The 144,179-nt window shown below is 46.7% G+C and overlaps 2 protein-coding genes across 3 annotated transcripts; both read left to right on the top strand.

Moving 5' to 3' along the window:
- The first annotated feature begins 25,390 nt into the window (after positions 1-25,390).
- Positions 25,391-87,232, top strand: RFX8 (RFX family member 8, lacking RFX DNA binding domain). Its single transcript, XM_032652275.1, is given in 14 exon segments — positions 25,391-25,475; positions 32,220-32,347; positions 41,105-41,169; positions 42,626-42,709; positions 65,626-65,689; positions 69,688-69,807; positions 70,407-70,460; positions 73,347-73,457; positions 74,505-74,655; positions 76,790-76,848; positions 78,464-78,608; positions 81,939-82,033; positions 85,680-85,794; positions 87,180-87,232. Coding segments are annotated over 14 exon segments (1,329 nt in total).
- A 7,676-nt stretch (positions 87,233-94,908) lies between these two features.
- Positions 94,909-143,098, top strand: CREG2 (cellular repressor of E1A stimulated genes 2). Of its 2 annotated transcripts, none has more exons than XM_032653480.1 (4): positions 94,909-95,407; positions 98,038-98,207; positions 134,194-134,307; positions 137,188-143,098. In XM_032653480.1, exons 1-4 carry the CDS (start codon positions 95,000-95,002, stop codon positions 137,333-137,335), a joined length of 840 nt encoding a protein of 279 aa, XP_032509371.1. In that variant the 5' UTR covers positions 94,909-94,999; the 3' UTR covers positions 137,336-143,098. The 2 variants fall into 2 exon arrangements, with proteins under 2 accessions (XP_032509371.1, XP_032509372.1); XM_032653481.1 differs by lacking the exon at positions 137,188-143,098 and adding an exon at positions 136,819-137,002 and having other exon boundaries at positions 94,913-95,407.
- Positions 143,099-144,179: the final 1,081 nt, after the last annotated feature.

Below are 144,179 nucleotides of genomic sequence, written 5' to 3'. Positions count from 1 at the left end.
TTTTTTTTTTTTTTTTTGGCTTCCAAGACAAACCACAAACATCTGATGTTGACCAGGAAACAAAGACATGGGCAAGCATTCTGAAGCATTGTGTGTTTCAGGAAAAGTAGGGACAACTTTTCCAAAAAGCAATTTGATGGTGTCTATTAAAAATTTAAACACGCTTCTTAACCCAACAATTTCATGTCTAAGAAAAGAATCATCCACTTGTAGAGAGAACTCTGTAGAATTTTATTCATTGCTCTATTGTTTAAAATGAGGGGAGGGGATAAGATTTCCTATTTGTTTAATGACAAAAAATATTGCCTATTAAATAACAAAAGTGAAGCCAGTATTACTGAGGGAGAAATAAAGTAAGTGAAGTTTTTCCAAAAATGAGAATTCTTTATTATATATACTGTGGAGAGCAGCAATAATTCCTCATTCACTTGACACAACTTAGGGAACCTGGAGGTGGCTGAGTGCTGGGGAGTGTCTATCAAACATTAAAATAAGGCAAAGCTCAATTTAAACCAGCATAATGTTAATAGCTAAGAAAGCTCAGTTGGATCCATCATCATTTATGACAGAATCATTTGTAATACATACATTAATTATTCATGTGAAAATAGCTCTTATAAAGTAAATTTAAGCATCTATGGAAAAAATTAATTTTAGTTTCTTAAATCCATTTTTCCCACAATACAATGGTTTGATTTAAACCAGTGACTAAATTAATTAATGAATACTTACAAATTTATTATGAGTTTTGTTGTGACTTTTCAATCTATATATAAGTTGAAAGAAGCAATAAGAGTTTCAGTGTTAGGGGCTTCCCTGGTGGCGCAGTGGTTGAGAGTCCGCCTGCCGATGCAGGGGACGCGGGTTCGTGCCCCGGTCTGGGAGGATCCCACATGCCGCGGAGCGGCTGGGCCCGTGAGCCATGGCCGCTGAGCCTGCGCGTCCGGAGCCTGTCCTCCGCAACGGGAGAGGCCACAACAGTGAGAGGCCCGCGTAACGCATAAAAAAAAAAAAAAAAAAAGAGTTTCAGTGTTATTATTAAGTGGATTTTGCCAATTACCTAATCTTGGAGAAATTCCATTGAGTTTCTCTGACAGACTGACAATTTTCCCAATACATACTGTATATTACTTATTTTCCTAACCTCTTGCATTGTCTCTTGTCTGTTTTTACATTTTTGTTGTATTTGTTATACGTGTGTGGAAAAAAAAACTATGCCAAATTGGGATTACGATAAAAGGGTGACTGCATTTCCTTTCAGTATTATTTTGAGACATTGTTGAACAGGCCTGCTCAAAGTTTGTTTGATTCTCTAGGGAACATACCTTTGTTTGAGTTATTAATTACTACTAACTATGGCCCAGATTCTTAATTACAGGTTTGTGTCCAGTAGATTTGCAAAGATTTCTGTCTGGTGAAGAAAGTTACACTAAAGGTTACAGTTTTCTTGCCCTATTAGGATAGTAACTAGTTTTGTCTCTGACACTGAGTCTTAGGGACTGAATTTTGTACCGCTCCCCCAAATTCATATGTTGAAGTCCTAACCCTCAGTACCTCAGAATGTACTTGGAGATAGAGTTTTAAAGAGGTAATTAAGTTAAAATGAGGTCATTGGGGTGGACCCTAATTCAGTAGGACTGGTGTCCTTAGGGGAAGAGGAGATTAGGACACAGACACACACAGAGAGCAGCCACATGAGGACACAGGGAGAAGACGGCCGTCTATCAGCCAATCAGAGAGGGCACAGAAGAAACCTACACTGCCGACACCTTGATCTCTGACCTCTAGCCTCCAGGATCATGAACAACTAAATTTCTTTTGTTTAGGCCCGCAGTCTGTGGTACTTTGTTATGGTAGCCTTAGTAAACTAATACACTTAGCAAAATCATTTCAGCATGCCTTTCCGAACTGAATAAATTCTTGAATTCTCTGAAGCAGCTTTAACGTCTTGCTGAATCTCTCACTAATGTGTTAAATAAACCTCCTATATTTGTATGAAATTCATGTTTTTAACCTTTTGAACATTATACTTTGACATAAAGCAATGAAATTACCTCCCTATTCTCCTATTGGACATTTATTCCAACTGAGTACTCATTTCCAAATGTCCTATTGTTAATTCTTTTGATATCTGATAACATATCAACCAGTATGTTGTGAGCCAGTATTTTCATCAGCTTTTATTTCTTGTTTTTGTATTTTATTTTTAGCATCCCACAGGGACTTCAGTTAGAATGCCCTGTGCCAGCCTTTTTCCAGTTCATCCAGAGAGTTCTCTTCCTTCTTTGTGTTATCTTAGGTCAATGGTTGCTGAAGGATTTTGGCCCCTGAAAGGTCCAAGCCCTGAAAGGCTTTTTACAGAGGACAAGCAGGTGAGGGAAACTGAGGCTTTTCAGGCTTAAGAAAGCTGTTAGGGAGCAGTGCATCTGGCCCGTCACGGGGGAGGGGAGGCTGCTCTGTGGGGAGCATGACATTGGAGATTCTGTATCAGCCCCATTTCAGTGATGTTAGCAGACATACAGTCTAAGAGAGCCCTTTTGCCATTCACCTGGGACCTTATCTTCAATCTCACCCATCAGAATCTGACACTTTATTCACAGCAAGACACCCTCTATTTATGTTACAAAAACAGCTATGCCACATCTCGAGGGTGGATTAAATTGGGGCCATTTACCAAAGACAGGGAACAGGCCTGATTCCTCACAATGCAATGGGAGCTAGTTGTTTCTATTTAGAAAGATACTCAGTAATTTTCAATTAGGAAAACATGTATTCCTTATTCAAGGGACTTGGAGGCCACGAGGAAGCCCTTAGCCCAGGGTGGAAAATGGTATCAGGGTATCTGGAATAATTAGTTATTAAACAACTATGTAATTACATAATTCACTTAAAATTAATGATTCACATAAAAATAAATAAGAAAAATTACATTTTAGTTATAATTATAAATTTAGCAAAATTAGCGAGCACTAACGTAGAGGTCTGCTGGGTTGGGGAGGGCACAGGGAAGTAGAAGTCAGTTTGGAGGCTGGGGGCCCTGGCCCTGAGTGAGTAGAGGTCCTGGGACAGGAGACGGAGAAATTACCACACTGATTTTCTTTCATCCCCAAGAGGAAAAAGCAGTAAATATTTTAAGTGCCTGTTTTCTGGAAAGTGCTGTGCCGTCCACTGTCGGGGCCAGGGGTGTAACTGCTGGACCTGCCGCTGAGCTCAGGGCTAGGATAACAAGAGTAAACACTGTCCACTTCAGGCACCTGGTGGTCATTGTCCTCACAACCAACCCTGAAGAGGAGCTAGTCTCCTCCCCTTTACAGGTGAGTGAATAAAGATCACGGAGTTAGGAACCTCGCTCACAATCACATAGTGGCTGAGCTGCACACTAAATTCTGAACTCTGGTCTCATCAACTCCCCAACTTCATCCCCTTTTAGGACACATGGGCACCAATAATTCCAATGTGAGTCATCAAATGAATTAGGCGTGACCTGGAACTAGTAAGCATCTTTCTTAAATGTTTTATCTCATCAGCCATAGTGTAACAAAGTTACATAGCATTTTTAAAAGAAAATAATCATAATCAACAAAACCCTGTTCATCAACATTTGAAGGGTAACCAATGCATCCCTACCTCATTACCTTACAGCTTATGCCTTCTTCCTGTCTGTTTTGCCCATGGTTTGATTTTTTTCATTTGCCCTACTTTGGTATTTTTTGCATAGTTGTTTTATTATCTGACTCTGATCATGTCCCTAAAGTCCACCTTTGCTGTATTGTACAAATTCGATTTTGACATTACACAAGAGTTCTTCTGATATCTTCCTCCAGATCAGGAGAATGAACCCACTCCAAGAATGCATTCAATCAACAAATATTTAGTAAGCTCCTAAAAACTATGTCAGGCACTAACAGTTAAGTGCCAGGTTCTGAGGATACAAAAAATGAAAACAAGGTAGCCCCTGACCTTAATACACCTTAGATCTGGAGGAAAGAGAAGCGAACACTTGCAATACAGCTGATAGCAACTAGAGCATTCAGACCAACCCACCTGCTAAAGACAACTTTAAAAGGTGAAAAAAACATTTTTTAAAGAAAACTGAAGAGCATCGAGGAGCTGATAATGTGACAGTGAAATGTTACCAGGCCAAGATCCAGGAAAGGTAAAAAAATCCAGAGGGATGAGCGATGCAGTTGGAGTTGCCTTGATGTGGGGGTAATTTTGAGCTGGAATAAGTGGCTCAGAGGTTCCGCTGCATGTTTAGAGCCTCCTGAACGTGTAGGGACAAAAGTCAGAGTCCAGAGCCTGCTAAGGGTGGGTACCCTGCTAAATTAATTCCCTACCTCAAGAAGGGACCACAAAGGTCTGATTTTGAGAAATAAGGGTAAGTCGAAAGAAAATCGGCCCTAGCATGGAATAAAACCAGATTTTGAGTCCTTTTGGTGACTCAGAAAATCTCTACTACTGAAGATAGTTTAAGGTCATACCCTATTGCTAGAGTACCCACACATCTGACAGACAGAAATGAAAACCGTTTGTAAGGGAAGACAGCATTATTCTAAACTTCAGATTATTTCTACATATCATTTCTCAAACATAATGTCAAGCACGTAATAAAAAATAATCAGGCACCACCTCACACCCACTAGGATGGTTATCAGAAAACAGAAAATAACAAGTACTGATGAGGACAGGATAAATTGGAACCCTTGTGCTCTGTTGGTGTGAATGTAAAATGGTATAGCCACTGTGGAAAATGTCGTGCTGGTTCCTCAAAAAATTAAATGTGGAATCTCCATGTGATCTAGCAATTCCACTTCTGGGTATATAGCCCAAAGTTGAAAGTAGCATCTCAAAGAGATATTTCTATACCCGTTTTCATAGCAGCATTATTCACAACAGCTTAAATGTAGAAATAACCTAAGTGTTCATCAGTAGATGAATGGATAAGCAAACTGTGGTCTATACACACAGGGGAATATTATTCAGCCTTAAAAAGGAATGAAATTCTGACATACGCTACAATGTGGATGAAACGTGAGGTCATGATGCTGAGTGAAATAAGCCAGTAGCAAAAATACAAATACTAAATGGTTCCAGTTACATGAGGTACCTAGAGGAGTCAAACTCACAGAGACATGGAAAGTAAAATGGTGGTTTCAAAGGGCTAGAGGGAAGGAGAAATGGGAGAGTTATCATTTAATGATGTAGAGTTTCCATTTTGCAAGATAAAAAGTGTTCTGGAAATGGGTGGTGATGAAGGTTGCACAAGAATATGAATGTACTTATTAGCACTGAATTGTACACTTAAAAATTGTTAACATGGTAAATTTTATGGTAGGTGTATTTCACCACAATAAAAGACATTGAGAAAATATTTGAAACAAACAAAAAAATTACCAGGCATCCAAGAGACAGATAATATTAATGAGAATTTTCAAGAACAACAAGAATTGATGATCTTATTAAATTACACCCAGAAAGCAAAGATGGTAGGCATGGAGGTTGTGAAGAGGCTGTTCATTCTGGAGCCTTTGATGACTGATCTGATTTCTTTTATTTATGACAATGTTAGAGGCAGTTTTCTTGTACCTTGAGTATTACACATGAAAGTGCAAAAAGCTGTCAAAAAAAAAAAAAGCCAGAACAGTAGAGACAAGGACTCCAGACATGGGAATTGCCAGATTATAAAACAACCATGCTCACTATGCTCAAAGAAATAAAAGCTTGAAAACTTTGGCAGGGAATCAGAAGGTGTAAACAAACAGAATCAAGTGTTTGTTAGGCATTCAGGGAAAGGGAGTGGAGGAATAAAAAGATGAAGCACTGGGATTTTTAGGACAGTGAAATTATTCTGTATGATACTGTAGTGATGGGTACATGGTGTCATGCATTTGTCAAAACCCATTGAACTGTACAACACAGTGAACCTTACAGTAAACATGGGACTTTAGTTAATAATAATGTATCAATATTGGTTCATTAATTGCAATAAATGTACCACACTGATGCAAGATGTTAATAATAGGGGGGTGGGGAGGGAGGAGGTATATGGTATAGTGTCTATACTATTGGCTTCATTTTTCTGTAAACCTGAAACTATTCTAAAAAATGAAGTCTATTATTTAAAAAAAAAAAAAGGAGAATCACCAATATTTTAAAAACCAAACAGAAATTTTGGAAATGAAAATTACAATAACAAAAATAATTCCACAGATGGGTTTAACAGCTAATTAGAAAGATATGGAGTGAAAACTGAATGAATTGGAAGATAGGTCAGAAAAAAAAACTATCGAGAATGAAGCACAGAATGTGAAAGGGATGAAAAATACAAAAGAAGAGGATTAGTGGCATAAAGAATAGAGTGAGGGACTTCTCTGGTAGTTCAGTGGTTAAGAACCTGGCTGCCAATGCAGGGGACATGGGTTCGATCCCTGGTCCAGGAAGACCCCACAAGCCACAGAGCAACTAAGCCCATGCACCACAACTACTGAGCCTGCACTCTAGAGCCCACGAGCCACAACTACTGAGCCTGCATGCCGCAGCTACTGAAGCCTGCATGCCTAGAACCCATGCTCCACGACAAAAGAAGCCACCACAATGAGAAGTCCGTGCACCACAACGAAGAGTAGCCCCAGCTCACTGCAACTAGAGAAAGGCTGCGTGCAGCAATGAAGACCTGATGCAGCCAAAACAAAAAAAAGAATAGAGTAAAAAGATGTTACGTACATGCAGTTGGCATCCTAGAAGGAAAGGAGAAAGAAAATGGGGCAAAAATCAACATCTAAAGAGATTAAGATAATAGCTAATAATTTTCTAATACTGATGAGAGATATTAATCCCCAAATTCAAAATCTCATAAATTCCAAATAAGGTAAATGAAAAGAAATCTATCCCTAGACACCTCATAGTAAAATTTAACCCTAAAGACAATGAGAAAAACTTAAAAGCAGCCAGAGAATTAGAAATAGATTACCTTCAAAAGTTAGACAGCTGACTTCTCAGAAGTGCAGAAGTATGGACCAGAGGGTATGTTTTCAACGTGAAAAAGCATATCTGCCAACTTAGCATCCTATAATCATCTTCAAGAAATAAGAACATTTCCAAATGAAAACTGAGAGTCTACCAGCAGCAGAATTACACTACAGAAAATTTGAAAATACTCATTAGACAAAAGGAGAATAATGGCAAATGGGTGGTAAAGATGCAGAGGGAAAGAAGTACAATGCAAATGATAAACACACAGGCCAAGTTAAATGAATATCAACTCAAAAAGCAATGTAGATTAAAAAACACATAGAATAATTATGTATGACATCTAGGGCGTACAAGTTGGGAGGAGGACAGATGAGGTTAAATTTTCAAGGTTAAATTGTATTGTTCAGGAGGATAAACGTACCAGTTATCATTAGACTCCGATAATCATGGCTGCATGTCATAATTTCTGGAGTAACTACTGCAAGAATGACCAAAAATTGAATATCTTTCAAACTAACACTAGGAAATATGTAATAATAAAATAATAAATCAAAAGTTAGCAACGAAACAGAAAAGAGAAAGGGAGGAAAGATAAAGCAAGTACTAAGAGAGTAGATTTCAACTAAATTATATGCGTAATTACACTAAATGTAATTACACTAAATGTAATTACACTAAATGTAATTACACTAAATTTTAACTTTTTGAAATTAAATTTTAAATTAAATGTAAAAATTTAACATTTTAACCAAATGTTACAGTTAAAAAATAAACATTGAATTTCTTTAAAATACCCCAAGCATGTACTCTTTGCAGGAAGCGCAAGTAAAATATAAAGATGCAGGCAGGTAGAAAGTGAGTTGTAATTTACCTAGCACATCTTTTTTTATCCACCCATTTTCTCTATTGATTGATTTACCAGGAAGATAAAAGACTTTAAGATCTCTACACCTAACACCATGGCATCAAAATATATAAGAAACAATTGAAAAAGTACAGGGAGAAATAAATAAGTACACAGTGGTAGTGTGAGATCTTATGAAGAAGGAGATAGGAAGAACCTGCAGAATTCATGTTCTTTACAAGCACACATGATTTACTATGCTATCAAGTAAGTCTCATCAAATTTCAAAGGATTGAGATGACTCATAGTGTATTCTCTGACACAGTGCGATTGTACTTGAAAGAAATTACAAAAACACAGTCCCCATGTGTTTGGAATAAGAAACATATTTCTCATAAATCAAAATACAGATCATAACGTACGGTAGAAAATTATTTGAGCTATATGATAAAAAATACTACAAAAATAATAAAATTTGCTGAATGCAACTAAAGCAGTAATTAGATGGAAATTTCTAGTCTTGAATTCAAATATAAGAAAAGCCTGAATTTAGGGAGCTAAGGGTCAGTGTCAGGAAGAAAAAGATAACCCTCTTAAAAAGAACAAAAAAGAAAATTATTTTGAAGTAGAAAATAAAAGATGAAAAATAGAAAAATACAATTAGAGAAGATCAACAAAGCTAAAAGTTGGTTCTTTGAAAGAGAAATAAAACTAATAAACATCTGGCAAGAGTTATTAAGTGAAAAATGAAAAGGCACAAGTAACTACTATCAGGAATGATATAGTCTCATAGTTATAGATTATTAATAGATCTTATAAATATGAAAATGATAAGAGAATATTTTGAAGCACCTTATAATTTAAAAATTACTAGGAAAATTCAATTTACCAAATTGGCCCAAGGGAAAAGAAAAACTAAATAACCTATAAGTATTTTAAAGTTGGACCTATAATTAAAACTTAAAAAAAAAAAGTCCAGGTTCAAGTGACTTCTAGAGTGAGTTCTATTAAGCTAAAGCCAGTATTGCACAAATGTTTAGGAGAATACAAAATAAGGCAGTATTCCCCAACTCAGTGTATGGCAAGCAGAACTTCATATCCCAATCCAGCAAGTATAGTACAAGAAAGGAAAAACATAGGGAATTCCCAGTGAAGAACATAGAAGAAAAAAAATCCTAAACAGAGTATCAGCAATTCAAGTTCAACAATATTACAAACTACCATATGAAAAGGATAATATATCATGACCAAGTTGAGTTTATTCTAAGAATAACAATCATAATTCGCTACATTAACCAATTTAAAGGAGAGACATCATATCATTATCTCAATAATGCAGAAAAAGTGTTTGATAAAATACAACATCAGTGCATGATAAAACAAAAAAAATTATCTTAGTAAGTTAGGTAAAGAAAGAAACTTGTGTAATCTGGTACGTATTATCTATTTTAAAACCACAGTAAGTATATTTAATAGCTAAAGCATTGAAATCTTTCCCTTTGAGATGGGAACAAGACAAGGATACTTGCTATCGTCTGTTTTACTCAATATGGTATTGAGGTAACAGTGATGTAAGGCAGGAAATAAACATATAAAGGCAGTAAAGGAAGAAACAAAAACTGTCATTATCCTTAATATAATTTTATCATAGAAAATACAAAATAATCTATAGAGGAGATCTTAGAATTATAAATCAAGTTTAGCAGTATTGCTGGATAGAAAGTCAGCACATAGCATATGATCCAGCAATTCCAACTTCCAGGTAAATACCCAAGAGAAATAAAAAAACACGTCCATACATTGGGAGACTGGGATTGACATATATATACTAATATGTATAAAATAGATAACTAATAAGAACCTGCTGTATAGCACAGGGAACTCCACTTCACTGTATAGTAGAAACTAACAGAACATTGTAAAACAACTATTTTTTATCAATAAAAGAAATGTCCATACAAAAACTTGCACAAGAATGTCCATAGCAGCATTATTCGTAATATCCCAAAGGTAGAAACAACCCAAATGTCCATCAAATAATGAATGGATAAATAAAACGTGATGTATCCATACAAAGGAATAGTATTCAGCAATAAAAAGGAAAGAATTACTGATACATGCAACAAGATGGACGCTCCTTGAAAACACTGAGCTAAGTGAAAGAAGCCAGATGCAGAGAACCATATATCGTATGATTCCATTCATATTTGAAATATCCAGACTGGGTAAATCCGTAGAGACAGACAGTAGATTAGTGGTTGCCTAGGGTTGGGGAGGATGGGGGAGGTGGGGGGTGACTACTAAGGGGTGCAGGTTTTCTTTTGGGAGTGATAAAAATGTTCTAAAGTTAATTGTGGTGATGGGTACAAAACTCTGTGTATACTATACGAAAAGCCATTGAATTTTATGCTTTACATTCTCTGCTGGATTGAATTTCCTGCCCGAGAGAGTGGGGGAAGTGTCCACTCAGGCTAGAATCTTTTATCTTTAACCACGTGGAGCAGCAGGAGCCCTCCTACGCTGCTGCTGGCAGTGAGAACTGCTACAACCCCTTTGAAAATAATTTAGTATATGCTGAATAAAAGCCACGAAATACATACCTTGTGACCTAGCAGTCCTACTGCTAGGCATTTCTGGTAGAACAGAAATGCTTGCACATGGGTACCTAAAGACGTTTCATAGGAACATTATTCAAGATAGTCCCAAACTGGAAGCAACCCAAATATCCATGAGGAGCAGAAAGGATAAATAAATTGTAGTATAGTCATACAACCATGTGGAATGCTATACAGCAAAGACAATGAATTGACTACAGCTGGATGCAGCCACATGGATGAATCCTAAAAACATAAGTTAAAAATGTCCTGATGCAAAAAATTAAGTGATTTCATATATAATATTCAAAACAGGTAAATCTATATTGTTTAAGGATGCATATTACTAAGGTGGTAAGGCTGTTTATAAAAGCAAAGATGGGGCTTCCCTGGTGGCGCAGTGGTTGAGAGTCTGCCTGCCGATGCAGGGGACACAGGTTCGTGCCCTGGTCTGGGAAGATCCCATATGCCGCGGAGCGGCTGGGCCCGTGAGCCATGGCTGTTGAGCCTGCGTGTCTGGAGCCTGTGCTGTGCAATGGGAGAGGCCACAGCAGTGAGAGGCCCGCGTACCACAAAAAAAAAAAAAAAAAAAGCAAAGATGGGATCATCATAAAAGTAAATATAGTGATTTTGTTTGTGGGAGGAATGATGATTGAGAAGGGCCAAGAAAGGCAATATTTCATTTCTTAACTTGGTTGATGGTCACAGGAATGTTTTCATATTAGTATAAATTACTATAGAGTCAGCAAACTATGACCTGTGGGCTAAATTCTGCCTGCCACATGTTCTTGTAAATAAAGTTTTGTTGGAACACAGCCTCACTCATTTGTTTACATATTATAAACATATGGCTGTTTTTGCACTATAGTGGCAGAGTTCAGTAGTTGTGACAGAGACCGCCGTATGACCACAAAGCCTAAAGTATTTACTATCTTGTCCTTTACAGAAAACATTTGCCAACTCTTGTTTCATACTAATTTGTTAAGCTGTATTTTATATTTAATGTACTTTTTGTAGGTGCAGTATATCTCACCAAAAAAAAAAAAAGATTAAAAAAGAATGCAGTGTGATAAGTACAATGATGGCAGTATACTCATGTGGACAGGCTTTAGGGTCACGGGGGCAGGGCTTGTAGTCTCATGAGAAGAGCTAGGAGTGTAAGGAAGTACTCTGGGGAGTTGATGCCTGAAAGTGTCTTGATGGGTGAATAGCATCAGTCTTAAGAAAATGGCAGAGGAACTTCTAATTTCTGGGAATACAATGGGCTAGGTTACTCGGAATAATACTCCTGCTATAAATCAATGAAAAATAGTATATGAAATATTTTTAGATATATTAAAAGTACCAAAGAGCTGACAGGGTAATAAGGAATTACCAAGACGAACATCTACATGGAAACCTAGACAGTCAAGTGAAGCTCTGTTGTTCCTTCCACCCTGGAAGCCTCTGCCAATCTGCTCAAAACTGAGCTTGGATTTTCTTGGCTCCATAGGACAATGGCAGAAAAATCAACACCTAGGGCATGATCAGGGTGGAGCTGGTCTTAGGGGAGACCCTCCCTCCATAAAGGTGGGACCAACAAAAGGCTATTACTTCAGTAAACATCCCATGAGAGAACAGATTATAAGGAAAATTTAACCGATACTGAGCAGAGTATAGGAAATAAAATTTTCCTTAGAGTCATAACCACAAGCCAGCCCTTGTGTGGATTTGCAGTCCATGACCATATCACCCAGTGGTCCAATAATACTCAAGCCTTGAGGTTAGTTTAAACATGCCCTGCACTAGTAGTGTCCAAGACTGCTGACAAAAATAAGCAAAAAATTCTCTCTAGAAGAAAGCACTTTCAGCCTAGGGCAGATAAAACTCCAAACATAATTTTTCAAGAACAGTGGCCAACACATAGCCAAAGCAAACAAGCATGCAGAGTAACCAGACACCTTGAGTGAGAACTAGTACAGTAGTAGATTAGAGAAACTGAACTGCCAAGATTTCAGATAATCAATTGTCAGATAGAATATATAGCAAATACTTGGTATCTTTTTAAAAAGAAAAGCTCATAAAAATCTAAAAAGTTATGTTTGCAAGAAATATGAAAGTATAAATGTGATATAGCAGATATTAATAATAACCAAGCAGAACTTCTAGAAATGAAAAATACAATAATTTAAGTAGAAACTCAGTAAATGAATTAAACAAAAGAAGAAAAAAATCCATAAAGAGAAATTTAAAGACTTAGAAAATAGACTGAGAGAATCTAACATCCATTTCATCAGAGTTCCAGAAGGAGAGAAGAGAATCAGATGGAAGAAATGTTTGAGGAGATAATAGCTGAAATGTTTTCACAACTGATGGAAGACACTGATCCACAGATTCCAGAAGCACCACAAATTCCCTAGAAGGGTAAAATATAAGAAATTCACATCTAAGCCCATTGCAGTGAAGCTGAAGAACACTAAAATCAAAGAGAACTTGAAGGAAGACAGAGCAAAAAGACAAACTTCCTTCAAAGAAAGAACAGGCTTACAACTGATTATTCGCTGTCAACAACGGAAGCTAGAAGATGGTGGAATATCTTCAGCATGCTTAAGGCAGTAAACACCTATCAAGAATTCTAAAACCAGTGTAAACATCTTTCAAGAAAGTGAGCAAAATGAAGATATTAAAAACAAAATTTGAGAGAATTTTCCAAGAGCAGATCTTCAATAAAGATAATTCTAAAAGACAATCTTTAGGTAGAAGGGAAATGATGCCAGATGGGAGTAGTGTGATGAAAGAAGGAACAAAACCAACAACAAAAGAAAATGGAGAATATATTGGTAAACCAAGCAAAATTGGCTGTATAAAAAATATTAACACTGGGAAGTGGTAAAAAGATAGAATTCAAATAAATGACATCTATATATAAGTAGAAAGGTAAAAGGAATTAAGCATTTTAAAGTTTCTTTTAGGCCAAACAAATCGACTGATTTCGACTTTGAGAAGTTAAATATTTATGTTGTAATTTCCAGGGTAAGCATTAAAAAAAAAATAGAAGATATTACTTCCAAACTACTAAAGAATAAAATATGGAGTGATGAAAATAGTAAATCCAAGAAAGGAGAGAAAATGATTTTTAAATTTATCATGATAGATGATGCTCAACAGATAATGAAACTAGTAACACAGACGTCATGATAGGAGGTCACTATTAAATGAAAGGAAAGCAGGCCTTCTTTCTCAGCAATTATCAGAGGGAGGCATAAGATAAGATCACAGACAGAATCTCTGTTTCACCACCTACACAAGCATGTGGGGGACTCAACCGCACCTAGCTTCCTCTAAAACATTTGATGACTTCATGGTGTGCGTTTAAACACGTGTATTGTCCAAAGATGCTATAACTCGTATTTGTTGTCCATCCCATCCTTAAAACTAAGTGAATCCATTCTCCAGTGGGGCCCTGACAGCCCCTCGTCCCTTGACCAGCCTGTGGGTTTGCAAAGTCACTTGACCATCAACCTGTATTATGAATATTCCTCTCATTCCCGGCAAAGCTGCTTTATCCAGGAAGAAGAGTTGCCTTTCTTGGGTTTGAGGAACTCTCTTCCTTGTAAAAGACAAATCGTTTTTTCAGCTACACGAGAGCTGAGTTTGGGGGCCATTGTTTAAGCTTTCCTGTGCTGCATTTTGTGATAAATGAGACTTTTGTTTTGTTTTGTTTTGTTTCCTTGCAGAGGAAATCAAATGCAGCAGAACTCTTTATGGTGGGCTGTATCTGACGCGGCAAAGGCAACCAACTCAGGAAGTTCAAATGATGTCTCCTAGGATGGGCCCAAACAAAAAAACACCACCCCCATCTAACAAGATAGAAAATATTATGCTGGAACAAAAGATGCAAGAAATGGTCCTTTTGAGAAACACAAAACTCATCTCTTCTTAGAGGACGTTTCTCATTAGTCATTCAACAAACATTGCCAGTATCTGTCCACCACTATGCTAGGTACTCCCTGCCTTAAGGAACTCACTTTGTAGAGGAGGGACTGCCCAGCACGGGCAATGCTGGATGGGTATGGGAGGGCACTGGGAACACCCACTTAAGCCGGTTGAAGAAGAAGAGGTCTGGGAAGCCTTCCAGGACAAGGGGAGATTAAGCTGAAGTAGTCTGGACACCAGTTAGCCAGGAGAAGATGAGAAGTCCTGAGATTCCAGGCAGTGAGAGCAGCTTGTGCAAAGGCCCTGAGCCATACAAATGTGCAACTCCTCACGGAACTGCAAGTTCTGTGCTTCGGGGAGGTGGGTGAGATGAGGCTAGAGCAGCAGTTGTTCAAATCTGAATAATTTCTGTAAGAATATTTGGAACTATAGGCTTCTCTCTGTGGTGAAGAAAAGAAATCCTCAGGTGTGTGGTCATGGATTTGTCACCATTTTTGGTAAACTGAGGATCCAGAGTACGACAGAAATGTGAACGACCAGGGCACAGATTCAGTTGCAATAAAAATTGGAACTATATGATCTTGACCTAAATGCTCCACTTCTCTAAGGCCTCAGTTGATATTACCTACAAAACAATACACATATCTATTCCACAGATGGATGGACATGAAACTGTTTTGTGAGCAAATGTGATATAATGGTAACAATGATTGCATTAAGGGTCACTGGGTTTACCATTAGTGCTATTACGATCGCAATCTTCATAATTATCATATGACTACCATAATCATCATCACGGCAAGTTTAATGACTCACTTCCCGGCATGATGAGGGATGGAAAGGAAGAAGCACAGAGAAGATAAAGTGAAGGGGGAAAGGAGGGGAGGTGCGGGGACTCCAGACCCCAGAGGGCCCGGGAGTGTAGGCAGAGGGAAGCCAGCATGGAGGGCCGGGAGGAAGGCTGTGGCCGTGGCGCTTGGGCCGCAGAAGGGGAAGTGGCTCATTGTGCGGCAGGCAGATAAATGAAAAAGTGAGTCTGAATCAACATTCTGTGACTCTCAGCGTACTTCTTGAGCAGTTATGACCACACGCTTTTTACCTGTTTTTAAATAAAATTTCCAGGGCAAGGAAATCCTAAACCGGTGGGTCTATTCAGGTTCCATGGGGCCTACCGGTACACAGTCAACACGTGAGTTTAAGTGCTGACTAGCGGAAAATAGGAGAAAGTCTGTTTGTATCGTAGCAGAACACAGAATGTATAAAACGTGACTCCATGTGTGTTTTCGACTCCACAGGTTACCTCTCCTTGGCTAGAGCCAACAGCTGACTTAAATCCTGCCACAGAAGCAGACTGAGCCATGTGCGATCTTGGAGGGCAGGGTGGGAGACAGGCCTTCACCCCAGTCCCCAAGGAGAGGAAATGTTTCTAGCGCTTCTGGTTCACGCTGCTCCTGTGGAAGGGGTGGGTGCGATGAGCTCAAGAGGTGCCCCCCCATCCATCTCTGGGTGTGGGGTGGGTCCTGGGGAAGGAGAGATGGGAGCAGAGGTGAACACAGGAAGCAGGAGACAACGACCATTCGTTTAAACCAATCTACGCTCCTGGGACAGCCCACAAGATCTGACTTATTCTGCACCGCAGTTCATACCAGTGTTTCCCAAACTCAGTTCTGTGGAACCCCAGTACCCTTTTTTTTTTTTTTAAACATCTTTATTGGGGTATAATTGCTTTACAACCCAGTACCCTTTAAGAGGTTCATCCACGGTATCAGTGTCACGCAAAAACAGACAGGTAAGCCAAAAAATGGGGGAGGGGTGGGATTCTATAGACAATTAAACTTGGAAACACTAAGTCAAAAGGACGGAGTGAAACAGACTTATTTCCCACAGGACCTCTCAGATCCTTTAATATGATAATACATCCGGGAATCACCAAGACAGAGATAGTATTTGGGAGTTTCAATAAAAGAACCTCGGGCTTCCCTGGTGGCGCAGTGGTTGAGAGTCCGCCTGCTGATGCAGGGTAGGCGGGTTCGTACCCCGGTTCGGGAGGATCCCACATGCCGCGGAGAGGCTGGGCCCGTGAGCCATGGCTGCTGAGCCTGCGTGTCCGGAGCCTGTGCTCCGCAACGGGAGAGGCCACAACAGTGAGAGGCCCGCGTACCGCAAAAAAAAAGAACCTTGTTTTTTTTTTTTCTGCAGAACATTAAACCAGAGTCCTCATAATGCCATATTGATAAAACACTAGTGCTCATTATACTGTTAAAATGTATCATATTTGAGTATATGACGTGTTGAAGAGAGTTTTTAGGCAGATCTGAAAGTAGTGTGTGTGTATGAATGTCTTTCATGCATGATCCCCCAGAATACTGATTACATGTAATATATATATGAAATAACTGAAATCATTTTATTAATTTATTTTTTTTACTTATTTATTTTTGGCTGCTTTGGGTCTTTGTTGCTGCACATGGGCTTTCTCTAGTTGCGGTGAGCGGGGGCTACTCTTCGTTGCGGTGCGCGGGCTTCTCATTGCAGTGGCTTCTCTTGCTGTGGAGCACAGTAGTTGTGGCTCGCGGGCTCTAGAGTGTTGGCTCAGTAGTCGTGGCACACAGGCTTAGTTGCTCTGCGGCATGTGGGATCTTCCCGGACCAGGGCTCGCACCCGGGTCCCCTGCATTGGCAGGCGGATTCATAACCACTGGACTACCAGGGAAGTCCCTGAAATCATTTTTTTCTCTTTTTTTTTTTTGCGGTACGCGGGCTTCTCACTGTTGTGGCCTCTCCCAATGTGGAGCACAGGCTCCGGACGCGCAGGCTCAGCAGCCATGGCTCACGGGCCCAGCTGCTCCGCGGCCTGCGGGATCCTCCCGGACCAGGGCACGAACCCATGTCTCCTGCATAGGCAGGCGGACCCTCAACCACCGCGCCACCAGGGAAGCCCCCTGAAATCATTTTAACAATTTCTTTTCAAGGGCAGCTGGACATAGGCAGCAGTCACAAGTTTATTGAGCACTTACTATGTGCCAGGCGCCATGCTAAAAGCTTTATCCACTTTCTTTTGGCCTCACAGCTACACTCGGTGGTAGCTACTATAGTGGCCCATTTCATAAACGCGGAAACTGCCACTTAGACCTCCCCCAAGAGTGGTTAAGCCTGTGGCCCTGTGCGTGCGGCCACTTATCCACTGTGTGGCTTTGGATATGGTTTCTATGAGCCTTCTTTTCCTCCCTGTAAAATGAGGCAAACAAGAAAATTCAACTCAAGTGGACTTACAGCCTCATGTATGAGACCCTAAGGGTGCTGTGTTCTCCTGCATGTGCAGGGTACCAGGGGAGAAATCTAAATTTTAGTGTGACCTTCTACAGTTAGCCCATGTAATGATTCATTCAGCCCTCTGAGATCACGCCTGGTCTCCTTAGGTAAACAGGATTTATCTCTCAGGTTCATTTCCTTCCCCTGCCTTTCCCCAGGATGGCCCTCAGCCACATGGGGAGGGAGGTGGCTTGTGTGTGGGAGGATCACGTTACGTACAGTTTAGGCCAGGCCACTCTTGAGAATGGCAGAGAGCTAGAAAGAGTTGCACAGGGCTGCAGGCGTAAACTGGCAGTGTTCCAGGCAAACCCACCTGACATGGATCCCCTGTCAGGCCTTGCCCTCTTCCCTGGCCGCTGGGACTCAGAGACCATGGCCTTGTCCTCTGGTGGCAGCAAGGCCAATGTCTGTGGCTGGGCATGGTTGGACCTCAGTCACCCTCCGTGGGGACTTGCTCCCTCTCCCTAGTGAGGGCCCCGGAGGTCTGCCTGTATCTCCCCAACGCTCCCTGCCAAGTCCACCCTGTGACCCTGAGCTACGTGCCCGCTCTGACAAGGTCCCTAGCTAGACCTTCAACCACTGTCTAATGTGTTCTCTTATACAGAATATTTGGGGGTAGTTCTGTTTTCATTCCTGTGGCTTTGTTAGGGGCAGTGATTGCTGTGGGTACCACCAGGACAGGTACCATCGCAATGTGTCCTTCCTGAGGTCTCCACAACCCCGAGTATGCATAGCTCATGTAGGTGCTTCATAAATATTCGTTGAGTGATGGCTCAAACCTAGCTGTCCCTCTGCTGAGCCGTGATACACCTTGAAATGCTCACCTCCAGGTTGGTGTGTGATCAACCTGCTCCTCCCAGAATCCTCCCTGAGAAGACAAAATACATGACAAGTATTAGAAACGCATCCATTTGCCATAAGAAAATCTGCTCAAAGTAGCTCAAATGTAAAGGTAGTTTGTTGGAGAACACAGGAATCCTGCGGAACTCAACTTCAGGAGGGACAGCTGAGCCACCTGGGGACTAGAAGGTTCTCACACATCTGCCCTCTCCAGCTCTCCCCACCTGCGTCCACGGCCTCTCACCTCAGCTTCCCTCGGCTCATCTGCTTCCTGGTCAAGGTTCTAAGAAATGTTGCCCAGCTGAGTGGTCTGGGTGAGAGTGGGGTTGCCGGGGGTGGGAATTATCAGAGGCAGGTGGGCGATGGATTTCCCTGGATGGCTCAACTGCACGTAGATGAGGCTGAGAGGCACTGGGCAAGCTTCTAAGCTTCTGGAACAGCGATGACACATGAAAATTATATTTGAGAATGATGATCTTGACAAACTGTTTAGGTCTGGGACTGGCTCTTTGGGGTCTTAGTGTTAGTGGTTTTTTAACCCAGGTGAAGACATGCTTCTTTTCATCAAACAGACTTTAACAATCTTTTGGCACCTATTGGGATGTTTACCTTTGTTCGGTAACAAAGCATCCAGGCAGATGTCCTTTATAAAGCAGCTCTTGCCTCTCCGTGCTGGGGAATTCCAACTGCGAATTAGCAGGAGGGGGTCACACAACCAATTGAAAGGCGTCTACTATCCTTTAGCCCCTTTCAGAAAGATAAGTCAAACATCGACTTTGTTTGGGGATGCTTTAGTGAAATTCATTTCATTTTGAGGATATCACGAGATAATTCCATGCAGAGCAGTGGGGACCAAGCAGCTGTCAGAGTATGTTTTTACCAAAGAAATAATATAAACTGTTAGGAAAGATGAAGGTTCATCACGCCAGAAAGTCAGCTCATGCTACCATTTTTAAACTGCCTTAAAAAATTAATTCCTCCATGCTCATGAAAACCTTTAAAATGGTATTTCCAGAAGCCCAAAGTAATTACTTAATGTGCCTTTGCCCATTCTCTTGGAAAGTTATTAAATGAATCAGGGTATGACTTATGATTTTGCACACAATCATGATTTGGACAAGTGCCTTTTGAGGTTATGTGACAGCCTAAAAAGAGGACTTATTAAATTCCTACTGTTCCTTTGCAAACAAGGAAACCACTTTCCATTTTTGTTTTCGCTTGGTTTTCTATGAGACTTCCGGAAAAAAAAATCCCACTTTTCATGTAACAAGAGAGTTCGACCGTGTTACTCTACATTCAGTGATGAATGAAGCCTGTTCCTTCTTATTCCACACATTCTCAGAGTTCCCAGTAGATAATACTGTCCGTCACATAGCATGTGGCCCGCCTTCACGTGACCTCTGCGAAATGGGAGGAAGGAAAACCGTGGATCGGTGGAAAACAAGCTGTGCAGAAGTGGTACATCCCTGCGATGCTCCAAATCATGGATTTCAGATCAGGAAATGGCAGAGATGTGCTTGATGGGAAGCTGGATTTACCCATCACTCACATGCCTGTAAATGTCGTGTCCCCATCAATTTCAACTAGAACGTGAGCCAGACACTCGGAAGGCGAATCTAGACCAAGGAAAATTTTAACATATGATAGTGATTTGGAATCTGTCCAACGAGATCGTTTTGCTCCGGCATAGTTTGAAAGTCTCCATGCCTTATTAGTTTAGAGCCCAGTGATCTTAAAAGGTCTCTTCGAAGCGAAAGCGGAACATACAGTTGTCTGTTCTCTATAATTCTCTGTGCATACAGATGCTAACTACATTCTACATTCTTGACTAGATGCGTTAGACTCATTAGCTGTATTTTAAAAAATACATCTATTGCCTGGAGACACCTGGTACATCCACAGAACGTGAATAATGGCAAGGATTGAATGAAATTAAGCACCCCGGATCAGAGATGGTTTTGTGTGAGGATAAGGCACAGCTGGTGCCCTTTTAAAAGGTGAAATGAGGCTAATTGGATAATCCAGAAACCAAGTAGACTGAAGTAGGCAAAAGAAATTGATGTTCAGCTAAAAGAGATACATTCTCTGGAAGAGGGAGAAAAAGCTTTGTGTGTGCACAAAATGTGACATCAGGAATTGGAAATCTTTTGATATAAACTTTAAGATTTCTTTTCCCTTGTAATGATACAGGACCTTTTGAGTGAAGACGCTGAATGTGAGTTAGAGGGAGGCTGGACTTTTCAGGTACAAAAGAGCATATACCTGTGTCTGGCTGTCTCATGAAAATTCTTGTTATGTCAGTTGCAATGAAACATTCTTTGAAAAGAAAATGGATTTTATACCTAATTCTGCTTAGTAGTCTATGTGGCTATATGCTCAACCCAAATGAAAGCCTTAATTATGCTGCTAGTAAAAGAATCGCGTGCAGAGGTAAACGTCCAGCACATCAAGAAGGCAGAAGTTGTGAATAAATCTAAGAGTGTTACTGTGCTAGTATGTACCTACTCGGAGGCTGCATCTGTAAGAGGGCTGGTTAAACTAGGGACACCAGCTGTTACCTGCTAGGGATGAAATTAACCAGTCCTTCAGGTGGAGGGTGTGAAATTGACCCAGTGGCCTCATTTTTATAGTCCTCTAACCACCAGACCTCAAGAGCTCTGGAGCAAGGTGAGGTAATGTTTGCGTTTCATAGCATCTTATATGTGATGCAGTAAACAGCAGAGAGACCAGTGGTCAGCCAGAGGGTCCTGGTGTCCCATTGTATTTCCAGGGTCTGTCCCAGTGCCTGGTGCTGACTGGGGCTCAGTAAACATGCAAATGTTACGTAATCAGCAGTGACATAACAGGACCACAAGTTGGCCTTAAATAACGGTAAGCTCTTCTCTTGTTTATTTCCAATCCCTGTGGAAATGGGTAGGCACCTTGGGGAGTTTCTTGGGTGGCAGGGAATTGCTGCAGGACCAGCAAGAGGGATGGAACGAGCCATGCTTTCGGCTTCCACAGGCTACTGAGAAGGACGCCCACTGCTGCGGGGTGAGCACTCAGGCCAAAGCAAAGCCCATGAAGGGGCCTCACAGGGCTTCTGCCCAAGGCCCTGAGGATCCTGCCACCTCTTCTAGAAACAACCAGAGAAGGGCTGGTCTCAAGAGAGCTGCCTTGGAGGACCTGCCGTATCATTTTACCTCGTGGCCTCCTTTCTCCATCACTGCGGGTCCTCCATCACTGTGGCCTTTCTGCTTTCCCCAGCAGAGTCTCCTGGCACTGCCTGAAACTGGCTGCTGCTAACCCGTTTCTTACCCGCGCAGTCGGCGTCCCATGCTTGCCGGGTATGAAGGAGTCTCTCCAGACATCGTTACCCTCAGTTCCTGGCTTGAGAGGGGCTGACGTGGGGTCAGCTCTCCCCTACTGGATGGCTTTTTAAAGCAGCCAGCCCTAAAATATAGGACATTCAGCTGAGAAGAGAAATAGGGCAGACAGCAGCTGCCATCACTTGTGAATTACAAGTCCTTCCCAAGTATCCGCCCATCCCACCACTACCCGCCCCCAGAAAAACCTCCCCAAGTTTCAGGACCAGGGTGATCCCTGGCACAGCTCCCCAAAGGAGAGCCAGGTACCGTCTAGGGTTGGCTCCAGTGACCTGTCAAAACTCAAGCCTCAGGCCCTGCAGTGAACATCCTGTGTTGTCTCCTCTGGGACTGCCCTTGGAGCCTGACCCCCGATGCCCTGATGCTGGGGTGGACCTCTGGGGTCCTCCCTGACAACTACATCCCAGTGCTGTCACATGGAAGGCAGAAGTGGTTGTCAAATGTGCATGTGGTGTTATTGGTGGTGGCTGGATTTTTGTTTTGTTCTGAGATTTTTTTAAATTTTGGTAAAATACACATAGAACATAAAATTTGAGATTTTAACCATTTTTAAGTGTACAATTCAGTGGCATTAAGTACTTTTACATCGTGATGCAACTATTGCCACTATTAATCTCCAGGACTTTTTCATCATCCCCAACTGAAACTCTGTACCCATTAAACAACTCTCCATTCTCTCCTCCCCCCGCCCCTGGTAACCACCATTCCTTCTGCCTCTATGAGTTTGACAGTCCTGGGTACCGCATATAACGGAATCATCCTTTTGTATCTGGCTTGCTGTACTTAGCATAATGTCTTTGAGGTTGCATGTTGCAGTCTGTATCAGATTATCAGAATTTCCTTCCTTCCTAAGAGTGGATAATAATCCATCGTGTGTAGCTACCACATTTTGTCTATCCAGACATTGGCTGATGGACAAGTGGGTTGCTTTCATCTTTTGGTTATTGTGACTAATGCTGCTATGAACATGTGGGTACAAATTACAAGTATCTATTCAAGTCCCGGCTTTCAATTCTTTAGGGTACATACCCAGAAGTGGAATTGGTGGATCGTATGGTAATTCTATTTAAAATTTTTTTAGAAACTGCCTGTTTTTATAGCAGCTGCACCATTTTACCTTCCCACCAGCAATGAACACTATTCCAATTTCTTCACATCCTCATCAACACTTACTTTTTTGTTTTTCTTTTTCTTCCAACTTTATTGACCCATAATTAACGTACAGCACTGTATAACTTTGTGTCCAGCGTAATGACTTGACTTACGTACATCATGAAATGATGACCACAAATTTAGTGAGTATCCATCATCTTATACAGATAACAAAATTAAAGAAATGGAAAAAAAAAAACCTTTTTCCTTGTGATGAGAACTCTTTGGATTTGCTGTCTTAACTTTCATATATAACGAAGAGCAGTGTTAATTATATTAATCATGTTGTACATTACATCCCTAGTACTTATTTGTCTTATAACTGGAAACTTGTACCTTTTGACCACCTTCATCCAGTCCCCACCCCTCCACCGCCGGCCTCTGGGAACCACAACTCTGATTTACGAGTTTGTTTGTTCGTTTCTGAAGTATAATTGACTTTGAAGTATAATATAATTGTTAAGTATAACATAACAGCACTATGTTAGTTCCTGGTACAAAACATAGTGATTCGATATTTCTATACGTTTCAAAATGATCACCATGATAAGCCCAACTACCATCTGTCAGCATACAAAGATATTACATAACTATCGACCACATTCCCCACACTACATTTCATACCCATAAAGTTCCAGTTATTTTGTAACTGGAACTTTGTACCTCTTAATCCCCCTCACTTATTTCTCTCCTCCCCCCAGTGCCCTTCCCTCTGGCAAGCACCCGTTTGTTCTCTGTATCTATGACCGTTCCTGTTTAGTTGTGTTTGTTCATTTGTTTTTAGATTCCATATACAAGCAAAATCATACAGTATTTCTTTGTCTGACTTATGTCACTTAGCATAACACCCTTAGGTCCATCCACATTGTTGCAAGATTTAATTTTCATGGCAGAGTAATAGTCCACTGTATAGATTCCACATCTTCTTTATCATTACTCTTTAAAAAAAAATGGCAACCTCGATGAACGTGGAATGGTATCACACTGTGGTTTTGATCTGCATTTCCCTAATGACTAATGACATTGAGCATCTTTTCATGTGCTTATTGGCCGTTTGTATGTCTTCTTCAGGCGAACACCTTCATTCAAGTCCCTTGCCCAAATTTTAAGTGGGCTGTTGTTGTTCAGTTGTCGAATGTGTTGTTGTTGTTTTTTAACATCTTTATTGGAGTATAACTGCTTTACAATGGTGTGTTAGTTTCTGCTTTACAACAAAGTGAATCAGTTATACATATGTCCCCATATCTCTTCCCTCTTGCATCTCCCTCCCTCCCACCCGTGTTTTTAATCTAGATGAAGAAATCCTTACCAGAGGCTCTCAACCAGTCAGCAGTCCAAGTAACAGTGGCCTGACTGATCTCGTGCTCACGCCACTTGCCCTATGTTTACTAGCTGCCTAATACGTAGAACAATCACACATACCCCGCCAGAGAAGGGAGGTTAGGAGAGAATAAGCAGCTCAGTCTCACAGCAACGTATTAACTAAATAGCTCTTGAAGGCAAGGACCACCAAGGCCGGGCTGCAGACCTGGGGACTCATCTAGGGCAGGAGCTCTCACCCCGGCTCAGCCTCTCAGAAGTCCTGACCCAGCCACGCTGAAACTTCCAAGACCAGTGGGTCTCACCACCGGGCGCACGTTAGCATCACTAACCTCCAGGGCAGCTTATAAACACGGGGTTTGGGACTTCCCTGGTGGTTCAGTGGTTAGGCCTCCGTGCTCCCAATTTAGGCGGCCCGGGTTGGATCCCTGGTAGGGGAACTAGATCCCGCATGCCGCAACTGAGACCCAGTGCAGCCAAATAAATAAATAATTTTTTTTAAAAATCAGGTTTGTATAGGCCAAACCCCTCAGACCTCAGACCCTCTAGGGGTGGCGCTGGGGCAGTGATGTTTTTGAAAGGTGCCCAAGTGATTCCAAAGGGCAGTCAGGTTGACGACCACCGCTCACCAAACACCGTGACCTGACTTAAAATGTGTGCGCCCATTGGTTTTTCTTTGTTGTTTCCCTGTTGGATTGCTTGTAAGAGCGGCACTTGTGTTTCTGTCCTATGAGCTTTTGATCCTGTAAGAGAGGACGCCGCCTCCCAAACCCGCACAGCAGGTGCAGGGCGTGGCCCGACGCCATCCCCGAGGCCCGCGTGGCCCCCAGGCTGCCCCGCACGCGCCCTAGCTCCGCCCCCAAACGAGCTCTCCCGCCCTCCTCCGACCCCGCGCCCCACGCCGCCACGTGGCCCTGCCCCGCCCCGCTCACGTTCCCGGCCGGTCCCCTAAGCCCCCATGCGCCCCCCTAGGCCCCAGCGCGCCCCGCTCTAAAGTAAACACCCAGGAGCGGCGGCGGCCGGACGGTGCGGTGACTCCGCCCGCTCGCCGCCTTGGTGCCGCGGGCGGCTCTGGCCATGGCCGAGGGCGTGCCGGCCTCCGCGTCGGGCGGCGCGGGCTGCAGGGGCGCGGCCGGGGCCTACACGGCGGCATCATCCAGTGGTGAGCGGGTGAGCGGGACCGCGGCGGGACCGGGACCGCCCCGGGACCGCCCCGGAGGATGGGAGGGGCGAGGGGGGCGAGGAAGGGGAGCGTGGCTCCCTCGGCTGCTGTCCCCAGGACCTCGGACCAAGTGCCAGGGGCGACCGCCTGCGCCCCCGGGGCCCTGGTAAAAGGCTCAAAAGGACTGCCGTTCACACGCAGGACCAGCGCTTCTTCATGCTGGCTGGGATGGGACTGGACACGCACACACACGCACACACGATGGGGCAGTGTGGGTTTCCCACCTTGGGGCCTCCCCTGTCGGTCACGCTTCCCGTGGGAAGCAATCCAGCCTGCCCTCCACCGGGGGGCTTGTTGGTGGGCCTGGGTTTACATATACATCTGAAAGCACGAGGGCTAGGCCAGGAGAGGAAATGTTTTCTCTCAGTGTGCGATCCAGGATGGGATGTTTCCTAACTTAAAGCAAAGCAGTTTTTAGCTCTAACAATGCATTCCACGTTTGAGAAATACACTTCTGGCCATTTAAATAGAGGAAGAAAAAGCTGGAAAGAAAACTATCATCAGCCCTTGGGACTGATGAACTCATGGGTTTGTAGCGCTTCATAAATAGGAAAATAATTGAAACCAGTCCTAAAACATTCGTTTTAGAAGGTGAATAACTAGTAGATAGCTGATTACTTCGTTTTTTAAGTTTTAAGGAGTATTTCTCAAGAAAGAAATACTTTCTGAAAAAGTTCAATGAGTGAAATAGAAAAATGAAGGGGAGTGTTCGTGATTAGAACCCAAAAAGGCCTAAATCGTCACCCCTTTCCTCCAAAAGAAAATTTTTGATGTATTTTCCCTTGCGTAAGAGAAATCAAAAGAATAAATATTTTTAAATAATTCTGAAAATATTTTTTTAAAAAAACCAAAAAACCACAGCACACACAGTGTTGCACAGCAGGGCTCTACTTCTTTCACACTTAGACCCCTCAGCATATCTGCACCTTCAAGTTTCAGGTCAGCATTTAGTAAATGAGAGTTTCTAGGACCTGAATAAGTCGAGAGACTCGAAAGAATGCTTAGGGTTTCAGAAAATACCTAGATGTTCTCCTCAGGTCATTTGCGAACTGACGGTGCAGGCTGCCCGCAAAGCAGATGCCCTAAATCACTTAGGATGGTACTCAAGTCCTGCCTCACAGACTCCTGTCCCTGCAGGCCTCGGACCCAGGGGGCCAGGTTATGCTCTTCAGGTGGGGTGAGGCGGGGCCGTGGAAGTGAGGAGGGGCAGAGTTTCCCTTGGAAGACTGCTCTTTAGGCATCCCATCTATGAGGTGCGATGCTTGAGAGGTCACTGTGCAACCCACCTGGGTCCCTGGACTCTTTAATCAATAGAAGTTGATAAGACTCCAGAAGAGGAATTCAGGCAAGGCTTTACTGGGACCCGCGCTACAGCAAGAGGGAGCGGAAACAAGTAACAGGTCCCCTTGCTTGCTCTCCGAGGGGGGCGGGCTGTCGGGCTGGGGGGGCGGGGCTTAGGTGGCGTGCCCACCCGCTTGGTGGTGCTGTGCGCAGGGATCAGGTGCAGGACCCTGCTTTTGCTCCCAGCTCCTCAGAAGTGGCAGTTGGGTTTTGACGGTTTTGAATCTTCTTGTTCATAATTTGCCCCAGCTGCATGTGCATGCAGTTACGTGTAGTCCCTTATGTCAATAGTTTCTTTGTATTCTGATGCTCTGGGAGACGTTTGTCTGGGGCAAGCACTCTGGTAAAGGGTCCCAGGTCCCAGCCTGTCTCAGTTGGTGCTGGTGGTTTGAACATTGGCATTAAAAACACAACTGCAACCACTCCACGCTGGTTAGGATGGCCATTATCTGGTTAGGATGGCCATTATCAAACAAACAAAAATAGAAGATAACGAGTGTTTGTGAGGATGTGAAGAAATTAGAACCCTCGTGCACTCTTGGTGGGAACGTAAATTGGTGTAGCCACTGTGGAAAATAGATTAGTGGTTCCTCAAAAAATTGAAAATGGAACCACCATGTGATCCAGCAATTCCCCCTCTGGGCATATGCCCCAAAGACTTGAAAGCAAGGATTGGAACAGATATTCGCATCCCCATGTTCAGAGCAGCGTTACACACAATAGCCAAAGATGGAAGTAACCCAAGTGTCCTTCAGCAGATGAATGGATAAACAAAATGTGGTCTATACGTACAACGCACTATTATTCAGATATAAAAAGGAAGGAAATTGTGATACGGACTGCAACATGGACGAACCTTGAAGACATTATGCGAAATGAAATGAGCCGGTCACAGAAGGACAAATAGTATGTGATTTCACTTATATGAGGCACCAAGAGGAGTCAGCTTCATAGAGACAGAAAGGACAGTGGTGGTTGCTGGGGGCTGGGGGAGAGGGAACAGGGAGTAGCGTTTCTGGCCGGTACAGAGTTTCAGTTTTGCGAGACAACCAGAATTCTTTGGATGGATGGTGACGCACCCACAGTTGCACAACAGTGAGAAGGTACCTAATGCCGCTGAACTCTGCATTTGAAAATGGTGCATCTTATGTGACGTATATTTTACCAGAATTAAAACATGAACAATTTTTAAAAAACCAAACACAGCAGAGCCCCTCGGTTTGTAACAGAGCTAGGCGTCCTGGAAGGTGTTAGAAGATGGCCAAGGAGACCAGCTTCCTGGAAGAGTGGCAGTGGGTACCGGCGCGTGAGGTGTCCAGGTGCCCAGAAACAGCTCAGGCTTCTGAGTGAAAGCCCAGGGAGGGGCTGATTGTTGTCGCGTGAAAGAAACGCTCAGGTTTTAGCATATTCATTGTTTCATCTCCCAGTCAGTCCTGGTTGGGCTTCCAATGTTCCTTAGAGACTTCAGCGCCTCTGCCACCAACTTGTGATAAGTTCTCCAAGGACAAAGAAAGGTCCCGCAAGGAGGAAGAAAGGTCCCGCCTCTGGAAACCGAAGTACTAGAAGTTTTCTGTTTCACGGACAGGAAGGATTGTAGAAATGGGGAGAGAAGTGGTCAGACCTCTGAGGAGCACAGAAGGATGAAGTGACCTGACTTCCTCCGCTGCGGGTACAGATCCGGCAGGTCGGACAGGTGGGACCCCTGGCTCAGACCTCAGGCAAAAATTCTAAATGTCACCTAAACCCTACGCACGCGGAGCCTGGCTGTAGACCAAGTAACTGTCTCCTGCATATAAATACGGCTTTCAGATTTCTGCAGACTCTTGTGGTCCGTAAGGTGGAAATTTACTTTGAAAGGTACAGAATTCGTAATAGCCTTTGATCAGGCTGAATCAAAGGGTACAGTCACTCCCAGTGTTACATTTTTCTTTATGAGGAAAAGGAGCCCTCAGAAATGTGAGCGCTGCAGGACCCGGGGTGGGTGCTCTGAAGTTGGCAATGATTGGATTGTCCATCACTCGAAACGAGGAGAGCGCCATGAGGTTCTCAAGATCTTAGCTGTCAGCTTCGTCTGATAGTGAGACCTGGGGAAGGTGATCGACTCCAGCCTTGGACAGGCTTTATAGTCATGTATAATCATGTATCGCCAAAAACCGTATTGGTGGCTCCGTGTGAAAGCAAGCCTTGGCCCATCTCACCTGCCAGGAGTCCTGGCCAGCCCTACTGCCTGCATATCCTCATCGCGCCCCCCCACCGGACCCACGTGTAGTTCAAAGTCAGGCTCACCTGCAGTGGGTGCTTCTGTGCTGCCGGTCCTGCCAACGGAGACGCCGGTCTGCCAACGTGGCCGCCGGTCTGCCAACGTGGACGCCTTTCTTGCTTCCATTCAGGATTTTGGAGGTGGACGTAAAAATGATAACAGAGCCACCGTGTGCCAGCCAGTGTACCAGCCACATCCCATGCCTGGATTTCTCATCACAAAAACTCCAAGAGACATCTCAGAGTCAGAACCTACACCTGGGTCTGTGAGCTTTGAAGCCCTGGGTCAGAGTCACGGTCGTAAGTTCCTCTGGGCGTGGAGACTAAATGCAAAAGCACGTACTCTTTAAGCCGAAGTAAAGGCACCATCTGATCATAGACGCTCTTACAGGACCTTCCACTTGTCCACTTAGTGTGTGCTGCCTCCTCCCATGGGCCATCCGTGAGATCTGGCTGTGAACTTTGGGGAGAAGATGAAAGGCCCTGGGCTGAATCTCCTGGAGCAGCAAAAGTACCAAGCATTGGCGCTGGGCTCGCAACCAGGAGGAAGCCCTTTCTCTGAGTGTGGGCGGAGAAAAGACTCTGGTCCTGGACCTTGGTGGGATATCACTGATGGTGTAATTTGGTCTTAATTGTCCACTCAGATGGCCGTCAGACTCAGCAGTGTCATTTTGAAATAGGAGGACAAGAGGCCCAGAGCACATGAATTTCAGTGACAAGGAAGAACAACTGGCAAAAGTTTATACCCAAGCTCATTTTGGAGAGTATTTTGCGCATTTCTTTTTTAAGGAGACCATTCCATGGCTACACCGGAAGTGGCTACGAATAAACAAAAGTGAGCTTGTACTTAATGTTGGTCACGTTTTGCTGCCCCTCCCCAAACTTAGCCAGTGTTTCCCTGTGACACTTCACATGCCGGTTTTTTATATGTCAGCAAATGTCTTAATAAAATAAATATCAATATCTCATGGATCTGTGAATTTGCCACTGCCCCACACACCACCAGTGACATTACCCCGTGTTCAACCATGAAGCAAATAATTGGTGTCCCAGCAGCTGTAATTAATCCATTGTGAGGTGTCCAAAGTGTCAGGTTCCCACCCTGATGCTACGGGAGAGTCTCAGAAAATGCCCTCCTTGGGCTTGGACTGGGTTGAATGGTGCCCCCCACCCCCACAAATGCATGTCTGTATGGAATATCAGAACGTGACTTTGTTTGGAAATAGGGTCTTTGCAGATGTAACCAGTTAAGAGGAGGCCCCACTGGATTAGGGTGGGCCCTAAATCCAGTGATGGGCGTCCTTATAAGAAGAGACGAGGAGGGACCTCCCTGGTGGCTCAGTGTTCAGAATCCGCCTGCCAGTACAGGGGACATGGGTTCGAGCCCTGGTCCGGGAAGATCCCACATGCCGTGGAGCAACTAAGCCTGTGCGCCACAACTACTGAGCCCGTGTTCTAGAGCCCAGAAGCCACAACTACTGAGCCCACGTGCCACAACTACTGAAGCCCACGCGCCTAGAGCCCGTGCTCCGCAACAAGAGAAGCCACCACACCACAACAGCGAGTAGCCCCCGCTCGCTGCAACTAGAGAAAGCCCGCGCGCAGCAAGGAAGACCCAACGCAGCCAAAAAAAAAAAAAAGAGAAGAGGCGAGGAGACAGCCAGGTGAAGGCGAGGGCACTAGAGTGATGCGTCTACAAGACAAGGAGTGCCAAGGGTTTCTGGCAGCCACCGGCAGCCAGGAGGAAAGCATGGAGCACACGCTTCCTCCGCGCCTCTGGAAGGAACCAACCTGGCTGACACCTTGATTTGGACTTTCAGCTTCCAGAACTGTGACAGAATATATTTCTGTTGCTTTAAGCCACCTGGCCTATGGTAATTGGTTACCTGAGGAAACCAATACAGGGCCACAGCTTCCCCTCACCCCGCCGCCGTCCACCATATGTTGACTTTTCCTCCTTCCAGGAAGCAGGTGGGGTTAACAACTGTGGTCTCTTGCTCTCGAGGAAAGTAAATGTAGGCCTCAGCCTGCCTCAGCCCAGAAAATAAGCTGTAGGTCATCAGTAAGAAAGGAGGAGATGCACTGTTGGTAAATTCCCTGCTAAAGAATTCTTCATAGTTTAAAAACTATGCTGGCGTGCTTTATGTATTTCTTTAAAAGAATGAGGAGAAACCTGCCAGTCTGTCCCCAACCAGAAAAGGGAAGGCTGTGACTGGGTGTCAGTGTGGACCACACCTTCTGAGCCCAGTCACCGGCACTACCTGCTCCCTCACTCCCATCCTGCTGCTGGAACAGGCACCTGGCGGTCCCCTCGGGGCTGGACTGTGGGCTGTGAGCCACGGGCACAGCCCCTCGTTGCCAGGGGACCCCACCTGCCCCGGGGCCCAGGAACATTTGGGCCATTGACGGTCCCACCCCGAGCAGGGCCCTGGGGGCTGCAGATCACATCTGAACGCTTCCAAGCTCTGCACCCAACAGGAAGTAAAGGGCAGGGAGGGTGGCCTGCCTCTCTGTCCCTTGGTGTCTTCCATCTTCCATCTCATTACAATTTAAAGAATCAAAATGTAGTGGCCCCGCCCTAAATCAATCGGGTTTAACAGTCGTGCAAATGACTGCTTCGGGGGTGGGGGGAGGGGGGAGGAGCTGTGCACGCCTGTCCTGGGTCCTAGGAAGCCACATGGGCTCCAGCTGGGTGATCAACTCTACAAGGGGTGGGGGTGGGGCATTGTTTTGTGTTTTAGCGAGTAAATCTCTACGTCACAGTGAGAGACCTTGGCTGCCACCTTTACAAAGTTACACGAAGCAGCGTCTCCTGAGCCCATTAATTTGGGCTTCTTTTTAATACGCCTGTACGCCAGAAAGATTGAAAAACAACAACAAAGCCTCACCATAGTCTACATCAATATTCTTAACTCTGGCCTGAGCACATTACAGATGCCAGCGGGTGAGACTTTGCATTCGATAAAGTAAGCGTATTTCATTTTGTTGGGTCCCTTGTTTGCGTCTGCCCCTCATCAAAGTGTCCCACTCTAGAAAAACTGAGGCCAACCTTCTCTTCCCGCTCTTCTTCCTCCCCGCCCCCAGGTTGGTTGACACCTTCTGCATCTGCGAAGGGTGCGGTGTGTGTGCCTCGCTGCCTCATGTATGAGATTTACATGGAGACCTGCAGGCAAAATGCTCAGAACCAAGTCAACCCAGCCACGTTTGGGAAGGTAGGTTGTGAAGATAAAAATACATGTCCACTGAGTACAAAAAGCATGCAAGTTAATGATGAGGAAATGCTGGGATTTAGTGTGGTCCGATGGCTTCCCAGTGGATATAACTGGCTTCACCCTGGGAACCAGCCTGAGGGCTAACATACGTCCTCATCTCCATCTGAAGGCCATTCCGTCCTTTGTCCATACTTCATAGTGAGGGGCCAGGAAAGTTCAAGGGTGGGGTGGCATTCACCCAAGAGAATGCAGCTATGGCAGCCTCAGATACCCCCAATTCTCAGCCAGCTTGCTGGGCCATTATTCCCCGCATAGAAATGCCACAGCTCAGGACCCCACAAGCTCAAAGAGCCACTTTGTCGTGTCAGACAGCTTATGCTTCCCACAATTCGGTTGTTCCTAGGGAACTCACGGGCACTCAAATGTTTCCTCTGGAGGTTAAGAACTCTGTTAGGGGTTTGTTTAGACCACGCAAAAAAAAGCAAACGTTAGCACAAGGATGGCCTATCTGAGACCCTCCACATCTAACGTATTTATTGAGCAGCTGCTATGTGCCAGCACTGTTTTAGGTGCTGAGTGTACAACAGTGAACAGAACAGAGAAAAATTCCTGCCTTTACTACATTTATTATATTATAGTTGAGGGAGATAAAGAAGATAAAATATATAGTCTCTTAGGTGGTATAGATGCTAAATGGAGCAGAAGGAGGAAAGGACCGTGTGTGTGTGTGTTTTAGGGGAGGACTTGTAATTTGAGGGAAGGCAAACAGGGAAGGCCTCCCTGAGAAGTAACATTTGAGTCCAGATTTCCAAAAGATGAGGCAGTGAGTATGGGGCTATATGAGCAAAGAGCAGTGCAGACAGAGCCAGCGCAAAGGCCCTGAGGCAGGAGGGGGCTCAAGTAGCAAGGAGGCTGCAGTGGCTGGAGGGCAGAGACCAGGGAGAGACAACTCAGGGAGGTGGGAGGAGCCCAGGCGTGCAGGGAGTGGACAGGGATGCAGCAGCGGATGTCGTGAGGAGGAGTCAAAATCTGGGTGTATTTGGAAGACGGAGCCAATAGGATTTGCTGATGGAAAGAATTGATAGAATCACGGGGCTTAATTGTTATTAAATTAACAATAATAACTTTCAATCGTATATTGCATCCTATTTATTTTCAATCCGGTTTTCAGGAATAGACAAGACAAGTTAAAAGGAGAATTTTTTTAAAGGGATATCTCATTTAATCCAACTGCAAGAAGTTGGAGTGGGCCTCATAGAATTTAGTCCAGTACTACCCAGTAAAAATGTAATAGGAGCCATAGATACAATTTTAAATATTCTAGATCCTCATTTTAAAAGTTTTTTTAGGGTGAAATTAATTTTTTATAACTTTCAAATTCAACCCAAAATATTCAAAATACTGTCGTTCAACCTGGAATCAGTATTTAAAAATGAACGCGTTGTTTTTTGCATTCTCTTCTTCGTGCTAGATCTCAAAACTCTGACACGTCATTTCACATGTACAGCCCGTCTCAGTTCACATGTACAGCCCGTCTCAGTTCACATGTGCAGCCCGTCTCAGTTCGGACCAGCCACACTTCAAGTGCTCAGTGGCCGCGTGTGGCTGGTGGGTCCCCTCTGAGACAGCCCATGACTAGATTACGTCACCAGGCATCTCCTCTCTCTCCCTCTGGTGTATCCGTATGTAAACCACTGGGACGCTGCTTCTCCGCACTGGGCCGCTCCAGGCCCCTTCCCAGAAGCCAGCTTCTGCCACCACTTCACAGCTTCCCAAGGTGGCTGCTTGTCCTGTGATTCCCGTGATGCTGTCCGTGACCACCTGCCCCAGGGTCCCACACTGTAATGGTCTTTAGGCGAGAGAGGCCCACAGGGAGGACAGGTGGGTGGGAGGAAACAGTTGGCATCTTTGAGGCTTTGTCTTGTGTCATAGCCATCAGCAGAGGCTGGTAGCATTAGAAGTCAAGGAGCAAACCAGGAGTGATAACGGTGGAGGGTCCCACAGCTGGTTAAAGTGCTTGGGCAGCAAACCTGGTCTCCTTCTTTACGGGTCAGTCCTCTTTCCACCTGCTGTTCCCTCAAAAATATCCTGGACTTCCAAGAGAACTTGGAGGTCACTGGTGCAACTCCACATCCAATGCAAGAGCCCTTCAAAAGCACCTCTGGCTGGGAGCTTTTATGAGAACAAAATGCCCTCTCTGGGCAGAGACAGCCATGGGGGCTCGGAGCTGGGAGTGGGCAACGTGTTTCTGCAACAAGGAAGCTGCTTTTCCTCTGGGCAGACGCGATCCCTCCCCAGGACCCATGCTTGGCAAGCAGAGCACAGGCGGATGGAAAGCCACCCGACTCCTTACAGGCCTGGGGACAGCTCACAGCCTGCAGGATCAGACCCCTGCAGGGGCCACCTGGCCGGTGCTGAAATGACCTGGGGGACAAGCCAGCTCACGGCCGCAGAGATTCCAGTTCAACCTCTCCCTCCCATCTTTCCTCCCTTCCTCTTGCTCCCTCTTTCTCGGTGGTCCTCAGTGGACAGAATGGAATTGGTTCATGACACGCTCTTACCTTCGGTCCGCTCACAGCCTGATTCCCTCTGGTTCTTTCGTTTGTTGCGGAGCACAGGCTCTACACGTGCAGGCTCGGCGGCCATGGCTCACGGGCCCAGCCGCTCCGCGGCATGTGGGATCCTCCCAGACCGAGGCATGAACCCATGTCCCCTGCAGCGGCAGGCGGACTCTCAACCACTGCGCCACCAGGGAAGCCCTCTTTTGTTCTTTTTAACAATGTTATAAGCATCTTTGAACCCACTGCCCCGTATGAACCATATGGCCAGATCCCTGTATCCATCTCCCTGCCTTCCCCGCTGGTGGGAACCATCAACCCCTTCATCGTTATCTTTCCTTTTTAAAAAGAGTTTTAGTGCATTTGTATGTCTTTCTGTTTTTGTTTTCTTTTTTTTTGACCTTTTACCCCCTTCACCCATTTTGACCACCCCCATCCCCGACCTCTGGTAACCATCAATCTGTTCTCTGTTTCAGTGAGATTGGTGGTTTTGTTTTACTGTTGTTTTCTACATTGCATATATAAGCAAGATCATACCATCTTTGGCTTTCTCTGTCTGACTTATTTTATATAATGTATTTCTTTTAAAAGCCCATTTTTTATTTTTGTGGCTTAACTTTTTAAAAAGGAGTGTCATGTTATATGTCATCTTTTGGGACTTTTTCCACTTATTATTATATCAAGATTCCTCTACATTCATTTGACTGTTGTGTAGTAGTTCAGTTTACCTACCTTCTCTCCCTTTGATGAGCATTTGGGTCGTTTCCCAATTTTGCTGTCGTGAACATTCACGTGTGTATCTCCTGCTATGCACGTGGAGATGTTCTCTTGGGCGTGTGTGTCCAGGGGTGAACTTGCAGGCTGACAGGCTGTGTGACTATGACGTCTGGAGATGGGACCAGATCGTTTTCTGAAATGATGGCTTCTGTTGCCCTCCCACCGACAATTCTGTAGATTCCAATGATGTTTCCAAAACACTGACATTTTTAGACCCATTTCTCTAGCCGCAGTCATCATCCCTGAAACGCAGTCATTGGTGGAAGCTCTGCACTTTGGATAATCATAAAATAAGTAGGATCTTCTAATACGGCAGTTGCTCAAATATCGGAAAGAATTGTTTAAACCTTCGTGTCTTCCCTTCTTCATTGAATACTCTTCGGTCCCAAATTTTTACTTCCCTGACTACTTGTTTCGTTTTGACTTCAATTTATTGGTGTTTCTCTTCAAAGGTAGGTTCCCCAAGGGTACAACCCAGTGTCTCAGGAGGGCTCAGAAGACGGGGCTTTTATTTCTCTTTTTTAACTTTTTGGGCTACTGTTCGCTTTCATGCTTCCATGCCACTCTGCTGGTTTCATTTTAAGCTTGTGATCCAAAAAAAGAAAAAAAAAAAAACCCTTTGGTATTTTTTTCACACGAATTAAAAGTAAGCTAGCCCTCCCAAAACGGCTTTATAAACTGTAAAGCACTCCATGTAGGTACAATATGTTGTCCTTGTTATCAGACTGTGGTCATTATGCCCGTGACCGTGGGAACCCAAGAGTGGCTGTTCCCTTATCCCGAGTTGCAGCTTCTTGGTGCCGACCTGCTGTGTCTTCTAGACTCACAGTCATCCAGTCGTCTCAGCCTGCTGAAGCTCGCACGTGGGAATAGCACATCTCTTATCCCCCCCTCAATAAATCAAAAGCAATGTGGACACGTGCAAGGTGTTAGGCTCTGGAGCTCGCTGGGTGTCTCTGGAAGGTTTTCCAACCAGCCAGGAATTCCCCCGGCTGTCTTATCACTCAGCCCACATTTTGTCCCTTCTTCACTAGGCACATTGGGGCACTTCCTCAAGGGCTTTGCTAGTCTGGGTATCCTGGCACTAAGCCGTTTCCCTACCTGGCAGCCTTATCAGATGGGAGTGGGGTGATGAGCTTGACACGTCTTGGTTCTAGATGATCTCTACTTCCTTTTTTTAAGAAATCAAAGGGTCCTTTTCAAAACCTCTCTCAGATTTTCTTCTAAGTGGTTTCCCCTCAAGGGCAGTCCTACTACAGGGTGTTCCGAAAAAAGAGTTAAAAAGAGCGTCCGGCGCGTGACCACGGGCATTTGTCTAGCATTTTTGATCTTCCTGCTTCCCTTCGAATCCATCCCCCAAGACACTGAGGTCCTAGCTTTCAGTTCTCGTTGGGAATTTGCCCGAAGAATGAGTCAGTTCAGTGGTGCTGGTCTTGGAAAGGGACCCTGAGCTGCTGAATCTGTGACCCGGTGGAGAAGGGAGAGGAAGGGGAAAAGGATGTGATCCCAAAGCTTGTTTACAAGAGAAACAGCAAAATACCCACTTCTCACTTCCTGCCTCCCCCCTGGGATTGGGGTTGATTCCAGACTCCACACCAAGTTCCTGTGCAGATGTTGGGGTGTTTCTTGCTCTGCTCAGCAGTCCCGGGTGTACGACAGCTCATCTCACTCCCAGCGCAAGTGATGGTTTATGTGGATGAGGAAATTTCCCAAAGGCTGACTTCCTTTTTTTAAAGTAACATTTCCTGATGTTTTTCTGATTATGAAAGAACACATATTCCCTTTATAGAAAATGTGGGAATTCGAGAGAAGGGTATAAAAGAAGAAGAAGATAAATGCTGGCTATGACCCCCCTGTCCAGAGATGCAAGCACATGTGTGGTCTATTTGCAGGCCCCCGACACACTCACATACACGTGCCGGCAGGAGCGGGGAGTGATCACAGAGGCCTCTCTGTTTCCCACGTCCCTTCGGTCCTGCCCACGCGGTGGTGCTTCCTCCCTCCTGAAGGAGCATCTGAGCAGGCAGCCTGACCTCTCTAGAACTCCTTGGGTGACACAAAGCCCCATTGTCCTTCTAGTTTACCAAACAGTATCTGTCTGACGCTTCGAATGTCCAACCCCACATAACGTCCAAACTCTGAGCCGGGTTTAACGTGGAATCGCTTCCGCAGTCCTCCAGCGAGGTTTCTCGCCAGCAGAGAACTAGTTGCGGGGGTCTTCTCTTCCTCCCTCCCATTCTTCTGCCACCTTGCTGGGTGTTGGTTGGACCCCGTGGGAGGGGAAGGTTAAGAGTGGCTGCCAAGTTTCTACTGCACAGCTTCACACTTTGGGAGGCCAGGCAGACCCTTGTCTCCTGGTGCCTTTGTTGACTTCTGCAGGGCAGCCCTTGGGAATGTCCTAGAATGCATCCCTGGCCTTGGTGAATGACTCTGAAGCCTGACTGCCCATCCTGGGGGGCCTTGCTGGGCAGAGTCCAGGCTTTCCCACCTGTCAGCTCTTTATCACGGGTGACCCGTGTCTGGCCATCGAAACTTCTCCGCCACTCTTGGCCTGAACAGGCTGTGGGTGTGCTGGGCCAGGGCAGCAGCCGTGCCCCTCTGCCTTCCCCCCAAGGCTACCGGCTGGCCAGCCGTCTCTCATCCATCCAGAGTCCTCTGCCTGAGCCAGACACTGACTGCGAGGGCCTCACGATCAGCCCTTCAGGCAAATCTGTGAAGCCCCTTCCCCTGGGCCCCGGGTGACTGGACCATCCCGTCCTGCACACCCTTCCTAGGCCAGGGAGTGGTCTTGCTGAAGGAACCCCCTTACACATCCTCCGTTTCCTCCTCTCTCTGTCTCATGGTGGGTGATTTGAGTCGAGGACTTTCTGGAGTCCTATAACCAAATTTTAGCTGAAAGCCTGAAGGTGCAAGTCCCCTGGCAGGGCGAGTCTCACAGTTCCCCTTGCTGTCTGTCTCTGTCTTCACGCCCCAGCCTCTTGTGTAGACACCACAAGGATGGATGGATTGAAAGATCAATGTGTGGATGGATGGATGGATGGACATGTGGATGGTCAAACAGGTGGTTGGACAGACAGACAGACAGGTAGCCCTAAGCCTAGAACCAGACTAACTATCCTGGGCAAGTTATTTAACTTTTTTGTGCCTCAACTTCGTCATCTGTAAAACGAGAATATTCATAATGTTAATACCAGTACCTCCTTCATGAGAGGCTTTTAAGAAATTAATGAGAAAAACACGCGTAGAGAGAATTGGACACATAGGAAGCAACCAAGGGCTGTTAACTTTCATAATTACGCACATACATATTTTCACTTAGAATGTCATAAACATTTTCATATTAAACTATTTCTAAATGCATGGTGTAGAATGGCTGTGAAATCTTTTCTTGGCTGTTCCAGAATCCATTTAACCGTTTTCCTTATTGGAAATGTATGAGGTTTATAATTTTTCTCTCTTCTGAGGAGCATGGGTCTCCGTCTGTATCTGGTGATTCCCCCCCGAGAGATTCTAGACAATTGTAAGCCCACGTGCTAGTTCTTGATATTCTTACCCAAATCCATAATATCCTTGACCTAGGGAACTTGTTGGGTAAGAACTACATTTAGCTGTTTCAACTTGCATTCATTGTATGGTTAGGGAGGGTGAGTTCTTTGGCGTGTGTTTTGGTTACGTGTATCCTTCATGTATGTACGTTATTATCTGATCACTTTCTATTGGGGTGTTAGTGTTTTTCCTGTTGATTTATGTGAGCTCTATGTACTAGGTAGATATTTTTTTTTTTTTTTTTTTTTTTACTTATTACATCTTTTGGAAATAATCATCTCAGTTGCTTTTTAAATTTTGACTGTGGTGTTCCCGATTATAAAATGAAATCACAGGATAGTCTGGGGTTGGAAATACTCAGTAAAATAAGACGTGTGGATTACTGTCCTGCCAGGCAACTAGGAATTTGTTTCTGCTTCTCCGTCCGCAACACCAGATGATACGCCAGGGCCTTGAATCTGAGCCTGCCGCGTGCTTGAGGATAATCCTTCTCGGTAGCACTTATTTTACAACTAGACCTAGAGGGAAGGTTTTAAGCGATGTTCTCAAGAGAAGATGAAGTGGTCAATCTGCGGTTGAAAGTAGGAACTTCGGGCTCCGAATGCTGCCTTTAGACGTGGCTGACGTTTTCTTTTAACTCCTGTTGTCACTTATTTTCGTCGTACGTTCTGGTTCTTCTTCCCTGAAGGAGCCTCGATTTGGCCTCGTGACTTCGATGTGCCAAGACCTGCCTCTCCATGCCTAACTTGTGCCTTCCCACCTGGGCTTGGGCGGCTTCCTGGAGGAGGAGGTGGGGCCTGGCACCAGCCAAGAGAAACGCTTCAAGACACTGTCAAATCCTGCTGCTTTTGGAAGCTAAGAATAAACAAAGGAGGCTGGCAGAAGCGGAGGCTGAGTGACTACGGAGCAAATTGTAGAAAATCACAGAAATCATTACATGACAGCTTGGCACACCCTGCCTTCCTGCTTTGTATTTTGTAATTTTACCACAATCCAGGATTTCCCTTTTCAACAGGCATCCACTTGGATACCGTGCTTGTCATGGACCTGTGAACGACCTGTAAACCTGGAAAAAAAACAGACTTCTGTTTTTTTAAAATGTAATTGGTCATAGACATCATATCAGTGCTGTCTGACAAAGCGCACATCAGAAAGATGGTGGGGTTTGGGACTTCCATGGCGGTCCAGTGGTTAAGACTCCGTGCTCCCAATGGAGGGGGCACGGGTTCGATCCCTGGTCGGGGAACTAAGATCCTGCATGCCGCATGGCACGGCCGAAGAAAAAAAAGGTAAGATAACGGAGAGATGAGACGTTGGGTCCAGAAGTAGCTCTGTTATTCAATATTTAACAGCATTTGCTAACAAAACCTTTAAAATGAAAAAATTAGGTAAACAAATGAATAATAAAAAGTGAAAATGCCAATCACGTTGGAAAAAAGAAACTAGTAAAATCATGGCACACTCACATGCTGGACTATTTTGCAGTGTTTGTATTGATACTTCCCTGTTTTCAGAGGATTTTTAATGACAAGGGGAAGTGTTTATGGTACAAGCTGGAGGGAAGAAAGTGGAAAGCAGAGCTGCAGGCATGCTAATCGTGTGATGCTGGTATTTCCTGTGTAGACCCACAGAATCCGTGTACATAGTGAGGCTTCGGAAAAAGATGGGAATGAACCACATTGAGGTCTACACGGCAATATCCCTCTGAGTGGTGTTTCCTTCTTTATACTTGTCCGACTTTTCCACATTTCAGTTACGTATATTTTCTTAATGATCGGAAAAGAGGGGATACAGTTTAAACGTGGCAAGAGATGAAGCTGGAAGTTCTACTTCGAGATTTTCAAATTGCAGCTTTAAATCTGGCTTATTCTTTTAGCTTGTGCACTTGGTTTTCCCTGATCTTGGCACCCGGAGGTGGGGCACAAGAGGAAGTGCCAGGTAGGTTGATCATTTTTGTTTTATTATGTTTTTAAATAACACTTCTGAAAAGTTCACACATGCGTAATAGGAAGCCAAAAAACAAAAGAAGCAAAACACAAAGTCATCCATAATCACAAGCAGTTTGTTTGTTTTATTTTAAATGTTAAAAACACACATTTTGAAAAACATCACAAAATGGGTGACCAGAGAAATGCAAAACTAAACAAACGATAAATATCACCTCTTACCAAAGAGTTCCTACAATTATATGAAATTCCCAGTGCCCGGTGTAATTCAGGTGATGCAAGGACCGAATATGAGTCTCTATCTTCTTGAGAGATTTTGTCTAAATACGAAGGTCACAGGGTGTTTTTCTGTTTCTGACACTCCCAACGTTTAGATATGTAAATGTCTAACTGTTGAAATAGTTAAGCAACTATATCCCTAGAACAATAAAACTGTTTTAATGACTCCTTGAACTAAAATCTCCATGCATTCATCTAATTCGCATATTTGGATTCTATTCTGGAGACAGAGGTACCCGGGTGATATTTTTAACTTGGAAGGAAATTCCAGTGTTATCGGGTGCATCCTGTTACAATTGTCACTCAGTTATCATTGTTATTTGTTGTTCGTTTTAAATCAAGAAAAATCAGGAGAAATCAGTGAGATCAGGAAATCAGTAAGAAGGGATGGAAGCCAAACTAGGGAAGGAGCCTGCCACCCTTGAAGGAGTGGAAGGCATGGAAGAGTTTGCCAAGCTAAACATTGGGCAACAGTTAATTTGAAAAAATTGTGTTGGGCTGCTAGGAGCCCGTACGAGCTGCTGCCTTTCCCCAGCTCAGCAGAGGAGGAACCAGCCTTCCTACTGGGGGTCTGAGAACCTGAGTCCATTCAGCAGAGGGAACACTGGCATTAGTCCACCTCCCTTTGAGAAAGTCAATGGTGGAGGAAACCGGAGGCTTTCCCTGTGGCATCTCTTTAAGATTCGAGTGTCATAAGTCGGGAAAGCAGAGGAGAACATCTGCAAGCCCGTTTCAAAGTTGATGCATGTGAAATAGTATGAAATTGTCCACCTAACGGAGCTTGGTCAGGCCATATGACTGGTTAGCTTTTCCTGATAAATGGAGTCAGTGATGAAACCCAGAGAAGAACTCGGGGGCTTCCCTGGTGGCGCAGTGGTAGAGAGTCCGCCTGCCGATGCAGGGGACACGGGTTCGTGCCCCGGTCCGGGAGGATCCCACATGCCGCGGAGCGGCTGGGCCCGTGAGCCATGGCCGCTGAGCCTGCGCGTCCGGAGCCTGTGCTCCGCAACGGGAGAGGCCGCAATAGTGAGAGGCCCGCGTACCGCAAAAAAAAAAAAAAAAAAAAAAAAAAAAAAACCCTCTGCCTTCCTTGGCTAGTCTGTTCTGTGTCTTCTCTAAAGCACGCCAGTGGGTTGACATCATCTTGAAGACAACCTTTATTTTTCAGGTATCATTAACGATGGGATCCGTATCAAGAAAAGTTCTTTCTTGTATGCCCAGTACTGCTGCCTTCTAGGTGAAAAAAGATACCACAGGTTAGTACCTGTCATTTAGGTCACAGCCTGATCCGTATTAGGACCGTTCGTACTTGGAACCTAACTGGCTTTTCGGCTGTTGTGCCGTTCATCCTTCTTAAGGATGGAAGCACACACATCACATGACCATGCCTCTGACACGGGCCACATCGTTGGCCAGAGAAATGCACACGGCGTTCACCTCCTCGGGTACTGTTCATTTTCATCCTCATCTCAGTGGCCAAAGCCGTTTTGCACAAAGTCTTTGTCCTTCTCCATCCCTCTGTCAAATACGACAGAATGAGCCACTTCCTGCGTGAAACTTCCTCTAGCCCTCAGGACTCTGCGTCATCCAGTTTCATCCCCAGAATGAGCCCTTCTTGGTCTCCTTACCTCTTCCCGCCGCCCCCAGGGCATGCATCTCCCTGAGATCCAACCGTTCGTAATCCATGATGCTCTTCCCCCACTTTGACCCCAAGACACCTCATCCCTTTCTGTCTTCCACCTGCCTCTCCGTCCGTGGATGACTCCTTCTAAATCACTTGTGCTTCTCATCTCTCCCACCTCCTAGGCTTTTCTGTCTGGCTGTCTACTGGACACTTCCATCCAGAAGACCCACTGGTACCTCACACTGCGGATGCAGAAATTTAACTTCATCCTCTCCCTCCAATCACTTCTGCCTCTTGACGTCCCTATTTCCATCTGCGATCCCAGTAGATACAACCTGTGCAGGGCGTCACCCGAAAGCCATCCTTGACTCCCTCGGGTCACAAGTCCTGTTAATTCTTCCCTTTCGGGTCTCCTGACCACTCTTTATGGTTACTGATGTTTCCTTGAAGCCCTGGTCATCTCATAATAATCAGGATTATTTCCATGGATCCCACGTGACCTCCCTCTCCTCAGCCTCACCTCTCTGTAAACACAGCCGTGAGTAAAGCAACTACACTCTGGTAAAAATTAATTTAAAAAATTAAATTAAAAGTATAATAATAAATAAATAAATGGAAGGAGTAAGAAAATAATGGATAATCTTGATTTGGCAAAACTTAAAACTTCTTTATCTTAAATAATTAAAGGGAAATCCCATGTGTCTATGGGCCACATTCTTAGATATCATTTAACAAATATAATACTTAATAGCAAAATATTCATGTTAATTCATATGAAGGCTGAGAACCCAGCAGGACCAAAACCAAAAAGAGATATTTAAAAAAGAGAAATATGAATTCTGAAACATATCAAGAAACCTTAATACCTTAAGGAATTCTATGAAAACTGTCTTTTGTAACACTACTTATTAATATAAATACAAACCCCTAAATTTCAAAAGAAGTAAATAAATAGATAAACACAACTGTGAGACTAACCTCCCCACAATTCTGCATCTTCCTTGTCTCTTTCTTGCTCGGAAACACTCAGGAGCTGGCTCCCACCTCCTGCGTGAAGCCTACGCACCCCCCCTTTCCCAGACTGGTGTCCGCCCCCCAGATCCTTCCTACTGCACTTTATCCGACCCTGTTGCCAGTTTCTCCCCCATATAAACTGCCGGTTTCAGCCATACTCACTTTTCTCTGAAAATGCCAAATGCGGTTCTGTCTTTGCTCCTATCATCCTGTCCTTGCATGATGTCATTCCTCCTTCTCTCTGTCTCAGTGGACCTTCCTGAATCCTGTCCCTTCCCTGGGACATACCTCAGGGACCACCTGCTCCAGGGAACCGTCCTCAGCAGCCCCAGCTCTAGGGAAGACCCCCTCCTCCAGTGCCCCACGCCGCTCACTGGCTGTCGACCCAGCCAGCGTTGCCTCTTAATTCATACATTGTTCATGGAGCCTTCATGTGGCATAAATAGAGGACCACATATCCAAGTAGCCAGGGTCAATTTTACCTTTACTTCTAGCCCAGCATAATGATTAAGAGGGCCCCTTTTACTCTCCAAAGGGTTCTAGTGTGGACAAGAAACTGTAACGAATTATATGATCACCTTTTGTATAAGGTACCCTGTGTTGTAAGGCAGCGGCCAAGGGGGAGCCACGGGGAACCACCGGTATGGGTAAGACATGGACCCGTCTCTCTGATGGCTTCATAGAGGAACTAAATGTACATTTCGCTTGATAGCAAGGATAACGTGATGGGTGTCGGAAGTGTACACAAGGTCCCGCGAGAACTCAGAGATGGAGAGCGCACGTCTTGGGCCAGGGGATCAGAGGGGCCCGGGAGAGAGGCGTGCTTTGAACGAAGCTGTGAAGGACAGAGCGTTGACGGGTGGAGAGGGAGGCGGGAGGGAGAGGATGTCCAGGCTTAGGGAGGGAGGTGAGCATACACAGAGGTGTGACGGCAGAGGCTCCCTGCCGTGCAGGATGCGGAGATAGGGTGGAGCCACAGCCTGGGGAAGGCACTTGAATTCGATTCTGGGGGCGGGGAGTCTGTAAGCCTTTGGAGTCGTCCTCTGGGAAACAGGGTGGTGTCATCATGGGAACCTCTGCAAGGCCAGGAACCATGGAGCTTGTTTTATCCCCAACATTGCCTAGAAACACAGTGTTGGCCCTGAAAAAGCTGTTGAAGAATGAAAAGCTTGGAATTAAGGTTTAAAGAGACTAGACTGGAAGGAGAGAGTGACAGCGGCCAGGAAATGGTCCTCAGTCGTCATGATGAGCGCCTGGACCAAAAAGGAGGCAGAGCTGCAGGACCCTTTGGAGGCAGGGTCTTTGGATGGTTGAGCCCGTGTCCACAGACGGTGGCAGGGATGACTCAACCTCGAGTCGAGTCCTTATTACCTGCTTCCCACCAGCTCCCCTCTTACATCTCTTACTCAGCCCTTAGTCACAAAGATGGAAAAATGAGAGCAGCAAAAATAGAGAAGTTAGGGAAGGGAGCCGGAAGGATGAGAGATGTGTTTCAGTCATAGTCGGACCTTTCCTTGCGCAAAGGGAATCTCTCACTTGCTGATGTGTGTGTGTCTTTGTTTGCCCAGAGCACCCAGCAGGTGGTGTGGAGAGCCCTGCATGTGCCCCCCCCCCCCCCCACACACACACAAGGAAAACAACCAACAGGGCAAGAACTGTGCAGCGGTGAGAGGCCATCAGTGTCCTGAGGCCTCTGCATTGATGTCACAGAGAAGGGAGCTGGAACTGGTCTTTGTGGGGAAAAAATAGGCTTTACCCTCATCGAGGAAGAGGAGGAGGGCTTCACGGGACACAGGTCAGAACAAGGATGACATGGGCTTATTCTGGAGACCAGCCCAGCAGCAGGTGCTTTTAATGTCTGCGCCCCTCACGTGTCTGATAATAGATTAACTCTAAAGTCTTGGCCAATTAAGAGATTTTTTTTTAAAGCATTAAGGTTTTTTTTTAATTTAATTTTATTTATTTTTTTATACAGCAGGTCCTTATTAGTCATCAGTTTTATACATATCAGTGTATACATGTCAATCCCAATCTCCCAATTCGTCCCACCACCACCACCCCGCCACTTTCCTTGGTGTCCATACGTTTGTTCTCTACATCTGTGTCTCAACTTCTGCCCTGCAAACCGGTTCATCTGTACCATCTTTCTAGGTTCCACATATATGCATTAATATACAACATTTGTTTTTCTCTTTCTGACTTACTTCACTCTGTGTGACAGTCTCTAGGCCCATCCACGTCTCTACAAATGACCCAATTTCGTTGTATATATGTACCACGTCTTCTTTATCCATTCGTCTGTCCATGGGCATTTAGGTTGCTTCCGTGACCTGGCCATTGTAAATAGTGCTGCAGTGAACACTGGGGTGCATGTGTCTTTTACAATTATGGTTTTCTCCAGATTTATGCCCAGTAGTGGGATTGCTGCGTCACATGGTAATTCTGTTTTCAGTTTTTTAAGGAACCTCCATGCTATTCTCCATAGTGACTATATCAATTTACACTCCCAGCAACAGTGCAAGAGGGTTCCCTTTTCTCCACACCCTCTCCAGCACTTGTTGTTTGTAGATTTCTGATGATGCCCATTCTAACTGGTGTGAGGAGATACCTCATTGTAGTTTTGATTTGCATTTCTCTAATAATTAGTGATGTTGAGCATCTTTTCATGTGTTTGTTGGCCATCTGTATATCTTCTTTGGAGAAATGTCTGTTTAGGTCTTCGGCCCATTTTTGGATTGGGCTGTTTGTTGTTTTGATATTGAGCTGCATGAGCTGCTTGTAAATTTTGGAGATGAATCCTTTGTCAGTTGCTTCATTTGCAAATATTTTCTCCCATTCTGAGGGTTGCCTTTTCATCTTGTTTATGGTTTCCTTTGCTGTGCAAAAGCTTTGAAGTTTCATTAGGTCCCATTTGTTTATTTTTGTTTTTATTTCCATTACTCTAGGAGGTGGGTCAAAAATGATCTTGCTGTGATTTATGTCAAAGGGTGTTCTTCCTATGTTTTTCTCTAAGAGTTTTATAGTGTCCGGTCTTACATTTAGGTCTCTAATCCATTTTGAGTTTATTTTTGTGTATGGTGTTCGGGAGTGTTCTAATTTCATTCTTTTACATGTAGCTGTCCAGTTTTCCCAGCACCACTTATTGAAGAGACTGTCTTTTCTCCATTGTATATCCTTGCCTCCTTTGTCATAGATGAGTTAACCATAGGTGCGTGGGTTTATCTCTGGGCTTTCTGTCCTGTTCCATTGATCTATATTTCTGTTTTTGTGCCAGTACCATATTGTCTTGATTACTGTAGCTTAAAAAGCATTAAGGTTTAAGGGTAAGTTTCTTACCGACACCATGTTTTAAGAAATACAACATGTATATTTTGAAGGCAGAATCTAATAAATCTTAATACTGTTGTTAACCTATGAACTATGCTGGTGAAACTGTTTTCTATTTTATTATATGACATCTTTTACATTAGGACCCGTGTGACCTTTTAAAAATTAGGTCTGAAAATAAAAACTTCATCTCTCTGCTTTCCAGGTAATGAAAACTATATCTCTCATCCATTCATTTATCTGTTCATTCAACAAATATGTAAGTTCCTACACTAAGTCAGGCCCTGTTCTAGCCACTGGTGATGAAGCAGTAAGCAGGATAAACAAGGCCTTCCCACTGGTCAGGTTTATTTATTTTTTTAATTATTATTTTGTTTTGCCCCAGCTTTTTCTGTGTGTGTGTGTGGCTGTGCCACGTGGCATGCAGGATCTTAGTTCCCCGACGAGGGATCGAGCCCGTGCCCCCTGCAGTGGAGGTGTGGAGTCCTAACCACTGGACTGCCGGGGAAGTCCCCCTCTGGGCAGTTTTAGTTGGGGAGAAAGACAGTCAAAAAGGAACGATAGTGAGATTGAGCTGAAGACAATAAAATGCAGTCATGGGAGGCCTCCCTGGGAAGATGCCTTTGGAGCAGAAATGTGAAAAAAAACAAGTGGCCAAGTGAAGATCTGGGGGACAAGCATTCCGGGAGGGGAAAGGGCAAGTGCAGAGGGCCTGGGGCAGGGATGAGTGCAAAAAAGAGCGAGGAAGTCTGAGGGTGGAGGTTGGCATGAACAGGAGAGTGGGCGGAGGGGGATCTGAAAACACAGGCAGGGCCCACAGGTCTTGGGAAGGAGGCGGGATGTTATTCCGAGTGTGATGTGAGCCGCTGGGGAGACTCAGGCTGGGGAGTGAAGCAGGCTGATTGGCATGTCAAGTGGAGATCCTCTGGCAGCTGTGCTAATTCTGGGCTGTAGGAGGAGATGGAAGAGGAGGGGGAGGGGCCCGTGAGGAGGCTTAGCAGCAGCCCTGGCAGAAGTGCCCACTGAGACTTGTCACTGGAATTCCTTTCATTCTCTGAAAGAGGCAGCAGAATACCAAGCAACACTACACGTGGACAGGAGCAGAGACTCTAGGACAGACTCCCCAGCTCCACCTCTAGTAAGCTGTGTGATCTTAGGCAAGTCACTCAACCTCTCTGTGTCTCAGATTCCTCACCCATTAACAAGGATACTAATATCTACGTCACAGGGCTGTTGTGAAGATTAAATGAATTAATACAAGGAAAATGCTTAAAACAGTACCTGGCACGTGGTAAACATTTAATAAGACTCTTCAGCATATTGCCCTTGGCTTTGATGTATTTATTTTAATATATCTGCATGATTTTTTCATAGTGTTATGTGTATTATTTTTATTTTGGCTCTTGTGTTTTTCGATTCTATCACTCCCACTTGGTTCTGTTGTGTAACTTCTGTTTCCTTGCAGAGGTTTTCTATTTTTTTAATCTGTTTCAAAAGAATTCATAATTACTTGGAACACTACTATAATGACTGTGTGAAAATCTTTGTCACATAATTCCAACATCTGGTTCATCTCAGTGTTAGCGTCAGTAGATTGTCTTTTCTGATGCAAACTGTGATTTACCTAACTCTTAGTATCCCTCCCCTCCTTCCTTCCTTCCTTCCTTCCTTTCTTTTTTTATTGAGGTATAATTGATATACAACATAGTATTAGCTTCAGGCGTACAACATAATGGTTAGATATTTGTGTATATTGCAAAGTGACCATCACAATAAGTCTAGCTATCATCTGTCACCACACATAGTTACAGAATTTTTTCTGGTCATGGTGACTTTTAAGATCTACTCTGTTAGCGAATTTCAAATATATGACACAGTATTAGTCTAATCATCCTGCTATACATCACGTTCCCAGGACTTACTTATTTTATACCTGAAAGTTTGTACCTTTTGTCTCCCTTCACCCCTTTTGCCCACCCTCCAGCACCACCAGCCCCTGCATCCCTGGCAGCCACTGCATCTATGAGCTTGGTTTTTGCTTTGCTTTTTCTTTTTAGATTCCACGTGCAAGTGAGATCATACGATATTTGTCTTTTTCTGTCTGGCTTATTTCACTTAGCGTACTGCCCTCAGGGTCCATCCATGTTGTCCCAAATGGCAAGATTTCATTCTTTTTTATGGCTGAATATCATTCCACTGTGTATATATACCATAATTGCTTTATCCGTTCACCTGTCCGTGGACACGTAGGTCGTTTTCATATCTCGGCTGGTGTAAATAATGCTGCAGTGATCGTGGAGGTACATGTATCTTTGCAAGTTAGTGCTTTTGTTTTCTTCAGATAAATCCCCAGGAGTGGGATTGGTGGATCATATGGTGTTTTTACATTCCCGCCAGCAGTGCACAAGGGCTCCCTTTTCTCCACACCCTCTCCAGCACTTGTTCTCTCCTGTCTTCTTCTTTTTTTTTTTTTTTTTTACATCTTTATTGGAGTATAATTGCTTTACAATGGTGTGTTAGTTTCTGCTTTATAACAAAGTGAATCAGTTATACATATACATATGTTCCCATATCTCTTCCCTCTTGTGTCTCCTGTCTTCTTGATGACAGCCATTCTAACAGGTGTGAGGTGATACCTCCCTGTGAAGGAAACGATGTGCATTTCCCTGATGATCAGTGATGTTGAGCACCTTTTCATGTACTTGTCGGCCATCTGCATGTCTTCATTGCAAAAACGTCTGTTCAGATATTCTGCCCATTTTTAATTGGATTGTTTGGTGTTCGCTGTTGAGTTGTATGAGCTCTTTCTATTTTAGATATTAACCCCTTATCAGAGATAGGATTTGCAAATATCTTCTCCAGTTCCATAGGTTGACTTTTCACTCTGTTGATGGTCTCCTTTACTGTGCACAAGGATTTAGTTTGATGTAATCCCACTTCTTTGTTTTTGCTTTTGTTGCTTTTACTTTTGGGGTCAGATTTCAAAAATTTCGTCACCAGGATCTATGTCAAGGAGCTTACCACCTATGTTTGCTTCTAGAAGTTCTTCTAGGCTCAGGTCTTACATTCAGCTCTAATTCATTTTGAGTTAATTTTGTGTATGGTGTAAGAGAGTGACCTAATTCATTCTTTTGCATGTGTCTGTCCCGTCTTCCCGGTGCCATTATTGAAGAGACTGACCTTTCCCCGTTGTATATTCTTAGCTCCTTTGTCGTAAGTTAATTGACCATATATGTGTGGATTTATTTCTGGGCTCTCTATTCTGTTCCACTCATCTTTGTATTTTAGGGGTGATTTTCTATCGTATCCTGGGCATTTGGGTTATGTTAGGAGACTTGACCCTGTTTAAATCTTCTCCTTTAGCAGGCAAGCACCTGATTTAGGCTTAGCATATAGGATCTGGCCTACTTTTGTGGGCTGTAGTTCCAGTGACAGTTTAGTTTTCTGATCATGCTGTTCTGACCTGTTTCACTCTTCTGGCACTGCTGGGCCTTGTGATCAGTTACCTGCTGGGCCACCTGCAGGGGCTGAACCCACCTCCATGGGCCACCTTCTCTGGGGAGCTGGGAGAGCCAGAGTACTGGGCCTGCATCCCCTTATGCCACCTGTGTAGGGCAGGGAGACACCAGTCTCTGCTGGTATTACCCCTGTGGGTAGACCGCCTGCCCTGCTGAGCTCCAAGTGTGGACTGGGCGTTGAACTGGCGAAGGGCTTCAATACTGTCCCTACCTCAGTGTCCCGGAGGTGGTAGGGGGTGGTCAGCCCACCAGCACTTTAGAGCTGCCGCTGTGGGCATTTGGGGTGGCCAGCTCCTGCTGTCTCTGTCAGGCTTCCCTCTCCTGGTCCTCTTGGGATTCAGGTCTGTGCCTGTTGACAGTTCTGGGTTCCAGGTCCCTCCTGTGTGCAGTCCAGATACACATGGGCGATCAAAACAAAACAGCGAGCTCATCACATGGTTGCTTCTCCAGTCCTGTGCCCCCAGGCAGTCCACCATCTTCTTTCCAGCTTTCAGAGCCCTTTTCTCAAGGGCGATTGAATCATCTCCAGGGTATCGGTTCGGATTCGAGGGCAGGAGCCAGGAAAAGTGAATCTACAGCCTGTTCCCTGGACATGATTCAAGCTACTCCAGAAACTTTTTGAAAAAGACCATATATACTTTATAAATCAATGTTAATGGTGAATGAAATGCTTACTTATATGTTTGTTCCTCATCAATTAAAATATGACGATGGGGGACTTGCCTGGCAGTCCAGTGGTTAAGACTCCATGCTGCCAATGCATGGGGTGAGGGTTCGATCCCGGGTCGGGGAATTAAGATCCCACGTGCCGAGCGGCCAAAAAAAAATAAATAAAGTATGAAGTAGAAATCTGTAGTCCAGAGATCCACTTTAAGAATGAGACACTGGTTCATTGCAGCTCTATTTACAATAGCCAGGACACGGAAGCAGCCTAAGTGTCCATCGACAGATGAATGGATAAAGAAGATGTGGCACATATATACAATGGAGTATTACTCAGCCATAAAAAGAAACGGAATTGAGTTATTTGTAGTGAGGTGGATGGACCTAGAGTCTGTCATACAGATGAAGTAAGTCAGAAAGAGAAAAACAAATACCGTATGCTAACACATATATATATGGAATCTTAAAAAAAAAAAAAAAGGTTCTGAAGAACCTAGGGGCAGGACAGGAATAAATACACAGACATAGAGAATGGACTTGAGGACATGGGGAGGGGGAAGGGTAAGCTGGGACGAAGTGAGAGAGTGGCATGGACATATATACGCTACCAAATGTAAAACAGATAGCTAGTGGGAAGCAGCCGCATAGCACAGGGAGATCAGCTCGGTGCTTTGTGTCCACCTAGAGGGGTGGGATAGGGAGGTGGGAGGAAGATGCAGGAGGGAAGAGATACGGGGATATATGTATATGTATAGCTGATTCACTTTGTTATAAAGCAGAAACTAACACACCGTTGTAAAGCAATTATACTTCAATAAAGATGTTAAAGAAGAAAAGAATGAGACACCGTAACATAACACTGTAAATCAACTATACTCCAATAAAACTTTTTTTAAAAAAGATGATGGAGCCTTTGGATTGGGACAGAACGGTGTAGACACATTTCTTTCTGCTTCTCCCTGCTCAGCACAACTGTAAACCCTGGAAATAACGCAAGAAGCAACCAGAGGAAAACTCTGAAAGGTGCTAAGAAGAAAGTGAGCAGGTTGGGAACCCCAGGGCTACACACAGCACAGGGGCGGGGTATCCCGCAACCCCTGACCCTAGACCCAGTGTTTCCCACCACCACCCCCTCCAACCGAGCAAGAAAAAGCATCCCAGACAGACTCATTCTTCTAACAATACCAGGCAAGGGGAAGCGCTAGGGAGATTCCCACCGAATACAAACAGCCAGAGGAAACACTCTCCTTCCTCGCTGGGTCTGAGACATCCCTTTTCCACCAGGAGATACTGGGAATGCGAGCCCACCTGTCAGGGGAGGCCGAGCTACAGCAAGCAGCCTGGTCCAGGAAGCCTCTTTGTCCCCCAGCCCACCCAAGAAGCAGCCAAGGAGTCCAGCTGACGGAATCCCTCCGCTACAGAGGGAAATCCCTGCCCTGCCTGAGAAAAGCTCTCCAGCCCCTCAGGCCACACCAACAGGGAGCTCTCAGCCCTGGCTAAGATTGACTACAGAGATGCAGTGAGGATACACAGATCAGAAGGGAAAGAGAGGCACTGTCTGGAGGGATCCACGTGCAGCCTTTCTCCTGCTCTCGCCCTCCCCCGAGGGCTCACACAGAGCACAGCCCTCTGTGCAGGAAAAACACAGCAACACGCGTGTGACGTTTCAGCTCAGGGAAGCCCATCGGAGACTGTACACTCAAAGGCTTTACTAAGGGCTGGTCCCATAAGCACCTTCTTCCTAGCATGTGCCAAAACCACCAAGAAAGTTTACTCAGCCTCAACTACATTGTGTGCAGAAACAGTCCAGGCACAGTGAACCCCTCTTACTTGTTGCTTGTTGACTGGAAACACTCCGGGAGCCCAGTTCTCAGACGCCAGCCGAGGGCCAGTCTGGCAAGCAGGCCTCTCTGAGGATAGCAGTCTCAGGCCTGCCGCGTTCTGTCTTCTCTGCACAAGTGGGTGACCTTGTGAATAAGCTAAGAAAACACCAAATTGTGCTCTTTTTTTTTTTTTTTTTTTTTTTGCAGTACGCAGGCCTCTCACTGTTGTGGCCTCTCCCGTTGCGGAGCACAGGCTTCGGACGCGCAGGCTCAGCGGCCATGGCTCACAGGCCCAGCCGCTCCGCGGCATGTGGGATCTTCCCGGACCGGGGCACGAACCCGTGTCCCATGCATCAGCAGGCGGACTCTCAACCACTGCGCCACCAGGGAAGCCCTGTGCTCTTTATTTTTATTGAAGTCTAGTTGATTTACAATGTTGTGTTAATTTCTGCTGTACAGCGGAGTGATTCAGTTATACATACATATATATATGTTCTTTTTTAATATATATTCTTTTCCATTGTGGTTTATCACAGGATACTGAAGAGTCCCCTGTGCTATGCAGTAGGACCTTGTTGTTTATCCATCCTATGTATACTAGTTTGCATCTGCTAAGCCCGAACTCCCAGTCCATCCCTCCCCCACCCCACCCACCTTGGCAACCACAAGTCTGTTCTCTACGTCTGAGTCTGTTTCTGTTTCATAGATAAGTTCATTTGTGTTATATTTTAGATTCCACATATAAGTAATATCGTATGGTATTTGTCTTTCTCTCTCTGACTTACTTCATTTAATATGATAATCTCTAGGTCCATTCATGTAGCTGCAAATGGCATTATTTTGTTCTTTTTATGGCTGAGTAATATTCCATTATGCATATATACCACATCTTCTTTATCCATTCATGTCGGTGGACATTTAGGTTGTTTCCCTGTCTTGGCTGTTGTGAAAAGTGCCGCTATAAACATAGGGATGCATGTATCTTTTTGAATTAGAGTTTTGTCTGGATATATGCCCAGGAGTGGGATTGCTGGATCAGATGGCAACTCTATTTTTAGCTTTTTAAGGAACCTCCATACTATTTTCCATAGGGGCTGCACTAACTTACATTCCCACCAACAGTGTGGGAGGGGCCCCTTTTCTCCACATCCTCTCCAGCATTTGTTATTTGTAGACTTTTTGATGATGGTCGTTCTGACCGGTGTAAGGTGATACCTCATTGCAGTTTTGATTTGCATTACTTTGATAGTTAGCAATGTGAAGCACCTTTTCATGTGCCTGTTGGCCATGTGTATGTCTTCCTTGGAGAAATGTCTATTTAGTTCTTCACCCATTTTTCGATTGGGTTGTTTGCTTTGTTGTTGTTGAGTTGTATGGGTTGTTTGTGTATTTTGGAGATTAAGCCCTTGTTGGTTGCATCATTTGAAAATATTTTCTCCCAGTCCCTAGGTCATCTTTTTCATTGTTTACGGTTTCCTTTGCTGCAAATTGCACTCTTTAAAAGGGTGAATTGCGTGATGTGTGAATTATCTCTCAATGAAGTTGTTCTTTAAAAAAAATCCCAGCAAGGTTTTTTTGTAGACATAGATGGCTTGTTCTAAAAGTTACATGGAAAGGCAAGGCCCTAAAATAGTTCAAACAACCTTGACAAAGAAGAGTCAAGTGGGAGAAAACACTACCTGATATTAAGGCTCACTCTGCAGCTATAGGAATCAAGACGGTGTCGTTTGGTGGAGGCACAGACACAGAACAGGGACAGAGTAGAGGATCAGAAATAGACCCGCTCAAATATGCTCACGTGATTTTTCACAAAGGTGCAAGAGTAATTCAGTGGAAGAAGAGTAGCTTTACAACAAATGGTGCAGGAACAACTAGACGTCCACGTGCAAAAAAGTGAACTTCACAACTGATATAAAAATTAACTCAGGATGGATCTTACATTTAAAACATAAAAATATTGGGCTTCCCTGGTGGCACAGTGGTTGAGAGTCTGCCTGCCGATGCAGGGGACACGGGTTCGTGCCCCGGTCTGGGAAGATCCCACGTGCCGCAGAGCGGCTGGGCCCGTGAGCCGTGGCCACTGAGCCTGCGCGTCCAGAGCCTGTGCTCCACAGCGGGAGAGTCCACAACAGTGAGAGGCCCGCGTACCGCAAAGATAAAATAAAATAAAATAAAACATAAAAATATTAAATTTTAAAAAATAGGAGAAAATCTTTGGGGTGTACCCGAGGGTTAGGCAAAAAGTTCTGAGGCTTGACACCAAAACCATGATCCATAAAAGGAAAAACTAATGAGTTGGACCTCATCAGAATGAAAACTTTTGTTCTGTGTGTGACCTTGTGAAGAGGAGGGAAAGATAAGTTCCACCCTGGAAGAAAATATCTACAAGCCACACATCTGACCAAGGACTAGTACCTGGAATATATAAAGAGCTTTCAAAACTAAACAGTAAAAAAAAAAAGTCCAGTTAGAAAATGGGCAAAAGACATACCCATACCTTTCCCTGAAGAGAATCTACAGATGGCCAGTGAGCACATGGAAGGCTGCTGAGCGCCGTTCATCATTATGGAAACGAAATCAACACCACAGTGAACACACACCTATCAGGGTGATTAAAATAAAAACTAATGACAGCACGAAATGATGGCGATGATGCGGAGAGACGCCATACATTGCTGATGGGAATGCAAAATGGTCCAACCACTCTGGAAAACAGTTTGGCAGACTCCTCTAAAACTAAACACACAGTTACCATTGAAACCAGCAAGTTCACTCTTGGACATTGATCCCAGAGAAAGGAAAACTTCTGTCCGCACAGAAACCTGTACACAGGGCTTCCCTGGTGGCGCAGTGGTTGAGAGTCTGCCTGCCGATGCAGGGGACACGGGTTCATGCCCCGGTCCGGGAAGATCCCACATGCCGCGGAGCGGCTGGGCCCGTGAGCCATGACCGCTGGGCCTGTGCGTCCGGAGCCTGTGCTCCGCCACGGGAGAGGCCACAGCAGTGAGAGGCCCGCGTACCGTGAAAAAGAAACAAACCTGTACACAGATGTTCATAGCAGCTTTCTTCATAATGAGCAAACACTGGAATCAGCCCTGATGTCCTTCACTGGGGGTCTTTAAACAAAGGATGGCACGGCCACGCCATGAAATACTCTGCAGCCGCGAAGGGAGCAAACTGTTGATACAACCGCTCGGATGAATCCCCAGGGAATTACACTGAGTGAAAAAACTGTCTCAAAAGGTTCCATACTGTATGATTCCATTTATAAAACATTTTGAAATGACAAAGTTTTCTTTTATTGAAGTATGGTTGATTTACAATGTTGTGTTAGTTGCAGGTGTAGAGCAAAGTGACTCAGTTACACATGTATGTATATATGTATCATATTCCTTCCCATTATGGTTTACAGGATACTGAATACTGTTCCCTGTGCTCTACAGTAGGACCTGTTGTTTATCCATCCTATATGTACTAGTTTGCCTCTGCTAAGCCCACACTCCCACTCCAGGCCTCCCTTGCCCCCTTCCCCCTGGGCAACCACAAGTCTGTTCTCTACGTCTGTGAGTCTGTTTCTGTTTCGTAGATAGGTTCACTTGTGTCATAAGTGATATATGGTATTTGTGAAATGACCACGTTTTTGAAATGAAGGACAGTTTCCTGGTTGCCAGGAGTTAGGGACCTGGGGGTGAGGGACCAAGAGATGGGTGTGGTTACAAAGGGGCAGCCCCAGGGACCCTCGTGATGACACGGATGTTCTGTGTCTCGTCTGTGGTATTGAATGCACGAATCTCCATAGGTGATAACGTTGTGTTGAACATATGCAAAAAAGAGTTTAAGTGAAACTTGGGAAATTCGAGTAAGGTCGGTGAGTCTGTATCAGTGTCAGAAGCCAGACTGTGACCTTGTACTGTAGATGGGCAAGATGTTTCCATCAGGGGAGATGGGGCAGAGGGTAAAGGGGAGCTCTCGGAATCATTTCTCACCACTGCTACCTCGATTACAAATAAGGCATCAAGCCTGACCCTGCAGTCCAGGAAGACACGGGATGGCGGGTCCCCTGAAGTAGCTGGTCTTCCCCTGCCCCTGTCTTCTCCTCGCGCCCAGTCCCCCTTCCCGCAGCGTCGGGCTCATTCCTGTGTCCCAGAGTGCCCTCCTCACTCTGGCCTGTGTAGGGGCGGGACACGCAGCACAGCTGTTCACGTGGCACCCTAACCAGGGCCCGCCCTGCTGCACACCTGGGAGCAGGCAGCCCCACGGGCAGGTAGCTGTGTCCGCCCAGGGCACACGCTCAGGGCCGGCTTCCGAGAGCACAGCTCGCCAGTGTTTAGATCCCAGATGAGCGTTTCCCTTGTTCCCCAGAGTGAGGGCCCCAGTGAGGCAGGCATTTCTCCACGGGTGCAGCCACTGAAGTCTGATTTACTTTCCTGATAATGTTTGCCTAAGGGAGGAGTAGGCATCTGAATTTTTCAAGGGCAGCTTGTCTGCTCTTTTTTTTTTCTTCTCGACCGCGTGTTAAGGAAAGAAATGGAGCCACTGATGAGGGCATGGGCATAGAGATTTGGCCAGGAGCCAGGGATGGTGGCTTTAAGGGACTCTGGGGTCTGCTCTCTCATCCCCACCACCACCAGGTGCTGCAAAAAAGCATGTAATCTAATTAAAATCAGTTTAGTCTTGAGGTAAGCCCCTGTCTCCCCCACGTTGCCCCTCCGAGCCCCATCAGTGGAGAAATTCTGATGCTCAGCTCTCTGCTACCATCCGCCCCTCCCCCTCCCCCTCCCCCATGCCAGCGGAAGCAGCAGGAGGACACGATCCCCAGCCAGGGACCCCCTTTGTTGGACACCTGACAGGTGGCCCAGGAGCAAGCAGAGCGGGAGTCCTGGTGTCAACAGCATTTGTTTTCCCTGCGGGGGCGAGGGGGTAGGTTGTGGTGGGTTCCGCTGAAAACTGCTGAGGTAGCACCTGCCCTGAACCCAGGAGAGACCAAGGCTTGATCTTCAAAACCAATGAGAAGCTTGAGGCTATTTTTTTTGTGTGTGTGAGGAAAATGACTATAAATATGCAGTGTGGGGCTTCCCTGGTGGCGCAGTGGTTAAGAATCCGCCTGCCAATGCAGGGGACACGGGTTCGAGCCCTGGTCCGGGAAGATCCCACATGCTGCGGAGCAACGAAGCCCGTGCGCCACAACTACTGAGCCTGCGCTCTACAGCCCGTGAGCCACAACTACTGAGCCCGCGAGCCACAACTACTGAAGTCCGCACACCTAGAGCCCGTGCTCCACAGCAAGAGAAGCCACCACAATGAGAAGCCCACGCACCGCAACGAAGAGTAGCCCCCGCTCGACGCAACTAGAGAAGGCCCGCGCACAGCAATGAAGACCCAGCACAGCCAAAAATAAATAAATTAAAATATATATATATGCAGTGTGTGCCAGATGAAAAGGACCCCTTCCCAAAATCCAGGACGTTTCCCACCCTGCTCCAGGGTAACATAATTTTACAGGAAACAGGCCTCCCCAGATCCCAGTCTTGTTTAGCAGGCATCCAGGCTGAGTCCTGGACCTGAGTCTTAAGTGCTGACCTAGAACCTACTGGAGAATTGAGGCCAAAGTATAAAATGCTCTATTATCATCAGGGGAGGTGGAGGGGAATGGAGAGAGAGAGTGTGTGTTTGTGTGTGTGTGTGTTGTCACATCTAGAGAAACAGCTCTGCTTAACTCAGGTTTATTCTCTATCTCTTAGGCCAAATCCCTGGCTCATACGTTACAAGGAAAACTTTGACAGATGACTCCCCATTCTATCTCACGTGACTTCTGACATCAGTGGGACAGAGGCTCACGTTTCTCTCAGGATATATGGAAACACCATTGCCCTCATTCCTTCCCCAGCACACCATACACACACACACACACACACACACACACACTCTCTCTCTCTCTCTCTCTCTCTCTCTCTCTCTGTCTCTCTCTGTCTCTCTCTCTCAGCTTTTCCAACGTGGCCTATTAAAGGCCTGTAGAAAGCTTCTAAATTGGGCTTTCCCCAGTCTGCGCCTTTGTCCTTCTGCCAGCTCATGAGCCCAGGGGGCTGCCTGGCGGCCCTGCGCCCGCAGAACCCAGTGCTGTGGGTCCACAGCTGGCTAATTGTGCTGACAAAGCAGGAAGGCTCAGGGTTCGTCTTTCAGACTCACCACCCCAGGAGGGTGAGTTGACAGGGAGCCGTCAGCCAGGCGATTGTGGGCACCGAGGACCCAAGGATGTCAGAACGTCAGCAGTTACCTCAGAGCTTTTCTTTCTGTCCGTGCAGCCCTGGTACCTGCAGGAGCTGAACCCTCCCGGGGCCAGGGCTCTATCGAGCCCCGTGCGGCCTCCCTCTCAGGTATAATCAGGGGTCCAAGTTGCAACCCACATTTGGGCCTTGTCCGCCTTATGCTTTGCAAGGCTGGTTAGAACTTGTTAAGGTTAAAAAAAGTAGGCGTTACCTGATCGTTGTCTAGCAGCTCAGAAAACATAGGTGTGGAGGATCCTGCCCTAGACTGCACCTTTGCTCAGGGAAGGTTTTTTTAAAAAAAAAAATTATTTATTTATTTTTGGTTGTGTTGGGTCTCCGTTTCTGTGTGAGGGCTTTCTCTAGTTGTGGCAAGCGGGGGCCACTCTTCATCGCAGTGCGCGGGCTTCTCACTTATTGCAGCCTCTCTTGTTGCGGAGCACAGGCTCCAGACGTGCAGGCTTTGTAGTTGTAGCTTGTGGGCCTAGTTGCTCCACAGCACATGGGATCTTCCTGGACCAGGGCTACGAACCTGTGTCACCCTGCATTGCCAGGCAGCTTCTTAACCACTGCACCACCAGGGAATCCCTCGAGGAAGGTTTTAAAAGCCGGTAATGCTCTGAAGCTCCCAAACTATCTCACCTGTTCAGAGCGTCCCTCACGTGCTCATCTCCAGCTGAGATGCTGAGACAAGGCAACGTGCTATCTGCTGAGGAAGCCTGGCATCCAGTTGCTGAGTTTTGTCTCCGGAAGGTGAATGTGAATAAGTTAGACTTTCAGCACTTTTAAAGGTGTCCCGCCAGGTCATCATTTTGCCATTATTGCTCATAAAATCTAATGGGAATAGAGTTAAGCAGTGTAAAAGCAACAGCCCCCAACGCAGAAAATGACAAATCCACGGCACTCACCTAACCCAGTTTAAGAAGAAGGCTGTTCTTCCTAAATGGGAAAAGAATGAAAAAGAATAGATATATGTGTACGTATAACCGAATCACTCTGCTGTACCCCTGAAACTAACACAACATTGTAAATCAACTGTAGTCCGATATAAAATAAAATAAAATTTAAAGAAAGAAGGTTGTTCTTTTCCACTTCAAGTTTCAAAACTCTCGTGTCTTCCTTTGCCCTCCTTGTGTATGTTGTTATCATACACACGTGTGTCTTACAAGACGGAATAGTGGGAGAGGTCATAGAGGTGAAGATGTGAAGTTAGAGCTGGGTTTCTGGCTCTGAATTGTTTCTCGTTTCCCACACGTAAGATGGGAATAATAATGAATTATTATCCACCACGTAACGGATTGTTGTGAGGGCTAAGGTGATGCGTGTAGGGCGCTTAGCAGTGGGTAAATGCTCAGTATATTTCAGTGATTAGCATCACTAGCATAACCAAAATTAAATGACGTAAAGCTTTTGCAATCATAACACCCATCCTGATACGAATACAAATACTGACTGTTTAACTTTAGATATAAAAATATCAAGGTGAGGGTATCCTCTCCTAAGCGAAACCAAAATAACTAATTCGTGTGCTCTGAGTAAAAATTGAAATTAGCTCCCTCATTGACCAGAAGATGAGGTACCTTCCCTCCGAAATCTGACGCTGAACAAGCATGGGAGGTGAATTCAGTTTTATTACATTTTTATCCTCTTACCTTTCTTAATTGCTTCACGTTGAGTTGTTTCACTGCTGTTAGAATGATTTGCAAGGGCAAATGACGGCGCCCAAATGATGTGAATGGAGGTCTGGATTAATGACAACTGATGTCAAAACCTGAGAATGTGGATGCAAGTTGCAGTCCGAACTAAAAGAAAGTTAAATGCCAGAAGACGTATTAAGACAAAGGATTCGTCTCCAAAGTTTACAAGCAGCTCATGCAGCTCAATAACAAAAAACAACAAACAACCCAATCCAAAAATGGGCAGAAGACCTAAACAGACGTTTCTCCAAAGAAGATATACAGACTGCCAACAAACACATGAAAGAATGCTCAACTTCATTAGTCATTAGAGAAATGCAAATCAAAACTACAGTGAGGTATCATCTCACACCAGTCAGAACGGCCATCATCAAAAAATCTAGAAACAATAAATGCTGGAGAGGATGTGGAGAAAAGGGAACGCTCTTGCACTGCTGGTGGGAATGTGAATTGATACAGCCACTGTGGAGAACAGTATGGAGGTTCCTTAAAAGACTACAAAAAGCTAACACGACACTTGAAAGATTTTCCAGGGAAAACAAAGGATGAGTCACGTGGCATACAATCATGTCTCAGCCCTCTTTATGTCGGACCCTTCTTAGCCAAATTGATGGTAAAAACTAATTAAAGCAAAATGTGGTTTTTATGTGTCTACGCCTTTAAAGCATCTCAAGAAAAAAAAAAGGTGGTGTTGGGGGGGGCGGAATTCCCTGGTGGTCCAGTGGTTAGGAACTGGGCAATTCACTGCCAGGGCCCGGGTTCAATCCCTGGTTGGGGAACCAAGATCCCACAAGCTGTGCGGCCAAAAAAAATAATTTAAAAAATTTAAAAAATAAAGCATCTCAGGCCTCAGAGGATGATGGAAGAAGACCTCCTTTTGAGCTGGAAGCACTTGCTTCCCAGCAAGGTCAGCTCTGGGTGTTTGCTATGGTTTTCTTAGAGCCCTGTTTTCACAATGACTGTGCTTTTGATCACAACCTAATAAATGGCCCAAAGGACTGAATCGGAACCACACACGGGAAATGACACAGGGACAGTGACTGCCCACCCCCCCCCAGAACACGAGGCCATCCTGGCTGGACCCTGAGAGCTAAAACTGTCCCCTCCAGTCCTGCTTCAGCCCCTCACCCTGAGCGCCCCTGCTCTCGGGTGGAAGACCCCTCGGTGGGGCACCTGGCTGCCACGGTCGCCCCTTCTAGCCTAGCCCAGCCTGACCTGCGAGATCAGAGCACAGTCAACGCCTGCAGTGTTCACTCGGCCAGATGCTCTGGGCACCGATGCCCTTGACCTGGACCTCCACGGACCTTCTCTTGTAGTAGGGCTGGTCTCCAGCAGCTGTTCTCTGCTCAGCTGCTTTGTAGCCTGGCTCTAATATTGCCACCCTCTATCTCCTGCAGATTTAATGCCTCTTGGCTTGCATGGGACCTCTGAAACTAGGTAGCTTTTTAAATAGATAATTAAGATCTTACTGGACCTACATGTCGACCCATGTGATGAGCCATTTATTGAATGAGGACCTTCCAAAGGTGGGAAGAGACAGCCTTCTCCGTTCCTTTGAACAAGAGAGCTGTCATCGTCTGGCTACGTGGAGATGAGGACTTTGTAACAGATGACCGAATCTCTCCATGAGGGTGACAAATTTCTGTTTCAGTGCATAAAGTCCCCCAATTAAGTGCTACAAAACTTGCATATCTCCCCAGTGAGGATAGTAGCATTGCGTCCCCTTGCCAGCCTCACACAGGCCTCTGCGTGGCGAGGAGTCCCCTTTCAGTCTTCCTTGTAACACTACCCTCCTTTCAATGGCTGTTGAGTTCACCTCATACTCTACATTGAACCGATTGCAGAAACTTGGGAGTTTCACTTACAGATCCAAAATTACTGAGTATCACTCTCAGTGGCTTAGCCTCCGAAGCTACCTGAGTCAGGGTTGGGGGAGGGGTGAGCCATAAGGTGGAGGGTTTCCCTTGTCCTTCCTTTAAGTCAGAAAGCAGACCTTCTAGCTTCCAGATTCCTGAGTATCCAAAGGAATGTCCCAGGAAGATGGCTGTTACCATCCAAAGACTTTAGTAAGCGCTCTCCAAATACAGGGTTGTGATAAGTACCAACCAAAGCACACTGACCAATCACAAGGGAAGCTCCCCTGAGCTGAGCAAGCTGCCAGTTTATAGGCCTCTAAACTGTTGAACTAAGAAGAGAAGAGGATGGGCCCTCTGACGTAGATTCCCCTGACAGCCTGTACTTTAGCTGTCATAACGATGACTTTGCAATTATTCGTGTTAACAGCTTTTCTCCTCCACGGGCTGTAACCATTCAGAGGGCAGACCTTGTCCGTCACGACCACAGCTGTATCCCCCAGGGCCTAGCGTGATGCCCGCATATAGTAGGTACGCAGTAAATAATGGACGCGTGAATGAGAAATGGATGGACGGAGCGGAATACATTCACGGTCTTGCATTCATTTTCCAAAGAAGACATATTAGGGGCAGCAGGAGAACAGACGTGGATCGTAGAGAAACTGCTCTCCCTCCAGGTCAGCTGAGGGAAGCCTCACAAGTGATTCTTCAGCATCTCTTAAAGGCTGATGATCCTGTTTTCCTACTTGGATCCCTTTTCTATTAGCCCTTTATTCAATGAGCTTTTGTTTCTGACATCTCTTGTCTTCCTTCATTCTAGGTTTTACGCTTTCAGGTGGTGTTTGTTGCTTGTTGTTTTCGTTGCTGTAATGTCTCAGAATCTTTGTGGCCGTGGGCTGTTCATAGATTTTACCTGGAGAAACTCCGTCGTCGTCCACACCTACCCAAGATGTCATTGAGACACGACAGATGGAACTCCCGAGACATTTCAGATTCTCCGTCAATCCATCATCCTGGATCTCCTCCAGGTTGAATAGATTCCATGTCCTGAAACCCTCTTGCTGCCAATGAGCAGTACACTTCCTGTTGTGATAACAACTCTTACTGAACAGTGAAGAGGGTGGCTTTCTAGTGGGCATGTAGGCAGACCCTGAATCTATCTGCCCTGTTTTGAAATAGAATATCATGCAGAAACATTGATCACGTGGGTATCAAGTGTTCTGTCCAGATTTCCATGGAGAATGGACTGACCCAAACCTTCCGAAGAGAGCTCCCAGGGCTGTAGAGAGGCTGGGAGGGGATGTAGGATCTTCCTGTGTGAGATGAAAGCCATTTTCCTCTGCTCCCCTCTGACTCCCACCCCGCCCCAGGCCACCCCTGCCTTGAAGACCATGGTCTTGCTTCCAGAAGCAGAGCATTCGCCAGCTACCTTCCTCTTTGCATATTTACGTAGAATCCAAACAGTCAGGCGTGAGGACATGTGTGGGAGTGGAAGGCGCAGCCACAGCTCTGGGCAGGGCATGGAGAAGCCACCACCTCCGGCATCTGGAGGATGCACATTTCCTGGGCAAAGTGGGGGGCCCTGGGCTCCAAGTTTCTCGATGCCCACAATTAAAGGGGAAATGCCCAACACCACATGGATAGAACTGAATCTGTTCTCTGCGACATATAAATAAACGTCTCCAGTACGATATGTGAACCCAAGAGACATGGTGACATGGAACTCACATCTTATTATTCATTCTCAGTTTCCTTGTTCTGTGAAGCTGCCCTGCTTCATCCATCAACTCAGAGGATGTTATCGTTTCTGAGTACATCATTTTCAAAGCCCCAGATCAGAAAATAGAAGACTTCATTTCCATGATAATTTTTCTTTTCTCACTGGAGCAAGTCCTACCCATGATGACATCATATTCTTGTTTCTGAAGGGAATAAACCTATAAAAATAAATACATGTTGTCCCAGTTACAGAAATGGATTAAAAAAAAAAAACTAAGCAGGTGATAATCAGCAGTTGTGGAAAGAAACTTGGAGGAGGGTTTCGAAATCAAAGTTACCCCCCAACAAATAACTCACTGCAAAAGAAACTTTATGGGGGCTTCCCTGGTAGCGCAGTGGTTGAGAGTCCGCCTGCCGATGCAGGGGACGCGGGTTCGTGCCGCGGTCCGGGAAGATCCCACGTGCCGCTGAGCGGCTGGGCCCGTGAGCCGTGGCCGCTGAGCCTGCGCGTCCGGAGCCTGTGCTCCGCAGCCAGAGAGGCCACGACAGTGAGAGGCCTGCGTACCACACAAAAAAAAAAAAAAAAAGAAAGAAAGAAAAGAAACTTTATGCTTATGCTCAGAAACGGGTGTCTAACTGAAATTATTTCTTTGTTATCTGTTATGTCACAGTGGAGACGTCGTTGCCTTTGAAAAATCTACTAATTATAACAGCGTTCTCCAAGAAGAAGGAGCAGTGAGTGTTGAATAAAATAGATTTGTGTGATAGACCCTGGAATATTCAGAAATTGCTGAATTAGATGCAGCTGTTTTCCTGTGTGTCACATTCTTATTATGGGCAGCCCTCAACACTCACCCCTCCAGCCAGGACTGTTGCGTGTCTACTGTGTACACACGACGTATAGGGACAGAGGAGGTCCCTGTCCTCAGGAGCAAACTACCTAGCTACTCATCGGCTGTTTAACAGTGTTTCTTCTGCTATAATTAGAAAAGAAGCATAGGTTATTAGCAATAAATCTGTGTGAACGTGTCTCCAGTTACATTTATAACTCTTTGAATTAGGACACCAGAACTATGAATAGATAATCTGTGACATCACGAGGTGAACTTTTCTTTGGTTGCCCAGGATGACAGGATAGCACTTTGATACAACAAGTGGCATTGAGTAGACACCCTTTGAAAAGCCTGTTTTGTGACCAGCCCTCTTGAGGGCTGAATGGGGTGTGAAAGAAAAGTAAAAACAAACAAACAAAAAGCATATTTCCTATACTTGAATAGAATACAGTTTCGTAGCTGGGGAGCTAAGACAGACATAAAACTATGGGTGTGCTGTGAGGGGCCCGTGCCCGCTACAGGGGGATTGGGAACTCCACAGGGAGGGAGGGAGGGAGGAAGGATGTGGGCCAGGAGTAATTAGGGAAGGCTTCATGGAAGAGGTGGCCTGTGTTTGTTTCCTGTTGCGGCTGTAACATACTAGCACAAATTTCATGACTTAACACAAGCTTATTATCTAAAATTTCTAGAAGTTATGAGTCTGACTAGTTCTCACCAGGCTAAGAGCAAGGGGTTGACAGGGCTACATTCCTTCTGGGGGACCTGGAGGGGAGAATCTATTCCCGGCCTTTTCCAGCTTCTAGAGGCTGCCCACATTCCTTGGCTTGTGGCCACTTCCTCAGCCAGCAAAGGCAGGCTGATTCCTTCTCATGACACCATCTCTCTGGCTCTCTGCACCTGGGAAAGGCTCTCTGCTTTTAAGGATCCTTGTGATTACACTGGGGCCACCTGGAGGATCCAGGATCATCTCCCCATCTCAGGGTCCTTAACCGTAATCACATCTGCAAAGCCCCTTCGCCACGTAAGGTTCCAGGGACTAGGATGTGGGCGTTTTCGAGGGGCTGTTATTCCACCTATCTTGCTGCCCTTGAGCTGGTCCTGGACAGGGTTGCTGAGGTCCCCTTTTTAGGAGGTGCTGATCTTGAGGGTATATGTAGCTTGCATTCATGCTGGGGGGTGTGCGGGCAGTGAAAACCAGAAGTGAGGATGTCGGGGAGAAGTAGACTCAACATGAGGTCCAGGTGGTGGACAGCTTGTCAATGCCAGGCTGGGGAATTTGGGTGTCTCCCAGGAGACTGTGGGAAAACCACCGAGGCGTCTTCAGAAGCAGAATGACAGGATACATTTGCTTTGGGGGTGATAATTCTGGGAGCAGTGTCTTCAAGAATGCAGGAGGGACAAAAGGCATCAAGAGAATTGATAGAGTAACTCAGGGGTGGCAGGTGGTGCCTAAAGGGACAGGTGGTGACAGGAAGGTCCTCCAGCGTTTCTCCAGGGGCTGACACTTAGTACCTGCTCACTAAAGGTGGGCGGAATAAATGAATGATAATAACCTCAATGACTTTTCTTGGATCTCCTGAAGATCCCAAGCTGTATTTACTACACCTAAAAATATCTAAATAGAATTTCTCACTTTTTTCTTTGTCATTTTGCTGAATTATTTCTCCAGAACAGGAATCCCCCTGTTTCTTTCCTGAATGCCTTTTCCCGCAGAGATTCAGACTTTAGTAGTTCTGCACCAGACACTCGCTCCCTTTAGATTTCTGATTGTTTATATTAGGAAGAAAAGATTTCAATTTATGATTTTCTTTTTTTTTTTTTCTTGCCTGAAAGATCAGTTCTTTTCACAGGAAGAGCCCAAAAGGAATTGACTTCAGGAATGCATTGAATTTACTTCTTATTATTTTTGGTCGTAGCTTCCGTTTCCATTCTGACAGTACTGTGTTTTCAGATGACTTCTTCTGCACAGGTGAAACTGTGAAGTATCGGAAATTAGAACTTTGAATTCTAATTAGAAGTCGCCGTGTTTAATGTAGGGATTTCTGCAGAGTTGGACAACACAGCCTGCCCGGAGCTGCGGTCTCAGCTTGCGATGCATAAGGCTCACTTGGGGAGCTGGTTAAAGCGAGAGATTTCTGGCTTCATGTGATTCATGAGGGCCCTAGCGATGTGAACCTCAAGCACCCCAGGAATCCTGATGTAGTTGGTTTCAGGGCCACCCTTGAGAAACACGGGCTTGGATACTGGCAGAATCAGTGTCAGGAGAGCATCGATGAGCCCGGGAGGTCATGTGTGCTGCGGAGAAAGTGGGCGTGGTTAGGATCGTGCAGTGTGAGGGGAGAGAGTAGCCCAGGGTTGGAAAGGAGGATCCCTCAATTCTTCTCCAGGAGAAGCACTGGTGGCCAGGCCAGTGAAGTCCATGCAACAGCCCCATCCTTCCTGATGACCAGCCCGAGCATCGTCCCCCCAGCGTACCTCCTGGAAGCGTACCCATCAGAGGACTCTGAATGTTGCCAATGTTGATGGTAGGAATGAGGGTGGAACAGCCCCCGGTGGAAACCAAACAGTACCCCATGGAATGATGCCTCTTGATCTGTCACCTTTCTGTGCTACTGCTTTATTTATTTAGACATCTACACCCCTACTTTCTTCCAAAAATATTAACAACGGGAATTTAACTTGGCATCTTCCCAGTTTTCTGCAGAGAAGGTCATTTGTTTTCATCACGTGCTCAAAGGGGTTCAGGACCACAAAAGAGCTGAGAAGTAACAGATTTTAAGTCCTTCAGGAGACTGTTGAGTGTGACCCTAAACGCCCCCGGACTTCAATGTGATATTGGCTGATAACAGGGAAGCCTCTCAGGAGAAGGCTGGCGGTGGCTGTTCTCTGTGGGTGCAGCGCGCAGCTGGGGGCACTCCTGGCCCCAAGGATAGGGGCTGGCGGTTCAGAAGGCCGCTCTGGCCTCCGGTGGCTTGTAGACAAGAGCCTACTGCAAACCCACATAAACGATCTACTAAGCAAGCTATAAGCGAGTAGCTCTGTAAGGCTCTGAGCGCATAAGAACGGAGAGAGCAAAGGAGGAACCGCTGACCTTGGAACTGTGCTACCACACAGTGGGCCATTAGGTTGGAGGAAATGAAAGGGAGCCAGCCGCCCCTCCCCACCAGCTGCAGTCCCGCAGGCTTAGCTGCTTAACTTCCCACCCCCAGGGATGCTTTCACCTACTCTATTAAAGCGGAAGCTATTCAAAAGGCGTCTGGGAAAATCCTGAAGAAATCATTTCATATGTAGTTGATGTCCTTCATTCAAACCAGGAGCTCATGCCTCCCCTTGCTCTGGGGGAGGAGGGGGTGGGGAGGGGAAGCGGGGATGACATAAGGCGGGAATGTTGAATTCGCTTTCCGCCATGTTGCCTTTTTCCATCCTTGATGGAAAGGTTTTACGTTCTGTAATCTGTTCTTCTAAAGGAAAGTCTGTGCCCCTCATTTTCCTTGTCCGTTAGGCCCTGAGATTTCCTATATGACTCACCATTTGTATAATCCAGGCACGGTGACCCAGACAGGATATGGTTGTAGTTCAAAGAGGGACAATGAGATAGACAAGAGTCGTAGAATGTATCTATGGCGTCCGATTATCCATAGGTAATGTTTTTATTGTACGTCACGATTCAGCGTTCGTAATACACGGCAGTAAGAGTGCAATACATTAAATCCTAATTCCTCCCTGATGACTGCAGCGCACAGACTTACAGAGGAAGGTTAGTATTTTTTGCAGTGAAATAAAAGGGAAAATTGCTGGGATCAACAGTGTGTCCAGAGGTGTGGATAAAAGATTACTCCAAAGCAGCCGTGTAACTATCACCTGGCTTAAAGAAAGAATCCACGTGTAAATGGTTTTTAGGGTGACAATCATTTGCCGAATAAGACAGACCCAGTCGGGTCGCCTTTGTCGGAATTCGGGAGAAGTCCATTCTGGGAGCAGGAACTGGCAGAGAAGCTACTCCTACAGAATACTGGGCGTGCATGCATCGGGGAGATGAACGTTCACGCCTTGGCTACCTGGGGGCAGCAACTGGCTTCTTAGTTTGCCTGTGACCATAGTCGTACCAGATGGAGTAATGTTTGCCTTCTCCCAGACCAGGAAGAACCAGCACTCCCTCCTGGGCTTGATGGTGGTCAGGAAACTCAGGGCTTTCTCGTCACGTCCTATAGAAAGGCTCCACGTGGGACCCACGTTGTCACCTTTTAGAATGAGGGCCTCCCCGTGACAGAGCAGGGAACACATATGTGCATTTCCTGGAACCTGGGCTGGGGGATGGGGAGGAGAAATTGGGGTTAGGAGAGACAGTGGTCAAAGACCGGTGGCCTTTAGAGTGGGTGGTGCAGATCCTGGAAATGTACGAGTTATGGCATCAGCCATGGAACTACATCAATTTCAGGCCAATAAGTGATGCATTACTCCAGGTGGCTAAAAAACACGCGGCCCCAGGCAAGAGCCCGGCTGCTGTCAGAGCCAAACGGCAACACAAGCAGCATCTCAGGGCCTCAGGAAGGTCTTTGAGGAGCAGTTCATTCCGGAAGTGGGCTGCAAACTGAAATGATTCTCCATATCCTTCCTAGATGGCCTTTCTCGCTGACGAATACTGCAGCTATTGTCAAGACACTTTACAGAACGTGAGGAACCAAGAACGAGAGAGAGAGAGAGAGAGAGAGAGAGAGAGAGAGAGAGAGAGAGAGAGAGAGTAGGTTTTAGCTGCAAAATACCAGCATTTATGACTCGTTCTTAACCTTTCTACTTGAAAAGACCCCTCGAGGGATGTCTGGTGGGAATTCATTGCCTGAAGCGCTCAGAATGCAGCTGTGTTACAGTCAGTGAGCTCTTGGAGGTGTATTTTCATTCAGTTTAATCATCTGGAAAGCTTCCAAGGTGCTCATATGGATCACTTTACACTTTAAATAGAAAATTCAGCTACTTTTAGATCCTAATTCCGGCTGATTTTGGAGCACAGTATTGGTGACGCAATTTACCCTGGAATTCTCAGTGATGCTTCAGAGGCGTTATGGATCCACGCTGACTGAACAAGAAGCAGTTCGAAGCAGGGAGCTCTGACACGGGTATCGTGATGATTGGATTTTACTCTAGAATTGACCATGGAAGACACGAGTAAATCTCTTAACCATTCTGAATTCTGGCTTTTGCTGTATAAAATGAAAATCCAGGGAAGCAAGTGCACATCTAAATGAAAAGTTTTCTGAGGCCTCCGTGTTCTAAGCCCTTCAGCTTTGGGAGATAATATTCACTCAGCATGTGTGTAAAGCATCGGAGTGAGGGAGGGACCACGCTGTCTTCAGAGTGGCCCCTGGCCTGTTAATGCTATGTTATAAACATCCATGCACGTTGGATAGCTAATCCATTCCCTCTTGGAACTTTCCTGGTGGTCCAGTGGTTAAGACTCCACCCTTCCAATTCAGGGGGCGTGGGTTTGATCCCTGGTCAGGGAACTAAAATCCCATATGCCGTATGGCGTGGCCAAAAAATTTTTTTAAAAAAGAAATCTATTCCTTCTTGCCTTCCTTGCTTCATCAAGTGCTAACTGAATTCTTACCCTGTGACCAGCACCGTTTCTGGAACTAGGAAGGTATTCCCCAGGAGGCTGGAGAAGCTTATAGTCTGGTACTGAAAGGAACGATGTAAGCCAATGAATATGATACCGTATGGAAAGTTCTAGAACACAGTGTGATGGACTGTTCTGGGTGCCCAAGGGAAGAGGAACAGAGGCAGCTGGAGCGGGCTCCCTGGGGGAGGCCACGTTGCTGGCAGCTCTCTTAGAAAAGCAGAAGTTCAACAGACTCGAAATGGGGTAGAAAGGGATTCCAGGCGGAATCAGTGGTGCAGACAAAGCCAGCAGGATGGTCACCGGCATCAAAGGACAAGAAGGTCGCTGTGGCCGGATTTATCTCGAAAGGAGAGAAGCCAGAGGGGAGGTGGGAATCGGCCGGTGCCAGGAAGGGCCTCTGGAAGACCCCGACTTACTGAGGAGACGGGTTGGCAGTGACATCCAAGGGCCATATTGGAGCAGAGGGTGCGGAGGAGGTTTTGTCGCAGTCGAGGTGAGAAGGAAGGAGGGTTGGATCGGGAGATCCAATGACAGTGACGTCAGAGAGAAAGCGGGACCAATCAGAAATATTTCTGAAGCAGATGCACCGGGATTAGACGATTTGGGACAAGGGTGCTGGGAGAGTGAGCGGAGGTGGCGCTGTCTCATCCAGACCCACGAGCCCCAAAAGCCTCCAGCCTGGGAGTCGAAGGATTAACACATCCTGCTCATCCCACTCTTGTCTTTTTCGTTAAGTATCTATGAGTCTCTTGGGAGACGTCTTCTCTAGAAGAGAGTTGAAAATCAGGTGAGTCCAGGGTCGGGCCTCACTCCCTTGACAGCCTGCACAGAAGGGACCGCCTCTTGCCTGGGGTCACTGGAGGGCCCTGGGGTCAGTATTGTGATGTCTCAGAATATCTGAGCTGCAGGAATCCCCAAAGGCAAGAGTCCTCATGAGCTGACAACTCAGGTTGGCCACCTGGTTCAAAGATGGAATCTGAGAAGTCAGCATGGGGGAAAACAAAACAGAAGTTGTCCACAGAAGTCTTTAAAGAAGGCTCCTTGGTGCGATAGAATCGCACCAGATCCCTTTAGTCTACACCGTCCTTAGGTGAATTCTGACATGATGTCAAGGAGGAAGTGTCTTTTTTATTTTTTTAGTATTTATTTATTTATTTCGGCTGCACTGGGTCTTAGTTGTGGCGTGCGAGCTCTTAGTTACGGCAAGTATGCAGGATCTAGTTCCCTGACCAGGGATCAAACCCGGGCCCCGTGCATTGGGAAGGTGGAGTCTTACCCACTGGACCACCAGGGAAGTCCCGAGGTATCTTTTTTTTTTTTTTTTTTTTTTGCGATACGCGGGCCTCTCACTGTTGTTGCCTCTCCCGTTGCGGAGCACAGGCTCCGGACGCGCAGGCTCAGCGGCCGTGGCTCACGGGCCCAGCCGCTCCGCGGCATGTGGGATCTTCCCGGACCGGGGCACGAGCCCGTGTCCCCTGCATCGGCAGGTGGACTCCCAACCACTGCGCCACCAGGGAAGCCCCCGAGGTATCTTTGATTCCATACGGTTACACTTCTTCCTGAGCTGAAAAATAATTGAGGGGGTCAATCAGTCAATGAAAATTTATTCTAAACTCTGGTTTTTATCCCTGGGCCCTGATCCTCATCCTGTTGCCATCAGTAGGAGCCCCCTTGTGGTCAGAAACAGCCTTCCTTCCCGAAGGCTGCCTCAGGAAAAGGTGGTCCACGTTCTCCCGCCCAACTGGCAGGTGGTCTCTGAGGGGTGTAAAATCACTTCTGAGATACAGCTTGGAAAAGCCAACAGGCAGAACTTTACGTGGGTTGGAATGAAATTCATTCTGTTACCATTTGGGGCTGATGAAGAGTCGGGGGCAGGTGGGCTGGATAGGCCTCACCAGGCGCAAAACGAGCGTTCAGAGATACGTTCTGTTCTTTACATCGGGTGGAGGACTGACTCACATCCTTCTGGAAATCTCTGCAGCAGGACACGGTCATGCTCATGTCATTGCCTGACGTGTGCCAGCTCCTTAAATGCGACGGACAGCTGTACGAAGTAGGAGGAAGCTCCTTCGAGGTGCTGGTTTGCATCCTTCCCAGACATTGGTACCAGATGCTGGGGTTAGACCCGCAGCCCTCACTCTCGGCGGTGTCCGTGGACCCCAGACCTTCTGAGGAGGCAGTCGTGGGGCCCATGGACCGTGAGCCTTGGATCTTTCCCCAAGACTCAGCTTTTCTTTCTGAATTCACTGAGAATCTGAGTTAGCTCATGTAGAGAAAAGGCCAGTACACATGGTGACCTGTGGCTCCGGTGACCCGTGAACCCTGAACTGAGTCAGAGTTCTTCCTCTGCTATTTCAGCCAAAAGAGAGCTTTTTAAAAGGAGTAATTGGAGTAGTCGCTTTGCATTATATATAACTGCCAGGCCTTGCGGGTTTGTTTTTTAAGCTCTGGAGTGATTATTGTAGTTTGGGGGTCAATTATATATAATTTCTACAGTGAAAATATGCTCCCCTTAAGCTAGTCATGAACTTTTACCTTTTATTTTATTATTTTCTTAGGAAAAAAAGAAATCCAGGGCTTCTCAATGTTTACCACAAAGGTTGAAAACTGGAGACTGGGTCCAGCCCTTAAATATTTTGGTTTGAACTCCCCTCCTGCCCCCCACCCTGTACTGGCCAGCATTTGGGGTGTTTAAATTTTTGAATCAGTTATCGATACTTGGAAATCTTGGGAAGAATTCCGATTCCAGCTTCTCCAGCCTGATGTCCTGCCCAATGGACAGCGGCCAGGGCTGCGAGGTAGCCGAGCCCTCGGCAGGTGGAGACGTGGCCTCTCTCTCTCTGTCTGTGGCTCACGTGAACTGCGGCCACTCGTAACCAGAGGCCGTCCACACCGGCCAGCAGTCACATGTCTTGACACTTCTTTTAGGCTGCCTCGTGTCTTAGTTGCAGCCCACGGGCTTAATTGCCCCCGCGGCGTGTGGGATCTTAGCTCCCGGACCAGGGTTTCCGGGCTTCGAACCCGCGTCCCCCGCATTAGAAGGCGGATTCTTTACCACTGGAACACCAGGGAAGTCCCTGTCTTGACACTTCTGTTGTAGGGGATTGAGGACGTTCTCCTTCATGACTTTTTGGAAGATGTTTCTATTCAGCATCTGAAAGCTGTCCAGTTGTTTAGTAAGAAGTTTAAGCTGTGGTTCCTCACTGCTTCGGAAGGTTCTCCAGCCCTCTTACAAATCTCCAAGCTCAGAGGCAGGTTTCGAGGGACAACATAAATGCTGTGAGAGCAGATGAACTTTCCACGTGGGGCAGGCCTCCTCCCCTCTGTGTTAACTGTGTCCTCAGGCACTAAACTGTAGTCCACCGGGCCTGGCCGCTTTGGCTGTCCCGGCTTTTCCTGTGGTGCCCACAAGAGATGCTTGTGCTGACACATCAACACCCTCTTACCGTTTCCCCCTCGGGAATCGCAGCGGGGCCAAGGGAATAGGGAGGTAGGAAAGGGCAAGGGGGAGGCGGGCCGGGCCTCCCCTCTCTTGAGCCAGCTCCTGGCGGCAGCTGCCGTCCTCAGCTCTCTGCCCACCCAAGCAGGGCCGGCAAGGGTTCCGACCCCAGCATCCTCCCGCCTTTCCGTGCTCTGGGTGGGCTCCCGCGAGGCTCAGAGATTATCTCGCCCTCCTTAGAAATTCCGCCCACGTGGTCCCAGTCACCCTGGTGACTCTCCCCTCCATCCGGCTGCCAGGGCACGGTGTCTGTACACTTCTGCTATCGCAGAAGTCTGAACACTTCTGCTGTCGCAGAAGGCTGTTCGTCCGCTCAAGCCTGCGACGGCTTCCTCTTGGGAGCCCAAGCTGCTCTGCTGGCTGTCCCCGGCCTCCCTGCATCTGACCCCTTGGTATCCCTCCAGCTCCGTGGCCCTTGTGAACGCCGTCACACACCTACTGTGTGGGTCGCGTGTTTTACGGTCCTGGATATTCCCGGTTTTCTCCCTCCTGCCTTTGTGAGGTTCTCCATCACTGCCTCTAGCTCTCCCCGCCCGCCAAGCCCTCACCACTTCCTTCCCTTCCCCTCTGCAGATCTGCCACCCTTGCACCCTGTGCGCTCTCTCTCCCCCGAGGGTCCGCAGAACAGGCCACGTCTAATCTTCACCCACGCCTGGCATCCCCAGCACCCCGGGCTGTGTTGATCCCTGTCTGACCCACTTGGAAAAGTTCACATGCCCAGGCTGGGTCCTTGGGCCCGTGTGATTGCCAGCCAAGAAGGCAGCAGGAAGCATCCTGCAGAGAGAAAGTGAGGTCTGGAACTTGCTGGGAAAGGAGGGGCGTGAAAGGGGTCCAGTTTTCCGGTGGCCCCTTCACCGCCTGTGCTACTCCCAGCCCTCTGGCTCTCCAGACCCCTCTAGGATATTCAGTAGCTTCCTAGTTGATGGGCCTGCCTGCAGCCTTGCCCCGCCTCGGTCACACGCCCTTCCCCTCCCAGAAAGTGCTCTATAACAGCGGTTCCATCAGTTAACAACTGTCCACGGCCCCCATTGCCCGGATGGTCCTCTCTCCTTCACTGCTTGGCCTCTGGCCCGACCCTGTCCCCCTGCCCCCCATGACCCACTGGCGTTCCCCAGCACCGCAGATTGGTCGTCCCCAAGAGGCCCTTATTCCTACTGCTGTCTGTGCCTAGTCACCCCCGCCCCCCCCCCGCCACTGCTCCCCGCCAACTCCTACCTACGCGTTAAGGCCCAGGCAGAATGTCCCCTTCCGGATGAAGCCGTCCCTGATACCTTCTTCCGCTAGAACCGCTCACTTCCTTCTCCCTGTGTCTCACGTTGCCGGGAGCACTTACTCTGCTGTTGGGACGCTGTTTGTGCTCCTGGTAACCTACCCTTCGTGGGGAGCCCCTGGAGGGTGGAGGTCATTCCCCTTCATCCAGCCGTGCAGCCAGCACCCAGCAGACGCTGCAGGAGTGTCCCCGGTAAGTGAATAAGTGAATAAATGAATAAATGAATACATCCAGGAGAGCACCTCCTCTCTCATGTTTTCTCATTTCTGATCGTTTCCCGAGGAGAGCATGTAGAGATGAGAAGCTGAGGGAAGTCAGGGTTCCTGGGGAAAATCCTCAACTTCGCGGAGCACACGGCAGACGCTGGAGGACATCACTTTCCTGGCATTGCGCGAGTCGGGGGCGGTTTAGTCAATGCACCCCTGCCGGGATCTCGGAGCCACTTGGGAGGGGCGAGCGGGCAGCAGGGTGGGGAGGCTGGGGGCCTGGCTGGGTGGGGCAGGTGGACGGCTCTGCCCTCCTGGGTGCGTGGGTGCGCCACCCGTGTGCACTGCCTTCCTGTGTGCAAACCTGAAGTTAAAGCATCAGTAATGGGTGTGTGTATTGATCTTCACAGAAGTTACTGTGTTTGTCAAAAGACTAGGAAGAAAGACATACCTTTCCAACATGGCAAAGGTAGGTTTCAGGCAACCAGACAGGAGGGAACAAAGCAGCTTTCCCAAAGCGAAAAGTGCAGGCTGCCAGTGTCCCTCAGAGCGGGCAGCAGGCCCCGTGCAGGGAAGCCGGCCCACCCACTTGGAGGGCAGAGGACAGCTTGCTGGGCCCCAGGTGCTCAGCTGGAAGCTGAGCTCCCTCCTCCCCTCCGGCCTCCAGGCTCTGCCCGTGGAGGAGAGAACGCAGGGCCAGCAGGTCACGGTTCTAAAGTTCCAGAGGGAGGCCCCCTAGGGGTGGTGTCCTGGGCAAGCCAACATCAGAGGTGGAAGGGCATTGTAGCAGAGCCTAGGACAGACGGACAGGCAGGCAGACCCTGTACGCTGTGCACATGGCCCCGCGGACTCTGTGTGTCGGGGCACCAGGTCCTCGGCTCCGACCTTCTCACTCCTGGGTGTTAGCGGAGGGGAGAGAGGGGCTGAAGGAGACGTTCTAGGATCTGTTCTGAAATCCCACGGTGGCAGATGGGGACGGAGCCTGGGACCGGCCCTCTGCCCCAAATCAGCCCCGGCCAGGGGGCGCCCAGCTGGGGCTGCCCTTTGACCACCTCCATCCCCCACCAGTAGGGTTGTTTCTCCTTCTGAGCTAGAGGCCCATCCGGTTCTGGGCACCTTCACCTTCCCCACTGGGGCGATGGCAACGACCTTGCAACACGACCTCCATCCCTACCCACTGGAGCGGCCGGCTCAGGGTCCAGAGCCTGGCCTGCTGGGAGCCACACCTTTACACTCACTGTTCCAGGAGAGTTTACTGAATACCCAAGGGCCCCTTTCCTCTCTGTAAAACAGACGTGGCTGTAGTGCCTGCTCTTGGGGCTGGTGTGAGGATGACTCACCGCTCGTCCTGCAGACCCCAAACACGTAAGGGAGAGGTTTGTTCCATTGGACAGCGGAGGCCCAATTCACTGCCCCAGGCTCCCCAGAGGAAGGACAGGAGAGCTTCTGAGTCCCCACAGCCATCCTGTAGAGGCCGCCCGCCCTGTTGCTTCTCCAGAACCTCACTTGCCTGGCAGAGCCCAATTACCCACCGTTTCCCTCTCTAGAGAATTTAGGCCCCTTGCTCGGGGTGCAGAGAAGAGGGAACTGGGAGGAGGAGCTGCAGGGCCCTGAGACGTCTGCCCGTGGGCAGATGCGTCCTAAATGCCGACTTTCAGAAAGGCCGTTCTAGAATGTGTGCAGTTTGAACATTTTGATTGTCATTTAGGATTCAGGGTTTTGTTTTTGGTTTTTTTTTGTGTGTGTGGTACGCGGGCCTCTCACTGTTGCGGCCTCTCCTGTTGCAGAGCACAGGCTCCGGACGCGCAGGCTCAGCGGCCATGGCTCACGGGCCCAGCCGCTCCGCGGCATGTGGGATCTTCCCGGACCGGGGCACGAACCCGTGTCCCCTGCATCGGCAGGCGGACTCTCAACCACTGCGCCACCAGGGAAGCCCTAGGATTCAGTTTTAACAGGCAAAACTACCCAAATCCACTTTTCTTTCTCTTCGACAACAAGAAAGTTTTGGTAATTTGGAGAGGGGGCATTAGGCCAAAGTAAGATGACAAGATTTCACTAAGTGTAGCGTTTGCCGTTGTCTTTAGACCGTGAGAATGGTGCTGAGAGTCGGCATCCTGCCGTTGGATCTACACGCCATCATGCATCAGGGCGCCTTGGATATTTCCCAGAAAGCCCTGACGAGTAACCCGAGCGGCACTGACGACCTGGAGGGGAACACAGAGATGAAATGTAATCCTCCTTCCTCAGCTGCTTGGTTGCAGTGTTTGGTATATAATCAGGGCTGCTATGGCCATCACTGATTTATAGATTTCCTAATAGAATTAGAACATTCCTCTTTGACGTTATAATTTACCTGCTCGCACACCTCTTCCTGCAGAAGGTGAGGAGTGCCCCGAGAACCCTCTTCCAGGGCCTGCCCTGGGGCCCATAGTGCCAGGACATATTTGCCGAGTGAGTGTGGTTGCTGATTGACAATATTTCTTGTCTCCTTGGGAAAACCCTCCTGTATCCCTCTTGTAGATGCACAGATCACCTCTTCGGGCCTGAGTGGGATTGACCTAGCTATCTGCCTTGCCAGTTTCTGCTCTAACTGTAGTTTTGTTTGTTTGTTTGTTTGTTTACGCACCCTCGCAGCTTGTGGGATTTTAGTTCCCCGACCAGGGATTGAACCCAGGCCCACGGCAGTGAGAGCACAGAGCCCTAACCACTGGACCACCAGGGAATTCCTGCACCAAGTGTTATTTTTAACAGTGTGAAGTTTAACGGTGGTGCTTTGACCTTATTTCACTACTTTACAAACAAGTGCTATATAAGCCCATGAATATTCGTGCCCTTTGCTATTGTCTGGGGAAGGGGGAATTTCCCCCTCTACCCGTCTTGAGTTCTCCTGGCTGGACTAATAATCAACCCGGCGCAAGACAGGTTCACCGGAGAAAAAGACACAAATTTTAAATCATGTGCACAGAGGTCTTATAGAAATGGGACCGAAGAAGTAGACAAAGAAACTTAGGTTTTGGGGTGCCCGATTAGTGAAGAAGCTAAACAGAATTGGGGCTTGGGTAGTAAATTAAAGAACTAACATGGTTTGGGACTTCCCTGGCTGTCCAGTGGTTGGGACTCCGTGCTTTCATGGCCGAGGGCCTGGGTTCAATCCCTGCTCGGGGAACTAAGATCCTACAAGTTTGGCGGCGCGGCTAAAAAAATAAAAAGTAACATGGTTTGTTTATACATGGTTTGTTCTCAGCCTGAATTCCCTGTCTCTGGGGATGAGGGTGTCTCTTTACATCCTGGTGCCAGAAGGGCACCTTTCACACCGGAGATTTATTTCCTGTTTTCAGGGAGACCGAGGGGGAGGGTCAGTGTCCTTCCTGTGTTGGCCGTTTCTTAAGTAACTTTTCAATCAAATTAACCAATATGCCACTGAGGCACATTTTGGAGCTGCGTATCCTGGGCACCGACACTATCTGACAGTTGTAGTTAATCTTAAGGAAGAAAATCTCCATTCTGATGCCAAAATCTGGCCTCTGTACGCTGGTGCCAGATTAAATCTCAGCGTTGTGGGTGAAGTAGAAAGAAATAGCTTTATTGCTTTGCCAGGTAAGCGGGCCACAGCGGGCTCATGCCCTCAAGACTGTGTGTCCCGCCCTGGAGGGGGTCGTGAGGAGTCTTATAGCGTTCAAGGAGCAGGGCGTGGTCAGCTCGTGGACACTCTTCTGATTGGCTGGTGGTGAGGTCATCGGGAGTCGGCATCATCAACCTTCTGGTTCCAACCGGTCTGGGGTCTCCGTGCTCGTGGGCAGCAGTTAACTTCGCCCCCCTGGAGGGGGTTTCAGTATCTGCAAAACAGCTCAAGGAACGGCTCAGAATATTCTCTAGAGTCCTTGAGGAGGAATTAAAGGTCCTTGACTGTGTTTAATGGCTAAAGTATTATTATTTTGTCTTGCTTGCCTGTTTTCCTTTCTGCATTTTCTCACTTCTCTGATTAAATTTCTTCTTTGGCTAAAGTTTTTCTACAGACAAAAGGCAGGCAGAGGACACGGGTGGAGGTCTATTCTGGGAAGGCCCCGTAGGGTCCTGCCTCAGTTACAGTTCCATGAAGAGCTGGCTTACGCGTGGTTACATCGCTGCGAGGGGACAGTCACCACAGCAGGAGGCTCCCCACTCAGGGGGAGCCGGGAGTTGCTTCAGGAGGGGCTGCAGACCAGTTACCACCTCCTCCCCCAGTCGCTAGGCTTTGGTCTGAGGGCTGCCAGGAGGGGTCAGCCATGCATAAAGCTGCCCCCCAGTGCCTGAAGCCCCCTCAAGGTGTGGGCTGTGGGCTTCATCACGGCCCGCCCAACACGGGGCTGGCACACGGGGGCACCTCAGCATTTCACGACCAGATGGCTACGTGGATTCAGCGATGCATTAAAAGCACCGCAAAGTATCCTGTCCTCTTCCTTTGACCTTGAGGGGGTGCTGACTTGGTAGGATTGCACCAGTTATTAAAATAGTGAAATGGGTCCTTACTTGCTGCTAAGTAGCTCCCTCCCCCCACTGCTTGCCTGTCCCTTGATTATATCCCCTGTCCCTACTGCCTGGCTGTCCCAAATCCCAGATCCTCCCCTGGGAGACTCCCCTCCAACCAGACCAGCAGCTGAAAGGTGAACACCTAACCCAGCAGGCTTCAGGGCAATGGAAGCCCCCCTCCCAGGCCACTGGCTTCCCCAGCAATCCCAGCTGGCTGCCCAAACCTTGCTCTCACCCCCAGCCCAAGCCCAGGGAGACCCAGGAGGCATGAGGCCTCTCCCCCAGGTGCCCGCCAGCCTGCCAGGGGCTCCTGGGCTCCTGTTGGCATCTTTGCATGTCCTTTGCAGAGGGCACAGAGCCGGCAGGGAGACAGCATGACCCCTGGCAGACGAATGCCTGAGATGTGCCTGGAAGATCTTCCAGATGGAGCCTGACCAAATGTGCACCAGGGCCATGGCAGCCCACTGGGTTATCTAAATCTCCTTGGCACATGGGGGCACTCAGACAGATGCGCTTCCACTGTCCTTCCACTCTCAGCGCTGCCTGCGCGGGTGCGGGACCCAAGTCCCAGTGTCGCACACTTGGGCTGCAGCCCTCGGGCCTGTACTGACAGGGTCTGTAGCCCTGGGCAACTCACCTAACATCCCTCAGCGGCTTTGATGTCCACCATCAGTTAAAGGACTTGAACAAACTACCCCCTTTAGAAAAGCGGCAGGGATGGGTGAGGTCACGTCTGTACCCTGCAGTGAGCTCACTTGGAGCGGGGTTCTGTGTGATTACAAGGTGTAGTTATGATTTCAAACAATTTCTTCCCATTTCAACAAGTAGCCGAGGGGATTGCTAGAAGGCGAGACCACAGAGCTCTGAACCAGACGACCTGGGGTGACAGACCCAGCCCACGGCAGCCTTTGTGTTCAAAATGAGGGCAAGGCCGTGGGGAATTCCTTTGAACTGCAGTGCGGATGCTATCCCCTAGGTCACCTGGGATACAAATACCTAAGGGGAAATTCTGCTCTTCCACTCACAAGGGTTTGTTTTGTCTGGTGATAGGTTTGAGCAGTTAAATTTCTTTGCTGGGCATGTCAACAGACCTCAGTGTATTCCTGAATTGTCTGTCTTCAAACCTCCAAACATTTGTCTTCCAGGTACAAAACCACGATTTTTTTTTTTTTTTTTCAGTAGAAGAAGTGGGTGTGGGTCATTCTAGCTACATTATAGCACTGAGTGTCCAGGACGTGGTGCAAAGGAAAAGGTTTTCTCTGGCGCTCTGGACAGAAATGTGTCAAGGCCGGGACGGGGGTTCAGGTTGGGGAAGTGGTGTCTCAGAGGCTGGCACATCATGCAACTCTGTGTGTGTGTTTGCTCGCAAGTGAGCACGTGTGCATATGTGAGCGTGTCTGTGCGTGGGAGGGCATGTGAGTGGGTGTGGCCAGGTAAGTGTTGGTGTGCGGTTGAGTATGTGTGCACCAAGCAGGAGTGTTCAGGAGGGAGATGGGTTTGTCTTTTTGGGGAGAATGGCGCTCATCTGGGGGTTTTGCAGACAGTCCCAGTAAGGTGTCAGGCTTGGGTTCACAAAAGCCAAGATGAATTGGTTTTGGACGTGGGCGGGTTTGGTCCTTCTGCTGGACGTGTCACTTGGACTTTACTTCTCAGTAGGCCCGTCGGCTTGACTGTCGTCACCACCCTTATCAGTAGTCACGTTACCAAATCAGGCCCAGCTGCTTGCAGCGCAAGAGTCAGTACTCAAGAGGCAAATGTTGGCAGGAAGGGAAACGGCCTTTGAGCAGAATACCGGCAGTCCGGGGAGATGGTGGACTCAGTGCTCTCCAAAACCATCTCCGAAGATTCTGCTCGGCCGAGAAAGTTTTTAAAGCGGAAAAGGGAAGTCATCTCAGGTAATCACTGAGATGGGGGGTCAGAGTGGGCACCGTGCCCCACTGTGTGCAGGCTTGTCGACATCCTGTGCCCGCTCTTTAGATGCTGTCGTGTCCACACAGTCTGTTCTTGAGATTACTGAAGGGGAAGCTGGGGAAGAGATCGGTCATCATTTCTATTTCTTTGATCTACGGAAAGAACCAACAAGTTAGGCAAAGTATCGTGTGATCAAAAGATTTGAAAGGTGTGCTAGGGCCAGAGATGAGCAGAGCATGGGCGCGCCTGGTTTGAGGTTAGTGACAAGACGAAGGCACCTCCTGCAAAGAGCTCTTTTCTGCCCAAAGCTGCTTACAGTCACCCTGTAAGAGCGGAGGATGCTGTCAGGGGAAGCCCCAGCACCCTGGCCCCAGTGGGCTCGGAACACGGGGCCGCCCGCCCCTCGAGCCATCATCCTCTGAAGGCCGAGGCAGCAGGAAAAGACCTTGACGAGGGAGTTGGGTTCCACTGGGAGGTGAAGGGCAGATAGGATTAAAATAAGCTGAGAAAGGGAGACACCGTTCCCGAGACAGGACGGCAGGAGCGGAGTGGGCGTAGGGAAAGTGGGGGACCGGCCTAGGGAAGAGGGGCACGTCTCTGCAGCAGAGAGCAAGGACCTGGAGGACCTGGGACCAGAACGTGACTCGGGTTTTCTCCTTAAGCCTTCAGCCACATGTCTTCCTGCCCCCTCCATCTCCCCCAGAAAACCCAGGAAGGAGCTTGAAAGCTGGTTCCAAGCCTTGGCAGGTGTCTGTTTCCATTCTTTGCTCCTCGGATATAGTCTTTCCAGATTCTGTGTGGTTTTGATTCCCTCTCCTTGGTCCTCGACAAAGCTCACTTGTACCAGTGGTAATGTGCGCGGGTGCATAGCTGCAGAGACAGAGATTCATTCGACAGGATGAAGCTCTCCATCCTCTGGTCCTTGTTTCAGACACTCACGCAGCCTCCACTTCACCCCCGCTGAGCCCACTGAGACCGTTGGTACTGGTCCTGCATGCAAGACCGTGTAACGCGGTGTTTCCGTCCTCACCCCTGCAGCGTCACGAGTGAGGCGTCTTCGAAAAATGGTGGTTTTGTAACTGCCTGCCTTTGAAGGGCTTGTTTTTGTAAAACAACCTGGCTGATAAAAAAAAAAAAAAAAAAAAAGACTATTGTCAATGAGATACTCAGACTGTTAAAATGTGAAGCCTCGGGCTTGTCCACGATGACTAACGGCGTCAACTTGTTAGCATCTGGCAGAGCCAGAGGAGAGAAACGCTCAGCTCTGTCCTGCTTCATTTGTTCCCCTGGTTCTCGTGCAGTTTGGGCCCTTTCTAAATGTAGGAACCTGAGGTATCACGCTGCCAGCAAGAGGAGGAAAGCTGGGTAATGTCCGTGTTCACTTGTGAATGTTTGTGCGGAGATCGCCCACAGCTCCTTCTCTGGATGGTTTTAGGAAGCATCCTTGTGTGTGTTGAACACCACCAGGGCTCCCCGCAAGAGCCCCGTTCCAGGTGGTCCCAAGTCGTGCGGGGAGGATGCCGCTGCCGAGGGGAGTCTGTTCCCAAACCCAAGCTCACGTGCCCGACGCACAGTGAGGCCACACAAAGCGAAAGGCTGGAGTTCGGAGCAGAGAAAGGTTTATTGCAGGGCCCAGCAAGGAGACGAGGAAGGAGATGGGTGGCTGACGCTCAGCATGCCCTGGGAACTCCTGGAAGGGTTTCAACAAAGCAATTTGAAAGGCCGGGGAGGGGAGGGGCCGGGTCCCAGGGTGCGTGATCAGCTCGTTCACGACCCTCTTCTGATTGGTTGGTGGTGATCAGTCCTCAGGCCCCAGTAGGTCTCACGGTCATCAGGTAGTTAATTTCTTCCATTTGGTGGGAGGCGGGTTTTAGCAGCTGAAACTCTCAGGAAATATGCACGAGATGCTATTATCTAGGTACTTCAGAGAGGAGCTACAGCAGAGGATATGGGGGGCGGGGGGGTCTGTCCTGGGAGGGCCCCGTAGGGTCCCGCTTGGTTACAGGTCCACACCCACCCAGAGCCCAGGGTGGGCCTTTGAGGGCTCTCAGCGGGGGCTGAACAGAAACCGAGAGGAAAGGGCATCTCCTTATTCCTGGCCAGTCCCTGCCGTTCTTCCTCGGAGACTTGCGGTTGAGTGTCTGGGTGGTCCTCACGCAGGAGAGTCAGGGGAGACTCGGGGGGTTCACTGCAACCTGTGCTGGAAATTACATACGACTCTTGGTTTGTAACTCACCTGAAGTGTGGCCCGAGGCTGCTGTCAACCTAGTGAGGAGTTCCTTAGTCTGCACGTGGAGGCATCTCCCCGGTGCCCAGTTTAGTGCCACTCAGGCCATCCGATGGCCTTGGCTCCGCTGGACACACAGGTGGGCCTTCTGGGCCTCAGATAATTCATGTGGCACAGCGGCCAGCTTTGTGCCTTGCAAAGTCGGCACCCTTCCTTCCGTCACTGTGGGACTCTGGGCCCCTTCTTCACGGTGTCAGACTCGCCAAGTGTAAATTAGCCCCCGACCCTCTCGGAGGCAGCTGCCAAGGGGGCTGCAGCAAGGCCGTCCCGCAGGCCTCCCTCCCCTGTTGCTCCCCACAAGTGACGTTTTTCTAAAACAAATTGTGTGGGATTAAAAAAAAGAAGTAAGCTGCTCTCCCACCTCCTGCCTTCTCCCCGCCCACTTCAAAGGGTTCTGCCTGGGACCATCCCCACAGGAGATGGTGCAAGACCGGGCCCAGGCCTGGGCCGCCTCTCGCCTCGGCTTTCCTTCTTCCTGCCCCACTTTGACCTCTTGAGACTGTCTGTGCGCCACCCGTGGGTGCATTTGACGACACGCTCGCCTTGATTTTTATCATAAACCCCAGCATTTTTTTCTCTCTAGAATGTCACAGCTGAGCAGAAGCAAAGCAGAGTTTATCAGACTGGCCGCCAGCTTCCAGCCGAGATGGAATTTCCTCCTCACGGCCGTGAGCAAAGCTATGACCCTCTGGCACAGAGACAGCTTCGGTAAGTCCAAGAACGCACAGCATTTTGTATTCTACCTTTTACAGATGTTATTACAGCCTAAGCGTTTTCCTCATTGCTATGTGGAACCCACTCGTCTTTTTCTCACCTTTTTATGTAAGATACAACACACAGAGAACGACACACTAAAGAAAACCATATTAATATTATTATGGCAATATGGTAGTTCATCAAACAGCTGGACCACACCTCACTCTCCTGTCAATGAAAATAATCAATAAACAATCTAAAATAAGAATAGAAAAGGGTTTTATTTGAGCCAAACTGAGGACTAGCCTGGAAGCCAGCTTCCCAGATGACTCTGAGAAACTGCTCCTGAGAGCATCACAGTTTTATATTTTGTCAAAACAAAGAACATTAAACAAGTCAGGGTTTCATTTCTTCAAGGTTATTTAAAAAAAAAAAAAAAAAAGAACAGACCGGCACATACCCAGCGAGTCAGTATGGCCTTGTCACCTGGGAAGGGGGACTTAACCATCAAAGGAGTAACCAGTATCGGTGTCCCTGGAAGGGAGGCATTTAATCTTTATTTTTAACATGGACATTCTTTACTTCTGGTCAGTGTGTCCTTTTCTCTAATAATTAAAGCCGAGGCACAGTGTAAGCTTTGATAGGCCACACACAGGCTATTTTAGTTAGCATCAAACTCAAGTTCACTCATGTATAAGCCAGAATGACTTCCCTGTATCTCAACATGTGGACATGTCTTTTGTCACTCCCCTGCCATCGTCGGACGCGCAGAAAACCTCCCCTGGCTTTTGAGTTGTGCGTTTTCAGACATCGTGGGCAAAGCAGCAAGCATCCTCTTTTTCTCCATCTCCCAACTGAGATGGACCAAGAAATGGGTTCTTTGGGGGCACCCGGATTTAACCTTCAGGAATAAGAGTTGATAAAGTCCCCACTGCGTGCAGATGGTGGAAAGAGTAAAGCAGTGTCTGTTTTGCCAACTTTCTGGTCCAGTAGAGGGTCTTTCGGGGCCCAGGGGGTCCCATCTGTCACAGCTGTGGTACAGACACAGCACAGGAGAGTCGCGGGGAGGGACAGTCACCACTGAGCCCCCCAGCCCCACGGAGGGGATCAGTCGTTTCAGCAGATGTCGTGCGTCCCTGCAAAGTCCCAGGCACCTTCCTGGGCACTGGACACACAGCCGTGGACAGACAGACAGAGCCTCCAGCCCACAAACTCACACACCTATCAGGGCAAGGAATCCCTGCCAGACGCCCTTGCAGCAGGTACACAGGACAGGAAGAGCAGACAAGCCCTGTTCTAGACCGTTCCGCAAACACTGGGGCCCTTTGGAGGGTTGTGGCTGTACACAGCCATATATGTGACCCCCATTCATCATGAGGCTGTCCCCGTCCCCGCAGATGAAGGTCAGCAGAGTTCCCATGCAGCCACAGGAGGAAAGCCAGCTCTGTAGTTAGTGCTGTCGACTGAAAAAAATGCACAGCCTGAAAGTTGAGAGTTGTGTTTTATTCGGTGGACAAACCCGAGGACTAAGGTCCGGGACACAGCATCTCAGATCACTCCGAGGGACGGCTCCGAAGAGGCAAGGGTGGGGGTGCTGGGGTAGATAGGAGCCGTTTTTGCAACAAAGACCAGGTAGTCGGAACATCAAAAGATGACTGTTAATTAAAGAAAACCGGACATCTCAAGGTAAAGAGTTTAGCACTTTTCTACGTATGGGAAGACGCAAGAGTCTGGGCTCTCTGGCATCGTTCCTTTGATGTGCTCCTCGGCTATCTGGGGCCAGTATCCTGCGTTTTCTCCTCCTGAGTCTCCTCTGGGTGCACGGCTGGGGGCGGCTGCAGCAGCTCATTGCTAGATGGGGGGCATCCCGCCCGTATCCTGAGTTCCCTCAGGGCTCACGGTCTCAGGGTGGCTGTCATGTGACGGCTTGATGGCTGCAACATCCTTTGTTTACTGATACGGCAGGTGGCATCCTCAGTTCACAGTGCTTTCCCCTCGGCCTTCTAGGGCCTTCACGTGAAGTCAGAGTATTCACACCACTAGTTTTTCCCCTTCACGTGGACCATGGTTTCACAAAGTTAAACAAGCCAGGAGTTGTTTGTGGGTCAGGCTTATTCCAGACCAGGCTATGCCTCTCATGGAGCCAGGATCTCTCACCTGAGATCTAGCAGAGAATAGTGAATATCGTATAAAGCTCTGAAATGGACAGAAAGGGTCAACACGCCCTTCTGGTCTTCCACGGTCTTTGAGTTGCTTTACAAATCTTGTAAGTTGTATCAAACAGATAACAATGCAAATCATCCTCCTCCACACAATGCAAACTAGTGCGTCAGCGGATGCAGTTGATAACTGCCCTGAGCACAGAGCTGTGTGGCATCCGTTTGCAGATTACTGTCAGTGGCATTCTTTGTTGTCTATGTATGTTTAGTGTCTTGAATTCTCTCTCCTTTTTTTTCTTTTATAAATTTATTTATTTTTGGCTGCATTGGGTCTTCGTTGCTGCACACAGGCTTTCTCTAGTTGAGGCGAGCTGGGGCTACTCTTCATTGCGGTGCGTGGGCTTCTCATTGCAGTGGCTTCTCCTGTTGCAGAGCACGGGCTCTAGTCGCGTGGGCTTCAGTAGTTGTGGCATGCGGGCTCAGTAGTTGTGGCACACGGGCTTAGTTGCTCCGCGGCATGTGGGATCTTCCCAGACCAGGGCTCGAACCCGTGTCCCCTGCATCGGCAGGCGGATTCTTAACCACTGCGCCACCAGGGAAGTCCTGAATTCTCTTTTGAATCAGCTGCAACATCTTACTAGTTCCCTCATTAATTGAGTCCCGTAAAATCTTTGACACACATTCATTTTATATCTGTATAAGAGTCGTGGTTTTACCTTCATTAAGTAATTGTCTTTTAACGATTATAATAGGCCAGATTACTGTGTAGCACAGGGAACTCTACTCAGTGCTCTGTGGTGACCTACATGGGAAGGAAATCCAAAAAAGAGGGGATCTGTGTATACGTACAGCTGACTCACTTTGCTGTACAGCAGAAACTAACAAAATGTTGTAAAAAACTATACTCCAATAAAAATTAAAAAGGAAAGAAAAGCATTAACAGCCAAAAAAGAAAAAAAGAGAGAGAGAGAGAGAGGCAAGGATGGGAATGTTACTTCTTACAAGATTCACGAGCAAGGTGTAATTTGAAAAGAGATCCAAAGAAAGTAGGAAGAAGGAGAGGTGTGAGAGTCTTCCAGAAGGGAGGGAGAATAAATCAGAGACATGAAGTAGCGCCTGGGCCCCCGTGATGTTATTGGCCATGAGTTTAAAATGATTAAGGAATTTAAAATCCTTATTGGTTTCCAGGAATATGGCAAGCTAGTGTAGTTGAACCAACTCATAAGGCGAACACAATACTTGTTAGAAAAACTATAAAATATCTTTAAAGCATCAAAAAGCGGGCAAGGGACTTCCCTGTCAGTCCAGTGTTTAGGACCCCTCGCTTCCACCGCAGGGGGTACGCGTTCGATCCCTGGTGGGGGAACTAAGATCCCGCAGCCAAAAAACGGCCCAAAAAACCAAAACATAAAAAAAAAAAAAGCAATATTGTAACAAATTCAATATAGACTTTAAAAATGGTCCCCATCAAAGAAAAAACCTTTAAAACAATAAAAATAAAAAACATAAACACCAAGGCGATGTTTTGCAATCCACACAACTTGGGTGACCTCTTAGTAGAGGGCAGTCATCAAATATCACACCTGCCCAGGGTGGGGAGTCCAGTGGCACAGCTCACACACCAGAACATCCAAAGGGCTACGCACTGCAGGTAGGGGTGAGTCAGAAGTAAGGCTGCACTCCTGACCCCTCCTACCTGCCTGCACCCACCCAGGAAACAACAAAGAGACTTGCTGAGTATCTCAGGGTGGGGAGAGCTGTCCTGAGAAATTGTAACCAAGAGCTTGCCCCAGATGAGATTTTAAAAACATTTTTTGGATATATACATACCATAAATTCTTCTCATTTAAAGTGTACAATTTGTTGATGAAAAAATTAATCAGTAGTCCATCTCAGAAAGGAAAATGTTTATTTGAGCGAACCTGAGGATTATTCAGAAAGCTCTGAGAACAGTTCCGCCTTGACCTGTCAGAGGTCAAAGCATAGTTATATAAGTTTTTGAGACAAAAGGTTATAGATCAAATGGCATATTATTGACAGCTTACACAGTCCAGATCTACACGTACAAAGTGAAGAGCTGGTCGTGGGTCGTCCCGGCCCGTTACAAGATTAAGAAGGAAGGTTATCTCCTAAGGAGATCTGGTTAACACAGATACACAGTATACACGCTAGAGAAGGCAAACAGGCAAAGACAAATTTTATAATTCAATTTTCTTGGCTTGCCATAAAACGTGAATTTCATTTCATCAAATTCAGTGATTTTAGCATATCTAGAGAGCTGTGCAACCATGACCTTGATCTAATTTTAGAACATTTTCATCACCTCAGAGAATCCCCACACACATTCACATTCATTACCTTTTCCCCTTTTTCCTAGCCCCCAGAAACACTCCTTTTATTGAAATGATAATTACATCGAATGAATACACCACATTTTATTTACGCATTCGTCATCTGATGGACACCCAGGTGGTTTTCACTTAACAGAAAACATGAATAAGTTCGTTTCCATTTGAATAATGCCTCTGTAAACATTTGTGTACAAGTTTTTGTGTGGACATATGTTTTCATTTCTCTTAGGTATATATACCGAGGAGTGGGAGAGAGGGATAAATTAGGAGTTTGGGATTGACATGTACACACGACTATATTTCAGGTAGATAGCCAACAGGGACCTACTGTATAGCACAGGGAATTCTGCTCAATATTCTGTAATAACATAACTGGGAAAAGAATTTGAAAAAGAACAGGTATATGTATATGTATACCTGAATCACTATGCTGTACATCTGAAACTAAGACAACTTTTTAAATCAACTCTACTCCAATATAAAATAAAAATTTTTAAGTTATTTAGAATTATCTGAAGAAATTTTTTTTCAGAATACATTGGATGTCCCTAACAACTTCTAGTGATGACTTATGAGGATTTGTTTTTAATTTTGTTTCTAATCATTATTCACTCAGAGAGACCTGCGTACCCTCTACCCAGTTTCCCCTCTACCCAGTTTCCCCTAATACTTATATCTTAAACAACTGGATCGTAACATCAAAAGCAGGAATTTTCCGTTGATGCAATGTATGTGTAGAGTTCTAGCATTTTCTATTACCTGTGGGTTCACGTAACCACCACCACAGTCAAGATACAGAACTGTTGATCACCACAGAGATCTCCCTCATGCCACCGCTTTACATAGCCACACACCGTCACTAACCCTTAGCAACAACTAATGGCTTCCACCCCTATAATTTTGTCATTTTGTGAATGTTATATAAATGGAATCATACAATATGTAACCTTTGAGACTAGCTTTTTTTTCTCAGCAGGATACTCTTAAGATCCACCCAAGTTGTTGCCTTTATTAATAGTTTGTTTCATTTTAGCGCCGAGGGGTATTCCATGGTCTGGATACACTGCTGTTTGTTTATTCACGTATTGAGGGACATTGGGGTTGTTTCCAGTTTGGGCCTATTATGAATCAAGCTGCTATGAACAATGGTGTCTACAGGTTTTTGTGGGGAACATATGTTTTTATTTCTCAGGGATAAATGCCCAGGAGTGCAATTGCTGGGAATATGGTAAATGTACATTTAGGCCTTTCTTTAACTGCCATCATTTTTCTTTTTGATGCCTAAATTATTCCATCTTTTCCCAGTGGAGGACCTTTCAAGTTGCTTCTTTTGACATGTTTCATTGGTCTTTTCTAGCTGCCGCTGCTGCTTCTTTTTTTGACTGGAGAAGACATCCCAGGCTCCTCTTGTACATTTCCAGCCCCAAACTTTAAATGGTGCTTTGGTACCTTTGACCATGTGCCTCTTATTGTCCTTGACAAAGTATTTGTTAATGGGAAGTGACAGATAAGCAGCAGATCTGCAATCCATTTTCTCCCATTACAAGTCAAATCTGCTTGTAAATATACCGAGGACCAATTTCCTGCAGCCAGACCTCATAGTATTTGCCAGTGGGGGAGTCCTTTTCTGTAACAGCACACGTGATGGTTCAGGATTGCTTACAATAAACAAATCTTAGATCTATGGGAAATGTTACCAAGCCAAGTAACTGAGCCCCGATTCAAATGGCTCCTTCTTTGTGAAATCACCCTCATGCATCATTTAGAGACCTCCTGAAGTACTCATATATGCTAGTAGAACTATAAAAACGGTTCAAAAATCATTTTGGAAAACAGTTTGTCAGTGTTTCATCTGCTTGGGCTGTCATAACAAAATATCGTAAACTGGGTGGCTTAAAGAAACAGACATTTATTCCCCCACAGTTCTGGAGGCTAGAAGTTCAAGATCAAGGTGCCAGGTGATGGGTTCCTGGTGAGAGCTCTCCTCCTTCTTGCAGACATCTGCCTTCTCGCTGTGTCCTTACATGGGCTTTCCTTGGAGCAGAAACACAGTGGGGAGGGGGGCGCAGGGACTCTCCCTTTTCTCATAAGGCCATTAATCCCCTCATGACCTAATCTAACCTTACTTACCTTCCAAAAGCCCCACCTCCAAATACTGTCACATTAGGGGTTAGAAGTTCAACATATGAATTTGGGGGCACAAACATTCAGTCCATAACAGAAAGTTCTGCATAAAATTAAACACAGACCTACACTATGACCCAATGATTTTATTCCTAGGTTTTTACCCAAAGGAAAGGAAACGTACATTCACAAAAAGACTTGTAGAAGGATATTTATAGCAATTTCACTGCTAACAGATAACACCTGAAAACAATACTGATAACCATCCTTAGGGTAATGGATAAGCTAATTTCAGCATGTTTATTGTATTCATCTGCTTGGGCTGCCGTAACAATAAACTACAGATCTGGTGGCTTAAACAGCAGACATTTATTTTCTCACAGTTCTAGAGGCTGGGGAGCCCAAGATCAAGGTTCCAGCTGATCCAGTTTCTGGTGAGGGCTCTCAAACCTGACATCTCGAAGGCCTGAGAAACCAGGGGGACCAATGCATGTGAGTCCCAAGGCTCCAGAACCAGGAGTGTCGATGTCCAAGGACAGCAGCACATGGATGTCCCGCTTAGGCAGAAAGCAAATTGGTCCTTCCTCTGCCTTTCTGTCCTATTCAGGCCTTCACTGGATCAGATGACGCCCACTGCATTGGTGAGGGTGATCCTTACTCAGTCTGATTCAAATGCTATCTCTCCAGAAACACAGACACGCCCAGAAATAACGTTTTACCAGCTATCTGGGCATCCCTTAGCCCAGTCAAGTTAACACATGAAATTAACCATTCAAACAAGCCAAAGACAATTTGTGACATATTTGAACACCCTAAGCCTGGAACATAGGAAATAAAATTAATTCTAATAAATCAATACAAAAAAGTACAGACAACCCAATACAAATGGACAAAAGACATTAACAGGCGTTTCACAAAAGAGGGTATCCAGCTGGCCAATACTTGTATGAAACGGTGATCAACCACGTGAGCCATTAAAATAAAAATGAGTTATCACTATTCATCCGCCAGCTTGCTGGGATGGGGGGCAGACAGCCTCGCAGTAATCTGTGTTGCTGAGAATGTGGAGCAACAGGAACCTCCACGCGCTGATGGTAGCAGTAAATTGGTCCCATCATTGAGGAAATCAGTGTGATGTTCTATAATAAAATGAAACAGACCCGTGCCCCAGAACCCGCGACTCCACTACAAGGTACATACTCGAGAGAGCTCTTGCGTGTGCACACCTGTACCTGAGCTTGGCATCCTCTCGAGAACTGGGTCTGAGAAGAGGACCTGCACCTAGCTAGTCATTCTGGGATGCGGTCCTACAGAACCAAAGTGGGGGGACTGACTAGAATGACTGGAACACAGAGGACGGAAAGCCAGTCTAAGGGTGCATCACTGTGTTGGTTACCATTGTGAGTAACCGGGGCTCAATCCTGTTGGAGACCCTCCGAGAAACTGTGGAGAGTGGCCTTCGGAATCGTCCACTTGTGGCTTGGGAGTGGGGAGTATTTATCTTCTGGCTTTTGGACCCATTCGCCAAGGGTCGTGGCAAGGGGGGGTTAATGTTCCGCACTCGTGGCTTTTCACATTGCTCGGTGGAACCCTACCTATGTCCCACGTGGCAGTTGGCACACAGGCCCTGAGGCAGAAAGCAAGGGACATGCAGATTGGTGAGGTAACCTGCTGCCGTCTGTACCACCATTAGTTGGTTACCACAGCAAGAACAGGAGAAAACAGAGGAGCCCAGAGCAGTGAGACAGAACATAAAAGATACCAACACATCAGAACACAAGACTGTTCATAAAACTTTATTATTGGAAACAGGCCAGCTTCCCATCGATACGAGAATGCGTTTAAGGGTGGTGCGTTCATACAGTCCTCTGCTACACCACCCTGGCCGCGTTCTCGCTGGGTACTGCCGACTCCACTTCAGTGTATGTGTAGTGAGCAATTTGATTCTGCTTTTAGATGAACTGGAAGCAATGCCCTCCTGTCACAGCGAAGTGTAAGATGGTCACGGTCCTTACAGCGCAAGAGGATGGGCTTTGGCCTCAGACGGACTTGGCGCCAATCTTCATCGTTCGCTCGGCTTCCTCCGCCATAAAATGATAACCATCCCTACCTTGTGGCTATTTCACAGCACGTAACGCTTACTCCGCACCACACACTGTTCTAAGCCTCTCCAAATATTAACCCGTTCCATCCTCCCATCCCTCACTCCCATGATGTAAATACTGTTTTCTGCGTTTCCTAATGAAGGAACCGGGCACAGAGAGCTTACGTGACTCGGCAGGGCCGCACAGCTGGTGAGCGGAGGAGTGCGCTGAGCCGGGATTTGAACAACCCCCCTGTCTGGCTGCAGAACCCGTGCCATGCAGCGGGAAAGAAGCGCATCCCCGGCCCAGCCGCGCAGAGAGAACTGCGCACCGCGTCTGCCTTGCGTGCGGAGCCCCACCTCCCCACGCGGCGCACGGCTGCGAGGGCGGCCCCGGGGCCCCGCCCCCGGGCGCCTGCGGCGCGGGCAGCGGGTTCTTCTCCCGGTCCGCCGTCGGGGGCCGCTGCCCGCGGTCCCCGGGGCCGGGCGCGCCCCGCAAGATGTCCGGGCGCCGCGGCCGGCAGCCCGGGCCCCGCCTGTGCTGGCTACTGTGCTGCAGCGCCCTGCTGTCCCCGGCCACGGGCTACGTGATCGTGAGCTCCGTGTCCTGGGCCGTCACCAACGAGGTGGACGAGGAGCTAGACAGCGCCTCCACCGAGGATGCGCTGCCCGCGCTGCTGGAAGACTCGGGCAGCATCTGGCAGCGGAGCTTCCCGGCCTCGGCGCACGAGGAGGAGTCTCACCTGCCGCCCCCGGAGGGCACCGCCCGCGCCAGGCCGCCCCCTGCGCCGCCCGGGATGTTCTCCTACCGACGCGAGGGCAGTGCGAGGCTGCGCCCGGGCACCGCCCGCTTCCTGGCCCACGCCAGCGCCTGGGGCTGTCTGGCCACCGTGTCCGCCCACGAGAAGGTAAGCCACCCGACCGGGAGCGGCGTGCAGGGGACAGGGAGAGCCTGGGGCCACTCCCGCGCTCGGATCCAGGTCTAGCAGACGTGCGCTGGAGGCTGGATCGGCGTGGACAGCGTGTAATTAATGCAGCCAGATTGTGCTTCGGTTACCCTGGCACCCTGGCAAAGGCAGGAGGGGTGGGGGGTGGTGCTGGGAGAGAGGACGAGAAGCAGGCTTCCTGCCAGGTGGATGGGGACCGAAGCGCAGTCGAGAAGCGCAGTCTTGAAATGGCCAAAGAGGTGTGCAAATAACCAGCGCCCGACCAGAGGCCTGGACAGAAGAAGCCTGAGCCGCCGTTGGCATCACCGAGTAGCGCGTCCAGCCCCTGCCCGCCCATAGACCAGAGCTGCCCCATCACTTACTGACCCCGAACCGGGGCTTTGGCGGAAATTTGCATTTTAAAAAATGGAATTCGAGAACTGTTCTGGAAAGGAGATTTATTGTGCGAAGCGTGTAAATGTTGGAGTGACAGCGCTGTCGTCAGCTGCAGCTTTCATCGTTCGTTTCACAGATGTTTTACTCACCTGTTAGACATGATTCCACCTGAAGTGGAAATGCCGTGGATACATGATGAGTTTGTAACATCCATACGTGTACACCCTCCAGAAAGCTTTTAGGGCTGTTAAGAAAGATGTAAGGGTTTTATTACAGGGCAGTAATTTGAACTCCTGTTTACTTCATGCAAAAAAAAAAAAAATACTGTTTTATGGAGTGTGTAAGTCATTGGCCAGGGGGAAGGTTCTGGGCCCAGCTCTGGGTCTCACCAGTTCAGAGACTGTGGCCAAGTCAATGGGTTCTCCACTTTGCTTTCCTCATCTATGAAATTAAGTGGTGGACTAGGTAGTTTTGAACGTCCTTTTTTGCTTTGAAAATAAAATATCTAAATGACAACTTTTTTTTTTTTTTTTTTGCGGTACGCGGGCCTCTCATTGTTGTGGCCTCTCCCGTTGCGGAGCACAGGCTCCGGACGCGCAGGACCAGCGGCCATGGCTCACGGGCCCAGCCGCTCCGTGGCATGTGGGATCTTCCCGGACCGGGGCACAAACCCGTGTCCCCTGCATCGGCAGGCGGACTCTCAACCACTGCACCACCAGGGAAGCCCCGGCAACTTTATTTTGATGAGAAATGATCATAAGGTCTTTCACAGCTTCCAAATAGTTCTTCACAGCTATATCTTATACTCCTAAGACATACCTTCGGAAGATATGAAGCTTAAATATGAAGCTGATCTTGGTTTAAAACACAGATCACTTCAAGCAATTAAAACTCTAGTGCCAGTGTATTCAAGGTATCATGACTTTCAACATCCCTTTTCTTAGCTTCGTTAGTAGTTCCCTTTTCCAGTATTGACGTATACTCCAAATGCAATAAATTCAGAGAACATTTACCATGTGCCTGGCACGTGTGCAAAACATGACTCTGCTCAGTTTGTGAGTGACCAGCTGAAAAAGAGGATCTGGGAATGACATATTAGCATTTTGTAGGATTCCTCAACATTGGGTTTTCTAAAAGATTAAAACCACCCCTTATCACAATTCTACACACTGTTGTCATGTGACACTTCAAAGACAAAAGATAGCCCTGAGTTCTGAGCTAAGTAACAATGAGGAACGCTCTGTGAAGGGTAAAGGTCATCATGCTGGACCCAGCAGGGCTTGGGAAAACCTAAGAAGTATTTGTGTACGTGTCTGAGAATTTTATCTGCTCTACTGGATGATCGTGAGGAGAAAATTGGTTTAGCATGTTTATGTGTCCTTCTTGAAGCTAGAAGGGTAAGAAACCAAATTTCCATAAGTTGCTGAGTTATACTATTAAAATATTATTGATTACAATTTTAAAATGTGACTAATAAGTGAGAAAGTGGTGTGACCCTAAAAAAAACAATACCAGAAAGTTCCTGGAGTCCAAAGACCAGGTAAGATGTTAGGTTAAGACTTAGATTCTGGGCTTCCCTGGTGGCGCAGTGGTTGAGAGTCCGCCTGCCGATGCAGAGGACGCGGATTTGTGCCCCTGTCTGGGAAGATCCCACATGCCGCGGAGCGGCTGGGCCCGTGAGCTATGGCCGCTAAGCCTGCACGTCCGGAGCCTGTGCTCCGCAACGGGAGAGGTCACAGCAGTGAGAGCCCCGCCTACCGCAAAAAAAAAAAAAAAGACTTAGATTCTATCCCCAAAGTTGCCATAAATATGGGGGAGGTGGTGAAGGCAGTGGGGCTCCCAAGGGCTAGCTTGTGAGAAAGGTTTTAGTGACCCTCCACCCTTCCATGATTTTCATTGCCTTTCCGCCAGATAACTTTCAGTTTAATAGAGTGTGTTTGCTATGTACCTGCAGCTTCAAGAATAATCCCCTAACCATCCCTCCTCTACAGATGCCACTGCTAAGCTCCTCTATAGAAATTCTGGAGCCATCACTGGGTGAAGTAGGCAGGTTGGGAACCACTTTGCTTTGATTCATGACCTGTCAAAACCACGGTGATGCCATGCTGCCCTCACACCCCCAATGCTATATTTCCTGGTCAGAGACACACACTAAACTCCCAGCTCAAGTCAATCCACAACCCTGCATTGAAAAGGCCTTTTTTGGTGTTTGTTAGATCCCAGGACTGCCTTTTGGGAGCTGCCTGCCGGTCAGTGACGGCCCCTTCAACAACAGCACGGGGGTTCCTTTCTTCTATGTGACACCCAAGGACCTCCTGGTGGCTGATCTGATGAAGAACCCCATGGCCTCCCTCCTGCTGCCGGAATCCGAAGAAGAGTTCTGCAGGTAGGCAGGGGCCCGGCCTCCCCCATCCAGGTCCTCTGCACAAGGCAGGGAGGCTGTGGCTTTAACGGGGCCCTGAGATGCAAAGCAATGTCTTTGCCACTTGGCCAGGGGGCAGGTTCTGGGCCTGGCTCTGGGTCTCACCAGCACCGAGACTGTGGCTAAGTCACTGGGTTCTCCACATTGCTTTCCTCATCTATGAAATTAAGTGGTGGACTAGGTAGTTTTGAAGGTTCTTTTTTGCTTTGAAAAAAATTATTGAAATGACGACTTTATTCTGATAAAGTGATCTTAACTTCTTACGTGGCTTCCAAATGGTTTTTCACAGTTATATCTTAGGCTCCTAAGACACATCTCCAGAAGATACAAAACTTAAACATGAAGCTGATCGTGGTTTAGAATACAAGTCATTTCAAACAATTAAAAGCCTAGAGCCAATGTGTTTCCAGATACATTGGCAGTGTATGCTGTAGAAATGTATTTTCATGTGGAAAGAGTATATATAGCCATGGAATCAGATCAATAGAATTCTACCACTCACCAAGCTGTGTGATTTGGGGCAAGTTATTGAACCTTTGGGAGCCTCAGTTTCCTCATCTGTAAAATGGGAATAGCAGTTTCTACCTCCTAGGGTGATGGGGAGAGTTGGAAAGATTTACAGCATCTTGCACAACACTGGGTGGATAAATGGCAGCTCTCTTTGTTATGGCAAAGGTGGGGGTGGGCGAGGGGAGGGGAGGGCAGTGAAGGAAGAGCCAGTGGTTTGTCTCCAAGGCACATGCAGCATAGAATCCACTTATTGTTTTCCAAATTAATTTCTACCTGCCCCAGTAAAGACCCAGAGTCCCTTAAATCACTTTCTCAAAAACTCTCTCAAAGAAAGGACAGTTGGGCAAAAATGGCACACTGCATCTAACACCTTTGTCTGAAATCAGAATGTGGAGCTTGAGGTCCACTCCTGCCACCGCCATGTCTGTGCCGAGCTTGGGGAGGGTGGGGGGCGAGACGCACGTGGGAGGGCACCCCTGCAGGAGTTGCAGAGGCAGCAGGAGACCTTGGGCAAGTCCCTTCACCTGTAATGTAGTGATGCTTTAAGAACTGGGATAAGGTACCCCCAGCTCCAAATGCTATGACTCTTTATGCAAAATATGCAAAACACATTCAGCAAACAAATGCGTCAGTTCTTTGAGGAGGGGAAGTGGTAATAATCAAAGCAACAATGCACCATAAAATGCAGCCTGGATAGGACCCTGTCGCTTACCCCTGGAGCTGGTGGGAGCTCCATCCATCAGGGTGGAGCAGTTCAGCTGACCCAGTGCCCTATCGGGGATGGCAGGAAGCCAGGAAAAGGAGTGCCTCCTCTTTCCGTGGAATAGTCTCCTTGTTCTTGACTATTTCATGGAATGGTCTCAACAAGCTTGCTGTTACTAGAAGTATATTTCCCAGGTACCTTTCTAGACATCTGAGGTGTTCCTCATTCAGGCAGCCTAAAGGCAGCCATTGTGCAGGGCACGTTTGATCGCAGGACCCCAGAGCACACCTGTCCCTCGACGTGGGCACAGGATACAGAGCAGAGGATGTACCACAGCACTCAGGTTGTGGAGGGAATTGTCTCCTGGAAGGTCCCAAGCAGCCGTCAGCAGGAGCTTGGGGCCGTGAGAAATCCAGCTTAGAGAGGCCCTCTCCGGGGGCTGGGGCTGGGCACGCTTGGGGCCATGTGTGCGGACCCTCTTCACAGCAGGTCGCGCTTGGAGTTGCAGACCTCCGTGCAGCACACCAGGGTACCTGGATGAGGCAAGCTCGCGGCCGGAGGGGACCACCCAGCCCCACCCCACCCCCCAGGGCCAAGGGCACCAGTATCCCAGACCCTTGTAACTCCGGCCTGGAGGAGGGATGAGGCACCACCCACTGGTACCCCTCTTTCTAAGCCCTCATGTGAAACTCTACTCCCTCGCACTGTGCCAGCTTCTGAAGTCTTAAAATAGAATGTAAATAAATATCTACACAATTAACTGTGGTCTCAGTAAGCATCTCGCCTCGAAGCAGGGAGTATCAGACAATGAGGCTTGTTGTCCCCCAGGGTCCACTACTTTCCAGGACCTGCTTCAGCCCAGGTGTGATTCATCTGCGTGAAGCTCGCATTCCAAGTGCAGCGTCACCCTATAAGTTTGCCTCCAGAATCTTGGTAATGTTGGGCACAGAGACTTAACAAGTCAAAGGCGGGCAAAGAGCAGAGCCCTGAATCGAACAACGCTCCTCGGGCCACGGGAAGCCTAAAGAAGCGTCAGGTGGGAACGTCCGTGGCTAAGAACCTCCCTGACGAGCACCTGAGTGAAGTTCAAGGAGCCTCCTGCAAGGCTTGCAGGAAGCTGCCCCTCCTGCCTGATCCCGGCCTGCAGAGATTCCCACAGAGCAGGGAGATCCAGAAAAGCACCCACTTCTCACGATGATGACGGTACATCGAGGACACCTGATCCTTTGACTTTTGGAAAGCATGAGAATCGCCTCCGGTCTGTGAAGCAGGTGTTCTTGTGAACTGCAAACTTTCAGCAGCATTTTTACCCTCAGATCTGGTGCATTCTGTGCGCTCATGTCCCTCTGCCTGTCTGTGCCCTGGGGTGGAGGTGGATTTTCCCTAAGCGGGAAGACAAAGCCGGGACCAGGCCTGTCTACACGATGCATCTTGAGACTCCTGTAGGCCTGGGGTGCCGTGTTTGTCTGAGGAGCCCTCAGAACCTGAACCATAAACCAAGGTCGGACAGAGAGGAAGCAGCATGGCCACTGATGCTCTGAGAGGAGGAAAGAGGTGCCTTCCCAGCCGTTTCCTGCAGGGTCCACTGGGCATCTCAGCTGCAGGCCTGCCTCTGCATCCATCAGGGTTAGCCCTGGTTCCTGCAGTCTGGACTGGGGCAGTCTGGTGAGCTCGGCCTCCACTGACAGGACGTAGCTTGAGAAGGAAGCCATCCAACAAACAGAAGCGAATGTAAGTCTTATTCCACTGCAAGGGCAGGCTGAGCTGGCCCTCTGTACTTTAGAGCTCCGTTGGGTGTACAGGACAATTGTATGTACAATGTGTATGTGTTTAATAAGCAGATGGGTGGACAAGACAGAGAGAGGGAGAGAGGGATGATGATAGATAGATAGATGTGTGTGTGGCTTCACATATTCAACTATTATCTGTTCTGAGAACATATACTACAGTTGCCCCCAACTGGTCTCCCCAGTTCACTCTCCCTCACCTTGATTTCATCCTCAATCCAATATCTGAAGTAATATTTCAAAACCCATATAAGGACCCTGGGATTCTCCTGCTTAAACTCTTTCACTAGGAGAAATAGCAAACTCCTGAACATGGCCTGGGAGGCCCTGCCTGGAGGACACCCGCCTCCCTCTCAGAATAAATAATCGTGGCCAATCCTTTGCTGATTGACTTAGTATGTGACTTATACCCTAGTTTTATTAAATGGAGAGGTTTAACCTGAAAACTTGTAATCTAAACTGATGTATGTGTCTGGCATACAGCTAAGAAATGCTTTTTTAAAAATTGAGATATAATTGATGTCTAACGTTGTACATGGTGTTAACTTGGTACATGTATGTATTGCGATATGGTTATCCCTGAAGTCTTAGCCAACATCTCTGTCACGTCACATAATTATCACTTCTTTTTTGGGGTGAGAACATTTAAGATCTAGTCTTTTAGCAACTTTGAAGTTTATAATACAGTATTGGGGGCTTTTTTGTTGTTGTTTTTTTTAAATTTTTTTTTTTTTGGCTGCGTTGGGTCTTAGTTGAGACACACGGGATCTTAGCTGCTGCGCTCGGGCTTCTCTTTAGTTGTGGTGTGCGGATTTTCTCTTCTCCAGTTAAGGCACGTGAGCTCAATAGCTGTGGCACTCGGGCTTAGTTGCCCAGCAGCATGTGGGATCCTAGTTGCTTGACCAGGGATCCAACCCACGTCCTCTGCATTGGAAGGCGGATTCTTTACCACTGGACCACCAGGGAAGTCCCTGTAACACAGTACTGTTGAATATACTCACCGTGTTGTGCATTAGATCTCCAGGACTTATTCGTCTTCTAACTGCGAGTTTGTGCGTTTTGACCAACATCTCCCCAGTTCCCGAACCCCCAGGCCCTGGTAACCTGGTAGCCATTAAATCTCTGTTTCTATGAGTCTGGCTTTTTTAGTTTCCACATATAAGGGATATCATGCAGTATCTGTCTTTGTCTGATTTACCTCAGCGTAATGTCCTCAAAGTCCATCCGTGTATTGCAAATGGCATTATTTCACCCTTTCTTATGGCTGAGTAGTATTCAATGGTATATATAGGTACCACATCTTCTTTATCCATTCATCTGTTGATGGACATTTAGGTTGTTTCCACATCTAGGCTATTGTAAATAGTGCTGCTATGAACATTGGGGTGCGTGTATCTTTTCGAATTAGAGTTTTCATCTTTTCTGGATATATGCCCAGGAGTGGGATTGCTGGATCATATGGTAGCTCTATTTTTAGTTTTTTAAGGAACATCCATACTGTTCTCTATAGTGGCTATACCAATTTACATTCCCACCAACAGTGTAGGAAGGTTCCCTTTTCTCCACACCCTCTCCAGCATTTATTACTTGTAGACGTTTTGATGATGGCCATTCTAACCAGTGTGAGGCGATACCTCATTGTAGTTTTGATTTGCATTTCTCTAGTGATTAGCGATGTTGAGCATCTTTTCATGTACCTGTTGGCCATATGTATGTCTTCTTTGGAGAAATGTCTATTCAGATCTTCTGCCCAGTTTTTGATTGGGTTGTTTATTCTTTTGATATTGAGTTGTATGAGCTGTTTGTATATTTTGGATATTAACCCCTTGTCGGTCGCGTCATTTGCACATATTTTCTCCCAGTCCATAGGTTGTCTTTTTGTTTTGTTGATTGTTTCCTTTGCTGTACAAAAGCTTTTAAGTTTGATTACGTCCCGTTTGTTTATGTTTGCTTTTCTTTCTTTTGCCTTTGGAGACTGATCTAAGAAAATATGCTTATGATTTGTGTCTGAGAATGCTTTACCTATGTTCTCTTCTAGGAGTTTTATTTAGGTCTTTAAACCATTTTGAGTTTAGTTTTGTGTATGGTGTGTGCGGGTGTTCTAACTCCACTGATTTATGTGTAGCTGTCCAGCTTTTCCCAACACCATTTGTTGAAGAGACTGTCTCTCCTCCATTGTTGTTCTTGCCTTCTTTGTCGAAGGTTAATTGGCCATAGGTGTGTGGGCTTATTTCTGGGCTCTCGATTCTGTTCCATTGATGTACTTGTCCATGTTTGGGGGGCACAGTCGTCTTGACTCCCATCTCAGGACATATTGAATTAGGTGCTATTACCCTGTCCTTCTTCCTAGAGGAGAAAATTTGGAAAATGAATCAGACAGGATGATAAGTAGAGAATGACTTTCAGTACTGAAAAAAGACAGAGTAACCAAGGAAAGTTTCTGGAGTATCTTACCTATTCGGCACCTCGCTTTGTGCTGGAGAGGGAGGGGGAAATCTGCAGGCCTTCTGGCTTCATGGGTAGCTGGAGTCAAGATAGTCTGGGAGTGGAAAAGACAGAATAAGTGAGAACAGCGTCTAGATTGCTACAGGGAGGCTATAAAGAGCAAACTCTCACAAATTAGAGTAGTAGAGTGACTTTCAATTTCCATGGAGGCAGAGTGAGGGTGACATACCATAATGATCTGGACAGCCTTGCCCCTCCCCCAGCCCAAAGATGAGAACCACTTGGGGGACAAGGCTTCATAGTTTGAAGGAGCTCGGAGGTGAGTTCTGACACTTCTTTAGGTTAGTTAGGACGTGGGGTGGGTCTGATATGCGTTTCCTGGGTTTCCAGTGAAGGCTGCTGAGAACCGCAGTCCAGCCCCCGGATGACTCACATCATTTATGAAACAAAGTCAAGTTACAGTCCGAGAATGGTAGGAAGGGAAGTGGCTTTTCCACCTCATCATTCATTGCACCCATCCAAACGAGAACCTACAAACACGTGTTGCCTAATTATTGTTAGTTTGTTTACAGTTTGTTTTAGTCACTTATTCCGTTTACCCCTTTGTGCTGTGATTTCTTCATTTAATACATTAGATGAATTAGGGATGTGAATCTGTTTCCTAGCTCAGGTGAAGATGACGAGTTGAGAATAAGATTCCAGTTTGCAAAATTCACCAGCAATCAGCAACCTCTTCTTTCCCGTTTCCTCTCCCTTCAACACATCAGCACGTACAGATGCGCCTGGGACTCAGTGAATTTATGCTCAGACCGGGAGCCCAGTTGCATGGAGATTCACTAAAAATTGACTTGACAAAGAAAGCCCACTTGAGAAATTTCTCTTCCATTGAAACGTCTCTCCTTACCGAGCACGCAGGCCTGAATGCCATGGGTCTACGTTTTGCATCTTCTTAGCCAAAGCAAAGCAAGCCCTCAGGGCCAGAATGAACCACATTCTACTGGCACAGGCTCATCTTTCGTGTTGAAGATCTGGAAATAAATGGAATCCGGAGGCTTTTCCTAAAATGAAAAAATGTTTTCATTTGATAGTTTGGACAAATGCTAGGTTTCTAGAAAGACAGAGTTGATTATCAAGAAAGGAAGATCTGAAGATGCTTTTTTCCTTTTCCCCAAAAGGCTTTTAACAACAGGTGGTCGTGGCCATTGCCATGGGTCACAGCCCCTTTCCTGTCCCAGGCCGAAAGCATCCCTGCCCAAACAGTGGTCAGAGCTCTAACTGACCAGGCCTCTGTGATTTGGCATCAGAGGAGACGCTAAGATTCTAGTTTTTAAAGGTATCTAGTTTCTGAAGGAGAGGTGCCAGACCATGACTAGATTGAAGCCCTGTGGGCATATAGGACCAAGAATGGGAGCCTTTCAGAATGATGACCCATAAGGGGTGCCTATTACAGAGGCAATTCTGCGCTGAAGAATCACACATCAAAAGGTGTTGCTCGGGCTTCCCTGGTGGCGCAGTGGTTGAGAGTCCGCCTGCCGATGCAGGGGACGCTGGTTCGTGTCCCGGTCCGGGAAGATCCCACATGCCGCGGAGTGGCTGGGCCCGTGAGCCATGGCCGCTGAGCCTGCGCGTCCGGAGCCTGTGCTCCGCAACGGGAGAGGCCACAACAGTGAGAGGCCCGCGTACCACAAAAAAAAAAAAAAAAAAAAAAGGGTGTTGCTCACATACAGTTTCGGGCAATGTGCTTGAGCATAGATTCCTGCCCTAGCTTATGAGCAGGTCCTGCATTTTATAGGCATGTTGACAGGAGAAGAAACTGCTTTGGTGAAACAGGATAAACAAGAGGAGGCTGTTGGTGGGAGGGTGGGCCTGCCTTTATGTGCCGTTATGTGCCGTGGGCACCGGATGAACACTTAGCGCAAACAACCAAATTGTATGCACTGAGTTTAATCCTTTTTTTCTGTGCTGAAAATAAAAAGAGATTCCAGAAATCTAAATGCCCGTTAGCCATCTCGATGTTTTTAACTGTTTTTGTCAGAAGAAAAGATATTGTTGAACGATAGCTGAAAGCCTCAGCCCAGCCTAATTCCAAACGCAGGCTCTGCGAGTTGCTGCCTAGAACTGCGTAGAGGGCACGCTTCCATCGTTCTTTAGATGAGCCCCGTCAAATGAGCTTACAGAGTAAGCCTGTGCTTGCAGCAGCTTGCCTTCTGATAGCCAAGGTGTGTCTCACGTCCACCTGGGACATGACGAGCATTTCAAAGTACAGGGCCCAGCCCTAATCAGATAAAGACGCCGAGTTCCAACTCTCTTCTCTGAATTGTGTTCATTCCCCTTGAAGGCAACATATAAATCTTCTAAATAAATTGCTCTCTGGCCAGATTCATGTCACCTCTTCTCCTATGCCCACACATTCCTGTAATCAGAAAGTTAACATTAACTCAAGTAACTTTTATTTATTTATTTTATTTATTTATTTTTGGCTGTGTTGGGTTTTTGTTGCTGCACGCGGGCTTTCTCTAGTTGCGGCGGGGGCTACCCTTTGTTGCGGTGCACAGGCTTCTCATTGCAGTGGCTTCTCCTGTCGTGAAGCATGGGATCTAGACACACGGGCTTCAGTAGTTGTGGCACGTGGGCTTAGTTGCTCTGGGGCATGTGGGATCTTCCCGAACCAGGGCTTGGACCCGTGTCCCCTGCATTGGCAGGCGGATTCTTAACCACTGTGCCACCAGGGAAGCCCTCAAGTAGCATTTAAAAGAGCTGTCTGGGGACTTCCCTGGCGGTGCGTGTTTGAGCCCTGGTCCGGGAAGATCCCACATGCCCCAGAGCAACTAAGCCCGTGCGCCACAACTACTGAGCCTGCACTCTAGAGCCTGCGAGCCACAACTACTGAGCCTGCGTGCCACAAATACTGAGCCCACGTGCCACAACTACTGAAGCCCGTGCACCTAGAGCCCGTGCTCCGGAACAAGAGAAGCCACTGCGATGAGAAGCCCGTGCACTGCAACGAAGAGTAGCCCCTGCTCGCCACAACTAGAGAAAGCCCAGGTGCAGCAACAAAGACCCAATGCAGCCAAAAATAAATAAATAAATAAATAAAATTAAAATAAAATAAAAGAGCTGTCTGGGAGGAGTCAGAGAACCCCACAGAGAGAAAGCTTAGTGAGCAGATGTTTGAGTATTCTCTTCCTTCTTCTACTCATTTCTCTGGCCAGCTCACCTAGCAATCTGCAACCACTTCTCTCTCCCTTATTTTGTTTCAGCTCCATGAATTTTTGTCCCCATGGTTCCCAGGGGATCCATTTCCCGAAGCCACTGATGATTCCAGTTTCTCTGTCCTTATGTTACCATTTTCCTGCATCTTCCAGCTACTTCTTGCCATCCGGTTCACAAACGTTCTACTTACCTGTTAGACGTGATTCCACTGTGAGCTGAAATGACATGAATTGACAATGAGGTTGTAAGTCCCATAAATATACACCTGCCAGAAAGCTTTTAGAGTTGTTAAGGTAGATGTAAGCGTTTTATTACAAGGCCTCTAGCCTCTGGCAGTCACCAGTTTATCTTCTGTCTCCGTGGATTTGCCTATTCTGGACATTTCATATAAATGGAATTATATAATATGTGGCTTTTTAAACTTAACTATAGTTGATTTACAATATTGTGTTAGTTGCAGGTGTACATCTTCAGGTTTTCCATTATAGGTTATTATTAAGATACTGAATATAGTTCCCTGTGCAGTACAGTAAATCCTTGTTCTTTACCTATTTTATATGTAGTGGTGTGTATCTGTTAATACCGTACTCCTAATTTATCCCTCCCCTTCCCTTTCCTTTTTGGTAACCATAAGTTTGTTTTCTACGTCTGTGAGTCTGTTTCTGTTTTTTTTTTTTTTGTTTTTTTTTTTTGCGGTATATGGGCCTCTCACTGTTGTGGCCTCTCCCGTTGCGGAGCACAGGCTCCGGACGCGCAGGCTCAGTGGCCATGGCTCACGGGCCCAGCCGCTCCGCGGCATGTGGGATCTTCCCGGATCGGGATACGAACCCGTGTCCCCTGCATCGGCAGGCGGACTCCCAACCACTGCGCCACCAGGGAAGCCCTGTTTCTGTTTTGTAAATAAGTTGTACTATTATTTTGGGATTCCACATGTAAGGGATGTCATATAATATTTGTCTTTCTCTGTCTGACTTCACTTAGTATGATAATCTCTAGATCCGTCCATGTTGCTGCAAATGGCAATATTTCATTCCTTTTTTTATGGCTGAGTGATGGTTCATTGTATATACGGACCACATCTTCTTTATCCATTCATCTGTTGATGGACACAGGTTACTTCCATGTCCTGGCTATTGTAAATAGTCTGCTATGAACATTGGTGTGTATTATGTAGGTTTTGTGACTACTTTCTTCCACTTAGCACAATGTTTTCTGGGTTCGTTATGTTGTAACATGTATCAGTACTTCATTCCTTTTCCTAGACAAAAACTACTCCATTGTATGAATATGCCACACTTTATTTATCCAGCCATCAGTTGATGGAGATTTGTTTCCACATTTTGGCTGCTAGAATGCGGCTGTGAGTATTTGTGTGTAAGTTTTGTATGGACATATGTTTTCCATTCTCTTTGGTATATATCTAGGTGTGGAATTGCTGGATCACGTGGTAACTATATGTTTAACTTTTTGCATAACTGTTTTCCTCAATGGCTGCACCATTTTATATTCCCACCAGCAATGTATGAGGGCTCCAGTTCATCCACATTCTCGCCAACACTTGTTATTGTCTGCCTTTTTTTTTTTTTTTTTTTTTTTTTTTTTGCAGTACGCAGGCCTCTCACGTTGTGGCCTCTCCCGTTGTGGAGCACAGGCTCCAGACATGCAGGCTCAGCGGCCATGGCTCACGGGCCCAGCCGCTCCACGGCATGTGGGATCTTCCTGGACTGGGGCACGAACCCATGTCCCCTGCATCAGCTGGTGGACTCTCAACCACTGCGCCACCAGGGAAGCCCTTGCCTGCCTTTTTTATTATAGCTGTCCTAATGGGTGCAAAGTGGTGTCTCACTGTGGTTTTGTTATGCATTTCCCTAATGACTAATGATGCTGAGCATCTTCTTATGTGTTTATTGGCTATTTGTAAATCTTTGGAGAACTGTCTATTCAAAGCCTTTACCTATTTTTAAATTGGATTATTTGTCTTTTTATATTAGATTGTAAGAATTCTTTATACATTCTGGATATGACCCTTATCAGACATATAATCTGCAAGTATTTTCCTAATGCATTTTTATCTAATTTTCTCTTCTTTTGTCATTGGAAGAAACAGAAAAACTAAAGATTCAATATGACATTCCAGTTGTACATATTCTTTGTCAATGTCCTTTTGCTTCTTCCTTTTTTTTTTTTTTCTTTCCCTAACTTTTAAATTTGGGCTTTTTTTTAAAAAAAAAAAAAAGATTTTTTAAAATTGAAGTATCTTTTGCTTCTATAAGCTGGGCCTTCCCCATGAGAAAAACACACAATTGAAGTAACTTTCCTGAGATAATACAGAAGTGTACCTAAATTATCTAGTGTGTAGAAATACTAAGAAAATGTCTGACCAAGGAAAGAAAAAGATTTTAATTAATCGGTTACAAAGGGATTTGAGAAGGAAAGCTGATACTCTAATAATGTAAAGACAAAGTAGGAGATACAGATAATGAATTCAATTGAACGTTAATGGAATTAGGCATCCTTTGTACAAAGGAACATACTAACTATGGCATTGAGAATGAGAATTTGTCCTTCAAATGATATTCATTGAGCACTTCATTAATGCCAGGCGTGCATAGGTAAGACTTAAGAGACACAGGCTCCTCCCTGCTTATTTGCCATCAGTCATTTGAATCCAGAGAGTGAGATCTAACACATGACCACATATATAAAGGGCCCCCCTTTGTTAAAACCATGCCCTTCCACAACAGGGGAGGAGTAGAATTCCACATTGTAGCTGTGATTTCCACCAGCTCAGCGTCTTTACTTCCTGTCTATCCATCCACCTCTCCATCCTTTCCGTTTCATCCAACTCAACCTGACTTAGCCTTCAAATGTAAGATACTAACCTCCTGAAAGTTCCTTCCATTCTTTACTGCTCTATTCCCATCTTAAGGCTGTGTTCAAATTTTCTAGTCCCAGTAATTGTTCCCCAGGACGCATTTCATTTTCTGTCTGACTTTCTTTCTTTTCACTCGTGAGGACTGCCTGGGTCTCAGTCCCTGGGCCCAGACCCAGACCCCTCCCTCCGAGAAGACCACTCGGCCCCCTTAGTCTGCCAGGACAGGGGGTGTTTGCACGCGCACCCGGCCCCTTGCTGATCCTGCTTCACTCACTTCCTTTCCGCCTTTTTCTCCTGGTTGACTGAGCTGCAGGCAAATGGGACTCATGCAGCAGCAAAGCTTTCCCTGGAAAATGGGACAAGACTCCGGTGTACTTAGAAGTGCTTTCAGCCTGGCAGAGCCCTGTCCATCCACTCCTGCCTTTCATTTTCCAGGTTAGGAAACTGAGGGCCTGAAAGCCGGAAGACAGACGAATGGATAATACGGTATTCAGTTTCCGTAACGTCCCCTGTCTCCACCGCACCATCTCTGCAGCTGGCTCTCCTCCCGGCCCAGCACCCCCTGCCACCCGGCTCCTGCTCTCCCTGTCCACCCCGTCTTTCCTTTCAAGTGAATGAAGTGGTCCGGCACCAGGCGGCTTCCCCTCTTCTAGTTCCTCGTTTGCTGCACGCCTCTCAGCAAGGTAGACGATAGGATTTTGGAAAAGAACAACTGAACCTTCAGTGCAGGGATGGGGACGCTAGGTAATGTGTGTGTTACACGTTAGACTAGAGAGACAGCCCCTGGAGGTGCCGAGATGCGGGATAAGGAAAAAAGCTGAGCGCACTCTGAGGGTTCCTGACTCTGTGGGGGCTGCTGTCCTATTTCTTTCTTTCTTTTTTTGGCTGTGCCTCACAGCATGCGGGATCTTAGTTCCCGGATCAGGGATCAAATCCATGTCCCCAGCAGTGGAAGTGCAGAGTCTTAACCAGTGGCCCACCAGGGAATTCCCTGCTGTGCTATTTCAGCATCATCCAGGCTGAGGCCAGGGGGACCATGGTGGAGTAAAGATGCTCAGGTGGCCGCAGCTGAGCACTGCGCCCTGCCGGCCCAGGGCGGGGTCTGAGCTGAGCTGGCAGGTGGCAGAGGGAGCTTGGCTGGATCATGGAAGTGGTTGCAGGGCAGCATCCGGTCAACAGGCCAGCACTGCCGGGGAGGAGCTGCCAGGGCACCCCAGCCAGCACCCAGGAAGATCACCAGATGGTGGGGATGAGGTGTCAAAGGACCCCCATAGTGACTCCACGACCACATGGTCCCAATCTGGCTGCCAGCTCAGGGACTGGGAACATGACTGACGTTTGATTCTGGAACCCTGTGGCCTGGGAACATCACTGAGGTTTTCTTTCTGGAACCCTCTGACCAGGTTTGATTCTGGAACCCTCTGGCCTGGGAACATGACTGAGGTTTGATTCTGGAACCCTCTGGCCTGGGAACATGACTGAGGTTTGATTCTGGAACTCTCTGCCCTGGGAACATGACTGAGGTTTGATTCCGGAACACTCTGGCCTAGGAACATGACTGAGGTTTCCTTCTGAAACCCTCTGGCCTGTGAACATGATGGGGGTTTGATTCCGGAACCCTGTAACCTAGGAACATGACTGAGGTTTGATTCTGGAACCCTCTGTCGTGGAACATGACCAGGTTTGATTCTGGAACCCTGTGGCCTGGGAACATCACCAGGTTTGAAACTGGAACCCTCTGGCCTGGGAACATGACTGAGGTTTGATTCTGGAACCCTCTGGCCGAGGAACATAACTGACGTTTGATTGTGGAACCCTCTGGCCTAGGAACATGACTCAGGTTTGATTCTGGAATCCTCTGGCCTAGGAACATGACTGGGGTTTGATTCTGGAACCCTGTGGCCTGGGAACATGATTGAGGTTTCACCCCGGAACCCTCTGACCTGAGAACGTGACTGAGGTTTGATTGTGGAACCCTCTGGCCTGGGAACATAACCTGGTTTGGTTCTGGAACCCTCTACCCTAGGAACATGACTGAGGTTTGATTCTGGAACCCTCTGTCCTGGGGACATGACCAGGTTTCATTCTGGAACCCTCTGACCTGGGAACATGACTGTGGTTTGATTCTGGAACCCTCTGGCCTAGGAACATGAATGAGGTTTTGTTCTGAAACCCTCTGTCCTGGGAACATGACTGAGGTTTGATTCTGGAACCCTGTGGCCAAAGAACATGATGACGTTTGATTCTGGAACCCTCTGGCCAGGGAATATGACTGAGGTTTGATTCTGGAACCCTGTGGTCTGGGAATATGACTGAGGTTTCTTTCTGGAACCCTCTGGCCTGGAAACATGACTGAGGTTTGATTCTGGATCCTTGTGGCCTGGGAGCGTGACCAGGTTTGATTCTGGAACCCTCTGGCCTGGGAACATGACTTAGGTTTGATTCTGGAACCTTCTATCCTTTGAAGGTGACCATGTTTGATTCTGGAACACTCTGGCCTCGGAACATGACTGAGGTTTGATTCTGGAACTCTCTGCCCTGGTAACATGACTGAGGTTTGATTCTGGAACCCTCTGGCCTGGGAACATGACTGAGGTTTGATTCTGGAACCCTGTGGCCTGGGAATACGACTGAAGTTTCTTTCTGGAGCCCTCTGGCCTGGAAACATGACTGGGGTTTGATTCTAGAACTCTTTGCCCTGGGAACATGACTGAGGTTTGACTCCGGAACCCTCTGGCCTAGGAGCATGACTGAGGTTTGATTCTGGAACTCTCTGCCCTGGTAACATGACTGAGGTTTGATTGTGGAACCCTCTGGCCTGGGAACATAACCTGGTTTGGTTCTGAAACCCTCTACCCTAGGAACATGACTGAGGTTTGATTCTGGAACCTTCTGTCCTTTAAACATGACCAGGTTTGCTTCTGGAACACTCTGGCCTAGGAACATGACTGAAGTTTGACTCTGGAACCCTCTAGCCTAGGAACATGACTGAGGTTTGATTCTGGAACCCTCTGTCCCAGGAACATGACCAGGTTTGATTCTGGAACCCTCTGGCCTGGGAACATGACTGGGGTTTGATTCTGGAACCTTCTGGCCTAGGAGCATGACTGAGGTTTGATTCTGGAACCTTCTGGCCTAGGCACATGACTGGGGTTTCTTTCTGGAAACCTCTGTCTTGGGAACATGACTGAGGTTTGATTCTGGAACCCTGTGGCCTAGGAACATGACTGAGGTTTGATTCTGCAACCCTCTGCCCTCGGAACATGACTGTGGTTTGATTCTGGAACCGTGTGGGCCTGGAACATGACTGAGGTTTGACTGTGGAACCCTCTGGCCAAGGAACATGACTGAGGCTTGATTGTGGAACCCTCTAGCCTGGGAACGTGACCAGTTTTGGTTTTGGAACCCTCTACCTGGGAACGTGTCTGAGGTGTGATTCTGGAACCCGCTGGCCAAGGAACATGACTGAAGTTTGATTCTTTAACCCTGTGGCCTGGGAACATGACTGTGGTTTGATTCTGGAACCCTATGCCCTGGGAACATGACTGAGATTTGATTCTGGAACCCTCTGTCCTGGGAACATGACTTAAGTTTGATGCTGAAACCCTCAGGCCTGGGAACGTGACCAGGTTTGGTTCTGGAACCTTCTGGCCTGGGAACGTGACTGAAGTTTGATTCTGGAACCCTGTGGTCTGGGGACATGACTGAGGTTTGATTGTGGAACCGTCTGGCCTGGGAACATAACCTGGTTTGGTTCTGGAACCCTCTGGCCTGGGAACATGACCAGGTTTGATTCTGGAACCCTCTAGCCTGGGAACATGACTGAGGTTTGATTCTGGAACCCTCTGGCCTGGGAACATCACCAGGTTTGATTGTGGAACCCTCTCACCTGGAAACGTGACTGAGGTTTGATTGTGGAACCCTGTGGCCTGGGAACATGATTGAGGTTTCACCCCGGAACCCTCTGGCCTGGGAAAATGACTGAGGTTTGATTGTGGAACCCTCTGGCTTGGGAACATGACCTGGTTTGGTTCTGGAACCCTCTACCCTAGGAACATGACTGTGGTTTGATTCTGGAACCTTCTGTCCTTTGAATGAGACCAGGTTTGATTCTGGAACACCCTGGTCTGGGAACATGACTGAGGTTTGATTCTGGAACTCTCTGCCCTGGTAACATGACTGAGGTTTGATTCTGGAACCCTCTGGCCTGGGAACATGACCAGGTTTGATTCTGGTACCCTCTTGCCTGGGAACATGACTGAGGTTTGATTCTGGAACCCTGTGGCCAGGGTACATGACTGATGTTTGATTCTGGAACCCTGTGTCCTGGGAATATGACTGAGGTTTGATTCTGGAACCCTGTTGCCTAGGAACATGACCTCTGCCTGGGAACATGACCAGGTTTGATTCTGGAACCCTCTGGCCAGGGAACATGACTGAGGTTTGATTCTGTTTCCCTGTGGCCTGGGAACGTGACCAGGTTTGATTTGGGAACCCGCTAGCCTAGGAACATGACTGAGGTTTGATTCTGGAACCCTGTGGCCTATGAACATGACAGAGGTTTTATTCTGGAACCTTCTGGCCTGGGAATATGACTGAGGTTTGGTTCTGGAGCCCTGTGCCCTGGGAACATGACTGAGGTTTGATTCTGGAACCCTCTGGCCTGGGAACATGACTGAGGTTTGATCCTGTAACCCTGTGGCCTGCGAACATGACTGCTGTTTGATTCTGGGACCCACTGGCCTGGGACTATGACTGAGGTTTGATTGTGGAACCCTCTGGCCTGGGAACATGACTGAGGTTTGGTTGTGGAGACCTGTGGCCTGGGAACAGGACCAGGTTTGAATTTGGAACTGCCTGGCAGGCTGCAGGGTAACTAAGCCATGCTTGGGGAGCAGCCTGAGACCAGGAGAGACGCCAGGTGTGCTTGTAAAATGCAGACTCCTGGGCTCCAGCTGTCTCTGATGAAGGGAGCTTAGAATCTGCATCTTCAAGGAACCACTCAGGAATTCTTAACACATACTTAAATTCGATTGCTACAATATTAGAAGAAAGCTTCTGATTTGAGGTTCATCGATTTGACTCCTAAACCCACCAAGTAATACCTACCTGGGCACTTCCCTGGTGGTGCCGTGCCGTTAAGAGTCCGTGCTCCTAATGCAGGGGCCCCAGGTTCGATCCCTGGTCAGGGGACTGTTATAGATCCCACATGCCTCAACTAAAGATCCTGCAGGTGGCAACGAAGATCCTGCGTGCCGCAACTAAGACCCAGTGCAGCCAAATAAAAAATGAATGAATGGGGCTTCCCTGGTGGCGCAGTGGTTGAGAGTCCACCTGCCGATGCAGGGGACACGGGTTCGTGCCCCAGTCCGGGAAGATCCCACATGCCGCAGAGCGGCTGGGCCCGTGAGCCGTGACCGCTGAGCCTGCTTGTCCGGAGCCTGTGCTCCGCAACGGGAGAGGCCACAACAGTGAGAGGCCCGCGTACCGCAAAAAAAAAAAGAAAAAAAAAATGAATGAATGAATGAATAAATAAATAAATAAATAAAAATACGTGACTGGCCTGAACAACCTACTTAACTTACCTAGGCCTCAATGTCCTTAACCCTAAAATGGGAACAACAGTACTCCCGTGTGCTGTGGGAACGAAATGTTTCAGTGAGTGTAAAGTTTCCACTGCGTGGTCAGTACGAAGAAGTGGTAGCTATCGTCATGAACAGCTGTCTCCTCTGTGCAGGAGTCGGGGTGACAGAGATGGGCAGAGGAGGAGAAAATTGACCGTGCCCTATCTACACTGCATCCCTCAGAAGCATAAGAGCAATCGTGTAGCTGGCACTTCTTCTGTGCCAAGCAGTGTTCTAAGCCACAGAGACGTATAACCCGTGTGACCCTTTCAAGATGCTCACGAGAGAGGTGCTATTGTTAGCCCCTTTTTTACAGATGAGGAAGCTGAGGCCCAGAGGGAATGAGGAACTTGGACAAGGGCCCACAGTCCAAGTTCTATTGGGGGCTGAGATTCAATCCCAGACACCTGGGCTGCTCAGCCCTGCTGCCCCGCCGCACCCCCTGCCCCCTCACAGCAGCTGCCGCCTGAAAGCAGGGAACCTCCCCACCTACCTCTCAGAGAGAACTGAGTCAGAAGCTGCAAAATCTACAAAAATACAGAAATGTTGTCTGTTTTAAGTTGTTCAAATATAACTTCCATCGTGTGAGTTGCACTGAGATAGAAGCAAGACATGAAATCTGTTTTAAATTCGTACAGGTGCAGGCTGCCAGTCTGTTGCAGTAAAACATCCATTTCGGCATCTACTGTGTAGTGAACTTGCTAAGCAGTGTTAGGCACAGAGATGAAAGGTAATAGCACCCCCCACACCTCTGAGAGGAGGAAAAGCTTATAAGACACACGTGGAAATCCTTCTAGAACAAGCTGAGCGTGGTAAATCCTCCAGGAGACATTGGCCTGGAAACGGTTGATGGAGAGAGTCTCTCATAAAGGAGCCTTGGCATCTTCACTCTCTCTGCTCTCCCTGCTGTACCCCCATCCGCTCCCAAACACTGCACTTACATGCCAGTGACTCCCAAACTTATATTCCCATCTGAGACCTCTCATCTGAGTTCCAGACCCCAACTCCAGCTGCTTCCTGGACATTTCCGCTTGGACATCTCCAGGACCCCTCGAGCTCAGCCTCTTCCTCCTTCCCCAGAGGGCTCCTCTTCCTGGGCTCCCCATCCATTTGGCTGTTCAGAGCAGACCCTTGGGTACCACCATTCGCTTCTTCTCCTTCTTACACAACCAGTCAGCTACGTCCAACTGGTCTACCTCCCAGCCCTCTCCCCCAGTTGACTACTTCTCTTCAGCTTGCTTCTCCCCACCACCTGGCCCAAGACTCTACTGCTGTTCACCTGGACTCTTTAAATACTCCTGACCAGTGTCCCTGGATGCCTGTTTGCCCCTTTCCAACCCACTTTCCATCCTAAAACTGGAGGGATCTTTTCAAAAAGCACATCTCATCATTCCATTACCGTGCTTAAAATTCTTCAGTGTTTTCCCATTGCTCTTAGGATGAAATTTTAACATCTTAACATGGCCTCTGCAGCCTCTGTGGTCCACCCCTGGCAGTGCCAGTGTCTGTGGCATCACCCTTCCCCTTTGTGCTGGCCCCAGTGGTCTTATGGCTCTTTTCTGCCTGGGGACCTTTGCCCTTGCTCTTCCTTCTATCTACACTGATTTCCCTGCCTTTACCTAACTAATTCCCACTCATTTCCTAGGTTTCTGGGTTGATGTTATAACATGGAAGCCTGCCTATGTTTTTTGTTGTTGTTGTTGTTGTTGTTTAATAAATTTATTTATTTATTTTTGGCTGTGTTGGGTGGGTTTACGTTGCTGTGTGTGGGCTTTCTCTAGTTGCGGCAAATGGGGGCTACTCTTCGTTGCGGTGTGCGGGCTTCTCGTTGCAGTGACTTCTCTTGTTGTGGAGCACAGGCTCTAGGTGTGCGGTCTTCAGGAATTGTGGACGCGGGCTCTAGAGCGCAGGCTCAGTAGTTGTGGCGCACGGGCTTAGTTGCTCCGCGGCATGTGGAATCTTCCCATACCAGGGATCGAACCCGTGTCCCTTGCGTTGGCAGGCGGATTCTTATCCACTGCGCCACCAGAGAAGCCCCCTGCCTATGTTTTGAGGGTCAGGAAACATAGGCAAGTTTCCATGTTATAGTAGCAAGTGAATAAATCATTAATTGTACATCAGGCTGTCTGACGTCCACCCCTCCTGCTAGAACGTAAGTCTCGTGAGGGCCAGGACTGTGTCCTTCTGACTCTCCACCAGCCCCAGAGCCTTGAACATAATGAGCCTATGTTCAACTAATGTTTACTGAGTGAATATATGGAATATTTGAGTTAGGCCTTGAGGGATGGTGTATAGTTTTCTATTGCTGCTGTGATAAATTGCCTCAAATTTGTGGTTCAAAACCACACAGATTTATTCTTACAGTCCTGGAGGTCAGAAATCTGAAATGAGTCTTATGGAGCTACAATCAAGGTGTTGGCAGGGCTGGTTCCCCCTGGAGGCTCTGAGAGGAGAATTTGTTTCCTTGCCGTTTTCAGCTTCTAGAGGCCACCCGCATCTCTTGGCATCTGGCCCCTTCCTTGCATCATCTAACCTGTCGATCCCGTTTCCTGGATCCTACAGCTCTGATTTTCCACCTCCCTGTCTAAGGACCCTTGTGATTTCATTGGGCCCACCAGATAATCCAGGATAATCTTCCCATATCAAGTTCCTTAACTTAATCATATCTGTAAAGTCCATGTTGCCATACAAGGTAACAGTCACACGTTCTGGGCACTAGGACGTGGACATCTTTGTGGGGAGACCTTATTCAACCCACCACAGATGGATGTACCAGTCTCAATGCATTTGCAAGTATAGATAGAGACATGGTAATTTATTCTAATGTATGCTAAGGCACTCATTGGTGTTTGGGGGGGTCATGGTTGTTCTTATTTATAATGTACATGCTTTTCAAATATAGATATTAAAATGACTCGAACACGTGTGATAGTCAATCAATGAATGTTAATTTTAATATATTCTTAGCATGGCAAAATGATAGAGAAAGGTGAAAACTGCAGAGAAAAGGGTTATAAATTGAGCCGTCTGCTTAATTGTGACCTGTCAGAGTGAACTGTTTTTAGCATCCCTGCTCCTCTCCTGCCTGGAAGTGGACCTAGTTCCCCCTTTTGCATGTCTTGTCCCCTTGTGTATGACTGCCTGGGGTTTATTGAATCATAAGATTTGATGCTGCATAAGAGAAAATCCTAGCCCAAGATGCTTACAGAAATGTAGCACCCTGTCCTTTAAAGACATATGGCCAAGGCTTCCAGATAACACAAATTTCATTCCAAGAAACTCAGAGAAGCCATGGATAAGAGCATTGAACTGAAGGGTGGAAAAGGTGTCAACACAGCATGAAAATGGACCAATTTGTTCAGAGTCTTAAAAAACAGGCTGGAAAAAAAAAAAAAACAGAGGCTGGGAGGGTCTGCAGATGAACCCCACATAACTTTCATAGTTCTTCCAGAACAGACCATTTTTTAAAACGGTTGTGCACCCAAAACTGAGAAGAAGCAACCACCTACAGGCGGTAGTAGTTGGGGAGGCTGGCACGACGAAAAGGCCATCCCCTTCTTCGATAGGTTTATTACTAGGTGATAAGTCAGGAAGACGATTGTCTACTCACTGTATGTGGATTTCCCTGAGGCCCTTGACAGAAAGCCTGAGTGATGTTCTTATCGACAAGATAGAATGATATGAACAAGGGATCGTGGCGCTGGGTAGGCTTCTTTCTCTCACGTGTAATACATTTGTTTCTCTTACACCTAATATCACCAAGATGTGAAACTGTGGATGGATGGATGACTGGCTGGAGCCCCGAAGGTGCTGATTTATAGGAGCGGGTTTCATCTGAGTGCTGAGGGGAGGATGTTTCTGGTTCCTTGGCCATTCACAGCCCCTGGAAAGTGGTGGGAACCTGGGAGCCAGTGGAAGGGTCCTGGGTTGAACCAAGTGGGAGCTTGAGACGCTGAATCCTGTTGGAGAGACACAGAAAAATTGTCAGGAGAAGCTGAAGCCACAGCCAGGAAAATGGTGCCGAGAAGGAAGGAGAAAACTGTGGTGGGGGGGGGAATTAACTGGGACAGTGTGAGGCATTATACTGGTATGCCATAAAATAAAATTAGAATTAAATCAAATTTAATATAAAAATTTAGAGGAAGTAACATCATAAGATAACAACACAACATATACATGCTTCCCTGGAAGGATGGAGTAGGGAGTGGCGATGTGACCTACTCCTCTACTTTGTGAACCTTCTGCTCGAGCAATGAGGTCCATCCTGGATACTAAAGTTTAACAAGAATATTGACAAACTAGCAAGTCTAAAAGCAGCCAGACTGAAACAAGTCTTGAGAAATAGGTAAGTGCTTTCCGCAGATGTCTGAAAGGCCAGGCCAGAAAATGGCAGCTCTGTTTGTTCTGATGTCGCCCTGGAGGTGCGAGCAGAACAGGTGGGTGGAAGCCACAGAGGCCTCACGGTTTCCTCTCCACTGCCACCCTCTTCTTACCTTCAGCATCGTGCGGATGGTCCATCCTACACCCGCGCTTCTCCAGCAAGGTTTTCACTTCCTCGGCCACATCCAGATCTGGTAGCACACGCCCCACATCCGAATCTCCATTCTGAGCATCCTACCCCAGGCCCTTCTTGCCTGAGTCACCGCATGGAGCCCAGCAGTCCTCTGCCCCATCACCGTCTCATCTCACCACGGTCAGCGCCTCCTGGCACCCCTTTCCCTTCGCCCAGCTCAGACTCCATGGTCTGTCTTTATAACCCCCCACCCAAGACCACCTGCAAGTTCTCTGCCCCCCTCCCTCTGAAGCACCCCTGGCTACATCCAACCCCGTTCAACCCTGATCCCTCCTCCTCTACTCCTGCACCCAGGAGGCTCCGAGTTACAGGAACAAACCACGTGGCCAGGCTGACTCTCCCACTTTAAATTCATGGACAGAATCCTCCCATGCATTCCAACATCACTGGAAGATTCTCCATCTCCCACCAAGGCTCCTTTCCCAGCCTCAGGTTCACGCCTACTCCCTGTTTTTCAGACCAAATCTACTCATCCCCTCCAGTCTCTCTGGGTTGCAGGTGACACCCACATTTCTTTGACAAAATGCAAACGCCTCTGAGCCTCTCTCCTCTCCCTCCACTAGTCTGTAAATGTACCTGTGTCTGTGCCAGTGGGTCTCAAACAGAAGTGGGGGGACCCCTCCCCAGGGACATTTGGCAATGTCTGGAGATGGTTTTGGTTGTTACAACTTGGGGAAGGAGGGTGCTACTGCAATCCTATGGGTAGAGCCCAGAGACGCTCCTAAATATTCTACAGTGCACAGGACACCCCCAGCCCGATGAACTGCCCAGCCTCAAGTGTCAATAGCACCAAAGTGAGAAACTGCTCTACACCAGCTGTCCTTCACTTACTAAGAGAAAGCAGCACATCACTGTGTGTTCCCAAGTCAGGTCCGGCTGCTCGGCGCTCAAAAATCAATACTCGAGAGAGACCAATGTTGGTAGAAAGGAAAGTTGCTTCTCAGCAGAATGCCAGCAATCTGGGGAGATAGTGGACTCAGGGTCCCCCAAAAACCATCTCCGAAGATTCTGCTCGGCCATGAAAGTTTTTAAAGGGAAAAAAGGGGAGTCATCTCAGTTAATCATAGAGATAGGGGATCCGAGTGCTGCCATGCCCCACTGTGTGCAGGCTTGTCGACTTCCTGTGCTCTTTCTTTAGATGCTATCTTGTTCACACAGTTTGTTTTTTTTTTTTTTTTTTTTTTTTTTTTTTATGCGTTACGCGGGCCTCTCACTGTTGTGGCCTCTCCCGCTGCGGAGGACAGGCTCCGGACGCGCAGGCTCAGCGGCCATGGCTCAAGGGCCCAGCCGCTCCGCGGCATGTGGGATCTTCCCAGACCGGGGCACGAACCCGTGTCCCCTGCATCGGCAGGCGGACTCTCAACCACTGCGCCACCAGGGAAGCCCCACACAGTTTGTTTTTGAGATCACTGAAGGGGAAGCTGGGGAAGAGATCTGGTCATCTGTTAATTACTTCTTCATTTCCATGTCTTTGACCTACGAAAAGAGCCAACAGATTAGGCGAGGCATTGTGTGATCAAAAGGTTTGAAAGGTGTGCTAGGGCCAGAGATGAGTAGAGCATGGGGGCGCCTGGTTTGAGGTTCATGACTAGATAAAAGGGGCCTCCTGCAAAGAGCTCTTTCCTGCAGAGCTGCTTACATGGGGGTTCTGCTGTGTTTTGGATGGCACAGTTCATTGTGCAAGAAAGTCCCATGCATCACAGGACATTTTGGATTCCCCGTCCCTGCCCACTAAATGCAAGTAGAGCCCCCAGCCCAGTCACTGGGACAAAGGTGCTCCACAGATTTCCCAGCTTCCCTTATGGGAAGAAACACTTCCTGGCTGAGAACCACTGTACATGGATCGGATGGTGATTGACATTGTATCCCTGTCACTCGGGGACTGCATGAAACAGATTTTTTTGGATTGCATGAAACAAATATTTTTCTCTATTTTAAAGAATCGAAACAAAGTTGAATATTTTAATGTCATTCACCCAGTATGTCTATGCGTATCGGCTTAACTTCCTAAATCCAAAAAGAGCATACTGTCTGCTTTTCTCTAACATTTTTCTTTACCACTGAACACAAATACATCAAAATAAGACAGGCCTTTAAATGTATCGTACTAACCAACAAGACATAAAGTGTTTGGGAAGGTTGAACGTAAACTTATTAGAAAAATGCATCCCTTGTGAAGCTCTTAGAAAATTGTAGCTCATAAAAATGTGAGTATAAAAAAAACTGTAGCAAAAGGAGGATTACTTATCTTAAAGGATTGCTCAAAGAAAGCAATCTTCTCGTGTAATTGGAAGTCATTTAAGCACTCAACCGCTGTCTCATTGTTTCCTTTATAGCCCCTGGGTCATCTAATCCACTTTTTTCCCCACAAGGTGCTAGAGCTGACTGTTCTTTCTATTTAATAGCATTCTGGAACCCGGGTATGGATGGGCCCATGCTTTGACACAGTATCGCCTTTCGGATGTCTGCCTGAGGGCGTGAAGCCCTCTCCCTGTAAAAGAACAGACTCTTTTTATCTTTCGGTCCCTGAGCTCCCTGGCTTAAACTATCAAATTCTATATTAGATTCTGTTGGAGGAGGGACTTCCCCCTGGTAGTCCAGGGGCTAAGACTCCATGCTCCCAATGCAGGGGGCCCGGGTTCGATCCTGGTCAGGGAACTAGACCCAGCACAGCCTTAATAAATAAATATTTAAAAAAGAAAAAAGAAAAAAGTGGCCCCATCTCTTCATACACTTGCAAACAAAATCCTAATCTCATGCGGTTACAACCAGATCAGCGTGGTTACCCAGAGAAAAATACGGCCATGACATAGAATTGAAGGCCAGCAAAAGTTATAAAATCAATATCCGGGCTTCCCTGGTGGCGCAGTGGTTGAGAGTCCGCCTGCCAATGCGGAGGACTCGGGTTCGTGCCCCGGCCCGGGAAGATCCCACATGCTGCGGAGCGGCTGGGCCCGTGAGCCATGGCCGCTGAGCCTGAGCGTACGGAGCCTGTGCTCTGCAAGGGGTGAGGCCACAGCAGTGAGAGGCTCGCGTACCGCAAAAAAAAAAAAAAAAAAAAAAAAAAATCAATATCCCATAGATTAGCTAGTTGAAAGCACATTTTGTTCTAGGAAGATTCAAAGTGTTATTTTATTCATGATAATAATTTACTTCCTTTCAGAATTCCATGGAGAGATAATAGATCATTATTTATTTTATACTGAATATAGACTATGAAGATTAAAAATAGCTCATGAATAAAGAAAATAGAAACCCTATATGTGAGATTTTATGTAACTAAGGTAACAATTTCTTGAAGAGATCTTGGTCTGTTATGTAAATACGTATAATTATGATAATTTCAGAAGCCATGTTATTTACTCAGTAGTTTAACAGGTCCTTCACAAAACAGTCACTTTCAGAACTCAGGAGGGGTATAGCAGTACTTGCCAAAAGAATGAGGATGAATCTTTCAAGTGAATTTAAAATGTATTTTTATAAGACAGACTTAAGAGTTTAAAGATACTTTTACACTATTTTTACTTTCATGCAAAAAAAGAACCGCTATAGTATATTACCCAAGATCAGGTACGGCATACACGAAGACTGTTGCGGATAAATGGTCAGAATGAATTGGTGGTGTTCTCATGAGCTTCTCTGGGTCATAGTTGTTTTTTCCTTGTTGTTCAAGGGCCCATCATAGGAGGTATATGAATGTTATAACCAAAGATCTAAAATTTCAGGAAGAAGGAAATCGGCACCTGTCCATTCATTCAGTGAATATTTATTCAGGATGAAAAATGTGCTATTACCCGTGGGGCTAAATTTTCGGGACCACAAAGGTGAATGAAGCGCACGTTCTACCATTACATTCCACCCGTCAGGCAGAGGTAGACAGGTAACTATTAGGTGTGTGAAGTTAAGTCCTCAGGGTCATTATATTACACCGTTCCTGGGGAGTCATTGGCATTGTTGTAAAATGTGGAACGTTTTACAAGTATTACATGTGTTATGATAGAAATATATATAGGGTACACGTTTATACGGGTGGTGGAGCAGAAGTTACTTGGAATGAGCTAAGTTTTAATACGTTTATTAGGTAACCAGTGATAGGTGAGTGTGTGTGTACACACAGGAACGTGCATATGTGTGTTCATGCGCGTGCAGGGGTCATCATTCTAGGAAGATAGAACGGTGTGAGAAAGGCTGGGAGGTTTGAATCTTGGTGTAAAAGTAATTATTTATGTCCGGAGAGCTGCAAAGGATAAGGCCAGGAAAAAAGGCAAATACCTGACCATTAGGGACATTTTGTACTGGACTTTCAGATTTTGGTTGTGCTTGTATAAGTAGAGGGGTATTAAAAGTACATGAAATTAGAAGGTGACAATTTTTTATTTTAGAAAGATTACTCTAGCAATAATGTAAAGGAAACCATGCCGTCAATGTATGAATAATAAATTAATAATAACCAAAAAAATGATTGTTGGAGGAAAAATTAAAATAAAAAGGTTAAAAATAAGTTCCAGGCTGGGGTGTGCAAGCATTCCCCCTAGCAGAGGCCACACAGAGCAGTAGGACAATGTAATGAACACAGCCAGGGACCAGGGCAGGCAGAGGGCAGTTCCTAGACAGCTTCTGCCACTTTCTAGAGGGTCCTCAAGCTGGTAAGTCATCCTCTGGGTTCTCCAGGTGACCACCTGAGCAGACCAGGCTTTTCTGGTCCTGCCCTTGAGACAGAAGTCCTTTTGGGTCACTAGCTGCCCATCTGGCAGAGTGCGGGTGGCAGGCTCCGAGGGCAAGTGGAAAGGAGAGCAATGCCCAAAAGAACGTCCTCTAACCTGAAAGAGAAATGGAAACAGGGCAGCCCAAGGCCCTTAGCCCCGAGTGGAGCCCTTCCCGCAGCACACAGATAAAATAACCAAATTCTCACCAACTGCGGAAGGCAGAAAGCCCGCCCGGACATTTCCAAGGAACCCGGAGAGGTGCTGATGACGCAGGTGGGGACCATCACCGCCCCCCACCCCCGTTCTCCCTGCCCCCTCCTCAGCCACATCTGGATGTCTTATCACCACACCTGGTGGCTTCTCTCCTTTGCCATGCAGGGACACTGGGTATAACAGACTTTTACTAGGGTCTGGGGGAATAGTGGGAGGGGTGACTAGGGTTGTCGGGTGAAATACAGGATTCCCAGTCAAATGTGAATTTCAGATAAACAAATACACTTTTAGTATAAGCATGTCCCAGATATTGTCTGGGACATCTTATACTGAAAAGAAAAATTGTTGTTTATCTAAAATTCAAAGGTAACTGGGTATCCGCATTGATACCTCCTACGTCTGGCAACTCCAGGTACATGCCCCCACATCGCGGGGCATCCCTGCACCATCACTGGCCACCCCTCATCACAAGGATGGAGGACACCCCTGCCACATGGCTGGGTATCCCCTCCAAATTCCAGGCCTCCTCCCACTGCCTTTCTTTTCTTCTCTGAGTCTCAGCGACCTCCCCAAACAAACACAGCAAGACAGAACCTTCTGTGTCTTCTGCCCGGACCGGAATTCAAAACACAGTAACCTCGGGGAGGCATCTCACACACTCAGCTCCCTTTATCTCCCTGCAAACACTGGCCTGGGTGCCCTGAGGAGGGGGGCCTGGCCTTGTCCTTATAATCAAGACCCACTAGTACGCTTTCCTAAACAAAAGAGCAGCCCGTCCTGAGATGAATTTGCTTCCCTCCGTTACCATCCCCACCTCAACCCCAGACACACAGAGATGCACAAATTCAGAATCAGCTGCTGTCATTGTTTCCTGAATAGTGATTTTTGTCTTGCCCCATTAGAAGTCAAGGAATGGAGTTCAGCTAGAAGCAGAGGCCAGGAATAGCAGATGGTGTCTCAGACTAGGGGGACTGTGCCCATGCTAAACAGGAAACCAGAAGAATGCAGACGGACTCAGGAGGTTCAAGGAGACGGAGCGGGACTTCCTTTGTGCTGGGGCTTCTCACATCCCCAGGCTGGGGATGGGCCCCTAAAGGCCCTGGGCTAGTCCAGGGAGAGCAAGGCCACACCAGGTTTCCAGACTTTGCACCAGCAAGAGCTCTTTCATTACCTTACTCTATAACCCCTGTAATATGAAACACTTTTGTCTGAAGAACAGATAACACTTAAAAATAATTTATTTCACCATCTTTTTAATTTTTTAATAAATTTACTTATGTATTTATTTATTTTTGGCTGTGCTGGGTCTTCGTTGCTGTGCACGGGCTTTCTCTAGTTGCGGCGAGCAGGGGCTACTCTTCGTTGCGGTGCACGGGCTTCTCATTGCAGTGGCTTCTCTTGTGGAGCACAGGCTCTAGGCACGCAGGCTCAGTAGTTATGGCGCGCGGGCTCAGTAGTTGTGGTTCGCGAGCTCTAGAGTGCAGGCTCAGCAGTTGTAGCTCGCGGGTTCTAGAGTGCAAGCTCAGTAGGTGTGGTGCACGGGCTTAGTTGCTCCACGGCATGTGGGATCTTCCCGGACCAGGGCTCAAACCCGTGTCCCCTGCATTGGCAGGCGGACTCTCAACCACTGTGCCACCAGGGAAGTCCCTCACCATCTTTATTACTCAAAGATACACATATGCAAATCAGAGCTTCTGATCAGCATGTTATAATTATTTTTCCCTTGCTGTTTCCAAAGTGGTTCAATTCCAACCAAAAACAGAGAAACTGAATATTTTTACATGGGTCAAAGACTGTGAAGACTCTAAGGTTTTACCCTATTTGCAAGCAAGCTCACCTGGTTCATTCTAAGTAACGAGTCAGCCTGCCGTGGTTCACAGATGGGGGCAGAAGACACAAGCCTCCTGGGTCAGAGGCAAAGGACTTTGTTACCCCAGCAATGGCAGCAGCCAGCGCATTAGCAGTTTATAGTGGGATTTCCCCCGGGCCCTAGTTCCCCCGGGGGGATGTGAAGAGGGCCAGGGGTCATCTGCACGCACGGTGGGGTGCATTACAGGAGAGGAACCCTGAGCCTAGAGAACCAGAATCTGTACAGTGGAGGCAAGCCTGCCGCCCCCAGAGGGAGCCCATTCTGCACCCCTCTGGACAGGCCACCACCCCGTGGGGAGATGCTCTGTCTTCCAAAGCTGTTGGCTCTGTAAACATCTTTGTGAAAAGATAGTTCAGAGCCAAGGGAGCTAGTCCTATGCTTACAAGACGTTCAGAAACACGAGAGACCATGGAAAACTGCTTCCTAATACATGGTAGATACAGTCTTATCTCAAGGAAATATATAAATGTGCAAATATTTTAAAAATACAGGCCAGGGACTTCCCTGGTGGTGCAGTGGTTAAGAATCCGCCTGCCAATGCGGGGGACACGGGTTCGAGCCCTGGTCTGGGAAGATCCCACATGCCGCAGAGCAACTAAGCCCACGAGCCACAACTACTGAAGCCCACGCACCTAGAGCCCGTGCTCCGCAACAAAAGAAGCCACCACAATGAGAAGCCCGCTCACTGCAACGAAGAGTAGCCCCCGCTCGCCGCAACTAGAGAAAGTTTACACGCAGAAACGAAGACCCAATGCAGCCACAAATAAATAAGTAAGTAAGTAATTTAAAAAAATACAGGCCAGGACTTCCCTGGCAGTCCAGCGGTTAAGACTCCAGGCTTCCAATGCAGTGGGTGCAGGTTCGATCCTGGTCAGGGAACTAAGATCCCACCTGTGGCTTGGCAAAAAAATAAAACAAAAAAAACAGGCCGTCTTTGCTCCTCATGGATTGTTACTAATACCATCCAACGTCAGCTGGACGTGCCTCAAGCATATGATCCAGTCCAAGAACAGAGACAGAGTTCCTGAAACTTGAAGCCCTTCTATAGCGAGGAACCTCTCTCAGTTGCAAGAAGTAGAAAAGTAAGCTCAGATGCGCTTGGAGAATTAAGGAAGCTGATTAGTTGACGTATTTGAAAAGTCCAGAGGTAGGCTTTTCTTAGGAGCTCTGCAAGGTCAGCCCAAATGAGATTTTCCCATCCCTCCTCACTGCCTTCTCCAGTGTCTGCTGCATTTTGAGGGCCGCACCCTCCCACCCCTGCCCGTCCCCGACCTGTGATCCCCTGTGGCTGCCAGCCACTTCCGGGTACACGTGCTCCGTTTATGTCCAGCAACAGCGAGCATCTCTCCAGTTAGACTCCAAAGGAGAGGGAGGGGTTGCCGTTGCAGAAGTCCGCAGCAAGTAGCTCCTCGAGCTTTAATGAGCAGACTTGCTCTTGTGCCCATCCCTGAGTCTGTCACTATGGCCAGAGGATGGAATTGGCTGGTTGGCTTGGGCAATCCCAGCTCTCAGGATCTAGGGATGGAATGGGGTTCCCTGAAGCCGTGTGAGGGAGAAGTGGATGCCTAAACAATATTCCACGTGCATTGCCAAGAGGAGGGGGAATGTTTTTTGTTTTTTACTTTAAGTATAGTTGATTTACAGTATTATGTTAGTTTCAGGTGTACAGCAAAGTGATTCAGCTATACATATATATGTATATATCTATATTCTTTTTTTTTCAATTCTTTTTCATTATAGCTTATTACAAGATATTGGGGAATGTCTTCTACAGCAGCTGTTCATCAAAGCACGCTCTCATAAATCAAAAGCCGTGGATCAGGGTGCTGGGGTACACAGCATCCTCCTACCTGGCTGCTGTGCACTGGCTGGCCATTTGGGAGCAGCAGGTGCAGTGACCTCAGGTGTGTTGCACTCACATGGCTCAGGATAGGATTGGAGTCCGACTCCCCTCCGATGGTGTATTAGGTTTTTTGTTTGTTTTTTGTTTTGGGGGGGGTTTTAACTTACTTATTTTTGGCTGTGTCGTGTCTTCGTTGCTGCATACAGGCTTTCTCTAGTTGCGGCGAGCGGGGGCTACTCTTCGTTGCAGTGCACAGGCTGCGCATCGCGGTGGCTTCTCTTGCTGCGGAGCACGGGCTCCAGCATGCGGGCTTCAGTAGTTGCAGCACGCAGGCTCAGTAGTTATGGCGCACGGGCCTATTTGCTCCGTGGCATGTGGGATCTTCCCGGACCACGGCTCGAACCCTCATCCCCTGCATTGGCAGGTGGATTCTTAACCACTGTGCCGCCAGGGAAGCCCCGGTGTATTAGTTTTCTAATGCTGCTGTACCAAACCACCACAACTTAGTGGCCCAGAACAACACAAATGTATTATGTCATAGTTTCGGAGGGCAGAAGTCCAAACAGGTCTTTCTGGGCTAAAACCAAGGTGTCCTTTGTGGAGGCTCTAGGGGAAAATCCATTCTCTTGCCTTTTCTTTCTTCTAGAGGCTGCCTGCACTCCTGGGCTCTAGCCCCTCCCCTATTCAAAGCCAGCTATGGCCAGGAGAGTCTTTTTCCCATCATATCACCCCAACACTCTCTTTTGCCTCCCTCTTCCACTTTTAAGGACCTTTATGATCACATTGAGCCCAGGTGCATAATCCAGGCCAGCTGATTGGCAACCTTAATTCCCCTTGGCCGTGAAAGGTAACACAGTCACAAGTTCCAGAGGTTAGTACGTGGACATCTTTGAGGGGCTGTTATCCTCAAAAAGGATAAAGCTTTCTGTTTACCTATTTAAATACATCATCTTCTTTCTAGTCTTTGTAATCTCCACCGCTGGAGAAGCAAAATGCTCCCTCCTTAAATATAATGTGTTCTTCTATCATGACTTACTTATGAATCCTAATTTCATTGCTTTCATGATGGAGCAATTTTGTGAAAAAAATTGGCTTTAATAGCAAACAAATTGGGTACAACTGATGACAGTCTCATCTGGTTATCTGTATGTTTAGTTCCCGTTTACTATTTTTATCTATTTTCTCCAATCCATCTCAGGTTTTTTACAAAATCCAGTGTTGATTCAGTGTTTACAGTTGTGTAGAGTGCCTCCCGTCATTCTTTCATCTTTGAAAAATCCGCAATTCAGCAACTACATTTTTGCAGTGTCCAAACCTCAGCAGACTGTAACACTCTCAAATGGTACACGGTGTTCTGACATGGAGCATCTCGCCTGAATATGTGGGCGTGTCCACTCTTTCTCTTACTATGACTCAACGGAGTGTATAATAAAGAAAAACTTGTAGGCAGGTGAAAACAAGTCCCTTAAGTATAAGCAAAGCATATGTTTTGCTTAACAAATGTACCTTTCTTGAACGTTATAATGGACGGGAATGAGTTCTGATGAGCCATGCCTCCTGGAAGCAGCCGTTTTGTGACACACACCATCTGTGAAAAGAGCATATGTGCAGAGTCCGCTTGGTCAACTGTGTGGGAGTCCCAAGACCACCCTCAGGCTCAGTGATTCGCTGGAAGGACTCACAGGACTCAAGAGCTCATGGTCTGTCCCAGTGAGAGGATACAGATCAAAGTCATCAAGGGCAAAATGCACATGGGGCGCAGTCCAGGAAAATCCAGCCCCAAGCTTCTAGGAGACCCTTCCCACTGGAATCATACGGGGACACACTTAGTTCTCCCAGAAATGATGTGTGACAACAGGTGCGAGGTATTGCCAACCAGAGAAGCTCACCTGAGCCTTGGTATCCAGGGTTTTCGCTGGAATCCAGTCACATGGCAGTTATAGCATCTGCATGATTGATCTTAGGTACGCAGACTCAGGGCCCAAGAGGTTAAGCTGACCCAGCATGGCGCAGGGTCTCAAACACAGAAACACTCTGGTGAAGCAGGCTATTTCAAGGGCTCAGTGGTATCTTCTGGGAGCCAGCCAAGGGCCAGTCCTCCTGAAGACAGGCCTTTCTTTGGAATGTGCAGGGTTTGGACAGCCCCGGTCTGCTGCGTTGCCCCTTGACTGCCCACCAGGAGATAGTGTTATGTGACCATTCCTTTTTTGTCTTTTTTCAGCTTTATTGGGGTATAATTGGCAAATAAAATTATAAGATATTTAAAGCACACACCATGATAATTTGATATACGTATACATGATGAAAAGATTCCCACCATCTAGTTAATTGACGCATCCATCTCCTTGCCCTTTGCCTTTTGTGTGAGAACATTTAAGTTCTCTCCTCTTCGAAAATTTCAACCATACAATACACCGTTATTAACAGAAGTCACCATGTTACGCAGTAGATTCTCAGACTTTTTCATCTTATAGCTGCAAGTTTGTACCTTTTTACCAAACTCTCCCTATCTGCCCCCCAGCCCCTGCTGGAAACCACTTTTCTGCATTACATATGTAATATTCAAAGAATATAGAAGTATATAAAATAAAAAGGGGCTTCTCCCCCTATACCTCGAGCCCCTCAAATCCCCTTCTTGAAATAACCAAAGTTATATCTTGGAATATATCCTTCCAAGAACCTTTTCTAAGCATATATAAACATTTTATATATATATATATATATATATATATACATACACAGACACATATACATACACACACACATAGTTTTAGGATTTCTTTTTTTAATGGGGTCCTACTGCATGTATTATTCTTCAGCTAACTTCTTACTTATATCTTTCTCATGGCCATCTATAGCGCTCTCTCATTCTTTTTTTTGTGTGTGTGTGGTACACGGGCCTCTCACTGCTGTGGCCTCTCCCATTGTGGAGCACAGGCTCCAGACGCGCAGGCCCAGCGGCCATGGCTCACGGGACCAGCCGCCCCGCGGCATGTGGGATCTTCCCGGACCGGGGCATGAACCCGTGTCCCCTGCATCGGCAGGCAGACTCTCAACCACTGCGCCACCAGGGAAGCCCTCTCATTCTTTTTAAAGGTTGTATTTCATACTGTTGATAAAATAATTTATGTTCTCCCACTGCTGAGCATTTTGGTTACTTCCCATTTTTTGTTTTCTTTTTTTTTTAATTTTTATTTATTTAATTTATTTATTTTTGGCTGCGTTGGGTCTTCGTTGCAGCGCACGGGCTTTCCCTAGTTGCGGCGAGCAGAGGCTGCTTTTCATTGCGGTGGCTTCTCTTTGTTGTGGAGCATGGGCTCTAGGCATACGGGCTTCAGTAGTTGTGGCACGTGGGCTCAGTAGTTGCGACTTGTGGACTGTAGAACACAGGCTCAGTAGTTGTGGTGCACAGGCTTAGTTGCTCCGCGGCATGTGGGATCTTCCTGGACCAGGGCTCGAACCCGTGTCCCCTGCATTGGCAGGCAGATTCTTAACCGCTGCGCCACCAGGGAAGCCTGGTTACTTCCCATTTTTGCCATCACAAATGATGCTGTAACAGATATCTCTGCACACACTAGTTTTTTGTCATGTGATACTTTTTTTTTACCCCTAAGGTGAACTTTTTTCTTCCCCCTAAGCTGAGCTTTTGAGAAAGCATTCACCAAAAATTAAAATGTTATTAAACATGATATCTAAGAGTCCACAATCAGATAATAAGAGAGAGAATCCATAAACATTGAGGACGCATAGGATCCAGGAGGTGAAGGAGATGGTCAGTCTGGGATACACGCAGATACAAGTGCTAGGCTGCCAGGCGGCTGCCTTCCTGCTTGGGGCCAGAGGACCTGGGCTCCGACAGGCGCTGCACGCTCCACGGCCCGGGACAAGTCACTTAGCCTACCTGAATCGCATTCCCCTCATCTCTAAAACAAGGTCAGTAATCACACCTACCTCCTGGGGTCGTCATGAAGATGAAACAGAATGAGGCGATGTACAGACACACACAAAACGAGGCGATGTACAGACACATCTTGGTGCCCCATCCTGGAACCACCTTCCCAAGCACATATGGAGAGATTGTGAAATGCGTAAGGCATCAGCTGTCACCTGGGGGAGATTTCTCTCCTGGCTTCAGATGAAGCCACGATCCCGAACATGAAGATTCAGATTCTCCCATTTATGCTTCTTCCAGAAATAGGCAGCCTCGCGTGATGAGAGGTGGGTGGGAGCTCTACGTTGCCCTCCCACACTTTCGGTGCCGGGTGACTCTTACAAGGAAAGCAAGTGTTTATAGAAGAATCCTGCCACCATGGAAACGCTTGTCACACAATGTTATTTCTAACGTCCCTTACGTTCAGTAAGGGACCTCTGTGTCTGACGGCGGTGATGCCTGAAAGCCTTTACCTTGGCCACTGCTGGATCCAGGTAGATGCACCACGTTGCTCCAGGGGTGCCATTCATAGCGTCTCGAGGGAGTGACACTCCCTAGAGTCACGTAGAGCAGCAACCTGACTCTGCGTAGTGGCTCCCTATGGGGGTGTTGCAGAGCCTTGCCCTGGCCTGTGCACTCTCGACTAGGGTACTTCCGGGGTTGTCTGCCACCCGCGAGGATGCACACTGACATCCAGCCTCCACAGACACACCTGCCACACTGCCTGTACCGAAGTGTCTTAATTTTTTCTTAGTTTATTGAAGTCTAGTTGATTTACAATATTGTGTTAATTTCTGCTGTACAGCAAAGTGACTCATTTATACATATATATATATTCTTGTTCATATTCTTTTCCATTATGGTTTACAGGATACTGAATACTGTTCCCTGTGCTCTACAGTAGGACCTGTTGTTTATCCATCCTATATATACTAGTTTGCCTCTGCTAATCCCACACTCCCAATCCATCCTCCCCCACCCGCCCTCCCCCTTGGCAACCACAAGTCTGTTCTCTATGTCTGTGAGTCTGTTTCTGTTTCGTAGATAGGTTCACTTGTGTCATATTTTAGATTCCTCATATAAGGGATATCACATGGTATTTGTCTTTCTCTTTCTGACTTACTTCACTTAGTATGATAATCTCTAGATCCATCCATTCTGCTGCAAATGGCATTATTTCATTCTTTTTTGTGGCTGAGTAATATTCCATTGTATATGTGTACCACATCTTCTTTATCCATTCATCTGTCGATGGACATTTAGGTTGTTGCCATGTCCTGGCTATTGTGAATAGTGCTGCTATGAACATAGGGGTTCACGTCTCTTTATGAATTAGAGTTTTGTCTGGATATATGCCCAGGAGTGGGATTGCACGATCATATATGCTAAAGTATTTTCAAGTAATTCCAGAAAATGTAAAAACCTGATCAATTATAACCAGCAGTGTGATCACTATTTTCTTTTTTTGTCATGGTGCGCAACTTGTGGGATCTCAGTTCCCCGACCAGGGATCAAACCTGGGCCCTCGGCAGTGAAAGCGCGGAGTCCTAACCACTGGCTCTCCAGGGAACTCCCTCTATTTTTAATAAAATCCTTAGTATGTCCAGCTGTCATTCTATCATCATTTTAATATCTGGAAAATGTCCTTCAAATGCAGAAAAAATATCGTCGACCCAGAAGATCCCCGCTGTGCCCGGTTAACGCTCACTGGCCAGATGGTCGCAGTGTCTCCAGAAGAAGTGGAATTTGCCAAGCAAGCCATGTTTTCAAGGTTGGTATCTGCTTTAAGATTGGTTTGCCCAGAAACATACAGTGTAAGAAGCAGAGGTCGGGGCTGTGCCATCTGATGCCTCTGAGGTGATGACAGTAATGGTCTGAGCTGTCCTTTGGTGGCAACACGGCCATCTGACGCTGAAAGTCTTGGTCGCCTGAGGTGGCAGCAGAGGCCACGCATGTGACCTTGCAGTGGGCTGTCCGTGCCTTTGGAGAGCGCCCCATGCTGAGGGTTGCAGGCACTGTTCCCTGCATACTTCCAGCCTTTCACAACAGCCCTGCCTTGAAATGGAGAAAAAGGGGGCTTTGTAGTCCAGTCAATACAGCAGACATTTGCAAACGTCCACTCTAAGCAGAGCTCGGCGCCAGAAGTGACAGCAGTGTTCCTTCATGTGGGCCCCCCACCCCTTTTACAGCCGAACCACTTAGGATGCAGCTTTCGAACTGCCCCCCACCACCTGCTTCCCGAATTGGATGCTCTGGAGGTTACACTCAATCAAAAATTTAAAACGACATCCCAGGAAATCGGCATGCATGCTGCTAGGGTCAAAATGAGTGACAGAGGAGCCCCGGGAAGCGGGGGAGGAGATCAGCGTTTGCAAAAAGTGAGAAGGGTGGTCCTGCAGGGGTGCTGGAGTCTGTCTCCATGGGTGAGGAGAGGGTCTGTGCAGGGGGAGGCCTGAGGTGGAAGGTCAGAGCTGGAGTGAGGAGGGGCGGGTATCCACATGGGGTGTGGGCAACAAAAGCCGGCAGATTGGTGCTTGTCTAAGTTAGTGGGAGAGTAACATGAAAGCAGGTGGTAAATTAGACAAGCCATCCGCATCCCTATGGAGATGGGATGATTGTACATACAGGGGAATCATGAAATAAGTAAACACACAGCAAGTCCCCTACATACGAACGAGTTCCCTTCCGAGAGTGCGATCCTAAGTCCAATTTGTTTGTTAAGTCCGACACGGTTAGCCCAGGTACCCAACTAATACAATTGGCTCTACAGTACTGTACTGTAATAGGTTTATAATACTTTTCACACAAATAATACATAAAAAACAGACACACAAAAAAATAAAACATGTTTAATCTCACAGTACAGCAGCTGGCATCCAGGGGCTGGCATCGAGGGAACAGGCAAGAAGAGTTACTGACGGGAGGAGGAAGAGGAGGTGGGAGATGGTAGAGCTGAAGGATCTCCAACAACAGGAGACGGGGGGGCCAGCTGCCATTTCACTCACGCCCGACGCTGATGGCACAGGTTCTGGTTCCCTGCTGGATTCAATTGTTCACGTCTTTGAAAGTTCACAACTTGAAGGTTCGTATGTAGGGGACTTAGTGTAGTAATAAGCGAACACAGAGAGAGGAAGCCTGGTTTCTCACCGCCATGGAAGAGAGTTAGCAACACGCATAGGAGGACACTAGATCAGCCTGGAATTGGATCCACCCACACGGACTTGTGGTTTTCAATATACAGACAGACAGATAAATGGAGATGCGTGTGTCTGTGTGCTTGTGCGCTCTATTTTCCACCTCAGCTGTCACTCTTTAGTTCTCATTTCTCCTCTTCCACGTTATGATGGGCAGTGAGATGAAGTCAAAGCCGCAGGAGACATTTGCGTTCATTAAGTTCGTTTCCTATTTTCCACATTACCGCAGGTAACAGTGTTACCAGAATTTCCACTAGTGGATAATGTGGGTCCCTTTACCACGCGCATCCAACCACCTTGTCTTTACCTTCTTTAAACACTCATGGTCAGTCTCCTACGGTCCTTCCAGCATCCTACTGCCTGGACCCCAAGCCAGGGCCTCACGGACTAGAATTTGCTGTACCTACGTTCCCCTTGCAGGGGCCAAAATTTGTTCCGGTTATAAATACAAAACTAGTTGGCTTAAAATAACAACAATCATGTTATCATCTCAGCTACATGAGTGTTTGGGCCTCAGATCAGCAACTTACTTTCAAATGGTTTAGGAAAAAAAAAAATAGTTCTTTATACCGTACTTTCAACCTCTCTGTCAATTTGCAATGATTCCAAAAAAAAAAAAATTTTTTTTTTTAAAAAGGCATCAACCTATCACTGCACTGGCATTGTTGCAAATGTTTTTCCCAGTTTACACTTGGTCTTTGAATTTTGTTTATAACATTTTTAGATGTAAATAAAACTTCTATTTTTATGAAGTTTTAAAAAAGTGAGCGCCAGACCCTGCCCTCAAGGAGGATGCATGTTTTTAGGCCTACACCTGAGGGAGAAGGCAAGTCAGAAACAGAGGGCGGAATGTGAGGGCTGTTCCCTGTCTACGCTGGCTGGTTCTCAGCTTGATGCAACAGTTGTAGGCCTCTACAGGAATGGAAATCTTCCCGTGAACAGATTTGTTTCCCGGACTTAAAATTCAGCATTTCGCATAGAGATGCTTAGAGCCTTTCGTGATGCTTCCTGGTAACAATGGCCCCCGTCCCCTGGGCACGTCCTCTATGCAGGTGCTTTATGTGTCTCATCATTTGCTGCCCACACAGCCCTGTGATCTGACCACCATCCCTCTCGCCCCACGTGACTGGGAAGGAGACCGGGCAGGCTTAAGAGAGCAGACGGCCCATGAGGCATCCCAGCAGCTGACCTGGAGTTCGAACAAAGTTGCCTGGCTCAAGACTTGAGCTGTCTGCCCCTCTGTGGTGACAACAGTTTCCTGCCCTCCTAAGGCTGCCCCAGACCTTGACCCTGGCTCCCTGGCTTCTGCCTCTAGCTGGTTTGAGCAGGTCTCAGCCTAAACACAGCCTGGCGTCTGGAGGGCCCTATGACCTGACCAAGGATACATCTGGCACTGTGCTCTGGAGAGCCCACCCTCTGACGAGAACAGCTTTAATGTGACGTCTTTATTTCTGCAGACACCCAGTTATGAGGAAGTGGCCTCGTCAGTATGAATGGTTCTTTATGAAGATGAAGATAGAACATATCTGGCTTCAGAAATGGTATGGAGGAGTAGCTGACATTTCCAGGGAGGAATATTTCAAAGCAGTTCCAAGAAAGGCCTGATGGAGTGAGAAGAAGGTCCTTGATGTTTGCGTAAAATGAAAACCTTTTGAGCGGTGCTGCCAGACAGTAATTGACTGCTGTCTCTTTGAGAAAGGGTTCATTGCAGCCCTGTCAATCTCTCAGCAGAGTGAGAGTGGGTCACCAGGGACCCCTGTGCTAGCTGGAGATTGGAGTGGCCATTTGCAAAGGGCCAGATCACACAGGGACTTCACATGGAGAGTCTGTTTACATGTGTTCAGTCCAGACTCACCTATGTGGGATCACTGTTGGTTGTCAAAGTGACATGTTGAGACAGTTGCTGTTCCATTCTTTAAGATAAAAAAAAAAATACAAACCCTATGCCTGTATGTACAATGTGATTGCTTTGTATCGTGAGAGTATGTTTGTTGCTTGTTGTACCCAAAGCAGTGTCCTGGTTCTAAGCTCATTGCAACCACAGAAGAACTAAATACGCATCACATAGCTGCCGTCTTGTGTTTAGGGTGAGGGTGCAGGACTCTTTGTCTGTGGGTTACCATCCTGCTACAGAATGGCAAATGCATTATTGAGCCCCGTTTGCTAGAATGTACTGGTCACTCATGAAGCTTTTTTCCCACTGCAACATGACAAATCATGTGAGAACCCCCCGAGTTTGGTGTACAGCCCTATTCTAGGTAATCGGGCCATGGTGGTACATTAAGGGAGGGGCAGCTCCGGCAACAGGCTCCCCAGATCCCCTCTGCTAGTGCTGGGATAGAGGGTCCCCTTCTCTTAGGCATGGGGAGTGGTACTCAGTCTGTGGTATAGAGAGAGGAGGGGGACAGGGAGAGGCTGGAAAGGAAGCAAAGGCAACGTATAAGAAAAGGAAGGAAAGAAGTAAGTAACTGGAGGCACGCTCCCTACGCAGCCATGGGCCAGGCCCTTGACGGAGTCATCTCACTGAAGCCTTACAGCCAATGAGATGAATCAGCATTGCCACTTACAGACAAGAACACTGAGGCTCAGAGAGGCTAAGTCAACATCCCAGGGTCTGATTCCACCACTCACTGCACACAATGGAGAGAGCGGTACCTAGACAATTTCCAATTCTAAGAACAAGACAAAAGAGTTACTGGTAGTCATTGAATCAGTAAAATCAGTAAAGCGATGACTAACCTGCCTGTAGATTGGCCACTGTTTTCTACCAAAAAAGAAAACAAGTCTCTGAAATTGGATTCTTATTACAGATTTTAAATTTTCTACAAATTGTATGCAGGAGCACCTGCGTTGTACCTGTGTATATACCTAAGGCCTACAAGGACCTATGTGTATACTTCCAAGACCTCTTACGTTGAAATTTATAAAGGATCTAGCGCTACCCAGTTTTCTGCCTTTTTATATGGCTCTAAACCCTCTTTGGTCAGTTAGGTATATTGTATAAATATAAAACTACAATACACAAAATATAGGAAATATACATTTAAAAAATAAATAATAGTGTTATTAACGGTTACACTTCTGTTTAAAAAATTAAGACACGAAGAGAGTTTGAGTTGTCCAAATATTTTTAAGTGCCTGTTGCTAAAAGCATAGTAAGATGCACAGAATTCTTTATTTATCAAAAGTCAAATCGTAAAAGTGTTCCTTAACAATAGCAATTTCTAATATCTAAGAATAAGGTGACTTTGAGGGTATTTTATATTTGCAGAGTTTAAAATTGTTGCTACCCCCGTTTAGAGGTGAGAGGGGAAACTGGAAGAAGAGACCACATACTCCGTAAGTCAACCTCAAATTGTAATTCTCTGAACGTCTCTGTGTCCAAGTCCCGTCTGAAAGATGATTTTCCTAACGCTAGTTTTGCTTTTACAGTCAGGTTTCACTTAGCTTGTTAAGGCTCACTCAGCTGCCTCAAAGGAGTTTTGCAGCTTAACCACTGATGACGGTTATCAGTTATTTATCCAAATTACAGGGAATGGAATCTGAACAGGTTGTATGATAAGAAGAGTGTTGAAAAGGCATCTGCTTGAAAGGGAACCCTCTTGCACTGTTGGTGGGAATGTAAATTGATACAGCCACTATGGAGAACAGTATGGAGGTTCCTTAAAAAACTAAAAATAGAATCACCATATGACCCAGCAATCCCACTACTGGGCATATACCCAGAGTAAACCATAGTTCAAAAAGACACGTGCACCCCAATGTTCAGTGCAGCACTATTTACAATAGCCAGGTCATGGAAGAAACCTAAATGCCCATCGACAGACGAATGGATAAAGAAGATGTGGTACATATATACAATGGAATATTACTCAGCCATAAAAAGAAACGAAATTGGGTCATTTGTAGAGACGTAGATGGATCTAGAGACTGTCATACAGAGTGAAGCAAGTCAGAAAGAGAAAAACAAATGTCATATATTAGCGCATATGTGTGGAACCTAGAAAAATGATATAGATGAACCGGTTTGCAGGGCAGAAATAGAGACACAGACGTAGAGAACAAATGTATGGACACCGAGGGAGGAAAGTGGGTGTGTGTGTGTGATGAATTGGGAGATTGGGCTTGACATATATACACTAATATGTATAAAATAGATAACTAATTTAAAAGAATCTAATTTAAAATAGATATCTATAAAATAGATAACTAATAAGAACCTGCTGTATAAAAAATAAATAAAATTCTAAAATTCAAACAAAAAAAAGCAAAAAAAAAAAAAAAGAAAAGGCATCTGTTTGAGAATAATGGACCCCATTCAGGCCAGTAAGTTTTAGCAAATCTCTAGAAATTTACATTGATTAAAATTTTAAAGGCTGTATTGGAAGTTCTGGACATGGCAATAAGGCAATAAAAAGAAATAAAATGCATATGATTGAAAAGTAATAAAAGTATCCCTATTTACAGATGATGTAACTGTCTACATAGAAAATTCCAAAAAATCTATTTTTTAAAAAAAAAAAGTAAAACAACTGATTTCAGCAAGGTCTTAGGATATAAGATCACACAAAATTTAATCACATTTCTGTATATTAACAATAAACAAAGTGGAAAGCAAAATTTTAAACACAATACCATTTACAATCACTCCAAAAGGAAAAAAAAAATACTTAGGTGTAAGTTTAACAAAAATGTGTATAGGATCTATATGCTGAAAATTAAAAGATGCCAATGAAAGAAATCAAAGACCTAAATAAATGAGGAGACATACCATGTTCATGGATTAGAGGACACAAAATAGTAAAAATGTCAATTCTCCCCAGATTCATCTATATGTTTAATGCAGTTTCTATCAAAATCCCAGCAAGGTTTTTGTAGACATATTCAAGCTTATTCTAAAAGTTCTAAGGCACAGGCCTTGGAATAGCTAAAACTATCTTGTAAAAGAAGAATAAGTAGAAGAAACCACTCTACTCAGTATAAAGACTTATGTAGCTACACTAATCAAGACAGTGTGGTATTGGTGGAGGCATAGACACAAAAGATCAGTGGAACAGAACAGAGAATCTAGAAATAGACCCATACAAATATGCTCAATTGATTTTTTTTTTTAAGTACAAAAGTAATTCACTGGAGGGAGGATAGTCTTTTCAATAAACGTGCTGAGCAATCAGTTATCCATGGGCAAATAAAAAGAACCTCAAGCTAAATCCCATACCTTATATAAAAATTAACTCAAAATAGATCATAACGCTAAACATAAAATGTAAAACCATAACACATTTTTAAAAAATAGAAAATCTTTGGGACCTAGGGCTAAACCAAGCAAAGACTTCTTAGACTTGACGCGAAAAACCTAAAGTCCATAAAAGGAAAGTTTGGTAAATTGGACTTCATCAAAATTTTAAACTCTTATTCCGCAAAAGACCATGTTAAGAGGATGAAAAGACAGGCTACGCTGGGAGGAAATACCTGCCAACAGCATATCCAACAAAGGACTACCATCTAGAATAGATGGAGAACTCTTACAACTCAACAGTTTTTTTAAAAATCCAATTAGACAATGGAGACCATGAACAAATGTTTCTCTGAAGAGGATATGGCAGATTAGCATGTGAAAAGATACTCAACATCATCAGTCATTAGGGAACTGCAAATTAAAACCCCAATAGATGCCACGAGGCACCTACCAAAATTGCTGAAACAGTAACAACACCAAATGTTGGCAAGAATGCAGAGCAATGGGATCAGCCCATAGCTGGTGGGAAAGTAAAATGGAACTCTGGAGAACCAACTGACAGTTTCTTATCAAACTAAACAAGCAACTGGCATAAGACCCAGCAGTTGCACTCCTGGGCATCCATCCCAGGGAGATGAAAACGTATGTTCACACAAAAACTTGCACATAAATGTTCATAGCAGCTTTATTCGTAATATTCCAGATCTGTAAACAACCAGATGTCCTTTATTTTTTTTAATTAATTTTTATTGGAGTATAGTTGCTTTACAGTGTTGTAGATGTCCTTTAACGGGTGACTGGTGAAACAAATTGTGATACATCCCTGCCATGGAATAGAACTCAGCAATAAAAATAATTTCCAATACAAGCAACAACTTGGATGAGTCCTCAGAGAATTATGCTGCGTGAAAAAACCCATCCCCAAAGGTTATGCCCTGTATAATTCCATTTATATAACATTTTGAAATGCAAAATTCTAGAAATGGAGAACAGATTAAGGGTCACCAGGGAGGAGGGTGGAGAAGGAGAGAGGTGGGTGTGTCTGTAAAAGGGATCCTTTATTGTGATGGAAATGTTCCCTAGCTTGTCTGTATCAATGTCAAAATCCTGGTAAAGATATTGTATCATTTTGCAAGATGTTACCATTGGGGGAAAATGGGTAAAAGGCACACAGAATCTCCATATTACTTCTTACAACCGCATGTGAATCTACAATTATCAGCAATTCTCTCAGAATCTATTATACAATTATCTCAGAGTAAAAAGTTTAACACAAACAAAATTTAAGGCTTAGCTTAAATAAGACATTTATGCCCTCTCGTTGGTCCCTAATGAAATGAAGAACTGAGCTACGTACCAAAACCTAGCAGAATGGACATTGGTTTTCTTTAACCATTGATATATGCGTTTTTGGAAGAGAGAAAAAATTTATTTGAAAGTTTTCAAAATGTATTCAATTTAATACTGAATACAAATTAACAAAAATTCAACAAACCTGTATAGATTTTATGTGGGACACTTAGAAGAGGAGGCTATCTTTCAGTTTCTGGAATAAATACGTTAAGCTACAGGTGTATATAGGTATCCAAGTCTGTGCAGTGATTCTCCACCGATGTTCATAGCAGAGAACAGTATTTCCAGTAATCCTCCTCTAAATATTCTGGGAAAGAATTCTTCTTTTGTATCTATGAATAAGCCATATCCTAACCTCCACATTTTTATTTCCCATGATTGTACACATCCATAGTGTTGACACAGAGAGTGTAATTCTGATGTGACTTGTTTCAATATGCCTTGTATATACTGACTCGTTATAAAAAAGTGGCTTTGGGTTGAAATGTATTTCTACAGTTTTTCCAGAAAGTCTGTATTTCATATTTAATAATTTAACCATCAAATGCTGTTCTGAAAATAAACCTTCTCTAGGATGATTTATTGATGCTTATTTGATTGCTTATAACAAGTCAATTGTTATAAAATTTGAATTGTAATGAAGCTATGGTTTGTGCTATGTAATGCATGCGGAGTGTAAAATCTATTTTCGAAACTAGATATGTCTATCTAACCAAAGACTATTTCACTCCTGCTATGATTTCCATGCTTGATTAAATAAATTTATAATATTTCTACACAGTCCTTTCATGTAATATTACAAATGGACATTATTAGATTTCTAAGAAAATAAATGCTATTACAATAAATCAGCAGTTACATTTCCAATAGAAAGAAAAGAACTAGCTGGGTGACTTGTTGATATGATTTTTTAAGGCTCTGAGTACAATGCACTTAATTTGCAGACTGGAAGATGCTGAGGTAACCACACTTTGGTGTTGCTACTCTTGGAAGTATTTGCCATTTTTAGCATAGTTGTTATTCTTCGAATTCAGGTCTACAAAAAAGCTCCTTTTGCTAATAAGAAAACATGCCACGGGGTCACACTTAAGACTGTGGCAGAAGATGACGCATGCCCACGAGAGTGATCAATACTGCAGCTTCTGTAGACGCCCCCGACCAACACTCCAGCTTCTCAGAGATGGTCTTATCTTAGAGACAAGGCAGAGAGAGACCAAGCAGCCCAAATGACCCAGGACTGAGGGTCCCCGGGACACAGGACTTTCAGTAGTAAAGTCAGAAAATCCAGGGCCAATCGAGATGGATTGGTCACCCTACCTTCACTGCACCTCACGCCCCAGGTCCTGAGCGGGTCACCTCCAGATCCGGCCCACCTTGGAAACTGTGCATTTGAATATTCTGGCACCTCCAACCTCACCTCCCTCCTTCCAGCCCTCTCTCCTGCTCCGGAGCCCTGAGCTGCTTCTCTGTCATCGTCTGACTCCCTTGTTCAAGCAGGTGAGTGACAACATGGTGGGATTACAGTGGAGAGCAAAGCCCAGCCCTCAGGAAGCTTATGTTTTGTAAATAATAAGTAAACAAGCAGATTTTGAAGCCAGGTGACCTAGTCATGTCTGTGGATTCTGCTCCATCACGTCAGCCAGTATCCTCAGAATCCCCACTGTTTTCTGTTGGAACCACAGGGCAAAGCCTGCCCTGGATAAATTCCACGATCATCTCTGCAGCTGAATTGTAACAGAGAAAAGCCACCACCACGAGAATTGGTCTCACCTTACATCAGGCATCCTCATCCTTAACTGGGCCCTCCAGCTGCCCGGGGACCCCAGCATGGTTCTCCGTCCAGCTCTCTCCCACTCT

The sequence above is a fragment of the Phocoena sinus genome, chromosome 13, assembly GCF_008692025.1.
Source record: "Phocoena sinus isolate mPhoSin1 chromosome 13, mPhoSin1.pri, whole genome shotgun sequence".
Lineage (NCBI taxonomy): Eukaryota > Metazoa > Chordata > Mammalia > Artiodactyla > Phocoenidae > Phocoena > Phocoena sinus.
The sequence above is the reverse complement of the archived record's forward strand: the minus strand, read 5'-3'. Positions and strand labels throughout refer to the sequence as shown.

Coding starts and splice junctions, on each gene's coding strand:
- CREG2 (XM_032653480.1), top strand. CDS start 95,000: ATGTCCGGGCGCCGCGGCCGGCAGCCCGGGCCCCGCCTGTGCTGGCTA. Junction 98,208..134,193: donor TCCGAAGAAGAGTTCTGCAG/GTAGGCAGGGGC, acceptor CTTCAAATGCAG/AAAAAATATCGTCGACCCAG. Junction 134,308..137,187: donor AAGCAAGCCATGTTTTCAAG/GTTGGTATCTGC, acceptor TTATTTCTGCAG/ACACCCAGTTATGAGGAAGT.